This window comes from Callionymus lyra, chromosome 13, assembly GCF_982586985.1.
Source record: "Callionymus lyra chromosome 13, fCalLyr1.hap1.1, whole genome shotgun sequence".
Lineage (NCBI taxonomy): Eukaryota > Metazoa > Chordata > Actinopteri > Syngnathiformes > Callionymidae > Callionymus > Callionymus lyra.
Genome location: NC_141830.1, coordinates 2,141,899 through 2,286,077, shown reverse-complemented (window position 1 = coordinate 2,286,077; position 144,179 = coordinate 2,141,899). Strand labels below are relative to the sequence as shown.

General features: G+C 39.9%; 6 protein-coding genes and 3 pseudogenes across 14 annotated transcripts; 3 read left to right on the top strand and 6 right to left on the bottom strand.

The window, feature by feature from the left end:
• Positions 1 to 14,982: 14,982 nt before the first annotated feature.
• On the top strand, positions 14,983 to 42,009 carry LOC148066960 (laforin-like). Of its 4 annotated transcripts, none has more exons than XM_087805069.1 (3): positions 14,983 to 15,399; positions 16,960 to 17,128; positions 41,627 to 42,009. In XM_087805069.1, the coding sequence occupies exons 1-3, from the start codon at positions 15,153 to 15,155 to the stop codon at positions 41,706 to 41,708; spliced, it is 498 nt and encodes a 165-aa protein (XP_087661195.1). In that variant the 5' UTR covers positions 14,983 to 15,152; the 3' UTR covers positions 41,709 to 42,009. The 4 variants fall into 4 exon arrangements, with proteins under 4 accessions (XP_087661195.1, XP_087661194.1, XP_087661196.1 ...); XM_087805068.1 differs by lacking the exon at positions 41,627 to 42,009 and adding an exon at positions 29,875 to 30,131; XM_087805070.1 differs by lacking the exon at positions 41,627 to 42,009 and adding an exon at positions 28,984 to 29,195.
• LOC148066962 (hydroperoxide isomerase ALOXE3-like) lies at positions 21,294 to 28,299 on the bottom strand. Its single transcript, XM_087805072.1, has 15 exons — positions 28,077 to 28,299; positions 27,831 to 27,878; positions 27,325 to 27,529; positions 27,182 to 27,263; positions 27,004 to 27,123; positions 26,839 to 26,942; positions 25,443 to 25,615; positions 25,232 to 25,375; positions 24,967 to 25,170; positions 23,719 to 23,805; positions 23,481 to 23,647; positions 23,235 to 23,356; positions 23,069 to 23,169; positions 22,835 to 23,005; positions 21,294 to 22,764 (listed from the first exon to the last, which is right to left on the bottom strand). Exons 1-15 carry the CDS (start codon positions 28,266 to 28,268, stop codon positions 22,585 to 22,587), a joined length of 2,100 nt encoding a protein of 699 aa, XP_087661198.1. The 5' UTR covers positions 28,269 to 28,299; the 3' UTR covers positions 21,294 to 22,584.
• Positions 30,421 to 33,404, bottom strand: LOC148066961 (laforin-like; annotated as a pseudogene).
• A 22,387-nt stretch (positions 42,010 to 64,396) lies between the features above and the next one.
• On the bottom strand, positions 64,397 to 70,594 carry LOC148066959 (hydroperoxide isomerase ALOXE3-like). The gene is made up of 16 exons (XM_087806254.1): positions 70,502 to 70,594; positions 70,273 to 70,435; positions 70,027 to 70,074; positions 69,521 to 69,725; positions 69,378 to 69,459; positions 69,200 to 69,319; positions 69,035 to 69,138; positions 67,633 to 67,805; positions 67,422 to 67,565; positions 67,157 to 67,360; positions 65,912 to 65,998; positions 65,674 to 65,840; positions 65,428 to 65,549; positions 65,262 to 65,362; positions 65,028 to 65,198; positions 64,397 to 64,957 (listed from the first exon to the last, which is right to left on the bottom strand). The coding sequence occupies exons 2-16, from the start codon at positions 70,417 to 70,419 to the stop codon at positions 64,778 to 64,780; spliced, it is 2,055 nt and encodes a 684-aa protein (XP_087662380.1). The 5' UTR covers positions 70,420 to 70,435; positions 70,502 to 70,594; the 3' UTR covers positions 64,397 to 64,777.
• Positions 70,595 to 77,320: 6,726 nt separating this feature from the next.
• On the bottom strand, positions 77,321 to 82,065 carry LOC148066958 (laforin-like; annotated as a pseudogene). Its single transcript, XR_015713207.1, has 4 exons — positions 81,558 to 82,065; positions 80,401 to 80,490; positions 80,045 to 80,285; positions 77,321 to 79,958 (listed from the first exon to the last, which is right to left on the bottom strand). The product of XR_015713207.1 is annotated as a laforin-like (transcript).
• On the bottom strand, positions 81,685 to 84,868 carry LOC148066957 (laforin-like; annotated as a pseudogene).
• A 14,114-nt stretch (positions 84,869 to 98,982) lies between these two features.
• epm2a (EPM2A glucan phosphatase, laforin) lies at positions 98,983 to 136,240 on the top strand. Of its 4 annotated transcripts, none has more exons than XM_087805318.1 (6): positions 98,983 to 99,266; positions 100,796 to 100,964; positions 129,671 to 129,853; positions 131,398 to 131,572; positions 134,847 to 135,091; positions 135,178 to 136,240. In XM_087805318.1, the coding sequence occupies exons 3-6, from the start codon at positions 129,685 to 129,687 to the stop codon at positions 135,468 to 135,470; spliced, it is 882 nt and encodes a 293-aa protein (XP_087661444.1). In that variant the 5' UTR covers positions 98,983 to 99,266; positions 100,796 to 100,964; positions 129,671 to 129,684; the 3' UTR covers positions 135,471 to 136,240. The 4 variants fall into 4 exon arrangements, with proteins under 4 accessions (XP_087661444.1, XP_087661446.1, XP_087661445.1 ...); XM_087805320.1 differs by lacking the exon at positions 98,983 to 99,266 and adding an exon at positions 99,345 to 99,439; XM_087805319.1 differs by lacking the exons at positions 98,983 to 99,266; positions 100,796 to 100,964 and adding an exon at positions 116,795 to 121,835.
• LOC148066956 (laforin-like) lies at positions 99,020 to 100,968 on the top strand. Its single transcript, XM_087806341.1, has 2 exons — positions 99,020 to 99,266; positions 100,796 to 100,968. Exons 1-2 carry the CDS (start codon positions 99,020 to 99,022, stop codon positions 100,966 to 100,968), a joined length of 420 nt encoding a protein of 139 aa, XP_087662467.1.
• LOC148066955 (hydroperoxide isomerase ALOXE3-like) lies at positions 104,749 to 113,649 on the bottom strand. Of its 2 annotated transcripts, XM_087805317.1 has the most exons (16): positions 112,143 to 113,649; positions 111,914 to 112,076; positions 111,668 to 111,715; positions 111,145 to 111,349; positions 111,001 to 111,082; positions 110,823 to 110,942; positions 110,658 to 110,761; positions 109,261 to 109,433; positions 109,050 to 109,193; positions 108,785 to 108,988; positions 107,576 to 107,662; positions 107,338 to 107,504; positions 107,093 to 107,214; positions 106,927 to 107,027; positions 106,693 to 106,863; positions 104,749 to 106,622 (listed from the first exon to the last, which is right to left on the bottom strand). In XM_087805317.1, exons 2-16 carry the CDS (start codon positions 112,058 to 112,060, stop codon positions 106,443 to 106,445), a joined length of 2,055 nt encoding a protein of 684 aa, XP_087661443.1. In that variant the 5' UTR covers positions 112,061 to 112,076; positions 112,143 to 113,649; the 3' UTR covers positions 104,749 to 106,442. The 2 variants fall into 2 exon arrangements, with proteins under 2 accessions (XP_087661443.1, XP_087661442.1); XM_087805316.1 differs by having other exon boundaries at positions 111,914 to 113,649.
• Positions 136,241 to 144,179: the final 7,939 nt, after the last annotated feature.

Here is a 144,179-nt window from a genome sequence, read left to right as displayed (position 1 = left end):
ATCCGTTTATCTGCAAATCACACCTTAAATTTTATATCAAAGAACAAAGCAAGACACACCCGGGAAAGGGGGAGTGAAAGACGGAAGAGAAGGTGACCCCCGCCCGAAAACATTTGAATAATTAGATTACAGGAAGACAAACTATGATGTCTCTCAGTGGGTGATCGGGAACAGGGAACTTAAAAGAACAATTTGGCCGGAAAGAGACGACCTCCCGGACAGGAAATTTGACTTAAATAGTAAGTAATTTGTATTTATATAGCGCTTTTCCAGACTAGGGTCACAAAGCACGTAGTATATACTTTAAAGATCAAGATAATACTGAGAACAACACAGGATTTCCAGAAAATCAAGGAAAAGCCTGAACAAATCAAAATCTCTTAAGATGTTTGTTGAAAGAGCTTAAACTTAGACAGAGTTTATGAAGCAATTGTTATTTCAGATCATGCTCCGGTCTGATTCACACTGTTTCAAGATAAGCTTGGAACAGAATTAGATACGACACAGGAAAATTCAAAACATCCGTTTATCTGCAAATCACACCTTAAATTTTATATCAAAGAACAAAGCAAGACACACCCGGGAAAGGGGGAGTGAAAGACAGAGGAGAAGGTGACCCCCGCCCGAAAACATTTGAATAATTAGATTACAGGAAGACAAACTATGATGTCTCTCAGTGGGTGATCGGGAACAGGGAACTTAAAAGAACAATTTGGCCGGAAAGAGACGACCTCCCGGACAGGAAATTTGACTTAAATAGTAAGTAATTTGTATTTATATAGCGCTTTTCCAGACTAGGGTCACAAAGCACGTAGTATATACTTTAAAGATCAAGATAATACTGAGAACAACACAGGATTTCCAGAAAATCAAGGAAAAGCCTGAACAAATAAAAACCTCTTAAGATGTTTGTTGAAAGAGCTTAAACTTAGACTGGACTTGATCTACGGATCCTCCCCGTCACCTGACCTCTATAAGGAGCGCCTTTCCCTAAAAACTGAATTTGAACTATTATCCACAGACCAAGCGACTGAGATGTTATTAAAATCTAGATTCAACTATTACGAGCATGGTGATAAGGCCAGTCAATTATTAGCATATCAGTTACGACAGATTTCAGCCTCACGACAAAAACTCAAATTCAAACGCCTTCTGGAAAAGCAACTGATCATAAAAAGATAAACAATGAGTTCAGAGACTTCTACAAAAGTCTATACAAGTCAGAGAATAAGGCAGATATTTCAGATTTTGAAAGTTTTTTCAGATCACTTGATATTCCTTTTGTACCCCCAGAACTAGTTAAAAACATGGACTCAAGCATCACTAAAGAAGAGCTTTCCACTGCAGCCAGTTCCATGCAAAGTGGAAAATTCCCAGGACCGGATGATACTCATTAGAAGACCCTCTGTCATGTGCTTCTTACCATCAGCCTCTTGAATGTTGACTTTAAACTGATATACAAACTTCTAGCTTTACGTCTTGAGTCGTCACTCCCGGTAATTATTTCTCCTGAAGTGTCTTATCATAACAAAGTTATCTCAAGACACTATACAGTTGAAATAAGACTACAGTTGATTAAGGAAAAATAGATCCAGCAATTCAACAAAGAGCAAGAAACAAAACACTGTACAGTGAGCAATGGCGAGGAAAAACTTCCTTTTAGAAGCAGAAACCTCGAGCGGAACCAGACTCATTGTTGACGGCCTGCCGCTTTGACCGGCTGGGAGGAAGGATGGGGGGGTAGACAGATGGATAAGGAGAGGAGTGAGGGAGGATAGAGTGAGAGAAAAGAGGAGAGTGTAGGAGGGTCCATGGGGGTGCTGGAGAGAACTCGGGATCTGATGACGATCAAACAGGCTTCATTAAAAATAGACAATCTTTTTTTTAACTTGAGGAGGTTAGTCAACATAATCTATACCTCATCCAGTCACATAACTGCTGAAGCTGTTATATCTCTTGACGCAGAAAAAGCCTTTGACCGGGTAGAGTGGCCATACCTTTTTTACACTCTTGACAGATTTGGATACAGCAAGAGATTTATCAACTGGATTAGATTGTTATACTCCTCACCTCAAGCCTCTGTGCGTACAAACAGTAATTCAGAACACTTTTCGCTCTACAGATCCACCAGACAAGGATTGCCCTTTGAGTCCTTTGCTGTTTGCTATTGCAGTTGGGGGCTTTCTTACCATGTAAATAAGTGATGCAGCAAGAGTTGAACCATGTTTAAATCAAACCTCAGGGGAGTTGAGGTCTTAAGGTGGCTTTGAGCGGAACCAGACTCATTGTTGACGGCCTGCCGCTTTGACCGGCTGGGAGGAAGGATGGGGGGGGTAGACAGATGGATAAGGAGAGGAGTGAGGGAGGATATAGTGAGAGAAAAGAGGAGAGTGTAGGAGGGTCCATGGCGGTGCTGGAGAGAACTCGGGATCTGATGACGTGGTGAAGATCCTGGATCAGCAGCAGCTCTGGAGGTGGATCCCTGGATCAGCAACAAGTCTGGAGGTGGATCCCTGGATCAGCAGCAGCTCTGGAGGTGGATCCCTGGATCAGCAGCAGCTCTGGAGGTGGATCCCTGGATCAGCAACAGCTCTGGAGGTGGATCCCTGGATCAGCAACAGCTCTGGAAGTGGATCCCTGGATCAGCAGCAGCTCTGGAGGTGGATCCCTGGATCAGCAACAGCTCTGGAGGTGGATCCCTGGATCAGCAGCAGCTCTGGAGGTGGATCCCTGGATCAGCAGCAGCTCTGGAGGTTGATCCCTGGATCAGCAGCAGCTCTGGAGGTGGATCCCTGGATCAGCAACAGCTCTGGAGGTGGATCCCTGGATCAGCAACAGCTCTGGAGGTGGATCCCTGGATCAGGAGCAGCTCTGGAGGTGGATCCCTGGGGCTCCGGGAGAGAAATAAAAAGGTGTGGGTTTGGGACAAATGTAGACAATACACAGGTATACAGACTCCGGTGACGGGTGAAGATATATAGAGGGGAGAGGGGGGGGAGGTTGAAATAGCCAGGCCAGAGGGCACATACCTAGCACAGCAGATCCAGACACAGTTAACAAAACATTTTTTAATATGTGTTAAAATTAAAATTAATTATAGATTAAAATTATTATATACGTAGCGACATACTTAAATTAATGCTAAAAGATAATCAAAATATAAAGAATACATTTCTTGCTTGATCTAGGAGCGGGAACGTTTGACTACACATTCAAGACAAGCTTGGAACAGAATTAGAAACAACACAGGAAAATTCAAACATCCGTTTAAACAAACATTTGTTTATTTGCAAATCACACCTTAAATTGTAAGATCAAAGAACGAAGCAAGACACACCTGGGAAAGGGGGGCTAAAAGACGGAAGAGAAGATAACCCCCGCCCGAGAACAGTTGAATGATTAGATTACAAGAAAACAAATTAGGATGTAAGTAAGTAAGTAAGTGAGACCAGGGTCACAAAGCGCTTAGACAATCAAAACAATACTCAAAAAAGTACATACTTTAAAGATCAAGATAATACTGAGAACAACACAGGAGTTCCAGAAAATCAAGGAAAAGCCTGAACAAATAGAAACGTCTTAAGATGTTTCTTAAAGGAGTCAGTAGACTCCATCAAGCCCAAAGAGAGAGAAGATGGTTCCAAAGCTTAGGAGCAACAGCCTGAAAAGATTTCTCTCCTCTGGTTCTGAGCCGTGTGCGTGGAACCATAAGTCGATTTTGATCCACAGACCTCAGAGCCCGAGCTGGGGTGTAAGGCTGGATCAGATCAGTGATGTAAGGAGGAGCCTGACCATGAATAGCTCTGAAAGTAAGAACCAGAATTTTAAAGTTGATCCTGAAAGAAACTGGAAGCCAGTGAAGAGTTTTAAGGACCGGAGAGATGTGAGTTCTTCTACTTGAGAAAGAAACAAACGCATGGATTACAAGATCCAGATCATGTTCCGACAACATTTTCCTAAGTTTAGAGATTTTTCTCAGTTGAAGGAAACAGTTTCTGGTCAGTTTTCTTCAGTGTTGAACAAGAGACATGTCTTTATCAAATACAACACCCAGGTTTCTCAGGCTCAGTCTGACATTGAATCATTTGAAAATGTCTATTTACAAGAGACTCATCTTAAAAATTCAGACCAAAGAAAGCTGAAGTGCAGTTGGATTGGTCAGAATTATCGGTCTTCATTCCACGGCAAGTCCAGGGGAGTGGCTATTCTGTTGCACAAATCAGTCGGTTGTTGGGAAACTTTGCCACACTCCAGTCATGGTCATCAATGTGTATATTTGGAGGAGACTTTAATTGCTGGCTAGACCCAAAACTCCATCGCTCTTCTTTTCGAAGTTGTTTACCGGTCAGCCAAAATTATCCAAATGTTTAAGGAGCAATTTTCAGTAATTGACCATTGGCGATATCAAAATCCCACCGCTAAAGCCTATTCATTCTTCTCAAATGTTCACCACACTTTCACACCTTTAGATTATTTTCTTGTTGACAACCGATTTCTGCCTGAGATAAAATCCACCACATATGAAGCAATTGTTATTTCAGATCATGCTCCGGTCTGATTCACACTGTTTCAAGATAAGCTTGGAACAGAATTAGATACGACACAGGAAAATTCAAAACATCCGTTTATCTACAAATCACACCTTCAATTTTATATCAAAGAACAAAGCAAGACACACCCGGGAAAGGGGGAGTGAAAGACGGAAGAGAAGGTGACCCCCGCCCGAAAACATTTGAATAATTAGATTACAGGAAGACAAACTATGATGTCTCTCAGTGGGTGATCGGGAACAGGGAACTTAAAAGAACAATTTGGCCGGAAAGAGAGGACCTCCCGGACAGGAAATTTGACTTAAATAGTAAGTAATTTGTATTTATATAGCGCTTTTCCAGACTAGGATCACAAAGCATGTAGTATATACTTTAAAGATCAAGATAATACTGAGAACAACACAGGATTTCCAGAAAATCACGGAAAAACCTGAACAAATAAAAACCTCTTAAGATGTTTGTTGAAAGAGCTTAAACTTAGACAGAGTTTATGAAGCAATTGTTATTTCAGATCATGCTCCGGTCTGATTCACACTGTTTCAAGATAAGCTTGGAACAGAATTAGATACGACACAGGAAAATTCAAACATCCGTTTATCTGCAAATCACACCTTAAATTTTATATCAAAGAACAAAGCAAGACACACCCGGGAAAGGGGGAGTGAAAGACGGAAGAGAAGGTGACCCCCGCCCGAAAACATTTGAATAATTAGATTACAGGAAGACAAACTATGATGTCTCTCAGTGGGTGATCGGGAACAGGGAACTTAAAAGAACAATTTGGCCGGAAAGAGAGGACCTCCCGGACAGGAAATTTGACTTAAATAGTAAGTAATTTGTATTTATATAGCGCTTTTCCAGACTAGGATCACAAAGCACGTAGTATATACTTTAAAGATCAAGATAATACTGAGAACAACACAGGATTTCCAGAAAATCAAGGAAAAGCCTGAACAAATAAAAACCTCTTAAGATGTTTGTTGAAAGAGCTTAAACTTAGACTGGACTTGATCTACGGATCCTCCCCGTCACCCGACCTCTATAAGGAGCGCCTTTCCCTAAAAACTGAATTTGAACTATTATCCACAGACCAAGCGACTGAGATGTTATTAAAATCTAGATTCAACTATTACGAGCATGGTGATAAGGCCAGTCAATTATTAGCATAATCAGTTACGACAGATTTCAGCCTCATGACAAAAAGTCAATTTCAAACGCCTTCTGGAATAGCAACTGATCATAAAAAGATAAACAATGAGTTCAGAGACTTCTACAAAAATCTGTACAAGTCAGAGAATAAGGCAGATATTTCAGATTTTGAAAGTTTTTTCAGATCACTTGATATTCCTTTTGTACCCCCAGAACTAGTTAAAAACATGGACTCAAGTATTACTAAAGAAGAGCTTTCCACTGCAGCCAGTTCCATGCAAAGTGGAAAATGCCCAGGACCGGATGATACTCATTAGAATTTTATAAGAAATGTTTACACAAATTAGCTCCAACCTTGGTCGACATGTTTAACGAATCATACGACTCACTTAAACTACACCAAACTCTTACACAGGCCTCTATTTCCCCCATTCTTAAGAAGAACAAAGACCCTCTGTCATGTGCTTCTTACCATCAGCCTCTTGAATGTTGACTTTAAACTGATATACAAACTTCTAGCTTTACGTCTTGAGTCGTCACTCCCGGTAATTATTTCTCCTGATTCAATTCAATTTCAATTCAATTTTATTTCAAGTGTCTTATCATAACAAAGTTATCTCAAGACACTATACAGTTGAAATAAGACTACAGTTGATTAAGGAAAAATAGATCCCAGCAATTCAACAAAGAGCAAGAAACAAAACACTGTACAGTGAGCAATGGCGAGGAAAAACTTCCTTTTAGAAGGCAGAAACCTCGAGCGGAACCAGACTCATTGTTGACGGCCTGCCGCTTTGACCGGCTGGGAGGAAGGATGGGGGGGTAGACAGATGGATAAGAAGAGGAGTGAGGGAGGATAGAGTGAGAGAAAAGAGGAGAGTGTAGGAGGGTCCATGGGGGTGCTGGAGAGAACTCAGGATCTGATGACGATCAAACAGGCTTCATTAAAAATAGACAATCTTTTTTTCAACTTGAGGAGGTTAGTCAACATAATCTATACCTCATCCAGTCACATAACTGCTGAAGCTGTTATATCTCTTGACACAGAAAAAGCCTTTGACCGGGTAGAGTGGTCATACCTTTTTTACACTCTTGACAGATTTGGATACAGCAAGAGATTTATCAACTGGATTAGATTGTTATACGCCTCACCTCAAGCCTCTGTGCGTACATACAACAGTAATTCAGAACACTTTTCCCTCTACAGATCCACCAGACAAGGATTGCCCTTTGAGTCCTTTGCTGTTTGCTATTGCAGTTGGGGGCTTTCTTGCCGTGTAAATAAGTGATGCAGCAAAAGTTGAACCATGTTTAAATCAAACCTCAGGGGAGTTGAGGTCTTAAGGTGGCTTTGAGCGGAACCAGACTCATTGTTGACGGCCTGCCGCTTTGACCGGCTGGGAGGAAGGATGGGGGGGGTAGACAGATGGATAAGGAGAGGAGTGAGGGAGGATATAGTGAGAGAAAAGAGGAGAGTGTAGGAGGGTCCATGGGGGTGCTGGAGAGAACTCGGGATCTGATGACGTGGTGAAGATCCTGGATCAGCAGCAGCTCTGGAGGTGGATCCCTGGATCAGCAGCAGCTCTGGAGGTGGATCCCTGGATCAGCAACAGCTCTGGAGGTGGATCCCTGGATCAGCAACAGCTCTGGAGGTGGATCCCTGGATCAGCAGCAGCTCTGGAGGTGGATCCCTGGATCAGCAACAGCTCTGGAGGTGGATCCCTGGATCAGCAACAGCTCTGGAGGTGGATCCCTGGATCAGCAGCAGCTCTGGAGGTGGATCCCTGGATCAGCAGCAGCTCTGGAGGTGGATCCCTGGGGCTCCGGGAGAGAAATAAAAAGGTGTGGGTTTGGGACAAATGTATACAATACACAGGTATACAGACTCCGGTGACGGGTGAAGATATATAGAGGGGGGAGGTTGAAATAGCCAGGCCAGAGGGCACATACCTAGCACAGCAGATCCAGACACAGTTAACAAAACATTTTTTAATATGTGTTAAAATTAAAATTAATTATAGATTAATATTATTATATACGTATACACCATACTTAAATTAATGCTAAAAGACAATCAAAATATAAAGAATACATTTCTTGCTTGATCTAAGAGCGGGAACGTTTGACTACAAATTCAAGACAAGCTTGGAACATAATTAGAAACAACACAGGGAAATTCAAACATCCGTTTAAACAAACATTTGTTTATTTGCAAATCACACCTTAAATTGTAAGATCAAAGAACGAAGCAAGACACACCTGGGAAAGGGGGGCTAAAAGCCTGAAGAGAAGGTGACCCCCGCCCGAGAACAGTTGAATGATTAGATTACAAGAAAACAAATTAGGATGTAAGTAAGTAAGTAAGTGAGACCAGGGTCACAAAGCGCTTAGACAATCAAAACAATACTCAAAAAAGTACATACTTTAAAGATCAAGATAATACTGAGAACAACACAGGAGTTCCAGAAAATCAAGGAAAAGCCTGAACAAATAGAAACGTCTTAAGGTGTTTCTTAAAGGAGTCAGTAGATCATCAAACACAGATGTTTCTTGAAGGAGTCAGTAGATCATCAAACACAGATGTTTCTTGAAGGAGTCAGTAGATCATCAAACACAGATGTTTCTTGAAGGAGTCAGTAGATCATCAAACACAGATGTTTCTTGAAGGAGTCAGTAGATCATCAAACACAGATGTTTCTTGTAGGAGTCAGTAGATCATCAAACACAGATGTTTCTTGAAGGAGTCAGTAGATCATCAAACACAGATGTTTCTTGAAGGAGTCAGTAGATCATCAAACACAGATGTTTCTTAAAGGAGTCAGTAGATCATCAAACACAGATGTTTCTTGAAGGAGTCAGTAGATCATCAAACACAGATGTTTCTTGAAGGAGTCAGTAGATCATCAAACACAGATGTTTCTTGAAGGAGTCAGTAGATCATCAAACACAGATGTTTCTTGAAGGAGTCAGTAGATCATCAAACACAGATGTTTCTTAAAGGAGTCAGTAGATCATCAAACACAGATGTTTCTTGAAGGAGTCAGTAGATCATCAAACACAGATGTTTCTTGAAGGAGTCAGTAGATCATCAAACACAGATGTTTCTTGAAGGAGTCAGTAGATCATCAAACACAGATGTTTCTTGAAGGAGTCAGTAGATCATCAAACACAGATGTTTCTTGAAGGAGTCAGTAGATCATCAAACACAGATGTTTCTTGAAGGAGTCAGTAGATCATCAAACACAGATGTTTCTTAAAGGAGTCGGTAGATCATCAAACACAGATGTTTCTTAAAGGAGTCAGTAGATCATCAAACACTGATGTTTCTTGAAGGAGTCAGTAGATCATCAAACACAGATGTTTCTTGAAGGAGTCAGTAGATCATCAAACACAGATGTTTCTTGAAGGAGTCAGTAGATCATCAAACACAGATGTTTCTTGAAGGAGTCAGTAGATCATCAAACACAGATGTTTCTTGAAGGAGTCAGTAGATCATCAAACACAGATGTTTCTTGAAGGAGTCAGTAGATCATCAAACACAGATGTTTCTTAAAGGAGTCAGTAGATCATCAAACACAGATGTTTCTTGAAGGAGTCAGTAGATCATCAAACACACATGTTTCTTGAAGGAGTCAGTAGATCATCAAACACAGATGTTTCTTGAAGGAGTCAGTAGATCATCAAACACAGATGTTTCTTGAAGGAGTCAGTAGATCATCAAACACAGATGTTTCTTGAAGGAGTCAGTAGATCATCAAACACAGATGTTTCTTGAAGGAGTCAGTAGATCATCAAACACAGATGTTTCTTGAAGGAGTCAGTAGATCATCAAACACAGATGTTTCTTGAAGGAGTCAGTAGATCATCAAACACAGATGTTTCTTGAAGGAGTCAGTAGATCATCAAACACAGATGTTTCTTGAAGGAGTCAGTAGATCATCAAACACAGATGTTTCTTGAAGGAGTCAGTAGATCATCAAACACAGATGTTTCTTGAAGGAGTCAGTAAATCATCAAACACAGATGTTTCTTAAAGGAGTCGGTAGATCATCAAACACAGATGTTTCTTAAAGGAGTCAGTAGATCATCAAACACTGATGTTTCTTGAAGGAGTCAGTAGATCATCAAACACAGATGTTTCTTGAAGGAGTCAGTAGATCATCAAACACAGATGTTTCTTGAAGGAGTCAGTAGATCATCAAACACAGATGTTTCTTGAAGGAGTCAGTAGATCATCAAACACAGATGTTTCTTGAAGGAGTCAGTAGATCATCAAACACAGATGTTTCTTGAAGGAGTCAGTAGATCATCAAACACAGATGTTTCTTAAAGGAGTCAGTAGATCATCAAACACAGATGTTTCTTGAAGGAGTCAGTAGATCATCAAACACACATGTTTCTTGAAGGAGTCAGTAGATCATCAAACACAGATGTTTCTTGAAGGAGTCAGTAGATCATCAAACACAGATGTTTCTTGAAGGAGTCAGTAGATCATCAAACACAGATGTTTCTTGAAGGAGTCAGTAGATCATCAAACACAGATGTTTCTTGAAGGAGTCAGTAGATCATCAAACACAGATGTTTCTTGAAGGAGTCAGTAGATCATCAAACACAGATGTTTCTTGAAGGAGTCAGTAGATCATCAAACACAGATGTTTCTTGAAGGAGTCAGTAGATCATCAAACACACATGTTTCTTGAAGGAGTCAGTAGATCATCAAACACAGATGTTTCTTGAAGGAGTCAGTAGATCATCAATCACAGATGTTTCTTAAAGGAGTCAGTAGATCATCAAACACAGATGTTTCTTGAAGGAGTCAGTAGATCATCAAACACACATGTTTCTTGAAGGAGTCAGTAGATCATCAAACACAGATGTTTCTTGAAGGAGTCAGTAGATCATCAAACACAGATGTTTCTTGAAGGAGTCAGTAGATCATCAAACACAGAGATGTTTCTTGAAGGAGTCAGTAGATCATCAAACACAGATGTTTCTTGAAGGAGTCAGTAGATCATCAAACACAGATGTTTCTTGAAGGAGTCAGTAGATCATCAAACACAGAGATGTTTCTTGAAGGAGTCAGTAGATCATCAAACACAGATGTTTCTTGAAGGAGTCAGTAGATCATCAAACACAGAGATGTTTCTTGAAGGAGTCAGTAGATCATCAAACACAGATGTTTCTTGAAGGAGTCAGTAGATCATCAAACACAGAGATGTTTCTTGAAGGAGTCAGTAGATCATCAAACACAGAGATGTTTCTTGAAGGAGTCAGTAGATCATCAAACACAGATGTTTCTTGAAGGAGTCAGTAGATCATCAAACACAGATGTATCTTGAAGGAGTCAGTAGATCATCAAACACAGATGTTTCTTGAAGGAGTCAGTAGATCATCAAACACAGATGTTTCTTGAAGGAGTCAGTAGATCATCAAACACAGATGTTTCTTGAAGGAGTCAGTAGATCATCAAACACAGATGTTTCTTGAAGGAGTCAGTAGATCATCAAACACAGATGTTTCTTGAAGGAGTCAGTAGATCATCAAACACAGATGTTTCTTGAAGGAGTCAGTAGATCATCAAACACAGATGTTTCTTGAAGGAGTCAGTAGATCATCAAACACAGATGTTTCTTGAAGGAGTCAGTAGATCATCAAACACAGATGTTTCTTGAAGGAGTCAGTAGATCATCAAACACAGAGATGTTTCTTGAAGGAGTCAGTAGATCATCAAACACAGATGTTTCTTGAAGGAGTCAGTAGATCATCAAACACAGATGTTTCTTGAAGGAGTCAGTAGATCATCAAACACAGAGATGTTTCTTGAAGGAGTCAGTAGATCATCAAACACAGAGATGTTTCTTGAAGGAGTCAGTAGATCATCAAACACAGAGATGTTTCTTGAAGGAGTCAGTAGATCATCAAACACAGAGATGTTTCTTGAAGGAGTCAGTAGATCATCAAACACAGATGTTTCTTGAAGGAGTCAGTAGATCATCAAACACAGAGATGTTTCTTGAAGGAGTCAGTAGATCATCAAACACAGATGTTTCTTGAAGGAGTCAGTAGATCATCAAACACAGAAAGTAACTTTTGATAACATATTCATGATAACAAAATAACTTTTGATAACATATTCATGATAACAAAGTAACTTTTGATAACATATTCATGATAACAAAGTAACTTTTGATAACATATTCATGATAACAAAGTAACTTTTGATAACATATTCATGATAACAAAGTAACTTTTGATAACATATTCATGATAACAAAGTAACTTTTGATAACATATTCATGATAACAAAGTAACTTTTGATAACATATTCATGATAACAAAGTAACTTTTGATAATCTTCTACCTGTTTACAAGCCACTTGTGAGCAGGCAACCAGCAGTGACTCGCTCGGTCAAGAAGTGGTCTGAAGAAGCTGAGGAAGCTCTGCAGGTCTGCTTTGAGACCACGGACTGGAGCATCTTCAGTGAGTCCCACAAGGAGGATATTGACAGTCTAGCTACATGTGTCACGGACTACATCAACTTCTGTGTGGAGAGCATTGTGCCAACCAGAACTGTACGATGCTTCTCCAACAACAAACCCTGGATTAATCCTGATATAAAGGCTCTCTTAAAGGAGAAGATGAGAGTCTTTAGGTCAGGAAACAAAGAGGATCTGATGGCAGTCCAGAAGGAGCTGAGAAGAAAGATCAGGGAGGGAAAGGAGAGGTACAGGAGGAAGATGGAAGAGAGTCTGGCCAATAACAACACCAGAGATGTCTGGAGAGGTTTGAAATCCATATCCGGACATCAGACCAGGCTCTCTGTAACAGCGGGGGATCAGAATTGGGCTGACAACTTAAACGGTTCTTTTTCAAGGTTTGAGGTGTCGGCTCCCCCCCCGTCTTCTACACCATTCACACCTCTACTTTTACCTTCTCCTCCCCCCCGAGCTTGTATTGTTTCAGCCCCCCCGCTGACTCCACAGGGGACAATGGCCTCACACCTCTCCAGTTGAGAAATCAGCTCAGGAGAACCAGGACAACAAAGACCCCTGGACCAGACGGCATCGGTGGCAAAGTACTCAAGACGTGCTCTGACCAGCTATGTGAAATTGTTGGACTTCTGTTCAACATGAGCTTGACCCTGGGAAGAGTTCCACTACTGTGGAAGACGTCCTGTGTGGTACCGGTGCCAAAGACTCAGCACCCTAAGGATCCCAGCTGCTACAGACCTGTGGCCTTGACATCCCACCTTATGAAGGCTCTGGAGTGGCTGGTCCTTAGTTACCCGAGTCCTCTGGTGCGCTCCTCCATGGATCCGTTGCAGTTTGCCTACCAACCTCACATCGGCGTGGAGGACGCCATCATCTTCCTTCTCCACCGAGCACTTTCTCACCTGGAGTCGCCTGGAAGCACTGTGAGGATCCTTTTCCTGGATCTAAGCAGTGCTTTCAATACCATCAGGTCGAACATCCTGAGGGACAAGCTGGAGCTGTCTGGAGCGGACACTCACCTCACGGACTGGATTGTGGACTACCTCACCAACCGTCCACAGTTCGTGAGGACCCGGGATGGTGTTTCGAAGACTGTACTGTGCAGTGTAGGGGTCCCCCAGGGAACAGTGTTGGCACCGTTCCTTTTTTCACTGTACACTGCAGACTTCCAACACCTGTCTCCCACCAGTCACCTGCAAAAGTTCCCGGACGACTCCGCCATCGTCGGCCTCATTAAGGACGGGGATGACGGGTCGTACCGGGGACTTGTCCAGGACTTTGTTGACTAGTGCCTGGAAAACCACCTCCAGATCAACTCCAGCAAAACTAAGGAGTTGATTGTGGATTTCCGGCGGTGTCCCTCCATCTCCCCCTCACCACTGAACATCCAGGGACAGGACATTGAGATTGTCACGTCTTACAAGTTCCTGGGTGTTCACCTCAACAACCGCCTGGACTGGGTGGATAACACTGCTGCTCTTTATAAAAAGGGGCGGAGTAGACTCTACCTGCTCCGGAGGTTGAGGTCGTTTGGTGTCCAGGGGTCACTCCTGAAGTCATTCTATGACTCAGTAGTGGCCTCTGCCATCTTCAACGGTGTGGTCTGCTGGGGGAGCAGCATGACAGCAAAGGATAGGGCTAAACTGGACAGCCTTATTAAGAAGGCCGGTTACGTCCTAGGGCGCCCCCTGGATCCTGTGGAGGAAGCAAGTTGGCCTCCATGAGGAAGAACTTGTCTCACCCTCTCCAGCACACACTGAGGGCATTGAGGAGCTCCATCAGTGATAGGATGCTCCATCCCAGGTGTGTGAGGGAGAGGTACCGCAGGTCCTTCCTCCCTGCTGCCATCAGACTCCACAATAAGAACACAGCCAGATAATCGTCTAACTGCACCTTTCTTGTTATTTTTGTAAATATGATTGTGTATATAATATAGTGCAGATTTATTTTCTATTCTATTTAGATTTTTTCTTTTCTTTTTAATATTTTATTTCTGGGTGTTTTTTTTTTGGTATATTGCTCTTGCTGTTGTTAAAACGAATTTCCCCTCACGGGACAATAAAGGATTCTGATTGATTGATTGATAACATATTCATGATGACAAAGTAACTTTTGATAACATATTCATGATGACAAAGTAACTTTTGATAACATATTCATGATAACAAAGTAACTTATAACATATTCATGATGACAAAGTAACTTTTGATAACATATTCATGATAACAAAGTAACTTATAACATATTCATGATAAAGTAACTTTTGATAACATATTCATGATAACAAAGTAACTTTTGATAACATATTCATAATGACAAAGTAACTTTTGATAACATATTCATGATGACAAAGTAACTTTTGATAACATATTCATGATAACAAAGTAACTTTTGATAACATATCCATGATAACAAAGTAACTTTTGATAACATATTCATGATAACAAAGTAACTTTTGATAACATATTTATGATAACAAAGTAACTTTTGATAACATATTCACGATAACAAAGTAACTTTTGATAACATATTCATGATAACAAAGTAACTTTTGATAACATATTCATGATAACAAAGTAACTTTTGATAACATATTCATGATAACAAAGTAACTTTTGATAACATATTCATGATAACAAAGTAACTTTTGATAACATATTCTTGATAACAAAGTAACTTTTGATAACATATTCACGATAACAAAGTAACTTTTGATAACATATTATTATTATACTTTAATAAACTTTATCATTAACAGTTCATATCTTCTCTTGCATATTTTTATCATTATATATTAATTTTTTGTATCGAAATGAGTGTTTAAGTATTGACACAATAATAGTTCCAAACAATATATTTTATTTCTTGGGTGGAGAGTATTTGACGGAGTGAGACGTCATTCTCTCACAATTGAATCTTTGGCATTATTTTTGGACCTGGTTCTGCTGCAGCTGATCCACCATGTTGTTCCGGTTCGGTGTGGTTCTGACTCCTGGGTCGACTGAGCTGGAGATGTTCGTTTCAGGCTCACGTGTAGAAATGGGTCACTGGGATCCGGAGGACGCGGTTCCGATGACGTCATCGCGGAGCTTCCCGTCCTCGAAGGAACCGGGCCTGTGGGTCGGCGACGTGGTTCTGTCTGAGCCGTGTGGAGACGCTCTGTGGTTCAAGTTCGTCCAGAGAAGAGAAGGAAGATTCATCTGGGAAGGTACTGACGTAACACTCCACAGCCGCCGCATGATGGCGTCATCACCTCGCGACCATGTCTGACGGCGCCTTCTGGCGCCAATAAGTTAAAAAACCTTCTCAGGTCTTTATTAAGGTTTCAAAAGTGACTTGTTTCATTTCAAAAGAGGGAAAACCGAGCTTCAAAAGTCAAAGGTTTGCTTTCTTATGATTTTTAAATATAAATATGATTCAAATATATATTTAGTACAAACAGTTGAACATAAATTCGAAATCAAATCGCAGTATTAACTTTAGCAACTCGTCTGAAGGGTAAACATATGAATGTCTATTTTTGCTCATCCTTGTGTGAGTCTCTGTGCTTCCTACTCCCTACTATTTTCTGCTTTATTTGCATTCCTATTTTTAGGCAAAAACCCCAACATTATTTTGTTATAAATAACAGAATTCTAAATGATTACTTTTCACGGCAGAATGACTGACTTGGTGCATAGTTCTGTTGTTCTATTGTTTATTTTGTGTGTTGTTTCCTTCTTTTATTCTGTAGTAACACCACAACAAATAACATGTTGTGTTTACATTGCGGGCTTAAAAGTTTCTTGCGATACGAACAAAAAACGTTGTAAAAACCAATATAACAAATTTGAAATAGCTTCCTGCATATTACTGTAAACTCTGTCGTCTTCAAAGCTGTGCTTCGACATCCTGCTGATGATAAAACCGCTGAGTTATGATCATAATCTCAGGTTCTTTGAATTGGTGCTCCAGCCTCTAACCGCTTCGCTATTGGTTTACCCCCGAGGCATCGCCTCGTCTCCGAGAAAGCCTAATGGACTCGCCACCCAGCTGGGTGCAGTCCACTACCTACAAAGCAGGGAAATAACCGCCGCAATTCCTCCAACTGAAAACTCAGAGAGAAGGACGGCTGCTGGGTGACGAGGTTAGAGGGCTTCGCACAAATTTGTAGAACCTGCGATTATGTTCATAACTCAGGGGTTCTACATCATTTGGTGCTCTGCCCTATAACCTCTTCGCTATTGGTTTAAACCCAAGGCGAAGCCAGATGGGAAAAATGTACCCCCAGCTGGACGCCCCTCCTGAAGCAGCATCGCTAGGGCCCTTTCGGTCCGGGATCCACTTCCACTGGGGCCGTGGGCCTCGAGGGGGGCACAGCAGCACAAAAGAGCCACTAAGGCTGCCACCACACCACAGGTGGAATGTGCCCTCAGTCCACTATGAGCAGATCCACCCGCTGCTTGGTAGGCCCAGATAATGGCCGATTTCACCCAATGAAAAAACCTCTGGGAGGAGATCGTCTCACCCCACTGGCATCTACCGTGGCAGATGAATAGGGCATCAGAGCGCCTAAACACAGCCACCAGTCGCAAGTAATAGGCCAAAGCCCTCACTGGACAATACTTGCCTGTATAGGAAGATGATTGCACCCAGCTGGGTGGCGAGTTCATTAAGCTTTCTCAGAGAGGATAAACCAATAGCGAAGCGGTTAGAGGGCGGAGCACCAAATGACGTAGAACCACACCCCTTCGAGTACGTGAGGAACTGAAGTGTGTTTTCCTTACAGGTAACGGGCCTCATCACGACAGATGTTTTGACGAGCGGAACGTCCTTGACGGTGTTTACTGTCATACCATCTCTCACTGGATGGAAGAAACTGGGCACACAGACGAGCTGAAACACACCACTGACTTCTACCTGAGTGGGGCCAAGCAGCAGGCCATGCATTACTCCAGGTGAGTCCTTCTCTGCTGCTCCAGTCACAGGTTCATTAAATAAGTTCTTAAACATTCGTAATGTCAGGTCTTAAAAAGACCCTGAATATATTTGCCGAGTCAATGATGAAGGCTAGGCCCCCTCCCTCTCCAACAGATGAAAATGTATTCCAGTATTAATTTGAACATTTCTTTAACTTCCGCTTCCGGTGAGCCTTTGATCGGCTGCTTGAACGTAAGCTCCTGCAATAATTGCCAAAAACAGTCGTTTTAACGACTATTTGTCCGGATATTATGCTCATATCACTAAAGATATGTCTCAAGCATTTCGGATCTATGATCGTGATGCTCTTTTCAACATCAGAGAGTCGATGGAAGATTATAACCGCGACCGTTACCAACGTCCGGTGAATATGTTTCTGGCTCCGCTTCTCATCGATTCGGACTCTGTGGAATATCGTTTGATCTCTCGGCTACGATTTCCACAAGCGATCGAGTCGGTCTGGAGTTCAGGTCAGGATGAGACGCGCAGTCGCGATCGCTCGGAACAACTCTGACGTCATCGATGTTTGATCGACATTCCTCTCACGGCAGAGCATGACGACACATCAGCGCTGCCGTCTGTCCAGACCTCAACAAAAGGTGGTAAGATTTTTTCATTTCCTCGCTTTAATTCGGCTTTTACTACCGAGTTGAACTTCAGTGATAGCTGGTACCCACGTGACCGCTGTTCGCTTCAAAAGATCCCGCTCTGCGCGCCTGTCAGTGACGCGGCGTCATCGGTGCTGAATGTGGGACTTCTTAATGTTCGCTCCATTACTAATAAATCCTTTATTCTTAGTGATCTTTTCACAAGAGTTAATTTGGATGTATTATGTCTTTCTGAGACTTGGCAGAAAGAGGAAGAGTTTATTCATCTGAACAAACTCTGTCCAGTAGGGAGCGCTGTCCTGGGGAAGCCTCGCCTCTCTGGTCGTTGAGGAGGTCTTGCTACTGTTTTTAGGGAGCGTTGTTCTTGCAAAGTGATTCAGACACAGGAATTCACTTCTTTTGAATCTCAGATGATCTTGGTTGGTTCTACAAGACCTTTCTATTGTGTGTCAATCTACCGCCTGGTCCTTCAGTGTTCTTGAAAGACTTTAGTGACTTCTTATCTTCCATTATTCAAATGGAATCTGTCCTTATTCTTGGAGACTTTAATCTTCATTGATGACGTCACATCTTGTTCTGCTAAAGAACTTTTAACTTTAACAGAAGCCTTTAATTTTGAGCAACATGTTTCTGAACCCACTCATCAAAAAGGTCACATTTTAGACTTAGTTTTTACTCTTGGCCTGAACATTTCTAATGTATCTGTACATGATGTCCATCTGAGTGATCATTCTCTTGCATTGTTTAACCTGGACTTCATCCCTGAACCTAAGCCTTTGAAAGTTAGGTCTCAGAGGCGTGTCATCTCAGCCGATACTGCAGACAGTTTTTCTGCTATGTTTGACCGTCTTTCCTTTGATGACTGCCCAGACGTGGACAGTTTGATTCACTGTTTCACTGGTCATTGTGTTGAAATACTGGATCAAGTGGCCCCCTGTTAAATCGAACTTGAAAATTCAGAAAAAACGGTGCCCTTGGACAAATGAAGATCTCCTGAGTCTGAAGAGACTTTGTCGAAAGTAAGTAAGTAAGTAAGTAATATTTATTTATATAGCGCTTTTCGAGACCAGGGTCACAAAGCGCTTAAACAATCAAAACAATACTCAAAAAAGTACATACTTTAAAGATCAAGATAATACTGAGCGTCTCTGGAAGTCCACTAAACTTGAGGTGCATAGACTTCACCTCAGGGATCTGATGACTTCTTACAATGAGATGGTAGAAACTGCTAGATCTGATTACATCAGAAAACTGGTAGCAGCAAATAGGAAAAACCCCAAAGTTTTGTTTGACACGATTAATTCTCTCGTGTCTCCTGCTCCTCAAATCACGCCGGTCTTCTGTGAAGCTGACAGCAATGCATTGTTGAGATTTTTCTCTGGGTGATATTTCGGCACTAGTGAACAAGATGAAACCCTCCTCTTGCTCAGATGACGTCCTTCTTTGTAGGCTTTTTATCAAAGTATTTGATGTAATTGGCCCCTGGGTTACCAATATGGTGAACCTCTCCCTTTCCACAGGGGTTTTTCCCAATGCATTTAAACATGCCATTGTGGAGCCTCTGCTCAAAAAAACAGGCTTAGACCCAACTGACCTCAGTAATTTCAGGCCTATTTCTAAGCTCCCTTTCTTGTCCAAGATCTTGGAGAAGGTGGTGTCTGAGCAGCTGTCTTTGTTCCTGGATCAGAGCGACATCCATGAGAAGTTTCAGTCTGGCTTCCGTAAACATCACTCTACGGAGACAGCTTTATTGAAAGTGTCCAGTGACATCATGATGTCGGCTGACTCTGGTAAATTCACTGTTCTGGTTCTCTTGGATCTGTCCTCAGCCTTTGACACAGTTGATCACCAGATCCTGCTGAGAAGACTGAGGGATGAAGTGGGACTGTCTGGGTCTGTGTTAGAATGGTTCTCATCTTACCTTTCTGGGCGCAGTTTTAGTGTATATGCCAATCAAATGAGGTCTGAATCGGCAGATCTGTTGTGTGGAGTCCCTCAAGGTTCTGTTCTGGGTCCTTTATTGTTTTTGCTGTACTTAGTTCCCCTCGGTAAAATCATTCAGAGATTTCCAGATGTTTCTTATCACATTTTTGCTGATGACATCCAGCTCTACTGCTCTTTTGATCCAACTGAGCCCCAGAGGCTGAACAGCTTAGTCAATTGTTTGCTAGAAATCAAACAATGGCTGAGTGAAAACACTCTACAGCTAAATGTGGACAAAACTGAAACACTGGTGATTGCTCCTGATGATAAGATTCCAGGGTTGAGTCAGTACTTGGGTGACTTAGGTCAGTCTGTCAAACTGAGCCTGAGAAACCTGGGTGTTGTATTTGATAAAGACATGTCTCTTGTTCGACACTGTAGAAAACTGACCAGAAACTGTTTCCTTCAACTGAGAAAAATCTCTAAACTTAGGAAAATGTTGTCGGAACATGATCTGGATCTTATAATCCATGCGTTTGTTTCTTCTCGTCTGGACTATTGTAACAGTTTGTTTTCATGTCTAAACAAGAAGGATCTGTCTCGCCTGCAGTTGATTCAGAACTCTGCAGCCAGAATTCTGAGCCGCTCTAGTAGAAGAACTCACATTTCTCCGGTCCTTAAAACTCTTCACTGGCTTCCAGTTTCTTTCAGGATCAACTTTAAAATTCTGGTTCTTACTTTCAGAGCTGTTCATGGTCAGGCTCCTCCTTACATCACTGATCTTATCCAGCCTTACACCCCAGCTCGGGCTCTGAGGTCTGTGGATCAGAATCTACTTATGGTTCCACGCACACGGCTCAGGACCAGAGGAGAGAAATCTTTTCAGGCTGTTGCTCCTAAGCTTTGGAACGATCTTCCTCTCTCTTTGCGCTTGATGGAGTCGACTGACTCCTTTAAGAAACATCTTAAGACGTTTCTATTTGTTCAGGCTTTTCCTTGAATTTCTCGAACTCCTGTGTTGTTCTCAGTATTATCTTGATCTTTAAAGTATGTACTTTTTTGAGTATTGTTTTGATTGTTTAAGCGCTTTGTGACCCTGGTCTCGAAAAGCGCTATATAAATAAATATTACTTACTTACTTACAATTTGGGCTCCTAGATGTTTAAGATGGTGTAGCACCTTAGTGCGCTTGATGGGATTGTTGAGGCATTTGCAATTCCAACTGCAAAATTTTAACTCACCCATAGTTTCTACTGTACTATGTCTGAAGAAAGTTATGCATAATGCTTGAAAGACAGGAAATAATAAAAATAAATAAGCACACAAAGTGGTTAAGATGTGTACTGATGGCGGACCAGGCATGAATACCAAACACAGAACAAAAAAGAACAATCCCTTAAAATAACATAACCCAAACCCCACCCTCGTTGGCAGAAGTGACCCCCAAACAAGACACGGCCAAACCCTAACAAACACACTCTCTTGGCAGCTTTCATATCCTCCACTACAAACTGCTGCTCCTAACTGGATTGTGTCAATAACACAAATAAGTAAATATTAGTTGCACACCTCTTGAACAAACAAAACTTGACGAAAAAAAATATATATATATATGTTTATACAGTATATATTTGTGATAATGATAATCTATATAAACAAAATGTATTTAACACAGAAACTTTGTAGACAACAACTCACTCAGAGATTTGCTAGAAATCAAACAATGAGTGAAAACACTTTGCAGCTAAATGTGGACAAAACTGAAATTCTGGTGATTGTTGATGATAAGGTTCCAGGGTTGAGTCAGTACTTGGGGGACTTGGGTCAGTCTGTCAAACTGAGCCTGAGAAACCTGGGTGTTATTGTCACAACATGATCTGGAGCTTGTAATCCATGCGTTTGTTTCTTCTCGCCTGGACTATTGTAACAGTTTGTTTTCATGTCTTAACAAGAAGGATGTGTCTCGCCTGCAGTTGATTCAGAACTCTGCAGCCAGAATTCTGAGCTGCTCTAGTAGAATAACTCACATTTCTCCTTCAAACTCTTCACTGGCTGCAAGTTTCTTTCAGGATAATTTTAAAATTCTAGTTCTTACTTTCAGATCTATTCATGGTCAGACCTTCCATCAGTGATCTGATCAAGACTTACACCCCAGCTCGGGCTTTGAGGTCTGTGGATCAGAATCTACTGATGGATCCACGCACACGGTAAGCTTTTGAACGATCTTCCTCTCTCTTTGTGCTTGATGGATCTACTGACTCTTTCAACAAACATCTTAAGAGGTTTTTATTTGTTCAGGCTTTTCCTTGATTTTCTGGAAATCCTGTGTTGTTCTCAGTATCTTGATCTTTAAAGTATATACTTTTTGAATATTGTTTTGATTGTTTAAGTGCTTTGTGACCCTGGTCTGGAAAAGCGCTATATAAATACAAATTACTTACTATTTAAGTCAAATTTCCTGTCCGGGAGGTCGTCTCTTTCCGGCCAAATTGTTCTTTTAAGTTCCCTGTTCCCGATCACCCACTGAGAGACATCATAGTTTGTCTTCCTGTAATCTAATTATTCAAATGTTTTCAGGCGGGGGTCACCTTCTCTTCCGTCTTTCACATCCCTTTTCCCGGGTGTGTCTTGTTTGTTCTTTGATATAAAATTTAAGGTGTGATTTGCAGATAAACGGATGTTTGAATTTTCCTGTGTCGTATCTAATTCTGTTCCAAGCTTATCTTGAAACAGTGTGAATCAGTCTGGAGTGGAATGTTGATTGTTAATGTGTAGTCAAACGTTCCAGCTTCTTAGATCAAGCGAGTAATTGATACTTTATATTTTGATTATCTTTTAGTATTAATTTAAGTATGGCGTATACGTATAGAATCATTTTAATCTAACACTATCTATCTATCTATCTAAATGGTTGTGCTGTTCTCGATGTTGACGGGGTTCAGGTAGGTGTACGGGACCTCCAGTTGCTTGTTTCTTGAGTCAACAGCTTCGCTGAAGTGTGACAACTTTGCCTGAAACTCATTGATCATTATCTTCACAGCAGGTTCGTTGAATCGTTCCTCAGGATATTGACCCAGAGGTACCTACAGAAAAGTAAGAATCAGCATATCTGTGTGGATGAGAAAATGCATAAACATGTGCGAAAAAACTTACAAAATCTGTGTATGTTTCTGAGAGCAGGCGCACCATTGCCACAAATGTGACCGTCTCGCCAATGTTTGGGAGGGTCTCTAAAATGCCCTCCATGGTAGACTGCCCTTTGACGGTGGGAGGTGGCTCCTTCATCAGGAGCGAACTGTTCGGGATGAAGCTCGTGTAGTCGAACTACATTTAGAACAGAGTAATTATGTTTCACTTTAGACAATTGTCACAACTCGAATATCATACCTGGCCTCCATTAACAGCAACGTGTTGCGCAGACACGGTGAATACCACCATAGTGACGAACTTGATCACTTCCTCGACTGCACTGAAGGCGCGAGGTATCCCTGTTTACAGGTCAGCACAATGGTCGGTATCAGTTGCCACCCAGTGATAGTGACGCATTTCATACCTGAGGATTCTCTGGACAAAAAGCCATGGACGAATATCTCATGGATCCAGTCCTGGAGTTCAGTGTCCTTTTGAACATCCTTGTCAGAGGTGTAGAAGTGTTCTATTACCGCTCTTACAAAGCTGCTCCATTAAAAACAAAAATGTTTGTGAAGATCTTCATAATGGACACAGTATATACTGTATATATTAAGACTCTTAACACACTTTATCCCAAAGCTATGACATAACTTGTCAAACATCGTACCTGTTGACGATGTCCCACAGCCTCAGCCCATCATCTCTGTAGTAATAGTTGGGGATGGATTCCAGGCCTCGTGCTGGTATGTTCTCTGGCAGGCACATGGAGCTGTAGGTGTTTTCAGCATGAGACCTTTTCATGAGCTCCATCAAGCCATCGAACCCAAGCGAAGTCTAAAAAAACATGCAAGAATTAGGACAACTTTTAAAGGCTAACATTTTACATGATGCTGTTGAGTCCCTACAATTGTGAGAGGTGCGCCTGGTCCAAGGAGTGCTTTACGGCCTCCTGAGTTAACATGAAGGGTTCCCCGGAAATGTGGTATAAGAAGCTGTAGAGAGAAGAGAAAGAAGGTCATTTGAAACTCTCAGCAGTAACGGCAGCAGATTATACGTCTGTCCGTCTTTCTGTAAGAAAAAAAGTTCAGAGAAATTGAAAGAGTGATGTTAGCTCTTCCTGCTTGCGAAGTACGTCCATTATCTAAAGGAGTTTTGCAATATACCTTCAAACCTGTCCATTGTTGATTTGCGATGTTGACACCTCTTGGCTTGAGAAAGGGTTTCTTCTTTGTTACCACTAACACTCTTGGTGCAACTTAGGCACATCATCAGTGTTGTATCCTGGGTTCATAGGGTGTTTTGTGTCTCGCAATAGACACCCTCGCCCAGGTGACCCAGCCAGGGTTGATCAGGCCCTGGATTGTGTTTAAGTAGCTTATTTAGCCCACGGATCCCCCCGCTTGATCCACAGCCACCTGACGCCTTTTCTGCTGCGTCGGTGATGTCTCTGGAGCCTTTCCTTATCTGCAGTCCCTTCACTCCCAACATTTTGAGTGCCCTGATGAGAGACTGGCCGACGAACCCTCTGCACCCGACCTCGATTGTGTTACATCGTGTCCTCCATCCCCTACTCGGCGTTCGCCTGCCAGCTCCTCATACTTGGCCCTCTTCCTCTCGAAGGCCTCCTCCATTCGGTCTTCCCAGGGGACAGTCAGCTCCAGCAGGACCACTTGCTTTGTTGTTTCAGACACCAGGACTATGTCTGGCCTGAGTTTGGTCACCGTGACTGTTATCAGGGAACTTGAGCTGTCTTCCTAGGTCTACCTTCAGCTGCCAGTCCCGAGCTGTTGCCAGCAGCCCCCCTGCTTGAGTCCTGCGCTGCTGTGGCTTCTCCCCAGCTCTTTGAGCAGTGGGTTTTTTCAAATAGTAGTAAGAGGGTGTGCCAGATCACTCAATGGTTTCTTTGAGTCAGTTCTAGATATTGTCAAGTCACAAAACCTTTCCTTCAATATTGAGAAAAGTGTGAGCAATGCTCCATGTTAGTTGTTGGTGTTTCGTAAGAATGGAAACCCATTCTTCCGAAACAACACATATCTAACAAATACAATCCTTTTTTTCAAGATGTCAACAGAACACATAAACATTTTCTTAATCTAACCTACTTCCACTCACCGGTTTCAGCTTGAAAAACATTTCCTTTGTCTTATTATTACCTTGTAGAGAGGATGAATCCCTGGCAGGTTACGGAGGGTGGAGATCGTGAAGACCTCTGCCATGTAGTGAGTGTTCATGAGGTGATGGACTATCTGATGGTCCATCGCGTCAGCACTTTTGATAAACATCTTGGCAAGGATCCAGTCGGTGTCGCTGTCACTTGGGAGGAAGACTGGGTTCTTCTCAGAGGGTTGCCGATAGAGCTGCAGAGAAAATTAACTTATTGAATCTTAGTCATACAAGAGCACGTTGATGGGTTTTTACCTGTATCGCTATTGGCATCAGCTGTTTCTTCATGTTCAAGTAGAACAAACAGAATCCGTCAACCACATGCATACGTTGTCCGTCTTGAATTCCTGTGATTATTTTCTCCATTTTCTTGTGGTCCACGATAAATAAATTTCCGTCCTGGTTGCATAAATTGTTACATGGTTACATCCCAGAGAAAATTAGATCCAGGAAATCAAACTCCGACCTTCAGCTCCTTCCGCAGAGAACTGCCGTCTCCCAGAAACGGCTTCAACATTTCCTCCGTGACTCGGAAGTTGGAAGGAATCTCTGTGCAGCGTTTGATGACCATGGGGTTGGATCCGTTCAGGAATTGGTACCCAAAGAACTCATCGTCTTTCCAGTGCTCGGTAACGTACTCTAGACGACAGAGTTGTTGAATATGAGCTTCAATTGCATTTTGAAGTTTTCTTGGTAAACTAAGTAAGATTAATACAAGTTAAGGAGAAGATCCATTTGCTAATGGGAACAAAATAATGTGGACTCTTTTTGAAAGCAAGTCCATTTTTGTGGTTTTGTTTTTGAAGGAGTTGCTGCTCAAGATATAAGAGTGGTAGTTATAGACTTTTGTTGAAACATAAATTGTATTCACACAACAAACGGTAGAAAACTGTTGCCTGTGGGAAAAAAAGTGAGTTTTTGAGTGTTTGTACCTAAGAAAAAGGTTCTGATTAAACTGGCTGCGCAAGATTCCAAGATTCACTGTAACGACTGCTAAAGGCTAATTTCACAAGCCCCTTTTTTTGCTGCATCTTGATGTTGTTGTACTAAACCGGTAATTAGGTTGAGGAGGAACTGGTTTCATGCAAATACCCAGTAACATTGGGACCAAGGGTTGACTCAGAGAAATTGAAGACTTTGAAAGAGATTTACAATCCACCCAAACTTCTGAACACCACGTTTACCAGATTCCGTCTTTAGGACGTAAGAAGGTTCTTAAGAAAGGTTATTCTAAGGAGGAGCTCCAAAATATGAGTGATGCATTGTTTTTCTTCTCTACTATCTAGTCTGTTTCTGCCACAGTGGTCTGCAGCTATGAGTGCTTTACAATGGTTTTATTAATCCATGATGTGGACGATACACATTTCCCTGACGCGACTTGACTACTGAGCATTTGGTCGCTAAGAAGGCTGTGAGTTTTCAGCACAATCTTACAATTCCTTCTGTCAAATATCTTCTTACGAGTAATTCTGGAAACACGTCATGCTGTTGGAACACTTATAAAACAGGTCTGACCAGAACAGGATCTATTTCTATGGTAACTCACATGGATCACAAGAATTTTCTGACCAACGTGGAATTTTGTACCAAGGTACATTTTTTTCTCTCTGTGGGCCAAATATTGACCGTATGGGTAAGAGTGTAAACAAAACAAAAAGTCTAAATTTAGTAATTTAGTTTTAAACCAATAACTCCACCTCGCTTCCAAAACCTGAGGGACATCTTTAATTCGCTTCCCCTTATTTTCTTTAGTATTCGGGATTTTAGCAGATTAGCTGTTGACAAGTAGGTCTGAGTCCTTCCAGTTCAAGGTCACTAATACGCCCGATATGGGAAAAAAGCAGCGTTAACCAACTAAGTACCTGACATGGTTGTCCTTTTCCACCAGAAGATTTTCTTCAGGTCTTCGATGCTCTCCCATTTTGATTGAGAAGCCAACAGCCCTTTTAACTTGAGCTCAAAGCCACTAGAAAAATAAGTGTTAATTCAACCATGAATCAAAGCGTAAATGAGTCAAAAATACTCACGTCAGCCTTCTCGTGTGACTTATTTCAGACACTTTGGATGGAGTAAATCGAATTTCTGAAGGTATCTCAGGTACCTCGAGAGGACTGTAGTGAGGTACTCCGTCATCTGTTACTCTCCACCTGAGAAACAAACAGTTGTTATTGTAAATCTCAGCAGACACCTTAAAAAGAAACTTACTCAAATGTTTTCTTCTTGTGGATCAACTCCTTCTTTCTGTGCTCCACCAGGAGAGGGTTGTTCTCCTCAAAGACTCTGGTGGCTGGAATAAAAAAAACATGTTTAAGTAGCTACAAGATTAGCTTCAGAAAACAAATACTGACCATTTCCTCCTCGGAGCTCCAACTGCGTCAGTCGCGATATCCACTTGTAACAGGGAAAAAGAAGAGAATCCCCCTCTGGAGTCTGGACCACGATCCTTGAGCAGTACCACTCGTCTTCTGGCAAAAAGAAGAACGCCTCCTTCTCCACCTTGATCAGCAGGAGGTTCCCCAGAGACTTGGGGGTTTTCACCACATAGTACCCACCCTGAGGTTGATCAAGGGTCACATGTCAAACCAAACGTGTTGATGCAGGTTTAAAGCAACATCTCAACAGGTCAGAGCTACAAATAAACCAGGGATTACTCGTAATAAATACAATCTGTTCCCACTCCAAGTGAAACAGTCTCAAGTCCTGTCCCAACAACAAACAAACGTGAATTATAGTCAGTGTTGATTCCTTAAGATCCCAGATTTCAGAAGACGATAACTGAAGAACCAGTGAAGGAACATCGTTTCCCAGGCTAGCTTTCATTCACAGCAGAAATATGAGAAACCAGGGAACTCACCTGGAGGCTCAGATCATTGGGTCCCCGTGCAGGGTACAGGTTTTGCTTCTACAGAACAGACACACAATATATGTTGGTTTTCTGATGATAATCAAATCATATTTGAAGTATAAGACATTGTCAAAGATCAAGGTTTGTGAGATGAAGACATTGTCGTCAATTAAACTTAAGGCGTTTGTTAATGTTCCAGACTATATTAAATCAAGGTTCTCACAGTAACAGAGAAGAAACCTACTCAGAACTTACTGTCCCAGTCATGAAGTCCAGTCCATAGTTGTCCAGCTCAGTCCGCTCACTCTCCCCCTCGTCTCCGACCAGAGTCACGAACACGTGGTCCATTGTACCCGAGTACTTCAAGTCCCCGGTCGTTACTGCCAACTTGTACTCAGCCATGGTCAGCGATCTCAGTCTAGGCAGGAGATGAGAGTTTAAGGGCATAAATCACCTTCAGCTCAATAGTGTCACTGACACTTACTATAGTCCGACAAATGTGTATCAGCGTCAGGTGCTCGAGCTCGTCTGTGTCCTTAAGAGACCTGTACCACTGACTGAGTCTTTTATCAAGTCCCGAGAGCAGCGTGTTCTCAAGTTTCAAGTCGTACGACCTGTTGCCAGGAATTTCTATTTACGACCTCACTTTACAGCCTCTCACATCAAGAAGATCGTCTCATAGTTCGTTGCTCCAACTGTGAGAAACCATTTAATTATGTTGTGTTTAAACATGTATTTTAAATTGTGTGTATTTCTAGTCAGTGTCAAATAAAAAACACCCAGATATTCTTGTATTTTCTTAAGTTTTTATATCTTTTTAAAAACTTTGTATTTTGTAATTATTATTATTATTATTATTTTTTAAATCCCTTATTTGTCCCGCGAGGGGAAATTCGGTAGTGCTTTTGACAGCCATTCACACATACTGATGGGAGTAGGCTGCACGTCTGCGCCAAGTCTACCATCAGGAGCAATCAGGGTAAAGTGTCTTGCTCAGGGACACAACGACACAAGCTTGTCTGAACCTGCAACCTTTTGGACTGCAGGCAACCGCTCTACCATCTGAGCTATGACGCCCCCAATAATAATTAATAATTAATTACAACATAATCTAAAATATTATAAACTTGTTTATTCTCTTGCATGTGGGCGTCTATGCCAGCTTCTTCAGGCAAGAGGCGAGGGACACCCTGGACAGGACGCCAGTTTTTTTCAGTTCAATTAACATGTTTACTTAGAATAGAATAGAATAGAAAACGTTTATTCATCCAGAGGGGAAACACACTTTTACAACAGCAGCAGCAGGACAATGAAAATAAAGTGCATGGAAAAAAAAGAAATAGTAAAAGAGATAATAAAATAAAATAAAAATAATGGATGATGAAGGACCTTCTATAACGCTCCGTCCTACACTGGGGGTGCCTGAGCAGTGGGTGAAGAGCGTTGTCCCTGATGGAGGATAGTCTGGAGAGTGTCCTCCTCTCTCCCACCTCCTCCACCGAGTCCAGCGAGCGGCCCAGGACAGAGCCGGCCCTCGTGACCAGCCTGTTTAGTCTCTTCCTGTCCCGGTCCGTGCTGCCTGCTCCCCAGCAGACCACAGCGTAGTGGATAGCAGAGGCTACCACGGAGTCATAAAAGGTCCTTAGTAGTGGTCTGCACACTCCGAAGGACCTCAGTCTCCCCATGAGGTGGAGGCGACTTGGGCCCTTCTTGTACACGGCGTTGATATGTGTGGACCAGTTCAGTTTATTGTTGAGGTGAACACCCAGTTAATGTATTTATTTTCCTACTAGAATATGATATAACTTAATAATAATAAGAGAAAGAAAGACGAACCTTCTTCTGGCTTAACACTGTTATTCGACACCATCTTCAAAGGTAAACCGGTTTGCAATGGAGCCCTCGGGAGATTCAACCGACCACTCCTACTCCACTTGATTTCACAACTGATCATATCATCTCTGATGCGTGTTCGTCCTCATGTAATTACAAAAGTCTAGACATGTAATTACAAAAGTCTAGACAAAATTTTTCTAAACAAATTTTCCAACAGGCCTCAAAGCCACCATCATCATCCCGGTTCCGAAGAAGTCGTCCCTCTCCAGCTACAACGACTACCGCCCGATCCGATTACTCCAATCCTCATCTAGTTCTTCGAGCGGCTAGTCCTGCAGCACATGAAGTCTGAGCTCCCCCCCGCCCTGGACCCCTTCCAGTTTGCATATTGGTCTAACCGCTCGACTGATGATGCCATCTCTGCTGCCCTCCACTCAGCCCTCAACCACCTGGAGACTAAAAACTTGTACGTCAGAATGTTGTTCATGGACTTCAGCATCAACACCATCATCAGCAGCTCATCCTCAAACTGGACTAGTTGGGACTCAACACCTCCCTGTGCTTGGACTTCTTGACGGGGAGACCACAGACAGTGCAGGTCGGCAGTAACACCTCCAGCACCATTACACTGAACCCCCCCCTCCCCCCCCCCCCCCCCAAGGATGTGTGCTGAGCCCCCTCCTCTTCACTCTGCTGACCCATGACTGCACCCCATCATCCAGCTCCAACTTCTTCATCAAGTTTGCGGACGACACACCTGTAGACCATCTCATCAACAACAGCGATGAGACGGTCTACAGTTGTGAGGTCAACTGACCACGTGGTGCAAAACAATAATCTCCACCTGAACGTAGAGAAGACTAAGGAGGTCGTTGTGGACTTCAGGAGAGTTGTTAGAATAAAATTATTATACACTATACGTATACGCCATACTTAAATTAATGCTAAAAGATAATCAAAATATAAAGTATAAATAACTCGCTTCATCTAAGAGCTTAAACGTTTAAATACACATTCACAATCAACATTTCACTCCAGACTGATTGACACTGTTTCAAGACAAGCTTGAAACAGAATTAGAGACATAACACCGGTTATTTAAAAAAAACGTCTGTTTGTCTGCCTTTTCACACCTTGGGTCGTGGATCAAAGAACGAAGTGGCACACATCCGGCAGGGGGGGCTGGAAGACGGAGGCCCCCACCCGAGATCATTTGAATGATGGATTACAAGAGGGCAAGATAGGAAGTTCTCTCTGCGGGTGATCGAGACACAGGCAACTTGAAAGAACCATTTGCCGGAAAGAGACGACCTCCCGGCCTGGAAATGTGTCTTAAATATCGCAACCTTTTCTCCGGGACTATTAAACTGTACAGTCGCCGAGAGGAAGTGTGTCCGGTTGCGATTGTAAAACTTGTATTTTGTTCGACTTGAAGCGGTGAATAAACGACCCGTGACACACTCTCAATTGACCATCTTTCTCCACAAAGCGAAGTATAAGAACTTGAAGTGACGGCGTGTTGGAGCGACCGGAACGGACTCCTGTTTTGACCGTTTTAAATGGTGCCTTGACGACGGATTCGTAGTGGAGAGTCTTTGACAAAAAGCTCTCTGAGAGAGCGATGGCTGCTCGTACACGTCCAAACTTCTGGAGGAAGTCTGCTCGAGCCTGAACCAGAGCTACCTCGTCGATGTAGACGGCCGGCTGCTTGAAGGAAACAAAGTACTGGACTTTTCTCACGCTCCAGCTGAAGACGTACATGAGGAGGCCGCACACAGCTGCCGTTGATCGGCCAACGCCGGCATTACAGTGAAGGTAGACGGTGTGACCGTTCTCGAGGAGGCCATGAAGAAGAATCACAGCCTGAGGAAGCATCTGTACTCAGCCTGGAATGAAGACACCGTCTTCTAACCTCTGTTAGCTTCATGCAAGACCTCAACATGACATAAGAAGATGGACACGCGTGTTACGAGACCTCACCCTCGGAAACCTCTGGCGTCGACATCCACACGTAGGCGAGGCTGTGTCTTGGTACAGACGCGTCATGGTCTCTGGATTCATGGATTCTTCTTGGGTCCTCCTGCAGCCGTGTGAGTTTTTAACAATGTCTGCTTCTGTCTGGAAGTTCATCACTGCAGTTATTCCCAAGTCATGTTTCATCTTCACGGTCACGTGCTCAAGTTGTTGGGGGCAGCTGCCGAGCCAAACTCTCGGTAGAACCCTGATGGAAACAACAAGATAAGTTTCCTTATTTGCTGCTGGGTTGAAGAATATAGGTCAGGGAAGCTTGTGAGAACAACGACCTGCACAAAGTCAGAAGATAAAAGTATCACCACCTTCTTATCTTCCCATGATGGCTCACGGCTGGAAAAAACTCTGGCTCGTGTCCTGGCTTGATACGCAATACCTTTGACTCTCTGGTGAACCTGTGAAACATTTTTGATTTGGTTTTTTCTTCATAATCTGGAGCCAGAAACGACCCAGCGAAAAAAATCATGATGGTTTTAAACAGACATTCAATTTAAAAAGTAGCTCCACTTCCTCCATCCTGATCCACAGCAAAGCTTTTAGAGGCGACCTGCTCTCGGCTCATATTTCTGCTTGTTTTAATGAAATAGTCCAAACCTGACCCAAAATGGAATGGCTTCTTGAGTCGGGCTCTGGTCCAACTCTCGATTAAAGGTAATGGAAATCGTCCATATGTTGGATTATTGCTGCTGTAGGTGAGAAGTGCTTCCCTTGCTGTTTTCCAACTCTCCCGATTCACAACAAATGAGGTGGAGAAGAAGCATGAAAGCATGACATACGGCCCAGGTGATTGTGGTTGTCAGGTCCAGGAGACTCTTGAAAAGCTTTTAGAAGGAGGATCCAAAGACACACGGCTCAGGGTCCCGGAGACTTGATGCTGATGTCAGCAATGACGCGACATTCTCACAGTCCTGCCTCCAGTATAAAAAGATGGACGACGAGGATTGAAAGATTTCATCTCTATGTTTGTAAACTTTATAATTATATTTAACTTTACTTAAATACAATTTTAATTAAAGAAAACTTAATTAAAACGTTACACTTTTGTTGACTAAAACTGAACTAAAACCTTGAAAACTCTAACTAAACGAAGACTAGAAGTTCCAGGTACCTGATATTTATTACATTACTAGAAAGATTGCTGTTTTTTTTTCTGTTTTGACACATCGTGATGCAGAAGAGTGTGATGTTGTGGTAAATGGGTCACTGACTGATGTGTATCTGACGTCATCAATGGAACCATAGATGTCAAAATAATGGCTGATCGGTGAAGTAAACATTGAAAATGCTTTACCACAAGCTATTACTGCGGAACTACTCAAAAACAGGTGCAGGTCGTCCTATCAGTTTTATCTTGACCTTTAAAATGTATACTTTATTGAATATTGTTTTGATTGTTTAAGCGCTTTGTGACCCTGGTCTGGAAAAGCGCTGTACAAATAAAAATGACTTACTTACTTACTTACTTTTGGTATGGTGTTCCTTCAAGCAGCCACATGTGAAACTCCTCCGCATCGCCCCAAGCATCTCAGGTTCACCGATGTTTCGCCCCTTAACCTGTACACCCCGCCTGACTGGGGCAGAGAAGACTGACTAGGCTTCGCCTGAGGAAAGGTTCCAGCCGTGAGCTCTCTTTATCCACAGCCATCTTGAGCTGGATTCGGCTACTGTGGCTATATCGCTGGTGGCCTTCTTCAGTTGTTTGGGCTCCAGCCCCATCCTCTGGGAAATAAACGCACCGACTTTGCGAGAAAACCGCGGCAGCTGACTTCAATGCGGAAGCTTGTTACGTGCCATCCTTTTGGGACGGCTTCATCAATCAGGTCTTGGTACTTGGCTTGCTTGATGAGCCAAGTCCATTCTTTCTTCCCAGGGCCCTGTGAGCTCTACCACTATGGTGTTGTTTGTGCTCCTGGACAGCAAGACCATGTCTGGTTGCAGTGAGGTTGCTGCACCGTCCTGTGGAAAGACGAGTTCCCTCTTCAAATCCACGTTCAGCTCCCATACGGGGGCACGTTGCAAGATAGAAGGTAGATGCTTTACCATTCTGCTAGTCGTATGAGACGTCTCCCCTTCCCTTAAGAAGGTTATGGTTTCAAGCAGACAAGCTTGTTTGTTGTTGGCGTTGACCCGTTGCTGGTCCACCCAATTAGCAATTTCCAAAAGGACCTTATCATGCCATCATCTGTAGCGGCCTTCTGCCGCGCTTTTGGGCACGCCGTGAGGATGTGATTAAGCGTGCAGGCAGATGCTGCACATTGCATGATGACCCTTAATCTTTGCCCCAGATCTTCATGTTGGTTGGGGTGGGCAACAGTTCAGTCACAGAATGCAGGAGAAAGCTCAAATTATCTTGGTCCGTTTGCCCCAGCTCCTTCCAAGACATTGGCCGCTCCTGTGCCTGGTCCCACTGCATCCATCGACCGTGAGAGGCCATTCCGATTGCCTTCACCCGACAATCCTCTACTGCTGCCTCCCAGACTCTTTTAATGACAAGGCCTCTTTTGGCTCCAGCATCAGCTTTGCCCCACCTGCTCCCCCTGTAGTGACCAAGGCCCAGGTGTCCCTGGCATATAACGCCTACGATTTCCTGGTGTTTCCAGTGGGATTCTGCATCGATCACAGCTTGTTGGTGCTTCCACTTCCTGCCGCATTTAATGTTTTTGCTTGCGTGCCGGACCTTCCCATCCTTGGACAAAAGGAGTGTACTGACTGCCCTTGCCTTAGTGGCCTTGATCTCCTCCACCACTGGTGAAACAGGGAAGCTTGGATGTATTGCTATACAGGTTAACTGCGCTAAAAGATGGAGGAACTCCCAGCCATTTTCACAGAAACTTGCTGCACATTCTTTCCAATCCTTCTACTTGGGACATGGGAAAGTCGTACAGTAAGAAGGGCCATTGGCGTATTGAGAGCACCATACTTTGAAAGTGAAGATTTCAGTGAGTTGAGGTTAGTTGTTGAGGGAGAAGATGGAGGGATGAAGAAGAGTTGATACTAACCGAAGACTGCAGACATATTTATTTGAACCACAACATTGAGGGAGTGATGAAGAGTCTGATGGGGATGAGATGAACATGAGTAGTTTCCATAAACATTTTAACACTAAATAGTTCTTCACATAGTTGCCCTCATAATAAAAAAATATTAACTATTTGTTGGACGACATATGGATGATTTTACATTAAATATTGAAGCATATCTCACGGGAATACTAACTAAAACTGAACAGGCCAACAAAAATCCACAGACTAGATTTAAAAAGGGAAAAAATTAATTAAAAAGGAGCTTGAGGCACAGAAGTTAATGACATAAGTTTGGAGCACTTTGCGTTGAGAGGGAAGCAATCATATTTTCCTGCGAGAGGAATTATAAATAAGAGGGAAAGGGCATGGTTCAAACTTAAAGAGCAACAAAGAGCCAGAGCGTTGACTGGAGGTCTGACAGGGAAAGAGGCCATTTTCATCAGAGAGAGACATGTCTGCCTTTGTTTCTTTGCAGCCCAGTGAACATGAAGTGGCTTTTTTAAAGTAAGTAAGTAAGTAAGTAAGTAAGTAATATTTATTTATATAGCGCTTTTCGAGACCAGGGTCACAAAGCGCTTAAACAATCAAAACAATACTCAAAAAAGTACATACTTTAAAGATCAAGATAATACTGAGAACAACACAGGAGTTCGAGAAATTCAAGGAAAAGCCTGAACAAATAAAAACGTCTTAAGATGTTTCTTAAAGGAGTCAGTAGATCCATCAAGAGCAAAGAGAGAGAAGATCGTTCCAAAGCTTAGGAGCAACAGCCTGAAAAGATTTCTCTCCTCTGGTCCTGAGCCGTGTGCGTGGAACCATAAGTAGATTCTGATCCACAGACCTCAGAGCCCGAGCTGGGGTGTAAGGCTGGATAAGATCAGTGATGTAAGGAGGAGCCTGACCATGAATAGATCTGAAAGTAAGAACCAGAATTTTAAAGTTGATCCTGAAAGAAACTGGAAGCCAGTGAAGAGTTTTAAGGACCGGAGAAATGTGAGTTCTTCTACTTGAGCGGCTCAGAATTCTGGCTGCAGAGTTCTGAATCAACTGCAGGCGAGACGATCCTTCTTGTTAAGACATGAAAATAAACTGTTACAATAGTCCAGACGAGAAGAAACAAACGCATGGATTATAAGATCCAGATCATGTTCCGACAACATTTTCCTAAGTTTAGAGATTTTTCTCAGTTGAAGGAAACAGTTTCTGGTCAGTTTTCTACAGTGTTGAACAAGAGACATGTCTTTATCAAATACAACACCCAGGTTTCTCAGGCTCAGTTTGACATTGAATCATTTGAAATTGTCTATTTACAAGAGACTCATCTTAAAAATTCAGACCAAAGAAAGCTGAAGTGCAGTTGGATTGGTCAGAATTATCGGTCTTCATTCCACGGCAAGTCCAGGGGAGTGGCTATTCTGTTGCACAAATCAGTCCCCTTTGAATGCACAAGAACAATAACGGATCCAAATGGGCGTTATCTTATTGTTGTTGGGAAACTTTGCCACACTCCAGTCATGGTCATCAATGTGTATATTTGGAGGAGACTTTAATTGCTGGCTAGACCCGAAACTCGATCGCTCTTCTATTCGAAGTTGTTTACCCTGACGGTCAGCCAAAATTATCCAAATGTTTAAGGAGCAATTTTCAGTAATTGACCCTTGGCGATATCAAAATCCCACCGCTAAAGCCTATTCATTCTTCTCAAATGTCCACCACACTGTCACACGTATAGATTATTTTCTTGTTGACAACCGATTTCTGCCTGAGATAAAATCCACCACATATGAAGCAATTGTTATTTCAGATCATGCTCCGGTCTGATTCACACTGTTTCAAGATAAGCTTGGAACAGAATTAGATACGACACAGGAAAATTCAAACATCCGTTTATCTGCAAATCACACCTTAAATTTTATATCAAAGAACAAAGCAAGACACACCCGGGAAAGTGGGAGTGAAAGACGGAAGAGAAGGTGACCCCCGCCCGAAAACATTTGAATAATTAGATTACAGGAAGACAAACTATGATGTCTCTCAGTGGGTGATCGGGAACAGGGAACTTAAAAGAACAATTTGGCCGGAAAGAGACGACCTCCCGGACAGGAAATTTGACTTAAATAGTAAGTAATGTCCATGGCGCTTTAACAACCGTCTTTTGTCAAATGAAGACTTTGTTAACTCTATATCAAAACAAATAGATTTCTTTCTTAGTGTCAACAAGACCCCGGCAGTGTCAGCTTCACTGCTATGGGAAACTCTCAAGGCCTATATTAGAGGTGAAATAATCTCATACACTAACTACGAGAGAAGATTAAAAAAGACTAAAATTAAAGAATTAACAAAACGCATCAGTCAGCTGGACTTGATCTACGCATCCTCCCCGTCACCTGACCTCTATAAGGAGCGCCTTTCCCTAAAAACTGAATTTGAACTATTATCCACAGACCAAGCGACTGAGAAGCGACTCCAGGACCGGATGATACTCATTAGAATTTTATAAGAAATGCTTACACAAATTAGCTCCAACCTTGGTCGACATGTTTAACGAGTCACTTAAACTACCCCAAGGTCTTACACAGGCCTCTATTCCCCTCATTCTGAAGAAGAACAAAGACCCTCTGTCATGTGCTTCTTACCATCAGCCTCTTGAATGTTGACTTTAAACTGTTATACAAACTTCTAGCTTTACGTCTTGAGTCGTCACTCCCGGTAATTATTTCTCCTGATTCGATTCAATTTCAATTCAATTTTATTTAAAGTGTCTTATCATAAGTAAGTAAGTAAGTAAGTAATATTTATTTATATAGCGCTTTTCGAGACCAGGGTCACAAAGCGCTTTAACAAACAAAACAATACTCAAAACAGTACATACTTCAAAGATCAAGACAACACTGAGAACAACACAGGAGTTCGAGAAATTCAAGGAAAAGCCTGAACAAATAGAAACGTCTTAAGATGTTTCTTAAAGGAGTCAGTGGACTCCATCAAGCGCAAAGAGAGAGGAAGATTGTTCCAAAGTTTAGGAGCAACAGCTGAAAAGATTTCTCTCCTCTGGTCCTGAGCCGTGTGCGTGGAACCATAAGTAGATTCTGATCCACAGACCTCAGAGACCGAGCTGGGGTGTAAGGCTGGATCAGATCAGTGATGTAAGGAGGAGCCTGACCATGAATAGATCTGAAAGTAAGAACCAGAATTTTAAAGTTGATCCTGAAAGAAACTGGAAGCCAGTGAAGAGTTTTAAGGATCGGAGAAATGTGAGTTCTTCTACTAGAGCGGGTCAGAATTCTGGCTGCAGAGTTCTGAATCAACTGCAGACGAGACGATCCTTCTTGTTAAGACATGAAAACAAACTGTTGCAATAGTCCAGACGAGAAGAAACAAACGCATGGATTACAAGCTCCAGATCATGTTGTGACAACATTTTCCTAAGTTTAGATATTTTTCTCAGTTGAAGGAAACAGTTTCTGGTCAGTTTTCTGCAGTGTTGAACAAGAGACATGTCTTTATCAAATACAACACCCAGGTTTCTCAGGCTCAGTTTGACAGACTGACCTAAGTCACCCAAGTACTGACTCAACCCTGGAATCTTATCATCATGAGCAATCACCAGAGTTTCAGTTTTGTCCACATTAAGCTGTAAAGTGTTTTCACTCAGCCATTGTTTGATTTCTAGCAAACAATTGACTAAGCTGTTCAGCCTTTGGGGCTCAGTTGGGTCAAAAGAGCAGTAGAGCTGGATGTCATCAGCAAAAATGTGATAAAAAACATCTGGAAATCTCTGAATGATTTTACCAAGGGGAATCAAGTAAAGCAAAAACAATAAAGGACCCAGAACAGAACCTTGAGGGACTCCACACAACAGATCTGCCGATTCAGACCTCATTTGATTGGCAGATACACTAAAACTGCGCCCAGAAAGGTAAGATGAGAACCATTCTAACACAGACCCAGACAGTCCCACTTCATCCCTTAGTCTTCTCAGCAGGATCTGGTGATCAACTGTGTCAAAGGCTGACGACAGATCCAAGAGAACCAGAACAGTGAATTGACCAGAGTCAGCCGACATCATGATGTCACTGGACACTTTCAATAAAGCTGTCTCTGTAGAGTGATGTTTACGGAAGCCAGACTGAAACTTCTCATGGATGTCGCTCTGATCCAGGAACAAAGACAGCTGCTCGGACACCACCTTCTCCAAGATCTTGGACAAGAAAGGGAGCTTAGAAATAGGCCTGAAATTACTGAGGTCAGTTGGGTCTAAGCCTGGTTTTTTGAGCAGAGGCTCCACAATGGCATGTTTAAATGCATTGGGAAAAACCCCTGTGGAAAGGGAGAGGTTCACCATATTGGTAACCCAGGGGCCAATTACATCAAATACTTTGATAAAAAGCCTACAAGGAAGGACGTCATCTGAGCAAGAGGAGGGTTTCATCTTGTTCACTAGTGCTGAAATATCACCCAAAGATACAGCAGTGAAGGATGACCAAGAGGAGGAGATGGGCTCAGAGACAGTAGGGGTTCCCAACAAAGGGGGAGAGATTTTCTCTTTGATCAATTTAATTTTGTCAATGAAAAATCTCAACAATGCATTGCTGTCAGCTTCACAGAAGACCGGCGTGATTTGAGGAGCAGGAGACACGAGAGAATTAATCGTGTCAAACAAAACTTTGGGGTTTTTCCTATTTGCTGCTACCAGTTTTCTGATGTAATCAGATCTAGCAGTTTCTACCATCTCATTGTAAGAAGTCAACAGATCCCTGAGGTGAAGTCTGTGCACCTCAAGTTTAGTAGACTTCCAGAGACGCTCAGTCTTTCGACAAAGTCTCTTCAGACTAAGGAGATCTTCATTTGTCCAAGGGCACCGTTTTTTCTGAATTTTGAAAGTTTGATTTAACAGGTGCCACTTGATCCAGTATTTCAACACAATGATCAGTGAAACAGTGAATCAAACTGTCCACGTCTGGGCAGTCATCAAAGGAAAGACGGTCAAACATAGCAGAAAAGCTGTCTGCAGTATCGGCTGAGATGACACGCCTCTGAGACCTAACTTTCAAAGGCTTAGGTTCAGGGATGAAGTCCAGGTTGAACAAGACAAGAGAATGATCACTCAGATGGACATCATGTACAGATACATTAGAAATGTTCAGGCCAAGAGTAAAAACTAAGTCTAAAATGTGGCCTTTTTGATGAGTGGGTTCAGAAACATGTTGCTCAAAATTAAAGGCTTCAGTTAAAGTTAAAAGTTATTTAGCAGAACAAGATGTGACGTCATCAACATGAAGATTAAAGTCTCCAAGAATAAGAACAGATTCCATCTGAATAATGGAAGATAAGAAGTCACTAAAGTCTTTCAAGAACATCGCCGCAGGACCAGGCGGACGGTAGATTGACACACAATAGAAAGGTCTTGTAGAACCAACCAAGATCATCTGAGACTCAAAAGAAGTGAATTCCTGTGTCTCAATCACTATGCAAGAACAACTCTCCCTAAAAACAGTAGCAAGACCTCCTCCACGACCAGAGAGGCGAGGCTTCCCCAGGACAGCGCTCCCTACTGGACAGAGTTCGTTCAGATGAATAAACTCTTCCTCTCTCTGCCAAGTCTCAGAAAGACATAATAAATCCAAATTAACTCTTGTGAAAAGATCATTAAGAATAAAGGATTTATTAGTAATGGAGCGAACATTAAGAAGTCCCACATTCAGCACCGATGACGTCACTGACGACGCCGCGTCACTGACAGGCGCGCAGAGCGGGATCTTTTGAAGCGAACAGCGGTCACGTGGGTACCAGCTGTCACTGAAGTTCAACTCGGTAGTAAAAGCCGAATTAAAGAGAGGAAATGAAAAAATCTTACCACCTTTCGTTGAGGTCTGGACAGACGGGAGCGCTGATGTGTCGTCACACACAGTGAGAGGGATGTCGATCAAACATCGATGACGTTCGATGACGTCAGAGTTGTTCCGAGCGATCGCAACTGCACGTCTCATCCTGACCTGTACTCCAGCCCGACTCGATCCCTTGTGGAAATCGCCCGGTACTCGAGAGATCAAACGATATTCCACAGAGTCCGAGTCGATGAGAAGCGGAGCCGGAAACACGTTCACCGGACGTTGGTAACTGTCGCGAGTGAAGTCCTCCATCGACTCTCTGATGTTGAGAAGAGCATCACGATCATAGATCCGAGATGCTTGAGACATATCTTAAGTGATATGAGCATAATATCCGGACAAGTAGTCGTTAAAACGACTGTTTTGGCAATTATTGCAGGAGCTCACGTTTCAAGCAGCCGATCAAAGGCTCACCGGAAGCGGAAGTGAAGAACAAAAACAAGACACTAGACAGTTGAAATAAGACTACAGTTGATTAAGGAAAAATAGATCCCAGCAATTCAACAAAGAGCAAGAAACAAAACACTGTACAGTGAGCAATGGCGAGGAACTTCCTTTTAGAAGGCAGAAACCTCGAGCGGAACCAGACTCATTGTTGACGGCCTGCCGCTTTGAACGGCTGGGAGGAAGGATGGGGGGGTAGACAGATGGATAAGGAGAGGAGTGAGGGAGGATATAGTGAGAGAAAAGAGGAGAGTGTAGGAGGGTCCATGGGGGTGCTGGAGAGAACTCGGGATCTGATGACGATCAAACAGGCTTCATTAAAAATAGACAATCTTTTTTTTAACTTGAGGAGGTTAGTCAACATAATCTATACCTCATCCAGTCACATAACTGCTGAAGCTGTTATATCTCTTGACACAGACAAAGCCTTTGACCGGGTAGAGTGGCCATACCTTTTTTACACTCTTGACAGATTTGGATACAGCAAGAGATTTATCAACTGGATTAGATTGTTATACGCCTCACCTCAAGCCTCTGTGCGTACATACAACAGTAATTCAGAACACTTTTCCCTCTACAGATCCACCAGACAAGGATTGCCCTTTGAGTCCTTTGCTGTTTGCTATTGCAGTTGGGGGCTTTCTTACCATGTAAATAAATGATGCAGCAAGAGTTGAACCGTGTTTAAATCAAACCTCAGGGGAGTTGAGGTCTTAAGGTGGCTTTGAGCGGAACCAGACTCATTGTTGACGGCCTGCCGCTTTGACCGGCTGGGAGGAAGGATGGGGGTAGACAGATGGATAAGGAGAGGAGTGAGGGAGGATATAGTGAGAGAAAAGAGGAGAGTGTAGGAGGGTCCATGGGGGTGCTGGAGAGAACTCGGGATCTGATGACGTGGTGAAGATCCTGGATCAGCAGCAGCTCTGGAGGTGGATCCCTGGATCAGCAACAGCTCTGGAGGTGGATCCCTGGATCAGCAGCAGCTCTGGAGGTGGATCCCTGGATCAGCAGCAGCTCTGGAGGTGGATCCCTGGATCAGCAACAGCTCTGGAGGTGGATCCCTGGATCAGCAACAGCTCTGGAGGTGGATCCCTGGATCAGCAGCAGCTCTGGAGGTGGATCCCTGGATCAGCAACAGCTCTGGAGGTGGATCCCTGGATCAGCAACAGCTCTGGAGGTGGATCCCTGGATCAGCAACAGCTCTGGAGGTGGATCCCTGGATCAGCAGCAGCTCTGGAGGTGGATCCCTGGGGCTCCGGGAGAGAAATAAAAAGGTGTGGGTTTGGGACAAATGTATACAATACACAGGTATACAGACTCTGGTGACGGGTGAAGATATATAGAGGGGAGAGGGGGGGGAGGTTGAAATAGCCAGGCCAGAGGGCACATACCTAGCACAGCAGATCCAGACACAGTTAACAAAACATTTTTTAATATGTGTTAAAATTAAAATTAATTATAGATTAAAATTATTATATACGTAGCGACATACTTAAATTAATGCTAAAAGATAATCAAAATATAAAGAATACATTTCTTGCTTGATCTAAGAGCGGGAACGTTTGACTACACATTCAAGACAAGCTTGGAACAGAATTAGAAACAACACAGGAAAATTCAAACATCCGTTTAAACAAACATTTGTTTATTTGCAAATCACACCTTAAATTGTAAGATCAAAGAACGAAGCAAGACACACCTGGGAAAGGGGGGCTAAAAGACGGAAGAGAAGATAACCCCCGCCCGAGAACAGTTGAATGATTAGATTACAAGAAAACAAATTAGGATGTAAGTAAGTAAGTAAGTGAGACCAGGGTCACAAAGCGCTTAGAGAATCAAAACAATACTCAAAAAAGTACATACTTTAAAGATCAAGATAATACTGAGAACAACACAGGAGTTCCAGAAATTCAAGGAAAAGCCTGAACAAATAGAAACGTCTTAAGATGTTTCTTAAAGGAGTCAGTAGATCATCAAACACAGATGTTTCTTGAAGGAGTCAGTAGATCATCAAACACAGATGTTTCTTGAAGGAGTCAGTAGATCATCAAACACAGATGTTTCTTGAAGGAGTCAGTAGATCATCAAACACAGATGTTTCTTGAAGGAGTCAGTAGATCATCAAACACAGATGTTTCTTGTAGGAGTCAGTAGATCATCAAACACAGATGTTTCTTGAAGGAGTCAGTAGATCATCAAACACAGATGTTTCTTGAAGGAGTCAGTAGATCATCAAACACAGATGTTTCTTGAAGGAGTCAGTAGATCATCAAACACAGATGTTTCTTGAAGGAGTCAGTAGATCATCAAACACAGATGTTTCTTAAAGGAGTCAGTAGATCATCAAACACAGATGTTTCTTAAAGGAGTCAGTAGATCATCAAACACAGATGTTTCTTAAAGGAGTCAGTAGATCATCAAACACAGATGTTTCTTGAAGGAGTCAGTAGATCATCAAACACAGATGTTTCTGGAAGGAGTCAGTAGATCATCAAACACAGATGTTTCTTGAAGGAGTCAGTAGATCATCAAACACAGATGTTTCTTGAAGGAGTCAGTAGATCATCAAACACACATGTTTCTTGAAGGAGTCAGTAGATCATCAAACACAGATGTTTCTTAAAGGAGTCAGTAGATCATCAAACACAGATGTTTCTTGAAGGAGTCAGTAGATCATCAAACACAGATGTTTCTTAAAGGAGTCAGTAGATCATCAAACACAGATGTTTCTTGAAGGAGTCAGTAGATCATCAAACACACATGTTTCTTGAAGGAGTCAGTAGATCATCAAACACAGATGTTTCTTGAAGGAGTCAGTAGATCATCAAACACAGATGTTTCTTGAAGGAGTCAGTAGATCATCAAACACAGATGTTTCTTGAAGGAGTCAGTAGATCATCAAACACAGATGTTTCTTGAAGGAGTCAGTAGATCATCAAACACAGAAAGTAACTTTTGATAACATATTCATGATAACAAAGTAACTTTTGATAACATATTCATGATAACAAAGTAACTTTTGATAACATATTCATGATAACAAAGTAACTTTTGATAACATATTCATGATAACAAAGTAACTTTTGATAACATATTCATGATAACAAAGTAACTTTTGATAACATATTCATGATAACAAAGTAACTTTTGATAACATATTCATGATGACAAAGTAACTTTTGATAACATATTCATGATAACAAAGTAACTTTTGATAACATATTCATGATAACAAAGTAACTTTTGATAACATATTCATGATAACAAAGTAACTTTTGATAACATATTCATGATGACAAAGTAACTTTTGATAACATATTCATGATAACAAAGTAACTTTTGATAACATATTCATGATAACAAAGTAACTTTTGATAACATATTCATGATAACAAAGTAACTTTTGATAACATATTTATGATAACAGAGTAACTTTTGATAACATATTCACGATAACAAAGTAACTTTTGATAACATATTCATGATAACAAAGTAACTTTTGATAACATATTCATGATAACAAAGTAACTTTTGATAACATATCCATGATGACAAAGTAACTTTTGATAACATATTCATGATAACAAAGTAACTTTTGATAACATATTCATGATAACAAAGTAACTTTTGATAACATATTCATGATAACAAAGTAACTTTTGATAACATATTCATGATAACAAAGTAACTTTTGATAACATATTCACGATAACAAAGTAACTTTTGATAACATATTCATGATAACAAAGTAACTTTTGATAACATATCCATGATGACAAAGTAACTTTTGATAACATATTCATGATAACAAAGTAACTTTTGATAACATATTCATGATAACAAAGTAACTTTTGATAACATATTCATGATAACAAAGTAACTTTTGATAACATATCCATGATAACAAAGTAACTTTTGATAACATATTCATGATAACAAAGTAACTTTTGATAACATATTCATGATAACAAAGTAACTTTTGATAACATATTCATGATAACAAAGTAACTTTTGATAACATATTCATGATGACAAAGTAACTTTTGATAACATATTCATGATAACAAAGTAACTTTTGATAACATATTCATGATAACAAAGTAACTTTTGATAACATATTCATGATAACAAAGTAACTTTTGATAACATATTCATGATGACAAAGTAACTTTTGATAACATATTCATGATAACAAAGTAACTTTTGATAACATATTCATGATGACAAAGTAACTTTTGATAACATATTCATGATAACAAAGTAACTTTTGATAACATATTCATGATAACAAAGTAACTTTTGATAACATATTCATGATAACAAAGTAACTTTTGATAACATATTCATGATGACAAAGTAACTTTTGATAACATATTCATGATAACAAAGTAACTTTTAATAACATATTCATGATAACAAAGTAACTTTTGATAACATATTCATGATAACAAAGTAACTTTTGATAACATATCCATGATAACAAAGTAACTTTTGATAACATATTCATGATAACAAAGTAACTTTTGATAACATATTCATGATAACAAAGTAACTTATAACATATTCATGATAACAAAGTAACTTTTGATAACATATTCATGATAACAAAGTAACTTTTGATAACATATTCATGATAACAAAGTAACTTTTGATAACATATTCATGATAACAAAGTATCTTTTGATAACATATTCATGATAACAAAGTAACTTTTGATAACATATTCATGATAACAAAGTAACTTTTGATAACATATTCATGATAACAAAGTAACTTTTGATAACATATTCTTGATAACAAAGTAACTTTTGATAACATATTCATGATAACAAAGTAACTTTTGATAACATATTCATGATAACAAAGTAACTTTTGATAACATATTAATGATAACAAAGTAACTTTTGATAACATATTCATGATAACAAAGTAACTTTTGATAACATATTTATGATAACAAAGTAACTTTTGATAACAAATTCATGATAACAAAGTAACTTTTGATAACATATTAATGATAACAAAGTAACTTTTGATAACATATTCATGATAACAAAGTAACTTTTGATAACATATTTATGATAACAAAGTAACTTTTGATAACATATTCATGATAACAAAGTAACTTTTGATAACATATTCATGATGACAAAGTAACTTTTGATAACATATTCATGATAACAAAGTAACTTTTGATAACATATTCATGATAACAAAGTAACTTTTGATAACATATTCTTGATAACAAAGTAACTTTTGATAACATATTCATGATAACAAAGTAACTTTTGATAACATATTCATGATAACAAAGTAACTTTTGATAACAAATTCATGATAACAAAGTAACTTTTGATAACATATTAATGATAACAAAGTAACTTTTGATAACATATTCATGATAACAAAGTAACTTTTGATAACATATTTATGATAACAAAGTATCTTTTGATAACATATTCATGATAACAAAGTAACTTTTGATAACATATTCATGATGACAAAGTAACTTTTGATAACATATTCATGATGACAAAGTAACTTTTGATAACATATCCATGATAACAAAGTAACTTTTGATAACATATCCATGATAACAAAGTAACTTTTGATAACATATTCATGATGACAAAGTAACTTTTGATAACATATCCATGATAACAAAGTAACTTTTGATAACATATTCATGATAACAAAGTAACTTTTGATAACATATTCATGATAACAAAGTAACTTTTGATAACATATTCACGATAACAAAGTAACTTTTGATAACATATTCATGATAACAAAGTAACTTTTGATAACATATTCATGATAACAAAGTAACTTTTGATAACATATCCATGATGACAAAGTAACTTTTGATAACATATTCATGATAACAAAGTAACTTTTGATAACATATTCATGATAACAAAGTAACTTTTGATAACATATTCATGATAACAAAGTAACTTTTAATAACATATTCATGATAACAAAGTAACTTTTGATAACATATTCATGATAACAAAGTAACTTTTGATAACATATTCATGATAACAAAGTAACTTTTGATAACATATCCATGATAACAAAGTAACTTTTGATAACATATTCATGATGACAAAGTAACTTTTGATAACATATTCATGATAACAAAGTAACTTTTGATAACATATTCATGATAACAAAGTAACTTTTGATAACATATTCATGATAACAAAGTAACTTTTGATAACATATTCTTGATAACAAAGTAACTTTTGATAACATATTCATGATGACAAAGTAACTTTTGATAACATATTCATGATAACAAAGTAACTTTTGATAACATATTCATGATAACAAAGTAACTTTTGATAACATATTCATGATAACAAAGTAACTTTTGATAACATATTCTTGATAACAAAGTAACTTTTGATAACATATTCATGATAACAAAGTAACTTTTGATAACATATTCTTGATAACAAAGTAACTTTTGATAACATATTCATGATAACAAAGTAACTTTTGATAACATATTCATGATAACAAAGTAACTTATAACATATTCATGATAAAGTAACTTTTGATAACATATTCATGATAAAGTAACTTTTGATAACATATCCATGATAACAAAGTAACTTTTGATAACATATTCATGATAACAAAGTAACTTTTGATAACATATTCATGATAACAAAGTAACTTTTAATAACATATTCATGATAACAAAGTAACTTTTGATAACATATTCATGATAACAAAGTAACTTTTGATAACATATTCATGATGACAAAGTAACTTTTGATAACATATTCATGATAACAAAGTAACTTTTAATAACATATTCATGATAACAAAGTAACTTTTGATAACATATTCATGATAACAAAGTAACTTTTGATAACATATCCATGATAACAAAGTAACTTTTGATAACATATTCATGATAACAAAGTAACTTTTGATAACATATTCATGATAACAAAGTATCTTTTGATAACATATTCATGATAACAAAGTAACTTTTGATAACATATTCATGATAACAAAGTAACTTTTGATAACATATTCATGATAACAAAGTAACTTTTGATAACATATTCTTGATAACAAAGTAACTTTTGATAACATATTCATGATAACAAAGTAACTTTTGATAACATATTCATGATAACAAAGTAACTTTTGATAACAAATTCATGATAACAAAGTAACTTTTGATAACATATTAATGATAACAAAGTAACTTTTGATAACATATTCATGATAACAAAGTAACTTTTGATAACATATTTATGATAACAAAGTAACTTTTGATAACATATTCATGATAACAAAGTAACTTTTGATAACATATTCATGATGACAAAGTAACTTTTGATAACATATTCATGATAACAAAGTAACTTTTGATAACATATTCATGATAACAAAGTAACTTTTGATAACATATTCTTGATAACAAAGTAACTTTTGATAACATATTCATGATAACAAAGTAACTTTTGATAACATATTCATGATAACAAAGTAACTTTTGATAACAAATTCATGATAACAAAGTAACTTTTGATAACATATTAATGATAACAAAGTAACTTTTGATAACATATTCATGATAACAAAGTAACTTTTGATAACATATTTATGATAACAAAGTATCTTTTGATAACATATTCATGATAACAAAGTAACTTTTGATAACATATTCATGATGACAAAGTAACTTTTGATAACATATTCATGATGACAAAGTAACTTTTGATAACATATCCATGATAACAAAGTAACTTTTGATAACATATCCATGATAACAAAGTAACTTTTGATAACATATTCATGATGACAAAGTAACTTTTGATAACATATCCATGATAACAAAGTAACTTTTGATAACATATTCATGATAACAAAGTAACTTTTGATAACATATTCATGATAACAAAGTAACTTTTGATAACATATTCACGATAACAAAGTAACTTTTGATAACATATTCATGATAACAAAGTAACTTTTGATAACATATTCATGATAACAAAGTAACTTTTGATAACATATCCATGATGACAAAGTAACTTTTGATAACATATTCATGATAACAAAGTAACTTTTGATAACATATTCATGATAACAAAGTAACTTTTGATAACATATTCATGATAACAAAGTAACTTTTAATAACATATTCATGATAACAAAGTAACTTTTGATAACATATTCATGATAACAAAGTAACTTTTGATAACATATTCATGATAACAAAGTAACTTTTGATAACATATCCATGATAACAAAGTAACTTTTGATAACATATTCATGATGACAAAGTAACTTTTGATAACATATTCATGATAACAAAGTAACTTTTGATAACATATTCATGATAACAAAGTAACTTTTGATAACATATTCATGATAACAAAGTAACTTTTGATAACATATTCTTGATAACAAAGTAACTTTTGATAACATATTCATGATGACAAAGTAACTTTTGATAACATATTCATGATAACAAAGTAACTTTTGATAACATATTCATGATAACAAAGTAACTTTTGATAACATATTCATGATAACAAAGTAACTTTTGATAACATATTCATGATAACAAAGTAACTTTTGATAACATATTCTTGATAACAAAGTAACTTTTGATAACATATTCATGATAACAAAGTAACTTTTGATAACATATTCTTGATAACAAAGTAACTTTTGATAACATATTCATGATAACAAAGTAACTTTTGATAACATATTCATGATAACAAAGTAACTTATAACATATTCATGATAAAGTAACTTTTGATAACATATTCATGATAAAGTAACTTTTGATAACATATCCATGATAACAAAGTAACTTTTGATAACATATTCATGATAACAAAGTAACTTTTGATAACATATTCATGATAACAAAGTAACTTTTAATAACATATTCATGATAACAAAGTAACTTTTGATAACATATTCATGATAACAAAGTAACTTTTGATAACATATTCATGATGACAAAGTAACTTTTGATAACATATTCATGATAACAAAGTAACTTTTAATAACATATTCATGATAACAAAGTAACTTTTGATAACATATTCATGATAACAAAGTAACTTTTGATAACATATCCATGATAACAAAGTAACTTTTGATAACATATTCATGATAACAAAGTAACTTTTGATAACATATTCATGATAACAAAGTAACTTATAACATATTCATGATAACAAAGTAACTTTTGATAACATATTCATGATAACAAAGTAACTTTTGATAACATATTCATGATAACAAAGTAACTTTTGATAACATATTCATGATAACAAAGTATCTTTTGATAACATATTCATGATAACAAAGTAACTTTTGATAACATATTCATGATAACAAAGTAACTTTTGATAACATATTCATGATAACAAAGTAACTTTTGATAACATATTCTTGATAACAAAGTAACTTTTGATAACATATTCATGATAACAAAGTAACTTTTGATAACATATTCATGATAACAAAGTAACTTTTGATAACAAATTCATGATAACAAAGTAACTTTTGATAACATATTAATGATAACAAAGTAACTTTTGATAACATATTCATGATAACAAAGTAACTTTTGATAACATATTTATGATAACAAAGTAACTTTTGATAACATATTCATGATAACAAAGTAACTTTTGATAACATATTCATGATGACAAAGTAACTTTTGATAACATATTCATGATAACAAAGTAACTTTTGATAACATATTCATGATAACAAAGTAACTTTTGATAACATATTCTTGATAACAAAGTAACTTTTGATAACATATTCATGATAACAAAGTAACTTTTGATAACATATTCATGATAACAAAGTAACTTTTGATAACAAATTCATGATAACAAAGTAACTTTTGATAACATATTAATGATAACAAAGTAACTTTTGATAACATATTCATGATAACAAAGTAACTTTTGATAACATATTTATGATAACAAAGTAACTTTTGATAACATATTCATGATAACAAAGTAACTTTTGATAACATATTCATGATGACAAAGTAACTTTTGATAACATATTCATGATAACAAAGTAACTTTTGATAACATATTCATGATAACAAAGTAACTTTTGATAACATATTCTTGATAACAAAGTAACTTTTGATAACATATTCATGATAACAAAGTAACTTTTGATAACATATTCTTGATAACAAAGTAACTTTTGATAACATATTCATGATAACAAAGTAACTTTTGATAACATATTCATGATAACAAAGTAACTTATAACATATTCATGATAAAGTAACTTTTGATAACATATTCATGATAAAGTAACTTTTGATAACATATCCATGATAACAAAGTAACTTTTGATAACATATTCATGATAACAAAGTAACTTTTGATAACATATTCATGATAACAAAGTAACTTTTAATAACATATTCATGATAACAAAGTAACTTTTGATAACATATTCATGATAACAAAGTAACTTTTGATAACATATTCATGATGACAAAGTAACTTTTGATAACATATTCATGATAACAAAGTAACTTTTAATAACATATTCATGATAACAAAGTAACTTTTGATAACATATTCATGATAACAAAGTAACTTTTGATAACATATCCATGATAACAAAGTAACTTTTGATAACATATTCATGATAACAAAGTAACTTTTGATAACATATTCATGATAACAAAGTAACTTATAACATATTCATGATAACAAAGTAACTTTTGATAACATATTCATGATAACAAAGTAACTTTTGATAACATATTCATGATAACAAAGTAACTTTTGATAACATATTCATGATAACAAAGTATCTTTTGATAACATATTCATGATAACAAAGTAACTTTTGATAACATATTCATGATAACAAAGTAACTTTTGATAACATATTCATGATAACAAAGTAACTTTTGATAACATATTCTTGATAACAAAGTAACTTTTGATAACATATTCATGATAACAAAGTAACTTTTGATAACATATTCATGATAACAAAGTAACTTTTGATAACAAATTCATGATAACAAAGTAACTTTTGATAACATATTAATGATAACAAAGTAACTTTTGATAACATATTCATGATAACAAAGTAACTTTTGATAACATATTTATGATAACAAAGTAACTTTTGATAACATATTCATGATAACAAAGTAACTTTTGATAACATATTCATGATGACAAAGTAACTTTTGATAACATATTCATGATAACAAAGTAACTTTTGATAACATATTCATGATAACAAAGTAACTTTTGATAACATATTCTTGATAACAAAGTAACTTTTGATAACATATTCATGATAACAAAGTAACTTTTGATAACAAATTCATGATAACAAAGTAACTTTTGATAACATATTAATGATAACAAAGTAACTTTTGATAACATATTCATGATAACAAAGTAACTTTTGATAACATATTTATGATAACAAAGTAACTTTTGATAACATATTCATGATAACAAAGTAACTTTTGATAACATATTCATGATGACAAAGTAACTTTTGATAACATATTCATGATGACAAAGTAACTTTTGATAACATATCCATGATAACAAAGTAACTTTTGATAACATATCCATGATAACAAAGTAACTTTTGATAACATATTCATGATGACAAAGTAACTTTTGATAACATATCCATGATAACAAAGTAACTTTTGATAACATATTCATGATAACAAAGTAACTTTTGATAACATATTCATGATAACAAAGTAACTTTTGATAACATATTCACGATAACAAAGTAACTTTTGATAACATATTCATGATAACAAAGTAACTTTTGATAACATATTCATGATGACAAAGTAACTTTTGATAACATATCCATGATAACAAAGTAACTTTTGATAACATATCCATGATAACAAAGTAACTTTTGATAACATATTCATGATGACAAAGTAACTTTTGATAACATATCCATGATAACAAAGTAACTTTTGATAACATATTCATGATAACAAAGTAACTTTTGATAACATATTCATGATAACAAAGTAACTTTTGATAACATATTCATGATAACAAAGTAACTTTTGATAACATATTCATGATAACAAAGTAACTTTTGATAACATATTCATGATGACAAAGTAACTTTTGATAACATATTCATGATAACAAAGTAACTTTTGATAACATATTCATGATAACAAAGTAACTTTTGATAACATATTCATGATAACAAAGTAACTTTTAATAACATATTCATGATAACAAAGTAACTTTTGATAACATATTCACGATAACAAAGTAACTTTTGATAACATATTCATGATGACAAAGTAACTTTTGATAACATATTCATGATAACAAAGTAACTTTTGATAACATATTCATGATAACAAAGTAACTTTTGATAACATATTCTTGATAACAAAGTAACTTTTGATAACATATTCATGATAACAAAGTAACTTTTGATAACATATTCATGATAACAAAGTAACTTTTGATAACATATTCATGATAACAAAGTAACTTTTGATAACATATTCATGATGACAAAGTAACTTTTGATAACATATTCATGATAACAAAGTAACTTTTGATAACATATTCATGATGACAAAGTAACTTTTGATAACATATTCTTGATAACAAAGTAACTTTTGATAACATATTCATGATAACAAAGTAACTTTTGATAACATATTCATGATAACAAAGTAACTTTTGATAACATATTCATGATAACAAAGTAACTTTTGATAACATATCCATGATAACAAAGTAACTTTTGATAACATATTCATGATAACAAAGTAACTTTTGATAATCTCCTACCTGTTTACAAGCCACTTGTGAGCAACCAGCAGTGACTCGCAGTCAAGAAGTGGTCTGATGAAGCTGAGGAATCTCTGAAGGTCTGCTTTGAGACCACGGACTGGAGCATTTTCAGTGAGTCCCACAAGGAGGATATTGACAGTCTAACCACATGTGTCACGGACTACATCAACTTCTGTGTGGAGAGCATTGTACCAACCAAAACTGTACGATGCTTCTCCAACAACAAACCCTGGATTAATCCTGATACAAAGTCTCTCTTAAAGGAGAAGATGAGAGTCTTTAGGTCAGGAAACAAAGAGGATCTGATGGCAGTCCAGAAGGAGCTGAGAAGAAAGATCAGGGAGGGAAAGGAGAGGTACAGGAGGAAGATGGAAGAGAGTCTGGCCAATAACAACACCAGAGATGTCTGGAGAGGTTTGAAATCCATATCCGGACATCAGACCAGGCTCTCTGTAACAGCGGGGGATCAGAATTGGGCTGACAACTTAAACGGTTCTTTTTCAAGGTTTGAGGTGTCGGCTCCCCCCCCGTCTTCTACAACATTCACACCTCTACTTTTACCTTCTCCTCCCCCCCGAGCTTGTATCGTTTCAGCCCCCCCGCTGACTCCACAGGGGACAATGGCCTCACACCTCTCCAGGTGAGAAATCAGCTCAGGAGAACCAGGACAACAAAGACCCCTGGACCAGACGGCATCGGTGGCAAAGTACTCAAGACGTGCTCTGACCAGCTATGTGAAATTGTTGGACTTCTGTTCAACATGAGCTTGACCCTGGGAAGAGTTCCACTACTGTGGAAGACGTCCTGTGTGGTACCGGTGCCGAAGACTCAGCACCCTAAGGATCCCAGCTGCTACAGACCTGTGGCCTTGACATCCCACCTTATGAAGGCTCTGGAGCGGCTGGTCCTTAGTTACCCGAGTCCTCTGGTGCGCTCCTCCATGGATCCGTTGCAGTTTGCCTACCAACCTCACATCGGCGTGGAGGACGCCATCATCTTCCTTCTCCACCGAGCACTTTCTCACCTGGAATCGCCTGGAAGCACTGTGAGGATACTTTTCCTGGATCTAAGCAGTGCTTTCAATACCATCAGGTCGAACATCCTGAGGGACAAGCTGGAGCTGTCTGGAGCGGACACTCACCTCACGGACTGGATTGGGGATTACCTCACCAACCGTCCACAGTTCGTGAGGACCCGGGATGGTGTTTCGAAGACTGTACTGTGCAGTGTAGGGGTCCCCCAGGGAACAGTGTTGGCACCGTTCCTTTTTTCACTGTACACTGCAGACTTCCAACACCTGTCTCCCACCAGTCACCTGCAAAAGTTCCCGGACGACTCCGCCATCGTCGGCCTCATTAAGGACGGGGATGATGGGTCGTACCGGGGACTTGTCCAGGACTTTGTTGACTGGTGCCTGGAAAACCACCTCCAGATCAACTCCAGCAAAACTAAGGAGTTGATTGTGGATTTCCGGCGGTGTCCCTCCATCTCCCCCTCACCACTGAACATCCAGGGACAGGACATTGAGATTGTCACGTCTTACAAGTTCCTGGGTGTTCACCTCAACAACCGCCTGGACTGGGTGGATAACACTGCTGCTCTTTATAAAAAAGGGTGGAGTAGACTCTACCTGCTCCGGAGGTTGAGGTCGTTTGGTGTCCAGGGGTCACTCCTGAAGTCATTCTATGACTCAGTAGTGGCCTCTGCCATCTTCAACGGTGTGGTCTGCTGGGGGAGCAGCATGACAGCAAAGGATAGGGCTAAACTGGACAGCCTTATTAAGAAGGCCGGTTACGTCCTAGGGCGCCCCCTGGATCCTGTGGAGGAAGTGACTGGGAGGAGGATACGGAGAAAGTTGGCCTCCATGAGGAAGAACTTGTCTCACCCTCTCCAGCACACACTGAGGGCATTGAGGAGCTCCATCAGTGATAGGATGCTCCATCCCAGGTGTGTGAGGGAGAGGTACCGCAGGTCCTTCCTCCCTGCTGCCATCAGACTCCACAACAAGAACACACCAAGATAATTATTTAACTGCACCTTTCTTGTTATTTTTGTAAATATGATTGTGTATATAATATAGTGCAGATTTATTTTCTATTCTATTTAGATTTTTTCTTTTCTTTTTAATATTTTATTTCTGGGTGGTTTTTTTTTTTTTTTTTGCTCTCGCTATTGTTAAAACGAATTTCCCCTCGCGGGACAATAAAGGATTCTGATTGATTGATTGATAACATATTCATGATGACAAAGTAACTTTTGATAACATATTCATGATAAAGTAACTTTTGATAACATATTCATGATGACAAAGTAACTTTTGATAACATATTCATGATGACAAAGTAACTTTTGATAACATATTCATGATAACAAAGTAACTTTTGATAACATATTCATGATGACAAAGTAACTTTTGATAACATATTCATGATAACAAAGTAACTTTTGATAACATATTCATGATGACAAAGTAACTTTTGATAACATATTCATGATAACAAAGTAACTTTTGATAACATATTCATGATGACAAAGTAACTTTTGATAACATATTCATGATAACAAAGTAACTTTTGATAACATATTCATGATAACAAAGTAACTTTTGATAACATATCCATGATAACAAAGTAACTTTTGATAACATATCCATGATAACAAAGTAACTTTTGATAACATATTAATGATAACAAAATAACTTTTGATAACATATTCATGATGACAAAGTAACTTTTGATAACATATTCATGATAACAAAGTAACTTTTGATAACATATCCATGATAACAAAGTAACTTTTGATAACATATTCATGATAACAAAGTAACTTTTGATAACATATTCATGATAACAAAGTAACTTTTAATAACATATTCATGATGACAAAGTAACTTTTAATAACATATTCATGATAACAAAGTAACTTTTGATAACATATTCATGATGACAAAGTAACTTTTGATAACATATTCATGATGACAAAGTAACTTTTGATAACATATTCATGATAACAAAGTAACTTTTGATAACATATTCATGATGACAAAGTAACTTTTGATAACATATCCATGATAACAAAGTAACTTTTGATAACATATTCATGATGACAAAGTAACTTTTGATAACATATTCATGATAACAAAGTAACTTTTGATAACATATTCATGATGACAAAGTAACTTTTGATAACATATTCATGATGACAAAGTAACTTTTGATAACATATTCATGATGACAAAGTAACTTTTGATAACATATTCATGATGACAAAGTAACTTTTGATAACATATTCATGATGACAAAGTAACTTTTGATAACATATTCATGATAACAAAGTAACTTTTGATAACATATTCATGATAACAAAGTAACTTTTGATAACATATTCATGATAACAAAGTAACTTTTGATAACATATTCATGATAACAAAGTAACTTTTGATAACATATTCACGATAACAAAGTAACTTTTGATAACATATTCATGATAACAAAGTAACTTTTGATAACATATTCATGATGACAAAGTAACTTTTGATAACATATTCATGATAACAAAGTAACTTTTGATAACATATTCACGATAACAAAGTAACTTTAATTATTTTTTACTTTACTTTTTACTTTAATAAACTTTATCATTAACAGTTCATATCTTCTCTTGCATATTTGTATCATTATATATTAATTGTTTGTATCGAAATGAGTGTTTAAGTATTGACACAATAATAGTTCCAAACAATATATTTAGTTTCTTGGGTGGAGAGTATTTGACGGAGTGAGACGTCATTCTCTCACAATTGAATCTTTGGCATTATTTTTGGACCTGGTTCTGCTGCAGCTGATCCACCATGTTGTTCCGGTTCGGTGTGGTTCTGACTCCTGGGTCGACTGAGCTGGAGATGTTCGTTTCAGGCTCACGTGTAGAAATGGGTCACTGGGATCCGGAGGACGCGGTTCCGATGACGTCATCGCGGAGTAACACTCCACAACCGCCGCATGATGGCGTCATCACCTCTCGACCATGTCTGACGGCGCCTTCTGGCGCCAAAAAGTTAAAAAACCTTCTCAGGTCTTTATTATTATTTCTGTTGATTTCATTTCCAGCAAGGTTTCAAAAGTGAATTATTTAATTTCCCTTTAAATTGTTTTGTTTATTAAGCTCTATTTTTTTTTAAAGCCGAGAAATTACAGAGAAAAAACGTTGTAAAAACCAATATAACAAATTTGAAATAGCTTCCTGCATATTACTGTAAACTCTGTCGTCTTCAAAGCTGTGCTTCGACATCCTGCTGATGATAAAACCGCTGAGTTATGATCATAATCTCAGGTTCTACGAATTGGTGCTCCAGCCTCTAACCGCTTCGCTATTGGTTTACCCCCGAGGCACCGCCTCGTCTCCGAGAAAGCCTGATGGACTCGCCACCCAGCTGGGTGCAGTCCACTTCCTACAAAGCAGGGAAATAACCGCCGCACTTCCTCCAACTGAAAACTAAGCGAGGACGGCTGCTGGGTTAGAGGGCTTCGCACAAATTTGTAGAACCTGCGATTATGTTCATAAATCAAGGGATCTATGTCATTTGGTGCTCTGCCCTATAACCTCTTCGCTATTGGTTTAAACCCAAGGCGAAGCCAGACGGGATAAATGTACCCCCAGCTGGACGCCCCTCCTGAAGCAGCATCGCTAGGGCCCTTTCCACTTCCACTGGGGTCTTGGGCCTCGTGGGGGGCACAGCAGCACAAAAGAGCCACTAAGGCTGCCACCACACCACAGGTGGAATGTGCCCTCAGTCCACTATGAGCAGATCCACCCGCTGCTTGGTAGGCCCAGATAATGGCCGATTTCACCCAATGAAAAAACCTCTGGGAGGAGATCGTCTCACCCCACTGGCATCTACCGTGGCAGATGAATAGGGCATCAGAGCGCCTAAACACAGCCACCAGTCGCAAGTAATAGGCCAAAGCCCTCACTGGACACTACTTGCCTTTATAGGAAGATGATTGCACCCAGCTGGGTGGCAAGTTCATTAAGCTTTCTCAGAGAGGATAAACCAATAGCGAAGCGGTTAGAGGGCGGAGCACCAAATGACGTAGAACCACACCCCTTCGAGTATGTGAGGAACTGAAGTGTGTTTTCCTTACAGGTAACGGGCCTCATCACGACAGATGTTTTGACGAGTGGAACGTCCTTGACGGTGTTTACTGTCATACCATCTCTCACTGGATGGAAGAAACTGGGCACACAGACGAGCTGAAACACACCACTGACTTCTACCTGAGTGTGGCGGAGCAGCAGGCCATGCATTACTCCAGGTGAGTCCTTCTCTGCTGCTCTAGTCACAGGTTCATTAAATAAGTTCTTAAACATTCGTAATGTCAGGTCTTAAAAAGACCCTGAATATATTTGCCGAGTCAATGATGCAGATGAAAATTTATTCCAGTATTAATTTGAACATTTCTTTAACTTCCGCTTCCGGTGAGCCTTTGATCGGCTGCTTGAACGTGAGCTCCTGCAATAATTGCCAAAAACAGTCGTTTTAACGACTATTTGTCCGGATATTATGCTCATATCACTAAAGATATGTCTCAAGCATCTCGGATCTATGATCGTGATGCTCTTTTCAACATCAGAGAGTCGATGGAAGATTATAACCGCGACCGTTACCAACGTCCGGTGAATATGTTTCTGGCTCCGCTTCTCATCGATTCGGACTCTGTGGAATATCGTTTGATCTCTCGGCTACGATTTCCACAAGCGATCGAGTCGGTCTGGAGTTCAGGTCAGGATGAGACGCGCAGTCGCGATCGCTCGGAACAACTCTGACGTCATCGGACGTCATCGATGTTTGATCGACATCCCTCTCACGGCAGAGTATGAAGACACATCAGCGCTGCCGTCTGTCCAGACCTCAACAAAAGGTGGTAAGATTTTTTCATTTCCTTGCTTTAATTCGGCTTTTACTACCGAGTTGAACTTCAGTGACAGCTGGTACCCACGTGACCGCTGTTCGCTTCAAAAGATCCCGCTCTGCGCGCCTGTCAGTGACGTCGTCAGTGACGTCATTGGTGCTGAACGTAGGACTTCTTAATGTTCGCTCCATTACTAATAAATCCTTTATTCTTAATGATCTTTTCACAAGAGTTAATTTGGATTTATTATGTCTTTCTGAGACTTGGCAGAGAGAGGAAGAGTTTATTCATCTGAACAAACTCTGTCCAGTAGGGAGCGCTGTCCTGGGGAAGCCTCGCCTCTCTGGTCGTGGAGGAGGTCTTGCTACTGTTTTTAGGGAGCGTTGTTCTTGCAAAGTGATTCAGACACAGGAATTCACTTCTTTTGAATCTCAGATGATCTTGGTTGGTTCTACAAGACCTTTCTATTGTGTGTCAATCTACCGCCCGCCTGGTCCTGCGGCGATGTTCTTGAAAGACTTTAGTGACTTCTTATCTTCCATTATTCAAATAGAATCTGTCCTTATTCTTGGAGACTTTAATCTTCATGTTGATGACGTCACATCTTGTTCTGCTAAAGAACTTTTAACTTTAACTGAAGCCTTTAATTTTGAGCAACATGTTTCTGAACCCACTCATCAAAAAGGTCACATTTTAGACTTAGTTTTTACTCTTGGCCTGAACATTTCTAATGTATCTGTACATGATGTCCATCTGAGTGATCATTCTCTTGTATTGTTTAACCTGGACTTCATCCCTGAACCTAAGCCTTTGAAAGTTAGGTCTCAGAGGCGTGTCATCTCAGCCGATACTGCAGACAGTTTTTCTGCTATGTTTGACGCTCTTTCCTTTGATGACTGCCCAGACGTGGACAGTTTGATTCACTGTTTCACTGGTCATTGTGTTGAAAAACTGGATCAAATGGCACCTGTTAAATCAAACTTGAAAATTCAGAAAAAACGGTGCCCTTGGACAAATGAAGATCTCCTGAGTCTGAAGAGACTTTGTCGAAAGTAAGTAAGTAAGTAAGTAATATTTATTTATATAGCGCTTTTCGAGACCAGGGTCACAAAGCGCTTAAACAATCAAAACAATACTCAAAAAAGTACATACTTTAAAGATCAAGATAATACTGAGCGTCTCTGGAAGTCCACTAAACTTGAGGTGCATAGACTTCACCTCAGGGATCTGAGGACTTCTTACAATGAGATGGTAGAAACTGCTAGATCTGATTACATCAGAAAACTGGTAGCAGCAAATAGGAAAAACCCCAAAGTTTTGTTTGACACGATTAATTCTCTCGTGTCTCCTGCTCCTCAAATCACGCCTGTCTTCTGTGAAGCTGACAGCAATGCATTGTTGAGATTTTTCATTGACAAAATTAAATTGATCAAAGAGAAAATCTCTCCCCCTTTGTTTGGAACCCCTACTGTCTCTGAGCCCCTCTCCTCCTCTTGGTCCTCCTTCACTGCTGTATCTTTGGGTGATATTTCGGCACTAGTGAACAAGATGAAACCCTCCTCTTGCTCAGATGACGTCCTTCCTTGTGGGCTTTTTATCAAAGTATTTGATGTAATTGGCCCCTGGGTTACCAATATGGTGAACCTCTCCCTTTCCACAGGGGTTTTTCCCAATGCATTTAAACATGCCATTGTGGAGCCTCTGCTCAAAAAAACAGGCTTAGACCCAACTGACCTCAGTAATATAGGCCTATTTCTAAGCTCCCTTTCTTGTCCAAGATCTTGGAGAAGGTGGTGTCTGAGCAGCTGTCTTTGTTCCTGGATCAGAGCGACATCCATGAGAAGTTTCAGTCTGGCTTCCGTAAACATCACTCTACGGAGACAGCTTTATTGAAAGTGTCCAGTGACATCATGATGTCGGCTGACTCTGGTCAATTCACTGTTCTGGTTCTCTTGGATCTGTCCTCAGCCTTTGACACAGTTGATCACCAGATCCTGCTGAGAAGACTGAGGGATGAAGTGGGACTGTCTGGGTCTGTGTTAGAATGGTTCTCATCTTACCTTTCTGGGCGCAGTTTTAGTGTATATGCCAATCAAATGAGGTCTGAATCGGCAGATCTGTTGTGTGGAGTCCCTCAAGGTTCTGTTCTGGGTCCTTTATTGTTTTTGCTGTACTTAGTTCCCCTCGGTAAAATCATTCAGAGATTTCCAGATGTTTCTTATCACATTTTTGCTGATGACATCCAGCTCTACTGCTCTTTTGATCCAACTGAGCCCCAGAGGCTGAACAGCTTAGTCAATTGTTTGCTAGAAATCAAACAATGGCTGAGTGAAAACACTCTACAGCTAAATGTGGACAAAACTGAAACACTGGTGATTGCTCCTGATGATAAGATTCCAGGGTTGAGTCAGTACTTGGGTGACTTAGGTCAGTCTGTCAAACTGAGCCTGAGAAACCTGGGTGTTGTATTTGATAAAGACATGTCTCTTGTTCGACACTGAAGAAAACTGACCAGAAACTGTTTCCTTCAACTGAGAAAAATCTCTAAACTTAGGAAAATGTTGTCGGAACATAATCTGGATCTTATAATCCATGTTTGTTTCTTCTCGTCTGGACTATTGTAACAGTTTGTTTTCATGTCTTAACAAGAAGGATGTGTCTCGTCTGCAGTTGATTCAGAACTCTGCAGCGAGAATTCTGACCCGCTCTAGTAGAAGAACTCACATCTCTCCGGTCCTTAAAACTCTTCACTGGCTTCCAGTTTCTTTCAGGATCAACTTTAAAATTCTGGTTCTTACTTTCAGATCTATTCATGGTCAGGCTCCTCCTTACATCACTGATCTTATCCAGCCTTACACCCCAGCTCGGGCTCTGAGGTCTGTGGATCAGAATCTACTTATGGTTCCACGCACACGACTCAGGACCAGAGGAGAGAAATCTTTTCAGGCTGTTGCTCCTAAGCTTTGGAACGATCTTCCTCTCTCTTTGCGCTTGATGGAGTCTACTGACTCCTTTAAGAAACATCTTAAGACGTTTCTATTTGTTCAGGCTTTTCCTTGAATTTCTCGAACTCCTGTGGTGTTCTCAGTATTATCTTGATCTTTAAAGTATATACTTTTTTGAGTATTGTTTTGATTGTTTAAGCGCTTTGTGACCCTGGTCTCGAAAAGCGCTATATAAATAAATATTACTTACTTACTTACTTACTTACAATTTGGGCTCCTAGATGTTTAAGATGGTGTAGCACCTTAGTGCGCTTGATGGGATTGTTGAGGCATTTGCAATTCCAACTGCAAAATTTTAACTCACCCATAGTTTCTACTGTACTATGTCTGAAGAAAGTTATGCATAATGCTTGAAAGACAGGAAATAATAAAAATAAATAAGCACACAAAGTGGTTAAGACTTGTACTGATGGCGGACCAGGCATGAATACCAAACACAGAACAAAAAAGAACAATCCCTTAAAATAACATAACCCAAACCCCACCCTCGTTGGCAGAAGTGACCCCCAAACGAGACACGCCCAAACCCTAACAAACACACTCTCTTGGCAGCTTTCATATCCTCCACTACAAACTGCTGCTCCTAACTGGATTGTGTCAATAACACAAATAAGTAAATATTAGTTGCACACCTCTTGAACAAACAAAACTTGACGAAAAAAAAAATATATATATATGTTTATACAGTATATATTTGTGATAATGATAATCTATATAAACAAAATGTATTTAACACAGAAACTTTGTAGACAACAACTCACTCAGAGATTTGCTAGAAATCAAACAATGAGTGAAAACACTTTGCAGCTAAATGTGGACAAAACTGAAATTCTGGTGATTGTTGATGATAAGATTCCAGGGTTGAGTCAGTACTTGGGGGACTTGGGTCAGTCTGTCAAACTGAGCCTGAGAAACCTAGGTGTTATTGTCACAACATGATCTGGATCTTGTAATCCATGCGTTTGTGTCTTCTCGCCTGGACTATTGCAACAGTTTGTTTTCATGTCTTAACAAGAAGGATGTGTCTCGTCTGCAGTTGATTCAGAATTCTGACCCGCTCTAGTAGAAGAACTCACATTTCTCCGATCCTTCAAACTCTTCACTGGCTGCCAGTTTCTTTCAGGATAATTTTAAAATTCTAGTTCTTACTTTCAGATCTATTCATGGTCAGACCTTCCATCAGTGATCTGATCAAGACTTACACCCCAGCTCGGGCTTTGAGGTCTGTGGATCAGAATCTACTGATGGATCCACGCACACGGTAAGCTTTTGAACGATCTTCCTCTCTCTTTGTGCTTGATGGATCTACTGACTCTTTCAACAAACATCTTAAGAGGTTTTTATTTGTTCAGGCTTTTCCTTGATTTTCTGGAAATCCTGTGTTGTTCTCAGTATTATCTTGATCTTTAAAGTATATACTTTTTGAATATTGTTTTGATTGTTTAAGTGCTTTGTGACCCTGGTCTGGAAAAGCGCTATATAAATACAAATTACTTACTATTTAAGTCAAATTTCCTGTCCGGGAGGTCGTCTCTTTCCGGCCAAATTGTTCTTTTAAGTTCCCTGTTCCCGATCACCCACTGAGAGACATCATAGTTTGTCTTCCTGTAATCTAATTATTCAAATGTTTTCGGGCGGGGGTCACCTTCTCTTCCGTCTTTCACTCCCCCTTTCCCGGGTGTGTCTTGCTTTGTTCTTTGATATAAAATTTAAGGTGTGATTTGCAGATAAACGGATGTTTGAATTTTCCTGTGTCGTATCTAATTCTGTTCCAAGCTTATCTTGAAACTGTGTGAATCAGTCTGGAGTGGAATGTTGATTGTTAATGTGTAGTCAAACGTTCCTGCTCTTAGATCAAGCGAGTAATTCATACTTTATATTTTGATTATCTTTTAGTATTAATTTAAGTATGGCGTATACGTATAGAATCATTTTAATCTAACACTATCTATCTATCTATCTAAATGGTTGTGCTGTTCTCGATGTTGACGGGGTTCAGGTAGGTGTACGGGACCTCCAGCTGCTTGTTTCTTGAGTCAACAGCTTCGCTGAAGTGTGACAACTTTGCCTGAAACTCTTTGATCATCATCTTCACAGCAGGTTCGTTGAATCGTTCCTCAGGATATTGACCCAGAGGTACCTACAGAAAAGTAAGAATCAGCATATCTGTGTGGATGAGAAAATGCATAAACATGTGCGAAAAAACTTACAAAATCTGTGTATGTTTCTGAGAGCAGGCGCACCATTGCCACAAATGTGACCGTCTCGCCAATGTTTGGGAGGGTCTCTAAAATGCCCTCCATGGTAGACTGCCCTTTGACGGTGGGAGGTGGCTTCTTCAGCAGGAGCGAACTGTTCGGGATGAAGCTCGTGTAGTCGAACTACATTTAGAACAGAGTAATTATGTTTCACTTTAGACAATTGTCACAACTCGAATATCATACCTGGCCTCCATTAACAGCAACGTGTTGCGCAGACACAGTGAATACCACCATAGTGACGAACTTGATCACTTCCTCGACTGCACTGAAGGCGCGAGGTATCCCTGTTTACAGGTCAGCACAATGGTCGGTATCAGTTGCCACCCAGTGATAGTGACGCATTTCATACCTGAGGATTCTCTGGACAAAAAGCCATGGACGAATATCTCATGGATCCAGTCCTGGAGTTCAGTGTCCTTTTGAACATCCTTGTCAGAGGTGTAGAAGTGTTCTATTACCGCTCTTACAAAGCTGCTCCATTAAAAACAAAAATGTTTGTGAAGATCTTCATAATGGACACAGTATATACTGTATATATTAAGACTCTTAACACACTTTATCCCAAAGCTATGACATAACTTGTCAAACATCGTACCTGTTGACGATGTCCCACAGCCTCAGCCCATCATCTCTGTAGTAATAGTTGGGGATGGATTCCAGGCCTCGTGCTGGTATGTTCTCTGGCAGGCACATGGAGCTGTAGGTGTTTTCAGCATGAGACCTTTTCATGAGCTCCATCAAGCCATCGAACCCAAGCGAAGTCTAAAAAAACATGCAAGAATTAGGACAACTTTTAAAGGCTAACATTTTACATGATGCTGTTGAGTCCCTACAATTGTGAGAGGTGCGCCTGGTCCAAGGAGTGCTTTACGGCCTCCTGAGTTAACATGAAGGGTTCCCCGGAAATGTGGTATAAGAAGCTGTAGAGAGAAGAGAAAGAAGGTCATTTGAAACTCTCAGCAGTAACGGCAGCAGATTATACGTCTGTCCGTCTTTCTGTAAGAAAAAAAGTTCAGAGAAATTGATAGAGTGATGTTAGCTCTTCCTGCTTGCGAAGTACGTCCATTATCTAAAGGAGTTTTGCAATATACCTTCAAACCTGTCCATTGTTGATTTGCGATGTTGACACCTCTTGGCTTGAGAAAGGGTTTCTTCTTTGTTACCGCTAACACTCTTGGTGCAACTTAGGCACATCATCAGTGTTGTATCCTGGGTTCATAGGGTGTTTTGTGTCTCGCAATAGACACCCTCGCCCAGGTGACCCAGCCAGGGTTGATCAGGCCCTGGATTGTGTTTAAGTAGCTTATTTAGCCCACGGATCCCCCCGCTTGATCCACAGCCACCTGACGCCTTTTCTGCTGCGTCGGTGATGTCTCTGGAGCCTTTCCTTATCTGCAGTCCCTTCACTCCCAACATTTTGAGTGCCCTGATGAGAGACTGGCCGACGAACCCTCTGCACCCGATCTCGATTGTGTTACATCGTGTCCTCCATCCCCTACTCGGCGTTCGCCTGCCAGCTCCTCATACTTGGCCCTCTTCCTCTCGAAGGCCTCCTCCATTCGGTCTTCCCAGGGGACAGTCAGCTCCAGCAGGACCACTTGCTTTGTTGTTTCAGACACCAGGACTATGTCTGGCCTGAGTTTGGTCACCGTGACTGTTATCAGGGAACTTGAGCTGTCTTCCTAGGTCTACCTTCAGCTGCCAGTCCCGAGCTGTTGCCAGCAGCCCCCCTGCTTGAGTCCTGCGCTGCTGTGGCTTCTCCCCAGCTCTTTGAGCAGTGGGTTTTTTCAAATAGTAGTAAGAGGGTGTGCCAGATCACTCAATGGTTTCTTTGAGTCAGTTCTAGATATTGTCAAGTCACAAAACCTTTCCTTCAATATTGAGAAAAGTGTGAGCAATGCTCCATGTTAGTTGTTGGTGTTTCGTAAGAATGGAAACCCATTCTTACGAAACATGGAAACCCATTCTTCCGAAACAACACATATCTAACAAATACAATCCTTTTTTTCAAGATGTCAACAGAACACATCCACTCACCGGTTTCAGCTTAAAAAACATTTCCTTTGTCTTATCATTACCTTGTAGAGAGGATGAATCCCTGGCAGGTTACGGAGGGTGGAGATCGTGAAGACCTCCGCCATGTAGTGAGTGTTCATGAGGTGATGGACTATCTGATGGTCCATCGCGTCAGCACTTTTGATAAACATCTTGGCAAGGATCCAGTCGGTGTCGCTGTCACTTGGGAGGAAGACTGGGTTCTTCTCAGAGGGTTGCCGATAGAGCTGCAGAGAAAATTAACTTATTGAATCTTAGTCATACAAGAGCACGTTGATGGGTTTTTACCTGTATCGCTATTGGCATCAGCTGTTTCTTCATGTTCAAGTAGAACAAACAGAATCCGTCAACCACATGCATACGTTGTCCGTCTTGAATTCCTGTGATTATTTTCTCCATTTTCTTGTGGTCCACGATAAATAAATTTCCGTCCTGGTTGCATAAATTGTTACATGGTTACATCCCAGAGAAAATTAGATCCAGGAAATCAAACTCCGACCTTCAGCTCCTTCCGCAGAGAACTGCCGTCTCCCAGAAACGGCTTCAACATTTCCTCCGTGACTCGGAAGTTGGAAGGAATCTCTGTGCAGCGTTTGATGACCATGGGGTTGGATCCGTTCAGGAATTGGTACCCAAAGAACTCATCGTCTTTCCAGTGCTCGGTAACGTACTCTAGACGACAGAGTTGTTGAATATGAGCTTCAATTGCATTTTGAAGTTTTCTTGGTAAACTAAGTAAGATTAATACAAGTTAAGGAGAAGATCCATTTGCTAATGGGAACAAAATAATGTGGACTCTTTTTGAAAGCAAGTCCATTTTTGTGGTTTTGTTTTTGAAGGAGTTGCTGCTCAAGATATAAGAGTGGTAGTAAAAGACTTTTGTTGAAACATAAATTGTATTCACACAACAAACGGTAGAAAACTGTTGCCTGTGGGAAAAAAAGTGAGTTTTTGAGTGTTTGTACCTAAGAAAAAGGTTCTGATTAAACTGGCTGCGCAAGATTCCAAGATTCACTGTAACGACTGCTAAAGGCTAATTTCACAAGCCCTTTTTTTTTGCTGCATCTTGATGTTGTTGTACTAAACCGGTAATTAGGTTGAGGAGGAACTGGTTTCATGCAAATACCCAGTAACATTGTTATGGGACCAAGGGTTGACTCAGAGAAATTGAAGACTTTGAAAGAGATTTACAATCCACCCAAACTTCTGAACACCACGTTTACCAGATTCCGTCTTTAGGACGTAAGAAGGTTCTTAAGAAAGGTTATTCTAAGGAGGAGCTCCAAAATATGAGTGATGCATTGTTTTTCTTCTCTACTATCTAGTCTGTTTCTGCCACAGTGGTCTGCAGCTATGAGTGCTTTACAATGGTTTTATTAATCCATGATGTGGACGATACACATTTCCCTGACGCGACTTGACTACTGAGCATTTGGTCGCTAAGAAGGCTGTGAGTTTTCAGCACAATCTTACAATTCCTTCTGTCAAATATCTTCTTACGAGTAATTCTGGAAACACGTCATGCTGTTGGAACACTTATAAAACAGGTCTGACCAGAACAGGATCTATTTCTATGGTAACTCACATGGATCACAAGAATTTTCTGACCAACGTGGAATTTTGTACCAAGGTACATTTTTTTCTCTCTGTGGGCCAAATATTGGCCGTATGGGTAAGGGTGTAAACAAAACAAAAAGTCTAAATTTAGTAATTTAGTTTTAAACCAATAACTCCACCTCGCTTCCAAAACCTGAGGGACATCTTTAATTCGCTTCCCCTTATTTTCTTTAGTATTCGGGATTTTAGCAGATTAGCTGTTGACAAGTAGGTCTGAGTCCTTCCAGTTCAAGGTCACTAATACGCCCGATATGGGAAAAAAGCAGCGTTAACCAACTAAGTACCTGACATGGTTGTCCTTTTCCACCAGAAGATTTTCTTCAGGTCTTCGATGCTCTCCCATTTTGATTGAGAAGACAACAGCCCTTTTAACTTGAGCTCAAAGCCACTAGAAAAATAAGTGTTAATTCAACCATGAATCAAAGCGTAAATGAGTCAAAAATACTCACGTCAGCCTTCTCGTGTGACTTATTTCAGACACTTTGGATGGAGTAAATCGAATTTCTGAAGGTATCTCAGGTACCTCGAGAGGACTGTAGTGAGGTACTCCGTCATCTGTTACTCTCCACCTGAGAAACAAACAGTTGTTATTGTAAATCTCAGCAGACACCTTAAAAAGAAACTTACTCAAATGTTTTCTTCTTGTGGATCAACTCCTTCTTTCTGTGCTCCACCAGGAGAGGGTTGTTCTCCTCAAAGACTCTGGTGGCTGGAATAAAAAAAACATGTTTAAGTAGCTACAAGATTAGCTTCAGAAAACAAATACTGACCATTTCCTCCTCGGAGCTCCAACTGCGTCAGTCGCGATATCCACTTGTAACAGGGAAAAAGAAGAGAATCCCCCTCTGGAGTCTGGACCACGATCCTTGAGCAGTACCACTCGTCTTCTGGCAAAAAGAAGAACGCCTCCTTCTCCACCTTGATCAGCTGGAGGTTCCCCAGAGACTTGGGGGTTTTCACCACATAGTACCCACCCTGAGGTTGATCAAGGGTCACATGTCAAACCAAACGTGTTGATGCAGGTTTAAAGCAACATCTCAACAGGTCAGAGCTACAAATAAACCAGGGATTACTCGTAATAAATACAATCTGTTCCCACTCCAAGTGAAACAGTCTCAAGTCCTGTCCCAACAACAAACAAACGTGAATTATAGTCAGTGTTGATTCCTTAAGATCCCAGATTTCAGAAGACGATAACTGAAGAACCAGTGAAGGAACATCGTTTCCCAGGCTAGCTTTCATTCACAGCAGAAATATGAGAAACCAGGGAACTCACCTGGAGGCTCAGATCATTGGGTCCCCGTGCAGGGTACAGGTTTTGCTTCTACAGACGAGACACACAATATATGTTGGTTTTCTGATGATAATCAAATCATATTTTAAGTATAAGACATTGTCAAAGATCAAGGTTTGTGAGGTGAAGACATCGTCGTCAATTAAATGTATGGCGTTCATTAATGTTCCAGACTATATTAAATCAAGGTTCTCACAGTAACAGAGAAGAAACCTACTCAGAACTTACTGTCCCAGTCATGAAGTCCAGTCCATAGTTGTCCAGCTCAGTCCGCTCACTCTGCCCCTCGTCTCCGACCAGAGTCACGAACACGTGGTCCATTGTACCCGAGTACTTCAAGTCCCCGGTCGTTACTGCCAACTTGTACTCAGCCATGGTCAGCGATCTCAGTCTAGGCAGGAGATGAGAGTTTAAGGGCATAAATCACCTTCAGCTCAATATTGTCACTGACACTTACTATAGTCCGTCAAATGTGTATCAGCGTCAGGTGCTCGAGCTCGTCTGTGTCCTTGAGAGACCTGTACCACTGACTGAGTCTTTTATCAAGTCCCGAGAGCAGCGTGTTCTCAAGTTTCAAGTCGTACGACCTGTTGCCAGGAATTTCTATTTACGACCTCACTTTACAGCCTCTCACATCAAGAAGATCGTCTCATAGTTCGTTGCTCCAACTGTGAGAAACCATTTAATTATGTTGTGTTTAAACATGTATTTTAAATTGTGTGTATTTCTAGTCAGTGTCAAATAAAAAACACCCAGATATTCTTGTATTTTCTTAAGTTTTTATATCTTTTTAAAAACTTTGTATTTTGTAATTATTATTATTATTATTATTTTTTAAATCCCTTATTTGTCCCGCGAGGGGAAATTCGGTAGTGCTTTTGACAGCCATTCACACATACTGATGGGAGTAGGCTGCACGTCTGCGCCAAGTCTACCATCAGGAGCAATCAGGGTAAAGTGTCTTGCTCAGGGACACAACGACACAAGCTTGTCTGAACCTGCAACCTTTTGGACTGCAGGCAACCGCTCTACCATCTGAGCTATGACGCCCCCAATAATAATTAATAATTAATTACACCATAATCTAAAATATTATAAACTTGTTTATTCTCTTGCATGTGGGCGTCTATGCCAGCTTCTTCAGGCAAGAGGCGAGGGACACCCTGGACAGGACGCCAGTCTTTTTCAGTTCAATTAACATGTAAGGTAAGGTAAGGTAAGGTAAAAGGTAAGGTAAAACTTTATTGATCCCTCAGGAGGTCTCCTTTGGGAAATTGTTTTTTACCAATAGCCAGCAATTTTTCATAAACAATAAAAAATAATACATAAAAAATAAAATAAGAAGAACATAAAGAGGAAGAACAAGATGACACAATCTAAGTCTAAAGACAAAGACAAAGGACATAGGTCAAGGAAAGAAAAACAACAAAGACAAAGATACAAAGACTAACATGGAACAGAACATCCAGATACTTTCACTCCACTCCGCCCCCGAACTCAGAATTGTACAATTTAATAGCCCGAGGGATGAATGAGTCCCTGAGTCTATTTGTTTTGCACCTGGGTAGGAGCATTCGTGCACTCATTCTGCTTCTCTGCTCACTGATGACAGTGTTCAGAGGATGACTGTCATCATCCATGATGGACAGTAGTTTGTTCAATGATATCCTCTCAGCAACTGTCACCTGTGAGTCCAGCTTCATTCCAACCACAGAACCAGCCCTCCTGATCAACCTGTCCAACCTGTTGACACTCCTCTTGGACACATTTCCACCCCAACACACCACAGCATAGAACAGGACACTGGCCACCACAGACTGGTAGAACATGCAGAGGAGCTTCTTGCAGATGTTAAATGATTGAAGCCTCCTCAGAAAGTACAGTCTACTCTGAACCTTCTTATACACATGGTCTGTGTTGCAGGACCAGTCCAGTTTACTGTCCATCCACACACCGAGGTACTTATAGTTGTCCACTATCTCCACCTCGTCGCCTCTGATGGACACTGGACGTGGCTTTGTCCTGGACCTCCCGAAATCCAAGACCAGCTCCTTGGTTTTTGAGGTGTTCAGCTGCAAGTGGTTCCTCTCACTCCAGTCCACAAAGTCACGTATCAGACTCCTGTACTCGTCTTCGCTGTTGTCCCTGATGCATCCAACAATGGCAGTGTCGTCAGCATACTTCTGGACGAGACTCAGCTCTGAGTTGTAGCAGAAGTCTGAAGTGTAGATGGTGAAGAGGAGAGGGGCCAGTACTGTCCCCTGAGGTGCTCCTGTACTGCACACCATAGTGTCAGACTTGATGTCCTTCAGCCTGACATACTGTGGTCGATCAGTAAGATAGTCCGTAATCCAGGAGACCAGACCAGGGTCCACATGCATCTTAGTCAGTTTGTCCTGCAGCAGAGTGGGTTGGATAGTGTTGAAGGCACTAGAAAAGTCCAGGAACAGGATTCTCACTGAACCGCTTCCTTTATCCAAGTGGGAGTAGGTCCGATGCAGGAGGTGAAGGATGGCATCTTCCACACCAACTGCTGGCTGGTAGGCAAACTGCAGGGGGTCTTGCGCGTGCTGGACTTGTGGCGTGAGATGTTTGAGGACCAGCCGCTCCAGTGTCTTCATCAGCTGCGAAGTCAGTGCCACCGGTCTGTAATCATTCAGCACACTCGGTCGGATCTTTTTAGGGACTGGAACGATACAGGAAGTCTTCCACAGAGTTGGTACTTTCCCCAGCCGTAGACTGAGGTTGAAGACATGCTGGAGTGGCTCAGCTAGTTCAGCAGCGCAGGTCTTTAGCAGTCGAGCAGACACCTTATCAGGACCAGCAGCCTTCCCTGGACGAATCCTCCGAAGTACATCCTGTACCTGGAGTGAGGTGAAGCTGGGAAGTGGTTCTGTGGAGCTGGGGGGGGCACAAGAAGGTGGGGCAGGTCCTGAGGCGGGCAGCAGTGAGGGTGAGGTGACCCAACCAGAGGGGAAACACACTTTCACAACAGCAGCAGCAGGACAATGAAAATAAAGTGCATGGAAAAAAAAGAAATAGTAAAAGAGATAATAAAATAAAATAAAAATAATGGATGATGAAGGACCTTCTATAACGCTCCGTCCTACACTGGGGGTGCCTGAGCCTGCCACTGAAGGAGCTGCTCCTCCACGGTCAGGTGCAGTGGGTGGAGAGCGTTGTCCCTGATGGAGGATAGTCTGGAGGGTGTCCTCTCTCCCACCTCCTCCACCGAGTCCAGCGAGCGGCCCAGGACAGAGCCGGCCCTCGTGACCAGCCTGTTCAGTCTCTTCCTGTCCCGGTCCGTGCTGCCTGCTCCCCAGCAGACCACAGCGTAGTGGATAGCAGAGGCTACCACGGAGTCATAGAAGGTTCTTAAAAGTGGTCTGCACACTCCGAAGGACCTCAGTCTCCCCAGGAGGTGGAGGCGACTTCGGCCCTTCTTGTACACGGCGTTGATATGTGTGGACCAGTTCAGTTTATTGTTGAGGTGAACACCCAGTTAATGTATTTATTTTCCTACTAGAATATGATATAACTTAATAATAATAAGAGAAAGAAAGACAAACCTTCTTCTGGTTTAACACTGTTATTCGACACCATCTTCAAAGGTAAACCGGTTTGCAATGGAGCCCTCGGGAGATTGAACCGACCACTCCTACTCCACTTGATTTCACAACTGATCATATCATCTCTGATGCGTGTTCGTCCTCATGTAATTACAAAAGTCTAGACAAATTTTCCAACAGGCCTCAAAGCCACCATCATCATCCCGGTCCCGAAGAAGTCGTCCCTCTCCAGCTACAACGACTACCGCCCGATCCGATTACTCCAATCCTCATCTAGTTCTTCGAGCGGCTAGTCCTGCAGCACATGAAGTCTGAGCTCCCCCCCGCCCTGGACCCCTTCCAGTTTGCATATTGGTCTAACCGCTCGACTGATGATGCCATCTCTGCTGCCCTCCACTCAGCCCTCAACCAACTGGAGACTAAAGACTCGTACGTCAGATTGTTGTTCATCGACTTTAGCATCAACACCATCATCAGCAGCTCATCCTCAAACTGGACCAGTTGGGACTCAACACCTCCCTGTGCAACTGGCTGTTGGACTTCTTGACGGGGAGACCACAGACAGTGCAGGTCGGCAGTAACACCTCCAGCACCATTACACTGAACACAGCCCCCCAAGGATGTGTGCTGAGCCCCCTCCTCTTCACTCTGCTGACCCATGACTGCACCCCATCATCCAGCTCCAACTTCTTCATCAAGTTTGCGGACGACACACCTGTAGACCGTCTCATCAACAACAGCGATGAGACGGTCTACAGGTGTGAGGTCAACTGACCACGTGGTGCAAAACAATAATCTCCACCTGAACGTAGAGAAGACTAAGGAGGTCGTTGTGGACTTCAGGAGAGTTGTTAGAATAAAATTATTATACACTATACGTATACGCCATACTTAAATTAATGCTAAAAGATAATCAAAATATAAAGTATAAATAACTCGCTTCATCTAAGAGCTTAAATGTTTAAATACACATTCACAATCAACATTTCACTCCAGACTGATTTACACTGTTTCAAGACAAGCTTGAAACAGAATTAGAGACATAACACCGGTTATTTAAAAAAACGTCTGTTTGTCTGCCTTTTCACACCTTGGGTCGTGGATCAAAGAACGAAGTGGCACACATCCGGCAGGGGGGGCTGGAAGACGGAGGCCCCCACCCGAGATCATTTGAATGATGGATTACAGGAGGGCAAGATAGGAAGTTCTCTCTGCGGGTGATCGAGACACAGGCAACTTGAAAGAACCACTTGCCGGAAAGAGACGACCTCCCGGCCTGGAAATGTGTCTTAAATATCGCAACCTTTTCTCGGGGACTATTAAACTGTACAGTCGCCGAGAGGAAGTGTGTCCGGTTGCGATTGTAAAGCTTGTATTTTGTTTGACTTGAAGCGGTGAATAAACGACCCCTGACACACTCTCAATTGACCATCTTTCTCCACAAAGCGAAGTATAAGAACTGGAAGTGACGGCGTGTTGGAGCGACCGGAACGGACTCCTGTTTTGACCGTTTTAAATGGTGCCTTGACGACGGATTCGTAGTGGAGAGTCTTTGACAAAAAGCAGCGACTGATTGAAGTTTTCTTAGTCAAACGAACGGGCCCAAACTAAGGTAAGCAGAAAACCTCTTATATAAATTTCTGCATTCAGTTTCGTCTGGCTGAGTTAATCGATGTCTGAAGCTGTGTGAGTGGAATGGGTTGTGGATGGTTCCGCTTCTAAGACAAAGAAAAAGATAGCTTGATTTTTGTGGTGTGGTTTGGTTTTCTGTTACGACTCTCGGTCTATATAGTAACCATAGATTGAATAAAATTGGCTTGGGATTCTTTCGAGTGGCAAACTAAGCTCCATTGGCACTTTACAGGATATCTATTTTCACCCCTTTAGAGACCGCTTGAACCCCGAGAGTACGAATGGAATGCTTTCTTTAAAAAAGCTTTTCTTGGTTAAATAATCAAGTTTTTTATAGGTTATGCTGCCTTATGAGTACTTATATTATGATAAAAAACAAAAACAAACTTTCTTGATTAATGCACCGTTAACGCAAATGTGTGTTTTTCAAGTTTTGAATAAAGAAATTTATAGATAAGCTTTCTTGAATTTCTATTGGCTAGAAAAGAGAGTTTTTTTCTTGTAGGTTTTGTGCTGCGAGTTTATTTAAAAAAAGAGTAAAAACGGCTTACTTGGTCTTTACCAAGTTATATGAAAAAGTAGTTTTACGGTCAACTACCGTAGACTTCTATTGGTTGAAAAAGGCGTTTTTGGCTTGTGAATTTCATATTACAAGTTTTTTATACAGAATTTTAATCATTATAATATAAGTATTCTCAATCAAGTAGTACTCTTGCATCCTCACTGTATAATGCTTGAACAATCTCATTTCGAAGACATTGTTCTGACAGAGAAGTCTTAGCAACATAAATAAATAGTGGTGACGTTGATTTGAAAATAAAACTAAAAAGACTTCATATAAAATAGATGTAGTTTTAGATTTAATGGTAAAAGAATGATTTCCAAGGTTCAGCACAGGTGAAGTCAGACAGGTGAGGTCAGACACCATAACACCCCAGTATCAATTCTGCTGAAATAAAAGTTGTATGTTTTGCTTGTATTTAACCAATATGTGTCTAGTCCTCCTTTGCAGGATATAGTTGAAGGAGACAAAGGAAGCCTAAACGCACGACGGTGAGCTCTGCGTTGGATCCGCTGCAGTTCGCCTACAGGCCAAAGATGGGGGTGGACGACGCCGTCATCTACCTGCAGCACCGGGCACTGACTCATCTGGAAGCCGCCGGTAGCACTGTGAGAGTCATGTTCTTTGACTTCTCAAGTGCTTTCAACACCATCCAGCCGGCGCTGCTAAGGAAGAAGATGGAGGACGCAGGAGTTGGGACACAGCTGGCAGCATGGACGATGGACTACCTCACCAACAGGCCGCAGTATGTGAGGCTGCAGGACTGCAGGTCCGAGGTGACCATCTGCAGCACCGGGGTGCCTCAAGGGACAGTGCTGTCACCTTTCCTTTTTTCCCTCTACACGGCAGACTTTACCTATGACTCCAGCAGCTGTCACCTCCAGAAGTTTTCTGACGACTCGGCCATTGTGGGCTGCGTGTCTGGGGGGGGCGAGCTGGAGTACAGGTCAGTCATCAAGGACTTTGTTGACTGGTGTGAGAGCAACTACCTTTGCTTAAACACCGGTAAGACAAGGGAGATGGTGATTGACTTCAGGAAAAAGTCCCCACCACATCAACCCGTGAGCATCCAGGGCTCGGACATTGAGCTGGTGGACAGCTTCAAATACCTGGGTGTTCACCTCAACAATAAACTGAACTGGTCCACACACATCAACGCCGTGTATTAGAAGGGCCGAAGTCGCCTCCACCTCCTGGGGAGACTGAGGTCCTTCGGAGTGTGCAGACCACTTTTAAGGACCTTTTATGACTCTGTGGTAGCCTCTGCTATCCACTACGCTGTGGTCTGCTGGGGAGCAGGCAGCACGGACCGGGACAGGAAGAGACTAAACAGGCTGGTCACGAGGGCCGGCTCTGTCCTGGGCCACTCGCTGGACTCGGTGGAGGAGGTGGGAGAGAGGAGGACACTCTCCAGACTATCCTCCATCAGGGACAACACTCTCCACCCACTGCACCTGACCGTGGAGGAGCAGCTCCTTCAGTGGCTCAGGCCCCCCAGTGTAGGACGGAGCGTTATAGAAGGTCCTTCATCCCAACTGGTGTCAGGATATTTAACTCTCTACTTTAAATATCCTGATGCTAATCCGTAGTGTGTTTTTCTTCTTGTGTGTTTTTTATTTTATTTTTTTCCGTTTTTATTTCTATTTTATTTTATTTTTATTCTATTTTATTTTGTTAATAGTGTCAAATTTCTAATTTTGTAAATAATTTGTATATTCTTAAGATCGTTTTTATTTTATTTTGTATTATCTCTTATTTCTTTTTCCTTGCACTTTATTTTTTTTCAACTGCGCTGTTGTGAAAGTGTGTTTCCCCTCTGGGGATGAATAAAGCTTTTCTATTATATTATATTCTAAACACTGACCTAACGAAGGTCATGGAGGATCCAGGTTTGAATTTGCATTCAGGTGGAGATACCTGGGATTGGACACAGCAGGTGATGTCACCAACACCAGTGCAGAACAGTCTCACCACCATGAGAAGAAAACCTGGTAAAATAACATCTTAAGACTCTCACAAGGTTCCTCAAGGAGGACTACAGGGGAGACGGTGTAGTTAAACAGGGGGAGTTGGATCAAGGTGATCTATGAGTTGATCAGACAACAGTAGCCCAAAGGACAGGTAACATAAAAAGATGTTATGTGTCTCTAGGGGAGGTTGATGTATGAATGGAATGAATGAGCAATGAATGAACAGTGGACAGTATTGGTGACAGCGATGTTCCTAATTTGGGGATTCATGGTTTTATGCCCTAATGGGGGACGCCCCGGGTGAATCAAAACGAAAAAGAAAAGAAAAATGAAATGAAAAGCAAACAAAAACTAAGAATAATTCTAAAACTTAAACTACACTAACGATAAGAATGAACTCATTTAGATTAAAACTAAAACTGAACTAAACAAGATTTAAAATAAACTAAAGAAGAAATTAAATATATATTGAAAGTAGAAATACTGTGTACTATGTTTATAGATCCAAAATGGAAGTAATACAAATATGAACAACAAAACACATGGGGTAAAAGAAGATGTATTGTGGTCGGCTCATACTGCCAGATAACTTGCAGAGGGCAGTGGACGTGTGTTTTACTCTCTCCAACCAGGGTCAAAATCAATGGAGGATATAAAAAAATCAAGTCAAGGGAACGCAGGATTTTCTGACCTAGATGAGTATACACACTCAAAAGAGAAGTATCATCAACACCTTTCCCTATCAGAAGAAACACGCGGATAAGTACATGGGGAAAATACCCAATTTTAATACATTAATAAAATATTCATGGTCAACGCTACTCCTGAATGAAGGTTATTTGAGTGTAGGTTGAAGAAGATGGACTCGGAGGAGATTGAAGAAGACGGATTTCTGGGATTTTTTTTTTTCTCTTCACCAGCTAGACTACGAGGAGGAACAGTCAGACCGACTGGTGACGAAGGAGAACAGTCACACCGACTATGGAAGAGGAGGAACAGTCAGACCGACTGAAGATGATGATGATAATGCTGATGGACTGGACTACTGAGGAACATGATGAAAGAAAGATGAAAGACCACTTCTGAATAGGGCCGAGCCTTGTGTGACCGTTTAAAAAATATTAATATTGCAGACAGATTATTATACTTTCGGTTATACATATAGCGTGTGCAGGTACATGATGATAGTATGATCTAAGAGCTTAAAGGTTTGACTACACATTCACGATCAACCTTTCACTCCAGGCTGATTCACACTGGTTTGAGGCAAGCTTGGATCAGAATTAGATACGACACCGGTTATTTAAAACATCTGTTTATCTGCAAATCACACCTTAAATCGTAGATCAAAGAAAAAAGCAAGAAACACCCGCGAAAGGGGCTAAAAGACGGAAACCCCCACCCTAGAACATTTGAATGACTAGATTACAAGAAAACAAATCAGGACGTCTCTCTGCGGGGGATCGGGACACAGGGAACTTGAAAGGACCATTTGGCCGGAAAGAGACGACCTCCCGGACGGGAAATTTGCCTTAAATATAGCGATGTTTCTACAGATCGGGACCTTTTTTCCCAGGACTATTGACCTGTACAGTCGCCGGGAGAAAGTGTGTCCGGTTGCGATCATAAAGCTTTTATTTTGTTTGACTTGAAGCGGCGAATAAACGACCCGTGACACACTCTGGATTGTTCATCTTGCTCCACAAAGCGAGGTATAAGACCCTGGACGGATTTGACGTCGTGTTGGAGCGACGGAACGGACTCCGTGTTTTGATTTTTAAAGAAGCTCACAACAGTCCAGTGTCAGCCACTATTTAACCAGCATTACTTCCTTGTTCCTGCAAACTTTAACAAACAGAAAAATTCCCTCAGAAATAAAACTCAAACATTAGCTGGAAACACCCTCTGAGAGAGCGATGGCTGCTCGTACACGTCCAAACTTCTGGAGGAAGTCTGCTCGAGCCTGAACCAGAGCTTCCTCGTCGATGTAGACGGCCGGCCGCTTGGAGGAAACAAAGTACTGGACTTTTCTCACGCTCCAGCCGAAGACGTACATGAGGAGGCCGCACACAGCTGCCGTTGATCGGCCAACGCCGGCGTTACAGTGAACGTAGACGGTGTGACCGTTCTCGAGGAGGCCATGAAGAAGAAACACAGCCTGAGGAAGCATCTGTACTCGGCCTGGAATGAAGACACCGTCTCTGTTAGCTTCATGTAAGACCTCAACATGACATAAGAAGATGGACACGCGTGTTACGAGACCTCACCCTCGGCACCCTCTGGCGTCGACATCCACACGTAGGCGAGGCTGTGTCTTGGTACAGACGCGTCATGGTCTCTGGACTCATGGATTCTTCTTGGGTCCTCCTGCAGCCGTGTGAGTTTTTAACAATGTCCGCTTCTGTCTGGAAGTTCATCACTGCAGTTATTCCCAAGTCATGTTTCATCTTCACGGTCACATGCTCAAGTTGTTGGGGGCAGCTGCCGAGCCAAACTCTCGGTAGAACCCTGATGGAAACAACAAGATAAGTTTCCTTATTTGCTGCTGGGTTGAAGAATATAGGTCAGGGAAGCTTGTGAGAAAAACGACCTGCACAAAGTCAGAAGCTAAAAGTATCACCACCTTCTTATCTTCCCATGATGGCTCACGGCTGGAAAAAACTCTGGCTCGTGTCCTGGCTTGATACGCAATACCTTTGACTCTCTGGTGAACCTGTGACACATTTTTGATTTGGTTTTTTCTTCATAATCTGGAGCCAGAAACGACCCAGCGAAAAAAATCATGATGGTTTTAAACAGACATTCAATTTAAAAAGTAGCTCCACTTCCTCCATCCTGGTCCACAGCAAAGCTTTTAGAGGCGACCTGCTCTCGGCTCATATTTCTGCTTGTTTTAATGAAATAGTCCAAACCTGACCCAAAATGGAATGGCTTCTTGAGTCGGGCTCTGGTCCAACTCTCGATTAAAGGTAATGGAAATCGTCCATATGTTGGATTATTGCTGCTGTAGGTGAGAAGTGCTTCCCTTGCTGTTTTCCAACTCTCCCGATTCACAACAAATGAGGTGTAGAAGAAGCATGAAAGCATGACATACGGCCCAGGTGATTGTGGTTGTCAGGTCCAGGAAACTCTTGAAAAGCTTTTAGAAGGAGGATCCAAAGACACACGGCTCAGGGTCCCGGAGACTTGATGCTGATGTCAGCAATGATGCGACATTCTCACAGTCCTGCCTCCAGTATAAAAAGATGGACGACGAGGATTGAAAGATTCCATCTCTATGTTTGTAAACTTTATAATTATATTTAACTTTACTTAAATACAATTTGAATTAAAGAAAACTTAATTAAAACGTTACACTTTTGTTGACTAAAACTGAACTAAAACCTTGAAAACTCTTACTAAACGAAGACTAGAAGTTCCAGGTACCTGATATTTATTACATTACTAGAAAGATTGCTGTTTTTTTTCTGTTATGACACATTGTGATGCAGAAGAGTGTGATGTTGTGGTAAATGGGTCACTGACTGATGTGTATCTGACGTCATCAATGGAACCATAGATGTCAAAATAATGGCTGATCGGTGAAGTAAACATTGAAAATGCTTTACCACAAGCTATTACTGCGGAACTACTCAAAAACAGGTGCAGGTCGTCCTATCAGTTTTATCTTGACCTTTAAAATGTATACTTTATTGAATATTGTTTTGATTGTTTAAGCGCTTTGTGACCCTGGTCTGGAAAAGCGCTGTACAAATAAAAATGACTTACTTACTTACTTACTTTTGGTATGGTGTTCCTTCAAGCAGCCACATGTGAAACTCCTCCGCATCGCCCCAGGCATCTCAGGTTCACCGATGTTTCGCCCCTTAACCTGTACACCCCGCCTGACTGGGGCAGAGAAGACTGACTAGGCTTCGCCTGAGGAAAGGTTCCAGCCGTGAGCTCTCTTTATCCACAGCCATCTTGAGCTGGATTCGGCTACTGTGGCTATATCCCTGGTGGCCTTCTTCAGTTGTTTGGGCTCCAGCCCCATCCTCTGGGAAATAAACGCACCGACTTTGCGAGAAAACCGCGGCAGCTGACTTCAATGCGGAAGCTTGTTACGTGCCATCCTTTTGGGACGGCTTCATCAATCAGGTCTTGGTACTTGGCTTGCTTGATGAGCCAAGTCCATTCTTTCTTCCCAGGGCCCTGTGAGCTCTACCACTATGGTGTTTTTTGTGCTCCTGGACAGCAAGACCATGTCTGGTTGCAGTGAGGTTGCTGCACCGTCCTGTGGAAAGACGAGTTCCCTCTTCAAATCCACGTTCAGCTCCCATACGGGGGCACGTTGCAAGATAGAAGGTAGATGCTTTACTCTCTACGGGGGATCGGGACACAGGGAACTTGAAAGGACCATTTGGCCGGAAAGAGACGACCTCCCGGACGGGAAATTTGCCTTAAATATAGCGATGTTTCTACAGATTGGGACCTTTTTTCCCAGGACTATTGACCTGTACAGTCGCCGGGAGAAAGTGTGTCCGGTTGCGATCATAAAGCTTTTATTTTGTTTGACTTGAAGCGGCGAATAAACGACCCGTGACACACTCTGGATTGTTCATCTTTCTCCACAAAGCGAGGTATAAGACCCTGGACGTATTTGGCGTCGTGTTGGAGCGACGGAACGGACTCCGTGTTTTGATTTTTAAAGAAGCTCAGAACAGTCCAGTGTCACTATTTAACCAGCATTACTTCCTTGTTCCTGCAAACTTTAACAAACAGAAAAATTCCCTCAGAAATAAAACTCAAACATTAGCTGAAAACACCCTCTGAGAGAGCGATGGCTGCTCGTACACGTCCAAACTTCTGGAGGAAGTCTGCTCGAGCCTGAACCAGAGCTTCCTCGTCGATGTAGACGGCCGGCCGCTTGGAGGAAACAAAGTACTGGACTTTTCTCACGCTCCAGCCGAAGACGTACATGAGGAGGCCGCACACAGCTGCCGTTGATCGGCCAACGCCGGCATTACAGTGAAGGTAGACGGTGTGACCGTTCTCGAGGAGGCCATGAAGAAGAAACACAGCCTGAGGAAGCATCTGTACTCGGCCTGGAATGAAGACACCGTCTCTGTTAGCTTCATGTAAGACTTCAACATGACATAAGAAGATGGACACGCGTGTTACGAGACCTCACCCTCGGCACCCTCTGGCGTCGACATCCACACGTAGGCGAGGCTATGTCTTGGTACAGACGCGTCATGGTCTCTGGACTCATGGATTCTTCTTGGGTCCTCCTGCAGCCGTGTGATTTTTTAACAATGTCCGCTTCTGTCTGGAAGTTCATCACTGCAGTTATTCCCAAGTCATGTTTCATCTTCACGGTCACGTGCTCAAGTTGTTGGGGGCAGCTGCCGAGCCAAACTCTCGGTAGAACCCTGATGGAAACAACAAGATAAGTTTCCTTATTTGCTGCTGGGTTGAAGAATATAGGTCAGGGAAGCTTGTGAGAAAAACGACCTGCACAAAGTCAGAAGCTAAAAGTATCACCACCTTCTTATCTTCCCATGATGGCTCACGGCTGGAAAAAACTCTGGCTCGTGTCCTGGCTTGATACGCAATACCTTTGACTCTCTGGTGAACCTGTGAAACATTTTTGATTTGGTTTTTTCTTCATAATCTGGAGCCAGAAACGACCCAGCGAAAAAAATCATGATGGTTTTAAACAGACATTCAATTTAAAAAGTAGCTCCACTTCCTCCATCCTGATCCACAGCAAAGCTTTTAGAGGCGACCTGCTCTCGGCTCATATTTCTGCTTGTTTTAATGAAATAGTCCAAACCTGACCCAAAATGGAATGGCTTCTTGAGTCGGGCTCTGGTCCAACTCTCGATTAAAGGTAATGGAAATCGTCCATATGTTGGATTATTGCTGCTGTAGGTGAGAAGTGCTTCCCTTGCTGTTTTCCAACTCTCCCGATTCACAACAAATGAGGTGGAGAAGAAGCGTGAAAGCATGACATACGGCCCAGGTGATTGTGGTTGTCAGGTCCAGGAGACTCTTGAAAAGCTTTTAGAAGGAGGATCCAAAGACACACGGCTCAGGGTCCCGGAGACTTGATGCTGATGTCAGCAATGATGCGACATTCTCACAGTCCTGCCTCCAGTATAAAAAGATGGACGACGAGGATTGAAAGATTCCATCTCTATGTTTGTAAACTTTATAATTATATTTAACTTTACTTAAATACAATTTGAATTAAAGAAAACTTAATTAAAACGTTACACTTTTGTTGACTAAAACTGAACTAAAACCTTGAAAACTCTTACTAAACGAAGACTAGAAGTTCCAGGTACCTGATATTTATTACATTACTAGAAAGATTGCTGTTTTTTTTCTGTTATGACACATTGTGATGCAGAAGAGTGTGATGTTGTGGTAAATGGGTCACTGACTGATGTGTATCTGACGTCATCAATGGAACCATAGATGTCAAAATAATGGCTGATCGGTGAAGTAAACATTGAAAATGCTTTACCACAAGCTATTACTGCGGAACTACTCAAAAACAGGTGCAGGTCGTCCTATCAGTTTTATCTTGACCTTTAAAATGTATACTTTATTGAATATTGTTTTGATTGTTTAAGCGCTTTGTGACCCTGGTCTGGAAAAGCGCTGTACAAATAAAAATGACTTACTTACTTACTTACTTTTGGTATGGTGTTCCTTCAAGCAGCCACATGTGAAACTCCTCCGCATCGCCCCAGGCATCTCAGGTTCACCGATGTTTCGCCCCTTAACCTGTACACCCCGCCTGACTGGGGCAGAGAAGACTGACTAGGCTTCGCCTGAGGAAAGGTTCCAGCCGTGAGCTCTCTTTATCCACAGCCATCTTGAGCTGGATTCGGCTACTGTGGCTATATCCCTGGTGGCCTTCTTCAGTTGTTTGGGCTCCAGCCCCATCCTCTGGGAAATAAACGCACCGACTTTGCGAGAAAACCGCGGCAGCTGACTTCAATGCGGAAGCTTGTTACGTGCCATCCTTTTGGGACGGCTTCATCAATCAGGTCTTGGTACTTGGCTTGCTTGATGAGCCAAGTCCATTCTTTCTTCCCAGGGCCCTGTGAGCTCTACCACTATGGTGTTTTTTGTGCTCCTGGACAGCAAGACCATGTCTGGTTGCAGTGGGGTTGCTGCACCGTCCTGTGGAAAGACGAGTTCCCTCTTCAAATCCACGTTCAGCTCCCATACGGGGGCACGTTGCAAGATAGAAGGTAGATGCTTTACCATTCTGCTAGTCGTATGAGACGTCTCCCCTTCCCTTAAGAAGGTTATGGTTTCAAGCAGACAAGCTTGTTTGTTGTTGGCGTTGACCCGTTGCTGGTCCACCCAATTAGCAATTTCCAAAAGGACCTTATCATGCCATCATCTGTAGCGGCCTTCTGCCGCGCTTTTGGGCACGCCGTGAGGATGTGATTAAGCATGCAGGCAGATGCTGCACATTGCATGATGACCCTTATTCTTTGCCCCAGATCTTCATGTTGGTTGGGTTGGGCAACAGTTCAGTCACAGAATGCAGGAGAAAGCTCAAATTATCTTGGTCCGTTTGCCCCAGCTCCTTCCAAGACATTGGCCGCTCCTGTGCCTGATCCCACTGCATCCATCGACCGTGAGAGGCCAGTCCGATTGCCTTCACCCGACAATCCTCTACTGCTGCCTCCCAGACTCTTTTAACGACAAGGCCTCTTTTGGCTCCAGCATCAGCTTTGCCCCACCTGCTCCCCCTGTAGTGACCAAGGCCCAGGCGTCCCTGGCATATAACGCCTACTATTTCCTGGTGTTTCCAGTGGGATTCTGCATCGATCACAGCTTGTTGGTGCTTCCACTTCCTGCCGCATTTAATGTTTTTGCTTGCGTGCCGGACCTTCCCATCCTTGGACAAAAGGAGTGTACTGACTGCCCTTGCCTTAGTGGCCTTGATCTCCTCCACCACTGGTGAAACAGGGAAGCTTGGATGTATTGCTATACAGGTTAACTGCGCTAAAAGATGGAGGAACTCCCAGCCATTTTCACAGAAACTTGCTGCACATTCTTTCCAATCCTTCTACTTGGGACATGGGAAAGTCGTACAGTAAGAAGGGCCATTGGCGTATTGAGAGCACCATACTTTGAAAGTGAAGATTTCAGTGAGTTGAGGTTAGTTGTTGAGGTAGAAAATGGAGGGATGAAGAAGAGTTGATACTAACCGAAGACTGCAGACATATTTATTTGAACCACAACATTGAGGGAGTGATGAAGAGTCTGATGGGGATGAGATGAACATGAGTGGTTTCCATAAACATTTTAACACTAAATAGTTCTTCACATATTTGCCCTCATAATAAAAAAATATTAACTATTTGTTGGACGACATTTGGATGATTTTACATTAAATAATGAAGCATATCTCACAGGAATACTAACTAAAACTGAACAGGCCAACAAAAATCCACAGACTAGATTTAAAAAGGGAAAAAAGAAATTAAAAAGGAGCTGGAGGCACAGAAGTTAATGACATAAGTTTGGAGCACTTTGACCAGTGAGAGGGAAGCAATCATATTTTCCTGCGAGAGGAATTATAAATAAGAGGGAAAGGGCATGGTTCAAACTTAAAGAGCAACAAAGAGCCAGAGCGTTGACTGGAGGTCTGACAGGGAAAGAGGACATTTTCATCAGAGAGAGACACGTCTGCCTTTGTTTCTTTGCAGCCCAGTGAACATGAAGTGGCTTTTTTAAAGTAAGTAAGTAAGTAAGTAAGTAATATTTATTTATATAGCGCTTTTCGAGACCAGGGTCACAAAGCGCTTAAACAATCAAAACAATACTCAAACAAGTACATACTTTAAAGATCAAGATAATACTGAGAACAACACAGGAGTTCCAGAAATTCAAGGAAAAGCCTGAACAAATAGAAACGTCTTAAGATGTTTCTTAAAGGAGTCAGTAGATCCATCAAGAGCAAAGAGAGAGAAGATCGTTCCAAAGCTTAGGAGCAACAGCCTGAAAAGATTTCTCTCCTCTGGTCCTGAGCCGTGTGCGTGGAACCATAAGTAGATTCTGATCCACAGACCTCAGAGCCCGAGCTGGGGTGTAAGGCTGGATAAGATCAGTGATGTAAGGAGGAGCCTGACCATGAATAGCTCTGAAAGTAAGAACCAGAATTTTAAAGTTGATCCTGAAAGAAACTGGAAGCCAGTGAAGAGTTTTAAGGACCGGAGAGATGTGAGTTCTTCTACTAGAGCGGGTCAGAATTCAGAATCAGAATCAGAATCAGAAAACCTTTATTAGTCCCGCGAGGGGAAATTCGGTTTAACAACAGCAAGAGAAATAGAAACACCCAGAAATAAAAACGAGAAAGAAAATCTAAATGGAATAAAAGATAAATCTGCGCTATATAATATATACACAATAATATTTACATAAATAACAAGAGGTGCCGTTAAATAGTTATCTTGGTGTGTTCTTGTTGTGGAGTCTGATGGCAGCAGGGAGGAAGGACCTGCGGTACCTCTCCCTCACACACCTGGGATGGAGCATCCTATCACTGATGGAGCTCCTCAATGCCCTCAGTGTGTGCTGGAGAGGGTGAGACAAGTTCCTCCTTATGGAGCCCAGCTTGCTCCGCATCCTCCCTCCAGTCACTTCCTCCACAGGATCCAGGGGGCGCCCTAGGACGTAACCGGCCTTCTTAATAAGGCTGTCCAGTTTAGCCCTATCCTTTGCTGTCATGCTGCTCCCCCAGCAGACCACACCGTTGAAGATGGCAGAGGCCACTACTGAGTCATAGAATGACTTCAGGAGTGGCCCCCGGACACCAAACGACCTCAACCTCCGGAGCAGGTAGATTCTACTCCGCCCTTTTTTATAAAGAGCAGCAGTGTTATCCACCCAGTCCAGGCGGTTGTTGAGGTGAACACCCAGGAACTTGTAAGTCGTGACAATCTCAATGTCCTGTCCCTGGATGTTCAGTGGTGAGGGGGAGATTGAGGGACACCGCCGGAAATCCACAATCAACTCCTTAGTTTTGACTCTTTAGTTAGTTCTGGCTGCAGAGTTCTGAATCAACTGCAGACGAGACACATCCTTCTTGTTAAGACATGAAAACAAACTGTTACAATAGTCCAGACGAGAAGAAACAAACACATGGATTATAAGATCCAGATCATGTTCCGACAACATTTTCCTAAGTTTAGAGATTTTTCTCAGTTGAAGGAAACAGTTTCTGGTCAGTTTTCTTCAGTGTCGAACAAGAGACATGTCTTTATCAAATACAACACCCAGGTTTCTCAGGCTCAGTCTGACATTGAATCATTTGAAATTGTCTATTTACAAGAGACTCATTTTAAAAATTCAGACCAAAGAAAGCTGAAGTGCAGTTGGATTGGTCAGAATTATCGGTCTTCATTCCACGGCAAGTCCAGGGGAGTGGCTATTCTGTTGCACAAATCAGTCCCCTTTGAATGCACAAGAACAATAACGGATCCAAATGGGCGTTATCTTATTGTTGTTGGGAAACTTTGCCACACTCCAGTCATGGTCATCAATGTGTATATTTGGAGGAGACTTTAATTGCTGGCTAGACCCAAAACTCGATCGCTCTTCTATTCAAAGTTGTTTACCCTGACGGTCAGCCAAAATTATCCAAATGTTTAAGGAGCAATTTTCAGTAATTGACCCTTGGCGATATCAAAATCCCACCACTAAAGCCTATTCATTCTTCTCAAATGTCCACCACACTTTTACACGTATAGATTATTTTCTTGTTGACAACCGATTTCTGCCTGAGATAAAATCCACCACATATGAAGCAATTGTTATTTCAGATCATGCTCCGGTCTGATTCACACTGTTTCAAGATAAGCTTGGAACAGAATTAGATACGACACAGGAAAATTCAAACATCCGTTTATCTGCAAATCACACCTTAAATTTTATATCAAAGAACAAAGAAAGACACACCCGGGAAAGGGGGAGTGAAAGACGGAAGAGAAGGTGACCCCCGCCCGAAAACATTTGAATAATTAGATTACAGGAAGACAAACTATGATGTCTCTCAGTGGGTGATCGGGAACAGGGAACTTAAAAGAACAATTTGGCCGGAAAGAGACGACCTCCCGGACAGGAAATTTGACTTAAATAGTAAGTAATTTGTATTTATATAGCGCTTTTCCAGACTATGGTCACAAAGCACGTAGTATATACTTTAAAGATCAAGATAATACTGAGAACAACACAGGATTTCCAGAAAATCAAGGAAAAGCCTGAACAAATAAAAACCTCTTAAGATGTTTGTTGAAAGAGCTTAAACTTAGACAGAGTTTATGAAGCAATTGTTATTTCAGATCATGCTCCGGTCTGATTCACACTGTTTCAAGATAAGCTTGGAACAGAATTAGATACGACACAGGAAAATTCAAAACATCCGTTTATCTGCAAATCACACCTTAAATTTTATATCAAAGAACAAAGCAAGACACACCCGGGAAAGGGGGAGTGAAAGACGGAAGAGAAGGTGACCCCCGCCCGAAAACATTTGAATAATTAGATTACAGGAAGACAAACTATGATGTCTCTCAGTGGGTGATCGGGAACAGGGAACTTAAAAGAACAATTTGGCCGGAAAGAGACGACCTCCCGGACAGGAAATTTGACTTAAATAGTAAGTAATGTCCATGGCGCTTTAACACTCGTCTTTTGTCAAATGAAGACTTTGTTAACTCTATATCAAAACCAATAGATTTCTTTCTTAGTGTCAACAAGACCCTGGCAGTGTCAGCTTCACTGCTATGGGAAACTCTCAAGGCCTATATTAGAGGTGAAATAATCTCATACACTAACTACGAGAGAAGATTAAAAAGACTAAAATTAAAGAATTAACAAAACGCATCAGTCAGCTGGACTTGGTCTACGGATCCTCCCCGTCACCTGACCTCTATAAGGAGCGCCTTTCCCTAAAAACTGAATTTGAACTATTATCCACAGACCAAGCGACTGAGAAGCGACTCCAGGACCGGATGATACTCATTAGAATTTTATAAGAAATGCTTACACAAATTAGCTCCAACCTTGGTCGACATGTTTAACGAATCATACGAGTCACTTAAACTACCCCAAACTCTTACACAGGCCTCTATTTCCCTCATTCTGAAGAAGAACAAAGACCCTCTGCCATGTGCTTCTTACCATCAGCCTCTTGAATGTTGACTTTAAACTGTTATACAAACTTCTAGCTTTACGTCTTGAGTCGTCACTCCCGGTAATTATTTCTCCTGAAGTGTCTTATCATAACAAAGTTATCTCAAGACACTATACAGTTGAAATAAGCCTACAGTTGATTAAGGAAAAATAGATCCCAGCAATTCAACAAAGACCAAGAAACAAAACACTGTACAGTGAGCAATGGCGAGGAAAAACTTCCTTTTAGAAGGCAGAAACCTCGAGCGGAACCAGGCTCATTGTTGACGGCCTGCCGCTTTGACCGGCTGGGAGGAAGGATGGGGGGGTAGACAGATGGATAAGGAGAGGAGTGAGGGAGGATAGAGTGAGAGAAAAGAGGAGAGTGTAGGAGGGTCCATGGGGGTGCTGGAGAGAACTCGGGATCTGATGACGATCAAACAGGCTTCATTAAAAATAGACAATCTTTTTTTTAACTTGAGGTTAGTCAACATAATCTATACCTCATCCAGTCACATAACTGCTGAAGCTGTTATATCTCTTGACGCAGAAAAAGCCTTTGACCGGGTAGAGTGGCCATACCTTTTTTACACTCTTGACAGATTTGGATACAGCGAGAGATTTATCAACTGGATTAGATTGTTATACTCCTCACCTCAAGCCTCTGTGCGTACAAACAGTAATTCAGAACACTTTTCCCTCTACAGATCCACCAGACAAGGATTGCCCTTTGAGTCCTTTGCTGTTTGCTATTGCAGTTTGGGGCTTTCTTGCCATGTAAATAAGTGATGCAGCAAGAGTTGAACCATGTTTAAATCAAACCTCAGGGGAGTTGAGGTCTTAAGGTGGCTTTGAGCGGAACCAGACTCATTGTTGACGGCCTGCCGCTTTGACCGGCTGGGAGGAAGGATGGGGGGGGGGTAGACAGATGGATAAGGAGAGGAGTGAGGGAGGATATAGTGAGAGAAAAGAGGAGAGTGTAGGAGGGTCCATGGGGGTGCTGGAGAGAACTCGGGATCTGATGACGTGGTGAAGATCCTGGATCAGCAGCAGCTCTGGAGGTGGAGCCCTGGATCAGCAGCAGCTCTGGAGGTGGATCCCTGGATCAGCAACAGCTCTGGAGGTGGATCCCTGGATCAGCAGCAGCTCTGGAGGTGGATCCCTGGATCAGCAGCAGCTCTGGAGGTGGATCCCTGGATCAGCAACAGCTCTGGAGGTGGATCCCTGGATCAGCAGCAGCTCTGGAGGTGGATCCCTGGATCAGCAACAGCTCTGGAGGTGGATCCCTGGATCAGCAGCAGCTCTGGAGGTGGATCCCTGGGGCTCCGGGAGAGAAATAAAAAGGTGTGGGTTTGGGACAAATGTATACAATACACAGGTATACAGACTCCGGTGACGGGTGAAGATATATAGAGGGGGGAGGTTGAAATAGCCAGGCCAGAGGGCACATACCTAGCACAGCAGAGAGAAGATAAGCCCCGCCCGAGAACAGTTGAATGATTAGATTACAAGAAAACAAATCAGGATGTCTCTCTGCGGGGGATCGTGACACAGAGGACTTGAAAGGACCATTTGGCCGGAAAGAGACGACCTCCCGGACGGGAAATTTGCCTTAAATGAAGACGCAATTAAGAGCAACCGTCTGATGGAAAGTTGATGACAAAGTATTTTTTGATAACATATTCATGATAACAAAGTAACTTTTGATAACATATTCATGATGACAAAGTAACTTTTGATAACATATACATGATAACAAAGTAACTTTTGATAACATATTCATGATAACAAAGTAACTTTTGATAACATATTCATGATAACAAAGTAACTTTTGATAACATATTCATGATAACAAAGTAACTTTTGATAACATATTCATGATGACAAAGTAACTTTTGATAACATATCCATGATAACAAAGTAACTTTTGATAACATATTCATGATGACAAAGTAACTTTTGATAACATATTCATGATGACAAAGTAACTTTTGATAACATATTCATGATGACAAAGTAACTTTTGATAACATATTCATGATAACAAAGTAACTTTTGATAACATATACATGATAACAAAGTAACTTTTGATAACATATTCATGATAACAAAGTAACTTTTGATAACATATTCATGATAACAAAGTAACTTTTGATAACATATTCATGATAACAAAGTAACTTTTGACAACATATTCATGATAACAAAGTAACTTTTGATAACATATTCATGATAACAAAGTAACTTTTGATAACATAATCATGATAACAAAGTAACTTTTGATAACATATTCATGATGACAAAGTAACTTTTGATAACATATCCATGATAACAAAGTAACTTTTAATAACATATTCATGATAACAAAGTAACTTTTGATAACATATTCATGATGACAAAGTTACTTTTGATAACATATTCATGATAACAAAGTAACTTTTGATAACATATTCATGATGACAAAGTAACTTTTGATAACATATCCATGATAACAAAGTAACTTTTGATAACATATTCATGATAACAAAGTAACTTTTGATAACATATTCATGATAACAAAGTAACTTTTGATAACATATTCATGATGACAAAGTAACTTTTAATAACATATTTATGATAACAAAGTAACTTTTGATAACATATTCATGATAACAAAGTAACTTTTGATAACATATCCATGATAACAAAGTAACTTTTGATAACATATTCATGACAACAAAGTAACTTTTGATAACATATTCATGATAACAAAGTAACTTTTGATAACATATTCATGATAACAAAGTAACTTTTGATAACATATTAATGATAACAAAGTAACTTTTGATAACATATTCATGATAACAAAGTAACTTTTGATAACATATCCATGATAACAAAGTAACTTTTGATAACATATTCATGATAACAAAGTAACTTTTGATAACATATTCATGATAACAAAGTAACTTTTGATAACATATTCATGATAACAAAGTAACTTTTGATAACATATTCATGATGACAAAGTAACTTTTGATAACATATTCATGATGACAAAGTAACTTTTGATAACATATTCATGATAACAAAGTAACTTTTGATAACATATTCATGATAACAAAGTAACTTTTGATAACATATTCATGATAACAAAGTAACTTATGATAACATATTCATGATAACAAAGTAACTTTTGATAACATATTCATGATAACAAAGTAACTTTTGATAACATATTCATGATAACAAAGTAACTTTTGATAACATATTCATGATAACAAAGTAACTTTTGATAACATATTCATGATAACAAAGTAACTTTTGATAACATATTCATGATAACAAAGTAACTTTTGATAACATATTCATGATAACAAAGTAACTTTTGATAACATATTCATGATGACGAAGTAACTTTTGATAACATATTCATGATAACAAAGTAACTTTTGATAACATATTCATGATAACAAAGTAACTTTTGATAACATATTCATGATAACAAAGTAACTTTTGATAACATATTCATGATAACAAAGTAACTTTTGATAACATATTCATGATGACGAAGTAACTTTTGATAACATATTCATGATAACAAAGTAACTTTTGATAACATATTCATGATAACAAAGTAACTTTTGATAACATATTCATGATAACAAAGTAACTTTTGATAACATATTCATGATGACGAAGTAACTTTTGATAACATATTCATGATGACAAAGTAACTTTTGATAACATATTCATGATGACAAAGTAACTTTTGATAACATATTCATGATGACAAAGTAACTTTTGATAACATATTCATGATAACAAAGTAACTTTTGATAACATATTCATGATAACAAAGTAACTTTTGATAATATATTCATGATAACAAAGTAACTTTTGATAACATATTCATGATGACAAAGTAACTTTTGATAACATATTCATGATGACAAAGTAACTTTTGATAACATATTCATGATAACAAAGTAACTTTTGATAACATATTCATGATAACAAAGTAACTTTTGATAACATATCCATGATAACAAAGTAACTTTTGATAACATATTCATGATAACAAAGTAACTTTTGATAACATATTCATGATAACAAAGTAACTTTTGATAACATATTCATGATAACAAAGTAACTTTTGATAACATATCCATGATAACAAAGTAACCTTTGATAACATATTCATGATAACAAAGTAACTTTTGATAACATATCCATGATAACAAAGTAACTTTTGATAACATATCCATGATAACAAAGTAACCTTTGATAACATATTCATGATAACAAAGTAACTTTTGATAACATATTCATGATGACAAAGTAACTTTTGATAACATATTTATGATAACAAAGTAACTTTTGATAACATATTCATGATAACAAAGTAACTTTTGATAACATATTCACGATAACAAAGTAACTTTTGATAACATATTCATGATGACAAAGTAACTTTTGATAACATATTCATGATAACAAAGTAACTTTTGATAACATATTCATGATGATAAAGTAACTTTTGATAACATATTCATGATAACAAAGTAACTTTTGATAACATATTCATGATGACAAAGTAACTTTTGATAACATATTTATGATAAAGTAACTTTTGATAACATATTCATGATAACAAAGTAACTTTTGATAACATATTCATGATGATAAAGTAACTTTTGATAACATATTCATGATAACAAAGTAACTTTTGATAACATATTCATGATGACAAAGTAACTTTTGATAACATATTCATGATAACAAAGTAACTTTTGATAACATATCCATGATAACAAAGTAACTTATAACATATTCATGATAACAAAGTAACTTTTGATAACATATTCATGATAACAAAGTAACTTTTGATAACATATTCATGATGACAAAGTAACTTTTGATAACATATCCATGATAACAAAGTAACTTTTGATAACATATTCATGATAACAAAGTAACTTTTGATAACATATTCATGATAACAAAGTAACTTTTGATAACATATTCATGATAACAAAGTAACTTTTGATAACATATCCATGATAACAAAGTAACTTTTGATAACATATTCATGATAACAAAGTAACTTTTGATAACATATCCATGATAACAAAGTAACTTATAACATATTCATGATAACAAAGTAACTTTTGATAACATATTCATGATAACAAAGTAACTTTTGATAACATATTCATGATGACAAAGTAACTTTTGATAACATATCCATGATAACAAAGTAACTTTTGATAACATATTCATGATAACAAAGTAACTTTTGATAACATATCCATGATAACAAAGTAACTTATAACATATTCATGATAACAAAGTAACTTTTGATAACATATTCATGATAACAAAGTAACTTTTGATAACATATTCATGATAACAAAGTAACTTTTGATAACATATTCATGATAACAAAGTAACTTTTGATAACATATTCATGATAACAAAGTAACTTTTGATAACATATTCATGATAACAAAGTAACTTTTGATAACATATTCATGATAACAAAGTAACTTTTGATAACATATTCATGATAACAAAGTAACTTTTGATAACATATTCATGATGACAAAGTAACTTTTGATAACATATTCATGATGACAAAGTAACTTTTGATAACATATTCATGATAACAAAGTAACTTTTGATAACATATTCATGATGACAAAGTAACTTTTGATAACATATTCATGATAACAAAGTAACTTTTGATAACATATTCATAATAACAAAGTAACTTTTGATAACATATCCATGATAACAAAGTAACTTTTGATAACATATTCATGATAACAAAGTAACTTTTGATAACATATTCATGATAACAAAGTAACTTTTGATAACATATTCATGATGACAAAGTAACTTTTGATAACATATCCATGATGACAAAGTAACTTTTGATAACATATTCATGATAACAAAGTAACTTTTGATAACATATCCATGATAACAAAGTAACTTTTGATAATCTCCTACCCGTTTACAAGCCACTTGTGAGCAGGCAACCAGCAGTGACTCGCTCGGTCAAGAAGTGGTCTGAAGAAGCTGAGGAAGCTCTGAAGGTCTGCTTTGAGACCACGGACTGGAGCATCTTCAGTGAGTCCCACAAGGAGGATATTGACAGTCTAGCTACATGTGTCACGGACTACATCAACTTCTGTGTGGAGAGCATTGTACCAACCAGAACTGTACGATGCTTCTCCAACAACAAACCCTGGATTAATCCTGATATAAAGGCTCTCTTAAAGGAGAAGATGAGAGTCTTTAGGTCAGGAAACAAAGAGGATCTGATGGCAGTCCAGAAGGAGCTGATAAGAAAGATCAGGGAGGGAAAGGAGAGGTACAGGAGGAAGATGGAAGAGAGTCTGGCCAATAACAACACCAGAGATGTCTGGAGAGGTTTGAAATCCATATCCGGACATCAGACCAGGCTCTCTGTAACAGCGGGGGATCAGAATTGGGCTGACAACTTAAACGGTTCTTTTTCAAGGTTTGAGGTGTCGGCTCCCCCCCCCGTCTTCTACACCATTCAAACCTCTACTTTTACCTTCTCCTCCCCCCCGAGCTTGTATTGTTTCAGCCCCCCCGCTGACTCCACAGGGGACAATGGCCTCACACCTCTCCAGGTGAGAAATCAGCTCAGGAGAACCAGGACAACAAAGACCCCTGGACCAGACGGCATCGGTGGCAAAGTACTCAAGACGTGCTCTGACCAGCTATGTGAAATTGTTGGACTTCTGTTCAACATGAGCTTGACCCTGGGAAGAGTTCCACTACTGTGGAAGACGTCCTGTGTGGTACCGATGCCGAAGACTCAGCACCCTAAGGATCCCAGCTGCTACAGACCTGTGGCCTTGACATCCCACCTTATGAAGGCTCTGGAGTGGCTGGTCCTTAGTTACCCGAGTCCTCTGGTGCGCTCCTCCATGGATCCGTTGCAGTTTGCCTACCAACCTCACATCGGCGTGGAGGACGCCATCATCTTCCTTCTCCACCGAGCACTTTCTCACCTGGAGTCGCCTGGAAGCACTGTGAGGATCCTTTTCCTGGATCTAAGCAGTGCTTTCAATACCATCAGGTCGAACATCCTGAGGGACAAGCTGGAGCTGTCTGGAGCGGACACTCACCTCACGGACTGGATTGTGGACTACCTCACCAACCGTCCACAGTTCGTGAGGACCCGGGATGGTGTTTCGAAGACTGTACTGTGCAGTGTAGGGGTCCCCCAGGGAACAGTGTTGGCACCGTTCCTTTTTTCACTGTACACTGCAGACTTCCAACACCTGTCTCCCACCAGTCACCTGCAAAAGTTCCCGGACGACTCCGCCATCGTCGGCCTCATTAAGGACGGGGATGACGGGTCGTACCGGGGACTTGTCCAGGACTTTGTTGACTAGTGCCTGGAAAACCACCTCCAGATCAACTCCAGCAAAACTAAGGAGTTGATTGTGGATTTCCGGCGGTGTCCCTCCATCTCCCCCTCACCACTGAACATCCAGGGACAGGACATTGAGATTGTCACGTCTTACAAGTTCCTGGGTGTTCACCTCAACAACCGCCTGGACTGGGTGGATAACACTGCTGCTCTTTATAAAAAGGGGCGGAGTAGACTCTACCTGCTCCGGAGGTTGAGGTCGTTTGGTGTCCAGGGGTCACTCCTGAAGTCATTCTATGACTCAGTAGTGGCCTCTGCCATCTTCAACGGTGTGGTCTGCTGGGGGAGCAGCATGACAGCAAAGGATAGGGCTAAACTGGACAGCCTTATTAAGAAGGCCGGTTACGTCCTAGGGCGCCCCCTGGATCCTGTGGAGGAAGCAAGTTGGCCTCCATGAGGAAGAACTTGTCTCACCCTCTCCAGCACACACTGAGGGCATTGAGGAGCTCCATCAGTGATAGGATGCTCCATCCCAGGTGTGTGAGGGAGAGGTACCGCAGGTCCTTCCTCCCTGCTGCCATCAGACTCCACAATAAGAACACAGCCAGATAATCGTCTAACTGCACCTTTCTTGTTATTTTTGTAAATATGATTGTGTATATAATATAGTGCAGATTTATTTTCTATTCTATTTAGATTTTTTCTTTTCTTTTTAATATTTTATTTCTGGGTGTTTTTTTTTTGGTATATTGCTCTTGCTGTTGTTAAAACGAATTTCCCCTCACGGGACAATAAAGGATTCTGATTGATTGATTGATAACATATTCATGATGACAAAGTAACTTTTGATAACATATTCATGATGACAAAGTAACTTTTGATAACATATTCATGATAACAAAGTAACTTATAACATATTCATGATGACAAAGTAACTTTTGATAACATATTCATGATAACAAAGTAACTTATAACATATTCATGATAAAGTAACTTTTGATAACATATTCATGATAACAAAGTAATTTTTGATAACATATTCATAATGACAAAGTAACTTTTGATAACATATTCATGATGACAAAGTAACTTTTGATAACATATTCATGATGACAAAGTAACTTTTGATAACATATTCATGATGACAAAGTAACTTTTGATAACATATTCATGATAACAAAGTAACTTTTGATAACATATCCATGATAACAAAGTAACTTTTGATAACATATTCATGATAACAAAGTAACTTTTGATAACATATTTATGATAACAAAGTAACTTTTGATAACATATTCACGATAACAAAGTAACTTTTGATAACATATTCATGATAACAAAGTAACTTTTGATAACATATTCATGATAACAAAGTAACTTTTGATAACATATTCACGATAACAAAGTAACTTTTGATAACATATTATTATTATACTTTAATAAACTTTATCATTAACAGTTCATATCTTCTCTTGCATATTTTTATCATTATATATTAATTTTTTGTATCGAAATGAGTGTTTAAGTATTGACACAATAATAGTTCCAAACAATATATTTTATTTCTTGGGTGGAGAGTATTTGACGGAGTGAGACGTCATTCTCTCACAACTGAATCTTTGGCATTATTTTTGGACCTGGTTTCTGCTGCAGCTGATCCACCATGTTGTTCCGGTTCGGTGTGGTTCTGACTCCTGGGTCGACTGAGCTGGAGATGTTCGTTTCAGGCTCACGTGTAGAAATGGGTCACTGGGATCCGGAGGACGCGGTTCCGATGACGTCATCGCGGAGCTTCCCGTCCTCGAAGGAACCGGGCCTGTGGGTCGGCGACGTGGTTCTGTCTGAGCCGTGTGGAGACGCTCTGTGGTTCAAGTTCGTCCAGAGAAGAGAAGGAAGATTCATCTGGGAAGGTACTGACGTAACACTCCACAGCCGCCGCATGATGGCGTCATCACCCCGCGACCATGTCCGACGGCGCCTTCTGGCGCCAATAAGTTAAAAAACCTTCTCAGGTCTTTATTAAGGTTTCAAAAGTGACTTGTTTCATTTCAAAAGAGGGAAAACCGAGCTTCAAAAGTCAAAGGTTTGCTTTCTTATGATTTTTAAATATAAATATGATTCAAACATATATTTAGTACAAACAGTTGAACATAAATTCGAAATCAAATCGCAGTATTAACTTTAGCAACTCGTCTGAAGGGTAAAAATATGAATGTCTATTTTTGCTCATCCTTGTGTGAGTCTCTGTGCTTCCTACTCCCTACTATTTTCTGCTTTATTTGCATTCCTATTTTTAGGCAAAAACCCCAACATTATTTTGTTATAAATGATTACTTTGCACGGCAAAATGTCTGACTTGGTGCATAGTTCTGTTGTTCTATTGTTTATTTTGTGTGTTGTTTCCTTCTTTTATTCTGTAGTAACACCACAACAAATAACATGTTGTGTTTACAACGCAGGCAATAAAAGTTTCTGATCTTGCGATACGAACAAAAAACATTGTAAGAACCAAGATAACAAGTTTGAAATGGCTTCCTGCGTATTCGTGTAAACTCTGTCGTCTTCAAAGCTGTGCTTCGACATCCTGCTGATGATAAAACCGCTGAGTTATGATCATAATCTCAGGTTCTTTGAATTGGTGCTCCAGCCTCTAACCGCTTCGCTATTGGTTTACCCCCGAGGCATCGCCTCGTCTCTGAGAAAGCCTAATGGACTCGCCACCCAGCTGGGTGCAGTCCACTTCCTACAAAGCAGGGAAATAACCGCCGCAATTCCTCCAACTGAAAACTAAGCGAGGACGGCTGCTGGGTTAGAGGGCTTCGCACACATTTGTAGAACCTGCGATTATGTTCATAACTCAAGGGATCTATGTCATTTGGTGCTCTGCCCTATAACCTCTTCGCTATTGGTTTAAACCCAAGGCGAAGCCAGACGGGATAAATGTACCCCCAGCTGGACGCCCCTCCTGAAGCAGCATCGCTAGGGCCCTTTCCACTTCCACTGGGGCCGTGGGCCTCGTGGGGGGCACAGCAGCACAAAAGAGTCACTAAGGCTGCCACCACACCACAGGTGGAATGTGCCCTCAGTCCACTATGAGCAGATCCACCCGCTGCTTGGTAGGCCCAGATAATGGCCGATTTCACCCAATGAAAAAACCTCTGGGAGGAGATCGTCTCACCCCACTGGCATCTACCGTGGCAGATGAATAGGGCATCAGAGCGCCTAAACACAGCCACCAGTCGCAAGTAATAGGCCAAAGCCCTCACTGGACAATACTTGCCTGTATAGGAAGATGATTGCACCCAGCTGGGTGGCGAGTTCATTAAGCTTTCTCAGAGAGGATAAACCAATAGCGAAGCGGTTAGAGGGCGGAGCACCAAATGACGTAGAACCACACCCCTTCGAGTACGTGAGGAACTGAAGTGTGTTTTCCTTACAGGTAACGGGCCTCATCACGACAGATGTTTTGACGAGCGGAACGTCCTTGACGGTGTTTACTGTCATACCATCTCTCACTGGATGGAAGAAACTGGGCACACAGACGAGCTGAAACACACCACTGACTTCTACCTGAGTGGGGCCAAGCAGCAGGCCATGCATTACTCCAGGTGAGTCCTTCTCTGCTGCTCTAGTCACAGGTTCATTAAATAAGTTCTTAAACATTCGTAATGTTAGGTCTTAAAAAGACCCTGAATATATTTGCCGAGTCAATGATGAAGGCTAGGCCCCCTCCCTCTCCAACAGATGAAAATGTATTCCAGTATTAATTTGAACATTTCTTTAACTTCCGCTTCCGGTGAGCCTTTGATCGGCAGCTTGAACGTAAGCTCCTGCAATAATTGCCAAAAACAGTCGTTTTAACGACTATTTGTCCGGATATTATGCTCATATCACTAAAGATATGTCTCAAGCATCTCGGATCTATGATCGTGATGCTCTTTTCAACATCAGAGAGTCGATGGAAGATTATAACCTTGACCGTTACCAACGTCCGGTGAATATGTTTCTGGCTCCGCTTCTCATCGATTCGGACTCTGTGGAATATCGTTTGATCTCTCGGCTACGATTTCCACAAGCGATCGAGTCGGTCTGGAGTTCAGGTCAGGATGAGACGCGCAGTCGCGATCGCTCGGAACAACTCTGACGTCATCGATGTTTGATCGACATTCCTCTCACGGCAGAGCATGACGACACATCAGCGCTGCCGTCTGTCCAGACCTCAACAAAAGGTGGTAAGATTTTTTCATTTCCTCGCTTTAATTCGGCTTTTACTACCGAGTTGAACTTCAGTGATAGCTGGTACCCACGTGACCGCTGTTCGCTTCAAAAGATCCCGCTCTGCGCGCCTGTCAGTGACGCGGCGTCATCGGTGCTGAATGTGGGACTTCTTAATGTTCGCTCCATTACTAATAAATCCTTTATTCTTAGTGATCTTTTCACAAGAGTTAATTTGGATGTATTATGTCTTTCTGAGACTTGGCAGAAAGAGGAAGAGTTTATTCATCTGAACAAACTCTGTCCAGTAGGGAGCGCTGTCCTGGGGAAGCCTCGCCTCTCTGGTCGTTGAGGAGGTCTTGCTACTGTTTTTAGGGAGCGTTGTTCTTGCAAAGTGATTCAGACACAGGAATTCACTTCTTTTGAATCTCAGATGATCTTGGTTGGTTCTACAAGACCTTTCTATTGTGTGTCAATCTACCGCCTGGTCCTTCAGTGTTCTTGAAAAAAGTCTGCTAAAGAACTTTTAACTTTAACAGAAGCCTTTAATTTTGAGCAACATGTTTCTGAACCCACTCATCAAAAAGGTCACATTTTAGACTTAGTTTTTACTCTTGGCCTGAACATTTCTAATGTATCTGTACATGATGTCCATCTGAGTGATCATTCTCTTGCATTGTTTAACCTGGACTTCATCCCTGAACCTAAGCCTTTGAAAGTTAGGTCTCAGAGGCGTGTCATCTCAGCCGATACTGCAGACAGTTTTTCTGCTATGTTTGACCGTCTTTCCTTTGATGACTGCCCAGACGTGGACAGTTTGATTCACTGTTTCACTGGTCATTGTGTTGAAATACTGGATCAAGTGGCACCTGTTAAATCGAACTTGAAAATTCAGAAAAAACGGTGCCCTTGGACAAATGAAGATCTCCTGAGTCTGAAGAGACTTTGTCGAAAGTAAGTAAGTAAGTAAGTAATATTTATTTATATAGCGCTTTTCGAGACCAGGGTCACAAAGCGCTTAAACAATCAAAACAATACTCAAAAAAGTACATACTTTAAAGATCAAGATAATACTGAGCGTCTCTGGAAGTCCACTAAACTTGAGGTGCATAGACTTCACCTCAGGGATCTGATGACTTCTTACAATGAGATGGTAGAAACTGCTAGATCTGATTACATCAGAAAACTGGTAGCAGCAAATAGGAAAAACCCCAAAGTTTTGTTTGACACGATTAATTCTCTCGTGTCTCCTGCTCCTCAAATCACGCCGGTCTTCTGTGAAGCTGACAGCAATGCATTGTTGAGATTTTTCATTGACAAAATTAAATTGATCAAAGAGAAAATATCTCCTCCTTTGTTTGGAACCCCTACTGTCTCTGAGCCCCTCTCCTCCTCTTGGTCCTCCTTCACTGCTGTATCTTTGGGTGATATTTCGGCACTAGTGAACAAGATGAAACCCTCCTCTTGCTCAGATGACGTCCTTCCTTGTAGGCTTTTTATCAAAGTATTTGATGTAATTGGCCCCTGGGTTACCAATATGGTGAACCTCTCCCTTTCCACAGGGGTTTTTCCCAATGCATTTAAACATGCCATTGTGGAGCCTCTGCTCAAAAAAACAGGCTTAGACCCAACTGACCTCAGTAATTTCAGGCCTATTTCTAAGCTCCCTTTCTTGTCCAAGATCTTGGAGAAGGTGGTGTCTGAGCAGCTGTCTTTGTTCCTGGATCAGAGCGACATCCATGAGAAGTTTCAGTCTGGCTTCCGTAAACATCACTCTACGGAGACAGCTTTATTGAAAGTGTCCAGTGACATCATGATGTCGGCTGACTCTGGTAAATTCACTGTTCTGGTTCTCTTGGATCTGTCCTCAGCCTTTGACACAGTTGATCACCAGATCCTGCTGAGAAGACTGAGGGATGAAGTGGGACTGTCTGGGTCTGTGTTAGAATGGTTCTCATCTTACCTTTCTGGGCGCAGTTTTAGTGTATATGCCAATCAAATGAGGTCTGAATCGGCAGATCTGTTGTGTGGAGTCCCTCAAGGTTCTGTTCTGGGTCCTTTATTGTTTTTGCTGTACTTAGTTCCCCTCGGTAAAATCATTCAGAGATTTCCAGATGTTTCTTATCACATTTTAGCTGATATTATCCAGCTCTACTGCTCTTTTGATCCAACTGAGCCCCAGAGGCTGAACAGCTTAGTCAATTGTTTGCTAGAAATCAATCAATGGCTGAGTGAAAACACTCTACAGCTAAATGTGGACAAAACTGAAACACTGGTGATTGCTCCTGATGATAAGATTCCAGGGTTGAGTCAGTACTTGGGTGACTTAGGTCAGTCTGTCAAACTGAGCCTGAGAAACCTGGGTGTTGTATTTGATAAAGACATGTCTCTTGTTCGACATTGCAGAAAACTGACCAGAAACTGTTTCCTTCAACTGAGAAAAATCTCTAAACTTAGGAAAATGTTGTCGGAACATGATCTGGATCTTATAATCCATGCGTTTGTTTCTTCTCGTCTGGACTATTGTAACAGTTTGTTTTCATGTCTTAACAAGAAGGATCTGTCTCGCCTGCAGTTGATTCAGAACTCTGCAGCCAGAATTCTGAGCCGCTCTAGTAGAAGAACTCACATTTCTCCGGTCCTTAAAACTCTTCACTGGCTTCCAGTTTCTTTCAGGATCAACTTTAAAATTCTGGTTCTTACTTTCAGAGCTGTTCATGGTCAGGCTCCTCCTTACATCACTGATCTTATCCAGCCTTACACCCCAGCTCGGGCTCTGAGGTCTGTGGATCAGAATCTACTTATGGTTCCACGCACACGGCTCAGGACCAGAGGAGAGAAATCTTTTCAGGCTGTTGCTCCTAAGCTTTGGAACGATCTTCCTCTCTCTTTGCGCTTGATGGAGTCGACTGACTCCTTTAAGAAACATCTTAAGACGTTTCTATTTGTTCAGGCTTTTCCTTGAATTTCTCGAACTCCTGTGTTGTTCTCAGTATTATCTTGATCTTTAAAGTATTTACTTTTTTGAGTATTGTTTTGATTGTTTAAGCGCTTTGTGACCCTGGTCTCGAAAAGCGCTATATAAATAAATATTACTTACTTACTTACAATTTGGGCTCCTAGATGTTTAAGATGGTGTAGCACCTTAGTGCGCTTGATGGGATTGTTGAGGCATTTGCAATTCCAACTGCAAAATTTTAACTCACCCATAGTTTCTACTGTACTATGTCTGAAGAAAGTTATGCATAATGCTTGAAAGACAGGAAATAATAAAAATAAATAAGCACACAAAGTGGTTAAGATGTGTACTGATGGCGGACCAGGCATGAATACCAAACACAGAACAAAGAAGAACAATCCCTTAAAATAACATAACCCAAACCCCACCCTCGTTGGCAGAAGTGACCCCCAAACAAGACACGGCCAAACCCTAACAAACACACTCTCTTGGCAGCTTTCATATCCTCCACTACAAACTGCTGCTCCTAACTGGATTGTGTCAATAACACAAATAAGTAAATATTAGTTGCACACCTCTTGAACAAACAAAACTTGACGAAAAAAAATATATATATATATGTTTATACAGTATATATTTGTGATAATGATAATCTATATAAACAAAATGTATTTAACACAGAAACTTTGTAGACAACAACTCACTCAGAGATTTGCTAGAAATCAAACAATGAGTGAAAACACTTTGCAGCTAAATGTGGACAAAACTGAAATTCTGGTGATTGTTGATGATAAGGTTCCAGGGTTGAGTCAGTACTTGGGGGACTTGGGTCAGTCTGTCAAACTGACCCTGAGAAACCTGGGTGTTATTGTCACAACATGATCTGGAGCTTGTAATCCATGCGTTTGTTTCTTCTCGCCTGGACTATTGTAACAGTTTGTTTTCATGTCTTAACAAGAAGGATGTGTCTCGCCTGCAGTTGATTCAGAACTCTGCAGCCAGAATTCTGAGCCGCTCTAGTAGAATAACTCACATTTCTCCTTCAAACTCTTCACTGGCTGCAAGTTTCTTTCAGGATAATTTTAAAATTCTAGTTCTTACTTTCAGATCTATTCATGGTCAGACCTTCCATCAGTGATCTGATCAAGACTTACACCCCAGCTCGGGCTTTGAGGTCTGTGGATCAGAATCTACTGATGGATCCACGCACACGGTAAGCTTTTGAACGATCTTCCTCTCTCTTTGTGCTTGATGGATCTACTGACTCTTTCAACAAACATCTTAAGAGGTTTTTATTTGTTCAGGCTTTTCCTTGATTTTCTGGAAATCCTGTGTTGTTCTCAGTATTATCTTGATCTTTAAAGTATATACTTTTTGAATATTGTTTGGATTGTTTAAGTGCTTTGTGACCCTGGTCTGGAAAAGCGCTATATAAATACAAATTACTTACTATTTAAGTCAAATTTCCTGTCCGGGAGGTCGTCTCTTTCCGGCCAAATTGTTCTTTTAAGTTCCCTGTTCCCGATCACCCACTGAGAGACATCATAGTTTGTCTTCCTGTAATCTAATTATTCAAATGTTTTCAGGCGGGGGTCACCTTCTCTTCCGTCTTTCACTCCCCTTTTCCCGGGTGTGTCTTGTTTGTTCTTTGATATAAAATTTAAGGTGTGATTTGCAGATAAACGGATGTTTGAATTTTCCTGTGTCGTATCTAATTCTGTTCCAAGCTTATCTTGAAACAGTGTGAATCAGTCTGGAGTGGAATGTTGATTGTTAATGTGTAGTCAAACGTTCCAGCTTCTTAGATCAAGCGAGTAATTGATACTTTATATTTTGATTATCTTTTAGTATTAATTTAAGTATGGCGTATACGTATAGAATCATTTTAATCTAACACTATCTATCTATCTATCTAAATGGTTGTGCTGTTCTCGATGTTGACGGGGTTCAGGTAGGTGTACGGGACCTCCAGCTGCTTGTTTCTTGAGTCAACAGCTTCGCTGAAGTCTGACAACTTTGCCTGAAACTCATTGATCATCATCTTCACAGCAGGTTCGTTGAATCGTTCCTCAGGATATTGACCCAGAGGTACCTACAGAAAAGTAAGAATCAGCATATCTGTGTGGATGAGAAAATGCATAAACATGTGCGAAAAAACTTACAAAATCTGTGTATGTTTCTGAGAGCAGGCGCACCATTGCCACAAATGTGACCGTCTCGCCAATGTTTGGGAGGGTCTCTAAAATGCCCTCCATGGTAGACTGCCCTTTGACGGAGGGAGGTGGCTCCTTCATCAGGAGCGAACTGTTCGGGATGAAGCTTGTGTAGTCGAACTACATTTAGAACAGAGTAATTATGTTTCACTTTAGACAATTGTCACAACTCGAATATCATACCTGGCCTCCATTAACAGCAACGTGTTGCGCAGACACAGTGAATACCACCATAGTGACGAACTTGATCACTTCCTCGACTGCACTGAAGGCGCGAGGTATCCCTGTTTACAGGTCAGCACAATGGTCGGTATCAGTTGCCACCCAGTGATAGTGACGCATTTCATACCTGAGGATTCTCTGGACAAAAAGCCATGGACGAATATCTCATGGATCCAGTCCTGGAGTTCAGTGTCCTTTTGAACATCCTTGTCAGAGGTGTAGAAGTGTTCTATTACCGCTCTTACAAAGCTGCTCCATTAAAACAAAAATGTTTGTGAAGATCTTCATAATGGACACAGTATATACTGTATATATTAAGACTCTTAACACACTTTATCCCAAAGCTATGACATAACTTGTCAAACATCGTACCTGTTGACGATGTCCCACAGCCTCAGCCCATCATCTCTGTAGTAATAGTTGGGGATGGATTCCAGGCCTCGTGCTGGTATGTTCTCTGGCAGGCACATGGAGCTGTAGGTGTTTTCAGCATGAGACCTTTTCATGAGCTCCATCAAGCCATCGAACCCAAGCGAAGTCTAAAAAAACATGCAAGAATTAGGACAACTTTTAAAGGCTAACATTTTACATGATGCTGTTGAGTCCCTACAATTGTGAGAGGTGCGCCTGGTCCAAGGAGTGCTTTACGGCCTCCTGAGTTAACATGAAGGGTTCCCCGGAAATGTGGTATAAGAAGCTGTAGAGAGAAGAGAAAGAAGGTCATTTGAAACTCTCAGCAGTAACGGCAGCAGATTATACGTCTGTCCGTCTTTCTGTAAGAAAAAAAGTTCAGAGAAATTGATAGAGTGATGTTAGCTCTTCCTGCTTGCGAAGTACGTCCATTATCTAAAGGAGTTTTGCAATATACCTTCAAACCTGTCCATTGTTGATTTGCGATGTTGACACCTCTTGGCTTGAGAAAGGGTTTCTTCTTTGTTACCGCTAACACTCTTGGTGCAACTTAGGCACATCATCAGTGTTGTATCCTGGGTTCATAGGGTGTTTTGTGTCTCGCAATAGACACCCTCGCCCAGGTGACCCAGCCAGGGTTGACCAGGCCCTGGATTGTGTTTAAGTAGCTTATTTAGCCCACGGATCCCCCCGCTTGATCCACAGCCACCTGACGCCTTTTCTGCTGCGTCGGTGATGTCTCTGGAGCCTTTCCTTATCTGCAGTCCCTTCACTCCCAACATTTTGAGTGCCCTGATGAGAGACTGGCCGACGAACCCTCTGCACCCGACCTCGATTGTGTTACATCGTGTCCTCCATCCCCTACTCGGCGTTCGCCTGCCAGCTCCTCATACTTGGCCCTCTTCCTCTCGAAGGCCTCCTCCATTCGGTCTTCCCAGGGGACAGTCAGCTCCAGCAGGACCACTTGCTTTGTTGTTTCAGACACCAGGACTATGTCTGGCCTGAGTTTGGTCACCGTGACTGTTATCAGGGAACTTGAGCTGTCTTCCTAGGTCTACCTTCAGCTGCCAGTCCCGAGCTGTTGCCAGCAGCCCCCCTGCTTGAGTCCTGCGCTGCTGTGGCTTCTCCCCAGCTCTTTGAGCAGTGGGTTTTTTCAAATAGTAGTAAGAGGGTGTGCCAGATCACTCAATGGTTTCTTTGAGTCAGTTCTAGATATTGTCAAGTCACAAAACCTTTCCTTCAATATTGAGAAAAGTGTGAGCAATGCTCCATGTTAGTTGTTGGTGTGTTTCCATTCTTCCGAAACAACACATATCTAACAAATACAATCCTTTTTTTCAAGATGTCAACAGAACACATCCACTCACCGGTTTCAGCTTAAAAAACATTTCCTTTGTCTTATCATTACCTTGTAGAGAGGATGAATCCCTGGCAGGTTACGGAGGGTGGAGATCGTGAAGACCTCCGCCATGTAGTGAGTGTTCATGAGGTGATGGACTATCTGATGGTCCATCGCGTCAGCACTTTTGATAAACATCTTGGCAAGGATCCAGTCGGTGTCGCTGTCACTTGGGAGGAAGACTGGGTTCTTCTCAGAGGGTTGCCGATAGAGCTGCAGAGAAAATTAACTTGTTGAATCTTAGTCATACAAGAGCACGTTGATGGGTTTTTACCTGTATCGCTATTGGCATCAGCTGTTTCTTCATGTTCAAGTAGAACAAACAGAATCCGTCAACCACATGCATACGTTGTCCGTCTTGAATTCCTGTGATTATTTTCTCCATTTTCTTGTGGTCCACGATAAATAAATTTCCGTCCTGGTTGCATAAATTGTTACATGGTTACATCCCAGAGAAAATTAGATCCAGGAAATCAAACTCCGACCTTCAGCTCCTTCCGCAGAGAACTGCCGTCTCGCAGAAACGGCTTCAACATTTCCTCCGTGACTCGGAAGTTGGAAGGAATCTCTGTGCAGCGTTTGATGACCATGGGGTTGGATCCGTTCAGGAATTGGTACCCAAAGAACTCATCGTCTTTCCAGTGCTCAGTTACGTACTCTAGACGACAGAGTTGTTGAATATGAGCTTCAATTGCATTTTGAAGTTTTCTTGGTAAACTAAGTAAGATTAATACAAGTTAAGGAGAAGATCCATTTGCTAATGGGAACAAAATAATGTGGACTCTTTTTGAAAGCAAGTCCATTTTTGTGGTTTTGTTTTTGAAGGAGTTGCTGCTCAAGATATAAGAGTGGTAGTTATAGACTTTTGTTGAAACATAAATTGTATTCACACAACAAACGGTAGAAAACTGTTGCCTGTGGGAAAAAAAGTGAGTTTTTGAGTGTTTTCTACCTAAGAAAAAGGTTCTGATTAAACTGGCTGCGCAAGATTCCAAGATTCACTGTAACGACTGCTAAAGGCTAATTTCACAAGCCCCTTTTTTTGCTGCATCTTGATGTTGTTGTACTAAACCGGTAATTAGGTTGAGGAGGAACTGGTTTCATGCAAATACCCAGTAACATTGGGACCAAGGGTTGACTCAGAGAAATTGAAGACTTTGAAAGAGATTTACAATCCACCCAAACTTCTGAACACCACGTTTACCAGATTCCGTCTTTAGGACGTAAGAAGGTTCTTAAGAAAGGTTATTCTAAGGAGGAGCTCCAAAATATGAGTGATGCATTGTTTTTCTTCTCTACTATCTAGTCTGTTTCTGCCACAGTGGTCTGCAGCTATGAGCGCTTTACAATGGTTTTATTAATCCATGATGTGGACGATACACATTTCCCTGACGCGACTTGACTACTGAGCATTTGGTCGCTAAGAAGGCTGTGAGTTTTCAGCACAATCTTACAATTCCTTCTGTCAAATATCTTCTTACGAGTAATTCTGGAAACACGTCATGCTGTTGGAACACTTATAAAACAGGTCTGACCAGAACAGGATCTATTTCTATGGTAACTCACATGGATCACAAGAATTTTCTGACCAACGTGGAATTTTGTACCAAGGTACATTTTTTTCTCTCTGTGGGCCAAATATTGACCGTATGGGTAAGGTTGTAAACAAAACAAAAAGTCTAAATTTAGTAATTTAGTTTTAAACCAATAACTCCACCTCGCTTCCAAAACCTGAGGGACATCTTTAATTCGCTTCCCCTTATTTTCTTTAGTATTCGGGATTTTAGCAGATTAGCTGTTGACAAGTAGGTCTGAGTCCTTCCAGTTCAAGGTCACTAATACGCCCGATATGGGAAAAAAGCAGCGTTAACCAACTAAGTACCTGACATGGTTGTCCTTTTCCACCAGAAGATTTTCTTCAGGTCTTCGATGCTCTCCCATTTTGATTGAGAAGACAACAGCCCTTTTAACTTGAGCTCAAAGCCACTAGAGAGAGAAGTGTTAATTCAACCATGAATCAAAGTGTAAATGAGTCAAAAATACTCACGTCAGCCTTCTTGTGTGACTTATTTCAGACACTTTGGATGGAGTAAATCGAATTTCTGAAGGTATCTCAGGTACCTCGAGAGGACTGTAGTGAGGTACTCCGTCATCTGTTACTCTCCACCTGAGAAACAAACAGTTGTTATTGTAAATCTCAGCAGACACCTTAAAAAGAAACTTACTCAAATGTTTTCTTCTTGTGGATCAACTCCTTCTTTCTGTGCTCCACCAGGAGAGGGTTGTTCTCCTCAAAGACTCTGGTGGCTGGAATAAAAAAAAACACGTTTAAGTAGCTACAAAGTTAGCTTCAGAAAACAAATACTGACCATTTCCTCCTCGGAGCTCCAACTGCATCAGTCGCGATATCCACTTGTAACAGGGAAAAAGAAGAGAATCCCCCTCTGGAGTCTGGACCACGATCTTTGAGCAGTACCACTCGTCTTCTGGCAGAAAGAAGAATGCCTCCTTCTCCACCTTGATCAGAAGGAGGTTCCCCAGAGACTTGGGGGTTTTCACCACATAGTACCCACCCTGAGGTTGATCAAGGGTCACATGTCAAACCAAACGTGTTGATGCAGGTTTAAAGCAACATCTCAACAGGTCAGAGCTACAAATAAACCAGGGATTACTCGTAATAAATACAATCTGTTCCCACTCCAAGTGAAACAGTCTCAAGTCCTGTCCCAACAAAAATCCATGAGAGTGCACAAACAAACGTGAATTATAGTCAGTGTTGATTCCTTAAGATCCCAGATTTCAGAAGACGATAACTGAAGAACCAGTGAAGGAACATCGTTTCCCAGGCTAGCTTTCATTCACAGCAGAAATATGAGAAACCAGGGAACTCACCTGGAGGCTCAGATCATTGGGTCCCCGTGCAGGGTACAGGTTTTGCTTCTACAGACGAGACACACAATATATGTTGGTTTTCTGATGATAATCAAATCATATTTTAAGTATAAGACATTGTCAAAGATCAAGGTTTGTGAGGTGAAGACATCGTCGTCAATTAAATGTATGGCGTTCATTAATGTTCCAGACTATATTAAATCAAGGTTCTCACAGTAACAGAGAAGAAACCTACTCAGAACTTACTGTCCCAGTCATGAAGTCCAGTCCATAGTTGTCCAGCTCAGTCCGCTCACTCTGCCCCTCGTCTCCGACCAGAGTCACGTACACGTGGTCCATTGTACCCGAGTACTTCAAGTCCCCGGTCGTTACTGCCAACTTGTACTCAGCCATGGTCAGCGATCTCAGTCTAGGCAGGAGATGAGAGTTTAAGGGCATAAATCACCTTCAGCTCAATATTGTCACTGACACTTACTATAGTCCGTCAAATGTGTATCAGCGTCAGGTGCTCGAGCTCGTCTGTGTCCTTGAGAGACCTGTACCACTGACTGAGTCTTTTATCAAGTCCCGAGAGCAGCGTGTTCTCAAGTTTCAAGTCGTACGACCTGTTGCCAGGAATTTCTATTTACGACCTCACTTTACAGCCTCTCACGTCAAGAAGATCGTCTCATAGTTCGTTGCTCCAACTGTGAGAAACCATTTAATTATGTTGTGTTTAAACATGTATTTTAAATTGTGTGTATTTCTTGTCAGTGTCAAATAAAAAACACCCAGATATTCTTGTATTTTCTTAAGTTTTTATATCTTTTTAAAAACTTTGTATTTTGTAATTATTATTATTATTATTATTTTTTAAATCCCTTATTTGTCCCGCGAGGGGAAATTCGGTAGTGCTTTTGACAGCCATTCACACATACTGATGGGAGTAGGCTGCACGTCTGCGCCAAGTCTACCATCAGGAGCAATCAGGGTAAAGTGTCTTGCTCAGGGACACAACGACACAAGCTTGTCTGAACCTGCAACCTTTTGGACTGCAGGCAACCGCTCTACCATCTGAGCTATGACGCCCCCAATAATAATTAATAATTAATTACAACATAATCTAAAATATTATAAACTTGTTTATTCTCTTGCATGTGGGCGTCTATGCCAGCTTCTTCAGGCAAGAGGCGAGGGACACCCTGGACAGGACGCCAGTCTTTTTCAGTTCAATTAACATGTAAGGTAAGGTAAGGTAAGGTAAAAGGTAAGGTAAAACTTTATTGATCCCTCAGGAGGTCTCCTTTGGGAAATTGTTTTTTACCAATAGCCAGCAATTTTTCATAAACAATAAAAATAATACATAAAAAATAAAATAAGAAGAACATAAAGAGGAAGAACAAGATGACACAATCTAAGTCTAAAGACAAAGACAAAGGACATAGGTCAAGGAAAGAAAAACAACAAAGACAAAGATACAAAGACTAACATGGAACAGAACATCCAGATACTTTCACTCCACTCCTGCCCCCGAACTCAGAATTGTACAATTTAATAGCCCGAGGGATGAATGAGTCCCTGAGTCTATTTGTTTTGCACCTGGGTAGGAGCATTCGTGCACTCATTCTGCTTCTCTGCTCACTGATGACAGTGTTCAGAGGATGACTGTCATCATCCATGATGGACAGTAGTTTGTTCAATGATATCCTCTCAGCAACTGTCACCAGTGAGTCCAGCTTCATTCCAACCACAGAACCAGCCCTCCTGATCAACCTGTCCAACCTGTTGACACTCCTCTTGGACACATTTCCACCCCAACACACCACAGCATAGAACAGGACACTGGCCACCACAGACTGGTAGAACATGCAGAGGAGCTTCTTGCAGATGTTAAATGATCGAAGCCTCCTCAGAAAGTACAGTCTACTCTGAACCTTCTTATACACATGGTCTGTGTTGCAGGACCAGTCCAGTTTACTGTCCATCCACACACCGAGGTACTTATAGTTGTCCACTATCTCCACCTCGTCGCCTCTGATGGACACTGGACGTGGCTTTGTCCTGGACCTCCCGAAATCCAAGACCAGCTCCTTGGTTTTTGAGGTGTTCAGCTGCAAGTGGTTCCTCTCACTCCAGTCCACAAAGTCACGTATCAGACTCCTGTACTCGTCTTCGCTGTTGTCCCTGATGCATCCAACAATGGCAGTGTCGTCAGCATACTTCTGGACGAGACTCAGCTCTGAGTTGTAGCAGAAGTCTGAAGTGTAGATGGTGAAGAGGAGAGGGGCCAGTACTGTCCCCTGAGGTGCTCCTGTACTGCACACCATAGTGTCAGACTTGATGTCCTTCAGCCTGACATACTGTGGTCGATCAGTAAGATAGTCCGTAATCCAGGAGACCAGACCAGGGTCCACATGCATCTTAGTCAGTTTGTCCTGCAGCAGAGTGGGTTGGATAGTGTTGAAGGCACTAGAAAAGTCCAGGAACAGGATTCTCACTGAACCGCTTCCTTTATCCAAGTGGGAGTAGGTCCGATGCAGGAGGTGAAGGATGGCATCTTCCACACCAACTGCTGGCTGGTCGGCAAACTGCAGGGGGTCTTGCGTGTGCTGGACTTGTGGCGTGAGATGTTTGAGGACCAGCCGCTCCAGTGTCTTCATCAGCTGCGAAGTCAGTGCCACCGGTCTGTAATCGTTCAGCACACTCGGTCGGATCTTTTTAGGGACTGGAACGATACAGGAAGTCTTCCACAGAGTTGGTACTTTCCCCAGCCGTAGACTGAGGTTGAAGACATGCTGGAGTGGCTCAGCTAGTTCAGCAGCGCAGGTCTTTAGCAGTCGAGCAGACACCTTATCAGGACCAGCAGCCTTCCCTGGACGAATCCTCCGAAGTACATCCTGTACCTGGAGTGAGGTGAAGCTGGGAAGTGGTTCTGTGGAGCTGGGGGGGGCACAAGAAGGTGGGGCAGGTCCTGAGGCGGGCAGCAGTGAGGGTGAGGTGACCCAACCAGAGGGGAAACACACTTTCACAACAGCAGCAGCAGGACAATGAAAATAAAGTGCATGGAAAAAAAAGAAATAGTAAAAGAGATAATAAAATAAAATAAAAATAATGGATGATGAAGGACCTTCTTTAACGCTCCGTCCTACACTGGGGGTGCCTGAGCCTGCCACTGAAGGAGCTGCTCCTCCACGGTCAGGTGCAGTGGGTGAAGAGCGTTGTCCCTGATGGAGGATAGTCTGGAGAGTGTCCTCCTCTCTCCCACCTCCTCCACCGAGTCCAGCGAGCGACAGGACAGAGCCGGCCCTCGTGACCAGCCTGTTCAGTCTCTTCCTGTCCCGGTCCGTGCTGCCTGCTCCCCAGCAGACCACAGCGTAGTGGATAGCAGAGGCTACCACGGAGTCATAGAAGGTCCTTAATAGTGGTCTGCACACTCCGAAGGACCTTAGTCTCCCCAGGAGGTGGAGGCGACTTCGGCCCTTCTTGTACACGGCGTTGATATGTGTAGACCTGTTCAGTTTATTGTTGAGGTGAACACCCAGTTAATGTATTTATTTTCCTACTAGAATATGATATAACTTAATAATAATAAGAGAAAGAAAGACGAACCTTCTTCTGGCTTAACACTGTTATTCGACACCATCTTCAAAGGTAAACCGGTTTGCAATGGAGCCCTCGGGAGATTCAACCGACCACTCCTACTCCACTTGATTTCACAACTGATCATATCATCTCTGATGCGTGTTCGTCCTCATGTAATTACAAAAGTCTATAGACAAATTTTCCGACAGGCCTCAAAGCCACCATCATCATCCCGGTCCCGAAGAAGTCGTCCCTCTCCAGCTACAACGACGACCGCCCGATCCGATCACTCCAATCCTCATCCAGTGCTTCGAGCGGCTAGTCCTACAGCACATGAAGTCTGAGCTCCCTGGACCCCTTCCAGTTTGCATATTGGTCTAACCGCTCGACTGATGATGCCATCTCTGCTGCCCTCCACTCAGCCCTCAACCAACTGGAGACTAAAGACTCGTACGTCAGAATGTTGTTCATCGACTTTAGCATCAACACCATCATCAGCAGCTCATCCTCAAACTGGACCAGTTGGGACTCAACACCTCCCTGTGCAACTGGCTGTTGGACTTCTTGACGGGGAGACCACAGACAGTGCAGGTCGGCAGTAACACCTCCAGCACCATTACACTGAACACAACAACAACAAGACAAGCTTGAAACAGAATTAGAGACATAACACCGGTTATTTAAAAAAACGTCTGTTTGTCTGCCTTTTCACACCTTGGGTCGTGGATCAAAGAACGAAGTGGCACACATCCGGCAGGGGGGGCTGGAAGACGGAGGCCCCCACCCGAGATCATTTGAATGATGGATTACAAGAGGGCAAGATAGGAAGTTCTCTCTGCGGGTGATCGAGACACAGGCAACTTGAAAGAACCATTTGCCGGAAAGAGACTATTAAACTGTACAGTCGCCGAGAGGAAGTGTGTCCGGTTGCGATTGTAAAGCTTGTATTTTGTTTGACTTGAAGCGGTGAATAAACGACCCGTGACACACTCTCAATTGACCATCTTTCTCCACAAAGCGAAGTATAAGAACTTGAAGTGACGGCGTGTTGGAGCGACCGGAACGGACTCCTGTTTTGACCGTTTTAAATGGTGCCTTGACGACGGATTCGTAGTGGAGAGTCTTTGACAAAAAGCTCTCTGAGAGAGCGATGGCTGCTCGTACACGTCCAAACTTCTGGAGGAAGTCTGCTCGAGCCTGAACCAGAGCTACCTCGTCGATGTAGACGGCCGGCTGCTTGAAGGAAACAAAGTACTGGACTTTTCTCACGCTCCAGCTGAAGACGTACATGAGGAGGCCGCACACAGCTGCCGTTGATCGGCCAACGCCGGCGTTACAGTGAACGTAGACGGTGTGACCGTTCTCGAGGAGGCCATGAAGAAGAATCACAGCCTGAGGAAGCATCTGTACTCAGCCTGGAATGAAGACACCGTCTCTGTTAGCTTCATGCAAGACCTCAACATGACATAAGAAGATGGACACGCGTGTTACGAGACCTCACCCTCGGAAACCTCTGGCGTCGACATCCACACGTAGGCGAGGCTGTGTCTTGGTACAGACGCGTCATGGTCTCTGGACTCATGGATTCTTCTTGGGTCCTCCTGCAGCCGTGTGAGTTTTTAACAATGTCCGCTTCTGTCTGGAAGTTCATCACTGCAGTTATTCCCAAGTCATGTTTCATCTTCACGGTCACATGCTCAAGTTGTTGGGGGCAGCTGCCGAGCCAAACTCTCGGTAGAACCCTGATGGAAACAACAAGATAAGTTTCCTTATTTGCTGCTGGGTTGAAGAATATAGGTCAGGGAAGCTTGTGAGAAAAACGACCTGCACAAAGTCAGAAGATAAAAGTATCACCACCTTCTTATCTTCCCATGATGGCTCATGGCTAGAAACAACTCTGGCTCGTGTCCTGGCTTGATACGCAATACCTTTGACTCTCTGGTGAACCTGTGACACATTTTTGATTTGGTTTTTTCTTCATAATCTGGAGCCAGAAATGACCCAGCGAAAAAAATCATGATGGTTTTAAACAGACATTCAATTTAAAAAGTAGCTCCACTTCCTCCATCCTGATCCACAGCAAAGCTTTTAGAGGCGACCTGCTCTCGGCTCATATTTCTGCTTGTTTTAATGAAATAGTCCAAACCTGACCCAAAATGGAATGGCTTCTTGAGTCGGGCTCTGGTCCAACTCTCGATTAAAGGTAATGGAAATCGTCCATATGTTGGATTATTGCTGCTGTAGGTGAGAAGTGCTTCCCTTGCTGTTTTCCAACTCTCCCGATTCACAACAAATGAGGTGGAGAAGAAGCGTGAAAGCATGACATACGGCCCAGGTGATTGTGGTTGCCTGGTCCAGGAGACTCTTGAAAAGCTTTTAGAAGGAGGATCCAAAGACACACGGCTCAGGGTCCCGGAGACTTGATGCTGATGTCAGCAATGATGAGACATTCTCACAGTCCTGCCTCCAGTATAAAAAGATGGACGACGAGGATTGAAAGATTTCATCTCTATGTTTGTAAACTTTATAATTATATTTAACTTTACTTAAATACAATTTGAATTAAAGAAAACTTAATTAAAACGTTACACTTTTGTTGACTAAAACTGAACTAAAACCTTGAAAACTCTGACTAAACGAAGACTAGAAGTTCCAGGTACCTGATATTTATTACATTACTAGAAAGATTGCTGTTTTTTTTCTGTTATGACACATTGTGATGCAGAAGAGTGTGATGTTGTGGTAAATGGGTCACTGACTAATGTGTATCTGACGTCATCAATGGAACCATAGATGTCAAAATAATGGCTGATCGGTGAAGTAAACATTGAAAATGCTTTACCACAAGCTATTACTGCGGAACTACTCAAAAACAGGTGCAGGTCGTCCTATCAGTTTTATCTTGACCTTTAAAATGTATACTTTATTGAATATTGTTTTGATTGTTTAAGCGCTTTGTGACCCTGGTCTGGAAAAGCGCTGTACAAATAAAAATGACTTACTTACTTACTTTTGGTATGGTGTTCCTTCAAGCAGCCACATGTGAAACTCCTCCGCATCGCCCCAGGCATCTCAGGTTCACCGATGTTTCGCCCCTTAACCTGTACACCCCGCCTGACTGGGGCAGAGAAGACTGACTAGGCTTCGCCTGAGGAAAAGAGCAAAGTAGATTTTGATCCACAGACCTCAGAGCACGAGCTGGGGTGTAAGGCTGGATCAGATCAGTGATGTAAGGAGGAGCCTGACCATGAATAGCTCTGAAAGTAAGAACCAGAATTTTAAAGTTGATCCTGAAAGAAACTGGAAGCCAGTGAAGAGTTTGAAGGAGAAATGTGAGTTCTTCTACTAGAGCGGGTCAGAATTCTCGCTGCAGAGTTCTGAATCAACTGCAGGCGAGACACATCCTTCTTGTTAAGACATGAAAACAAACTGTTACAATAGTCCAGACGAGAAGAAACAAACGCATGGATTATAAGATCCAGATCATGTTGTGACAACATTTTCCTAAGTTTAGAGATTTTTCTCAGTTGAAGGAAACAGTTTCTGGTCAGTTTTCTTCAGTGTCGAACAAGAGACATGTCTTTATCAAATACAACACCCAGGTTTCTCAGGCTCAGTTTGACATTGAATCATTTGAAATTGTCTATTTACAAGAGACTCATCTTAAAAATTCAGACCAAAGAAAGCTGAAGTGCAGTTGGATTGGTCAGAATTATCGGTCTTCATTCCACGGCAAGTCCAGGGGAGTGACTATTCTGTTGCACAAATCAGTCCCCTTTGAATGCACAAGAACAATAACGGATCCAAATCGGCGTTATCTTATTGTTGTTGGGAAACTTTGCCACACTCCAGTCATGGTCATCAATGTGTATATTTGGAGGAGACTTTAATTGCTGGCTAGACCCAAAACTCCATCGCTCTTCTTTTCGAAGTTGTTTACCCTAACGGTCAGCCAAAATTATCCAAATGTTTAAGGAGCAATTTTCAGTAATTGACCCTTGGCGATATCAAAATCCCACGCTAAAGCCTATTCATTCTTCTCAAATGTTCACCACACTTTCACACCTTTAGATTATTTTCTTGTTGACAACCGATTTCTGCCTGAGATAAAATCCACCACATATGAAGCAATTGTTATTTCAGATCATGCTCCGGTCTGATTCACACTGTTTCAAGATAAGCTTGGATCAGAATTAGATACGACACAGGAAAATTCAAACATCCGTTTATCTGCAAATCACACCTTAAATTTTATATCAAAGAACAAAGCAAGACACACCCGGGAAAGGGGGAGTGAAAGACGGAAGAGAAGGTGACCCCCGCCCGAAAACATTTGAATAATTAGATTACAGGAAGACAAACTATGATGTCTCTCAGTGGGTGATCGGGAACAGGGAACTTAAAAGAACAATTTGGCCGGAAAGAGAGGACCTCCCGGACAGGAAATTTGACTTAAATAGTAAGTAATTTGTATTTATATAGCGCTTTTCCAGACTAGGATCACAAAGCACGTAGTATATACTTTAAAGATCAAGATAATACTGAGAACAACACAGGATTTCCAGAAAATCAAGGAAAAGCCTGAACAAATAAAAACCTCTTAAGATGTTTGTTGAAAGAGCTTAAACTTAGACTGGACTTGATCTACGGATCCTCCCCGTCACCTGACCTCTATAAGGAGCGCCTTTCCCTAAAAACTGAATTTGAACTATTATCCACAGACCAAGCGACTGAGATGTTATTAAAATCTAGATTCAACTATTACGATCATGGTGATAAGGCCAGTCAATTATTAGCATATCAGTTACGACAGATTTCAGCCTCACGACAAAAACTCAGAGAATAATATTCAGAGAATAAGGCAGATATTTCAGATTTTGAAGCATCACTAAAGAAGAGCTTTCCACTGCAGCCAGTTCCATGCAAAGTGGAAAATGCCCAGGACCGGATGATACTCATTAGAATTTTATAAGAAATGTTTACACAAATTAGCTCCAACCTTGGTCGACATGTTTAACGAATCATACGAGTCACTTAAACTACCCCAAACTCTTACACAGGCCTCTATTCCCCTCATTCTGAAGAAGAACAAAGACCCTCTGTCATGTGCTTCTTACCATCAGCCTCTTGAATGTTGACTTTAAACTGTTATACAAATTTCTAGCTTTACGTCTTGAGTCGTCACTCCCGGTAATTATTTCTCCTGAAGTGTCTTATCATAACAAAGTTATCTCAAGACACTATACAGTTGAAATAAGACTACAGTTGATTAAGGAAAAATAGATCCCAGCAATTCAACAAAGAGCAAGAAACAAAACACTGTACAGTGAGCAATGGCGAGGAAAAACTTCCTTTTAGAAGCAGAAACCTCGAGCGGAACCAGACTCATTGTTGACGGCCTGCCGCTTTGACCGGCTGGGAGGAAGGATGGGGGGGTAGACAGATGGATAAGGAGAGGAGTGAGGGAGGATAGAGTGAGAGAAAAGAGGAGAGTGTAGGAGGGTCCATGGGGGTGCTGGAGAGAACTCGGGATCTGATGACGATCAAACAGGCTTCATTAAAAATAGACAATCTTTTTTTTAACTTGAGGAGGTTAGTCAACATAATCTATACCTCATCCAGTCACATAACTGCTGAAGCTGTTATATCTCTTGACGCAGAAAAAGCCTTTGACCGGGTAGAGTGGCCATACCTTTTTTACACTCTTGACAGATTTGGATACAGCAAGAGATTTATCAACTGGATTAGATTGTTATACTCCTCACCTCAAGCCTCTGTGCGTACAAACAGTAATTCAGAACACTTTTCGCTCTACAGATCCACCAGACAAGGATTGCCCTTTGAGTCCTTTGCTGTTTGCTATTGCAGTTGGGGGCTTTCTTACCATGTAAATAAGTGATGCAGCAAGAGTTGAACCATGTTTAAATCAAACCTCAGGGGAGTTGAGGTCTTAAGGTGGCTTTGAGCGGAACCAGACTCATTGTTGACGGCCTGCCGCTTTGACCGGCTGGGAGGAAGGATGGGGGGGGTAGACAGATGGATAAGGAGAGGAGTGAGGGAGGATATAGTGAGAGAAAAGAGGAGAGTGTAGGAGGGTCCATGGCGGTGCTGGAGAGAACTCGGGATCTGATGACGTGGTGAAGATCCTGGATCAGCAGCAGCTCTGGAGGTGGATCCCTGGATCAGCAACAAGTCTGGAGGTGGATCCCTGGATCAGCAGCAGCTCTGGAGGTGGATCCCTGGATCAGCAGCAGCTCTGGAGGTGGATCCCTGGATCAGCAACAGCTCTGGAGGTGGATCCCTGGATCAGCAACAGCTCTGGAAGTGGATCCCTGGATCAGCAGCAGCTCTGGAGGTGGATCCCTGGATCAGCAACAGCTCTGGAGGTGGATCCCTGGATCAGCAGCAGCTCTGGAGGTGGATCCCTGGATCAGCAGCAGCTCTGGAGGTTGATCCCTGGATCAGCAGCAGCTCTGGAGGTGGATCCCTGGATCAGCAACAGCTCTGGAGGTGGATCCCTGGATCAGCAACAGCTCTGGAGGTGGATCCCTGGATCAGGAGCAGCTCTGGAGGTGGATCCCTGGGGCTCCGGGAGAGAAATAAAAAGGTGTGGGTTTGGGACAAATGTAGACAATACACAGGTATACAGACTCCGGTGACGGGTGAAGATATATAGAGGGGAGTGGGGGGGGGAGGTTGAAATAGCCAGGCCAGAGGGCACATACCTAGCACAGCAGATCCAGACACAGTTAACAAAACATTTTTTAATATGTGTTAAAATTAAAATTAATTATAGATTAATATTATTATATACGTATACACCATACTTAAATTAATGCTAAAAGACAATCAAAATATAAAGAATACATTTCTTGCTTGATCTAAGAGCGGGAACGTTTGACTACAAATTCAAGACAAGCTTGGAACAGAATTAGAAACAACACAGGGAAATTCAAACATCCGTTTAAACAAACATTTGTTTATTTGCAAATCACACCTGGGAAAGGGGGGCGAAAAGACGGAAGAGAAGATAAGCCCCGCCCGAGAACAGTTGAATGATTAGATTACAAGAAAACAAATCAGGATGTCTCTCTGCAGGGGATCGTGACACAGAGAACTTGAAAGGACCATTTGGCCGGAAAGAGACGACCTCCCAGACGGGAAATTTGCCTTAAATGAAGACGCAATTAAGAGCAACCGTCTGATGGAAAGTTGATGACAGAGTAACTTTTGATAACATATTTATGATAACAAAGTAACTTTTGATAACATATTTATGATAACAAAGTAACTTTTGATAACATATCCATGATGACAAAGTAACTTTTGATAACATATTCATGATAACAAAGTAACTTTTGATAACATATTTATGATAACAAAGTAACTTTTGATAACATATTCATGATGACAAAGTAACTTTTGATAACATATCCATGATAACAAAGTAACTTTTGATAACATATTCATGATAACAAAGTAACTTTTGATAACATATTCATGATAACAAAGTAACTTTTGATAACATATTCATGATAACAAAGTAACTTTTGATAACATATTCATGATGACAAAGTAACTTTTGATAACATATTCATGATAACAAAGTAACTTTTGATAACATATTCATGATAACAAAGTAACTTTTGATAACATATGCATGATAACAAAGTAACTTTTGATAACATATCCATGATAACAAAGTAACTTTTGATAACATATTCATGATGACAAAGTAACTTTTGATAACATATTCATGATGACAAAGTAACTTTTGATAACATATTCATGATGACAAAGTAACTTTTGATAACATATTCATGATAACAAAGTAACTTTTGATAACATATTCATGATAACAAAGTAACTTTTGATAACATATTCATGATAACAAAGTAACTTTTGATAACATATTCATGATAACAAAGTAACTTTTGATAACATATTCATGATAACAAAGTAACTTTTGATAACATATTCTTGATAACAAAGTAACTTTTGATAACATATTCATGATAACAAAGTAACTTTTGATAACATATTCATGATAACAAAGTAACTTTTGATAACATATCCATGATAACAAAGTAACTTTTGATAACATATTCATGATGACAAAGTAACTTTTGATAACATATTCATGATAACAAAGTAACTTTTGATAACATATTCATGATAACAAAGTAACTTTTGATAACATATTCATGATAACAAAGTAACTTTTGATAACATATTCATGATAACAAAGTAACTTTTGATAACATATTCACGATAACAAAGTAACTTTTGATAACATATTCATGATAACAAAGTAACTTTTGATAACATATTCATGATAACAAAGTAACTTTTGATAACATATTCACGATAACAAAGTAACTTTTGATAACATATTCATGATGACAAAGTAACTTTTGATAACATATTCATGATAACAAAGTAACTTTTGATAACATATTCATGATAACAAAGTAACTTTTGATAACATATTCACGATAACAAAGTAACTTTTGATAACATATTCATGATGACAAAGTAACTTTTGATAACATATTCATGATAACAAAGTAACTTTTGATAACATATTCATGATAACAAAGTAACTTTTGATAACATATTCATGATAACAAAGTAACTTTTGATAACATATTCACGATAACAAAGTAACTTTTGATAACATATTCATGATGACAAAGTAACTTTTGATAACATATTCATGATAACAAAGTAACTTTTGATAACATATTCATGATAACAAAGTAACTTTTGATAACATATTCATGATAACAAAGTAACTTTTGATAACATATTCTTGATAACAAAGTAACTTTTGATAACATATTCATGATAACAAAGTAACTTTTGATAACATATTCATGATAACAAAGTAACTTTTGATAACATATTCATGATAACAAAGTAACTTTTGATAACATATCCATGATAACAAAGTAACTTTTAATAACATATTCATGATAACAAAGTAACTTTTAATAACATATTCATGATAACAAAGTAACTTTTGATAACATATCCATGATAACAAAGTAACTTTTGATAACATATTCATGATAACAAAGTAACTTTTGATAACATATTCATGATAACAAAGTAACTTTTGATAACATATTCATGATAACAAAGTAACTTTTGATAACATATCCATGATAACAAAGTAACTTTTAATAACATATTCATGATAACAAAGTAACTTTTAATAACATATTCATGATAACAAAGTAACTTTTGATAACATATTCATGATAACAAAGTAACTTTTGATAACATATTCATGATAACAAAGTAACTTTTGATAACATATTCATGATAACAAAGTAACTTTTGATAATATATTCATGATAACAAAGTAACTTTTGATAACATATCCATGATAACAAAGTAACTTTTGATAACATATTCATGATAACAAAGTAACTTTTGATAACATATCCATGATAACAAAGTAACTTTTGATAACATATTCATGATAACAAAGTAACTTTTGATAACATATTCATGATAACAAAGTAACTTTTGATAACATATCCATGATAACAAAGTAACTTTTGATAACATATCCATGAAAACAAAGTAACTTTTGATACCATATTCATGATAACAAAGTAACTTTTGATAACATATTCATGATAACAAAGTAACTTTTGATAACATATTCATGATAACAAAGTAACTTTTGATAACATATTCATGATAACAAAGTAACTTTTGATAACATATCCATGATAACAAAGTAACTTTTGATAACAGATCCATGATAACAAAGTAACTTTTGATACCATATTCATGATAACAAAGTAACTTTTGATAACATATTCATGATAACAAAGTAACTTTTGATAACATATTCATGATAACAAAGTAACTTTTGATAACATATTCATGATAACAAAGTAACTTTTGATAACATATTCATGATAACAAAGTAACTTTTGATAACATATTCTTGATAACAAAGTAACTTTTGATAACATATTCATGATAACAAAGTAACTTTTGATAACATAATCATGATAACAAAGTAACTTTTGACAACATATTCATGATAACAAAGTAACTTTTGATAACATATTCATGATAACAAAGTAACTTTTGATAACATATTCATGATAACAAAGTAACTTTTGATAACATATTCTTGATAACAAAGTAACTTTTGATAACATATTCTTGATAACAAAGTAACTTTTGATAACATATTCATGATAACAAAGTAACTTATAACATATTCATGATAAAGTAACTTTTGATAACATATTCATGATAACAAAGTAACTTTTGATAACATATTCATGATAACAAAGTAACTTTTGATAACATATTCATGATGACAAAGTAACTTTTGATAACATATTCATGATAACAAAGTAACTTTTGATAACATATTCATGATAACAAAGTAACTTTTGATAACATATTCATGATAACAAAGTAACTTTTGATAACATATTCATGATGACAAAGTAACTTTTGATAACATATTCATGATAACAAAGTAACTTTTGATAACATATTCATGATAACAAAGTAACTTTTGATAACATATTCTTGATAACAAAGTAACTTTTGATAACATATTCTTGATAACAAAGTAACTTTTGATAACATATTCATGATAACAAAGTAACTTTTGATAACATATCCATGATAACAAAGTAACTTTTGATAACATATCCATGATAACAAAGTAACTTTTGATAACATATTCACGATAACAAAGTAACTTTTGATAACATATTCATGATAACAAAGTAACTTTTGATAACATATTCACGATAACAAAGTAACTTTTGATAACATATTCACGATGACAAAGTAACTTTTGATAACATATTCATGATAACAAAGTAACTTTTGATAACATATTCATGATAACAAAGTAACTTTTGATAACATATTCATGATAACAAAGTAACTTTTGATAACATATTCTTGATAACAAAGTAACTTTTGATAAAATATTCTTGATAACAAAGTAACTTTTGATAACATATTCATGATAACAAAGTAACTTATAACATATTCATGATAAAGTAACTTTTGATAACATATTCATGATGACAAAGTAACTTTTGATAACATATTCATGATGACAAAGTAACTTTTGATAACATATTCATGATAACAAAGTAACTTTTGATAACATATTCATGATAACAAAGAAACTTTTGATAACATATTCATGATGACAAAGTAACTTTTGATAACATATCCATGATGACAAAGTAACTTTTGATAACATATTCTTGATAACAAAGTAACTTTTGATAACATCTCCATGATAACAAAGTAACTTTTGATAACATATTCATGATAACAAAGTAACTTTTGATAACATATTCATGATAACAAAGTAACTTTTGATAACATATTCATGATGACAAAGTAACTTTTGATAACATATTCATGATAACAAAGTAACTTTTGATAACATATTCATGATAACAAAGTAACTTTTGATAACATATTCATGATAACAAAGTAACTTTTGATACCATATTCATGATAACAAAGTAACTTTTGATAACATATTCATGATAACAAAGTAACTTTTGATAACATATTCATGATAAAGTAACTTTTGATAACATATTCATGATAACAAAGTAACTTTTGATAACATATCCATGATAACAAAGTAGCTTTTGATAACATATTCATGATAACAAAGTAACTTTTGATAACATATTCATGATAACAAAGTAACCTTTGATAACATATTCATGATAACAAAGTAACTTTTGATAACATATTCATGATGACAAAGTAACCTTTGATAACATATTCATGATAACAAAGTAACTTTTGATAACATATTCATGATAACAAAGTAACTTTTGATAACATATTCATGATGACAAAGTAACTTTTGATAACATATTCATGATGACAAAGTAACTTTTGATAACATATTCATGATAACAAAGTAACTTTTGATAACATATTCATGATAACAAAGTAACCTTTGATAACATATTCATGATAACAAAGTAACTTTTGATAACATATTCATGATAACAAAGTAACTTTTGATAACATATTCATGATGACAAAGTAACTTTTGATAACATATTCATGATGACAAAGTAACTTTTGATAACATATTCATGATAACAAAGTAACTTTTGATAACATATTCATGATGACAAAGTAACTTTTGATAACATATTCATGATAACAAAGTAACTTTTGATAACATATTCATGATGACAAAGTAACTTTTGATAACATATTCATGATAACAAAGTAACTTTTGATAACATATTCATGATGACAAAGTAACTTTTGATAACATATTCATGATAACAAAGTAACTTTTGATAACATATTCATGATAACAAAGTAACTTTTGATAACATATTCATGATAACAAAGTAACTTTTGATAACATATCCATGATGACAAAGTAACTTTTGATAACATATTCATGATAACAAAGTAACTTTTGATAACATATTCATGATAACAAAGTAACTTTTAATAACATATTCATGATAACAAAGTAACTTTTGATAACATATTCATGATAACAAAGTAACTTTTGATAACATATCCATGATAACAAAGTAACTTTTGATAACATATTCATGATAACAAAGTAACTTTTGATAACATATTCATGATAACAAAGTAACTTTTGATAACATATCCATGATAACAAAGTAACTTTTGATAACATATTCATGATAACAAAGTAACTTTTGATAACATATTCATGATAACAAAGTAACTTTTGATAACATATTCATGATAACAAAGTAACTTCTGATAACATATCCATGATAACAAAGTAACTTTTGATAACATATTCATGATAACAAAGTAACTTTTGATAACATATTCATGATAACAAAGTAACTTTTGATAACATATCCATGATAACAAAGTAACTTTTGATAACATATTCATGATAACAAAGTAACTTTTGATAACATATTCATGATGACAAAGTAACTTTTGATAACATATTCATGATAACAAAGTAACTTTTGATAACATATTCATGATAACAAAGTAACTTTTGATAACATATTCATGATAACAAAGTAACTTTTGATAACATATTCATGATGACAAAGTAACTTTTGATAACATATTCATGATAACAAAGTAACTTTTGATAACATATTCATGATAACAAAGTAACTTTTGATAACATATTCATGATAACAAAGTAACTTTTGATAACATATTCATGATAACAAAGTAACTTTGGATAACATATTCATGATAACAAAGTAACTTTTGATAACATATTCATGATAACAAAGTAACTTTTGATAACATATTCATGATAACAAAGTAACTTTTGATAACATATTCATGATGACAAAGTAACCTTTGATAACATATCCATGATAACAAAGTAACTTTTGATAACATATTCATGATAACAAAGTAACTTTTGATAACATATTCATGATAACAAAGTAACTTTTGATAACATATTCATGATAACAAAGTAACTTTTGATAACATATTCATGATGACAAAGTAACTTTTGATAACATATTCATGATGACAAAGTAACTTTTGATAACATATTCATGATAACAAAGTAACTTTTGATAACATATTCATGATGACAAAGTAACTTTTGATAACATATTCATGATAACAAAGTAACTTTTGATAACATATTCATGATGACAAAGTAACTTTTGATAACATATTCATGATAACAAAGTAACTTTTGATAACATATTCATGATAACAAAGTAACTTTTGATAACATATCCATGATAACAAAGTAACTTTTGATAACATATTCATGATAACAAAGTAACTTTTGATAACATATTCATGATAACAAAGTAACTTTTGATAACATATTCATGATAACAAAGTAACTTCTGATAACATATCCATGATAACAAAGTAACTTTTGATAACATATTCATGATAACAAAGTAACTTTTGATAACATATTCATGATAACAAAGTAACTTTTGATAACATATCCATGATAACAAAGTAACTTTTGATAACATATTCATGATAACAAAGTAACTTTTGATAACATATTCATGATGACAAAGTAACTTTTGATAACATATTCATGATAACAAAGTAACTTTTGATAACATATTCTTGATAACAAAGAAACTTTTGATAACATATTATTATTATACTTTAATAAACTTTATCATTAACAGTTCATATCTTCTCTTGCATATTTTTATCATTATATATTATTTTTTTGTATCGAAATGAGGGTTTAAGTATTGACACAATAATAGTTCCAAACAATATATTTTATTTCTTGGGTGGAGAGTATTTGACGGAGTGAGACGTCATTCTCTCACAATTGAATCTTTGGCATTATTTTTGGACCTGGTTTCTGCTGCAGCTGATCCACCATGTTGTTCCGGTTCGGTGTGGTTCTGACTCCTGGGTCGACTGAGCTGGAGGTGTTCGTTTCAGGCTCACGTGTAGAAATGGGTCACTGGGATCCGGAGGACGCGGTTCCGATGACGTCATCGCGGAGCTTCCCGTCCTCGAAGGAACCGGGCCTGTGGGTCGGCGACGTGGTTCTGTCCGAGCCGCGTGGAGACGCTCTGTGGTTCAAGTTCGTCCAGAGAAGAGAAGGAAGATTCATCTGGGAAGGTACTGACGTGACACTCCACAGCCGCCGCATGATGGCGTCATCACCCCGCGACCATGTCCGACGGCGCCTTCTGGCGCCAATAAGTTAAAAAACCTTCTCAGGTCTTTATTAAGGTTTCAAAAGTGACTTATTTCATTTCAAAAGAGGGAAAACCGAGTTTCAAAAGTCAAAGGTTTGCTTTCTTATGATTTCTAAATATAAATATGATTCAAACATATATTTAGTACAAACAGTTGAACATAAATTCGAAATCAAATCGCAGTATTAACTTTAGCAACTCGTCTGAAGGGTAAACATATGAATGTCTATTTTTGCTCATCCTTGTGTGAGTCTCTGTGCTTCCTACTCCCTACTATTTTCTGCTTTATTTGCATTCCTATTTTTAGGCAAAAACCCCAACATTATTTTGTTATAAATAACAGAATTCTAAATGATTACTTTGCACGGCAGAATGACTGACTTGGTGCATAGTTCTGTTGTTCTATTGTTTATTTTGTGTGTTGTTTCCTTCTTTTATTCTGTACTAACGCCACAACAAATAACATGTTGTGTTTACATTGCGGGAAAGTTTCTTGTGATACGAACAAAAAACATTGTAAAAACCAATATAACAAATTTGAAATAGCTTCCTGCATATTACTGTAAACTCTGTCGTCTTCAAAGCTGTGCTTCGACATCCTGCTGATGATAAAACCGCTGAGTTATGATCATAATCTCAGGTTCTACGAATTGGTGCTCCAGCCTCTAACCGCTTCGCTATTGGTTTACCCCCGAGGCACCGCCTCGTCTCCGAGAAAGCCTGATGGACTCGCAACCCAGCTGGGTGAAGTCCACTTCCTACAAAGCCGGGAAATAACCGCCGCAATTCCTCCAACTGAAAACTCAGAGAGAAGGACGGCTGCTGGGTGACGAGGTGAGAGGGCTTCGCACAAATTAGTAGAACCTGCGATTATGTTCATAACTCAGGGGTTCTACATCATTTGGTGCTCTGCCCTATAACCTCTTCGCTATTGGTTTAAACCCAAGGCGAAGCCAGATGGGAAAAATGTACCCCCAGCTGGACGCCCCTCCTGAAGCAGCATCGCTAGGGCCCTTTCGGCCCGGGATCCACTTCCACTGGGGCCGTGGGCCTCGTGGGGGGCACAGCAGCACAAAAGAGCCACTAAGGCTGCCACCACACCACGGGTGGAATGTGCCCTCAGTCCACTATGAGCAGATCCACCCAAAGGCCCAGATAATGGCTGATTTCACCCAATGAAAAAAACTCTGGGAGGAGATCGCCTCACCCCACCGGCATCTACCGTGGCAGATGAATAGGGCATCAGAGCGCCTAAACACAGCCACCAGCCGTAATAGGCCAAAGCCCTCACTGGACACTACCTGCCTTTATAGGAAGCTGACTGCACCCAGCTGGGTGGCGGTTTCAATAAGCTTTCTCAGAGAGGATAAACCAATAGCGAAGCGGTTATAGGGCGGAGCACCAAATGACGTAGAACCACACCTCTTCGAGTACGTGAGGAACTGAAGTCTGTTTTCCTTACAGGTAACGGGCCTCATCATGACAGGTGTTGCACTTTTGACGAGCGGAACGTCGTTGACGGCGTTTACTGTCATCCCATCGCTCACTGGATGGAAGAAACTGGGCACCCAGACGAGCTGAAACACACCACTGACTTCTACCTGAGTGTGGCGGAGCAGCAGGCCATGCATTACTCCAGGTGAGTCCTTCTCCGACGCTCTAGTCACGGGTTCATTAAACTTAAACATTCATAATGTCAGGTCTTAGAAAGACCCTGAATATATTTGCCGAGTCAATGATGAAGGCAACTGTCCAACAGATGGAAATGTATTCCAGTATTCATTTGAACATTAAAAAAAAGCCACTTCATGTTCACTGGGCTGCGAAGAAGGCAGTCGTGTCTCTGATGAAAATGGCCTCTTTCCCTGTCAGACCTCCAGTCAACGCTCTGGCTCTTTGTTGCTCTTTAAGTTTGAACCATGCCCTTTCCCTCTTATTTATAATTCCTCTCGCAGGAAAATATGATTGCTTTCCTCTCACTGGTCAAAGTGCTCCAAACTTATGTCATTAACTTCTGTGCCTCCAGCTCCTTTTTAATTCAAATTTTCCCTTTTTAAATCTATTTTGTGGTATTTTTTTGTTGCCCTGTTCAGTTTTAGTTAGTATTCCTGTGAGATATGCTTCAATATTTAATCTAATTTTTTTTTTTTTTTATGAGGGCAAATATCAGAATCAGGATCAGAATCCTTTATTGTCCCGCGAGGGGAAATTCGGCACTATATTATATACACAATCATATTTACAAAAATAACAAGAAAAGTGCATTTAAATAATTATCTTGGTGTGTTCTTATTGTGGAGTCTGATGGCAGCAGGGAGGAAGGACCTGCGGTACCTCTCCCTCACACACCTGGGATGGAGCATCCTATCACTGATGGAGCTCCTCAATGCCCTCAGTGTGTGCTGGAGAGGGTGAGACAAGTTCCTCCTCATGGAGGCCAGCTTGCTCCGTATCCTCCTCCCAGTCACTTCCTCCACAGGATCCAGGGGGCGCCCTAGGACGTAGCCGGCCTTCTTAATAAGGCTGTCCAGTTTAGCCCTATCCTTTGCTGTCATGCTGCTCCCCCAGCAGACCACACCGTTGAAGATGGCAGAGGCCACTACTGAGTCATAGAATGACTTCAGGAGTGGCCCCTGGACACCAAACGACCTCAACCTCCGGAGCAGGTAGAGTCTACTCCGCCCTTTTTTATAAAGAGCAGCAGTGTTATCCACCCAGTCCAGGCGGTTGTTGAGGTGAACACCCAGGAACTTGTAAGACGTGACAATCTCAATGTCCTGTCCCTGGATGTTCAGTGGTGAGGGGGAGATGGAGGGACACCGTGAATATGTGAAGAACTATTTAGTGTTAAAATGTTTATGGAAACCACTCATGTTCATCTCATCCCCATCAGACTCTTCATCACTCCCTGAATTTTGTGGTTCAAATAAATATGGCCGCAGTCCTCGGTTAGTATCAACTCTTCATCCTTCCATCTTCTCCCTCAACAACTAACCTCAACTCACTGAAGTCTTCCCTGATTTCTCTCACAACTTCCTCCATTTCACTGTGATCAGCCATTATTTTGACATCTATGGTTCCATTCATGACGTCAGATACACATTAGTCAGTGACCCACTTACCACAACATCACACTCTTCTGCACCACGATGTGTCAAAACAGAAAAAAACAGCAATCTTTCTCGTGATGTAATAAATATCAAGGTTTTAGTTCAGTTTTAGTCAACAAAAGTGTAAAGTTTTAATTAAGTTTCCTTTAATTAAAATAGTATTTAAGTGATTTAACGCAAATGTACGGTATCTGGTCCAATAATAAGCTATTAGTACCTTTTGAGTGGAGAATAAACGTACATCCTCTTTCAGGTCAACAGAGTTAATGTGGGGACTTGGATGTTCTCACACTTTGGCCTCATTGAGTTCACAGAACTGAAAATATAAAGTTTACAAACGTAGAGATGCCGTCGACTTATCGACGAAGGGGTCTGAGATGGAATCTTTCGTTCCTCGTCGTCCATCTTTTTATACTGGAGGCAGGACTGTGAGAATGTCGCATCATTGCTGACATCAGCATCAAGTCTCCGGGACCCTGAGCCGTGTGTCTTTGGATCCCTCCTTCTAAAAGCTTTTCAAAAGAGTCTCCTGGACCTGACAACCACAATCACCTGGGCCGTATGTCATGCTTTCATGCTTCTTCTCCACCTCATTTGTTGTGAATCGGGAGAGTTGGAAAACAGCAAGGGAAGCACTTCTCACCTACAGCAGCAATAATCCAACATATGGACGATTTCCATTACCTTTAATCGAGAGTTGGACCAGAGCCCGACTCAAGAAGCCATTCCATTTTGGGTCAGGTTTGGACTATTTCATTAAAACAAGCAGAAATATGAGCCGAGAGCAGGTCGCCTCTAAAAGCTTTGCTGTGGATCAGGATGGAGGAAGTGGAGCTACTTTTTAAATTGAATGTCTGTTTAAAACCATCATGATTTTTTTCGCTGGGTCGTTTCTGGCTCCAGATTATGAAGGAAAAACCAAATCAAAAATGTGTCACAGGTTCACCAGAGAGTCAAAGGTATTGCGTATCAAGCCAGGACACGAGCCAGAGGTGTTTCTAGCCGTGAGCCATCATGGGAAGATAAGAAGGTGGTGATACTTTTATCTTCTGACTTTGTGCAGGTCGTTGTTCTCACAAGCTTCCCTGACCTATATTCTTCAACCCAGCAGCAAATAAGTGTTAGGGGTTTCTGTGTTCCGATGAACCGACCCCTCCCCAGCCTCGTACGTGGTGATGGAATGAAGGACAGACACATTGATGAGTTTAAGAAAAATGCTTGTTTAGTGAATTATGCAAAAGTCAGAGACAAACTTACGTGAACACGGGCGCTAGCAGCAGAGAGATCTATCGCAGACGTCTTCGAATGCCAGAACGCAAAGATCAGACAAAATGGTGGATCTTTATAGTAAAATATTCAGGTTAACGCCTCTAGTCAAATGTGAATGTAGGATTGGTCAGTGACTGTAAACACTTGATTCTAAGATGGCCGGTCGCACGTGATCGTAGTGGAAACTTCCTGAAAGTTGTTGTCTTCTAGAGAGAGTTTTTTCCCAGCAACTTACTGGACTGTTGTGTCTTTCAGTGGGAGTTTTCAAACAGGTGTCCACAGATTTGCTGGGAGTCTGGCATTGTTTAATCTTTCTGTGTGTGTGAGGCTTTGTGACCTCGGCCTTTGAGTTGTGAACCTGAGTTTAGTTTAAGTGAATGCAATGCAAGAATAGGATTATTTAATATGAATTAAATATGACAGATTATCAGTTAATCAAGTGACTATTTGAAATGTGTGTTAAATCTAGATGATTGATTACAGTAAAGTTGTCATTTCCTTACATAAGGAAACATATCTTGTTGTTTCCATCAGGGTTCTACCGAGAGTTTGGCTCGGCAGCTGCCCCCGACAACTCGAGCACGTGACCGTGAAGATGAAACATGACTTGGGAATAACAGCAGTGATGAACTTCCAGACAGAAGCGGACATTGTTAAAAACTCACACGGCTGCAGGAGGACCCAAGAAGAATCCATGAGTCCAGAGACCATGACGCGTCTCTACCAAGAAACAGGCCTCGCCTACGTGTGGATGTCGACGCCAGACATGAGTACCGAGGGTGAGGTCTCGTAACACGCGTGTCCATCTTCTTATGTCATGTTGAAGTCTTGCATGAAGCTAACAGAGACGGTGTCTTCATTCCAGGCCGAGTACAGATGCTTCCTCAGGCTGTGTTTCTTCTTCATGGCCTCCTCGAGAACGGTCACACCGTCTACGTTCACTGTAACGCCGGCGTTGGCCGATCAACGGCAGCTGTGTGCGGCCTCCTCATGTACGTCTTCGGCTGGAGCGTGAGAAAAGTCCAGTACTTTGTTTCCTCCAAGCGGCCGGCCGTCTACATCGACGAGGAAGCTCTGGTTCAGGCTCGAGCAGACTTCCTCCAGAAGTTTGGACGTGTACGAGCAGCCATCGCTCTCTCAGAGAGTGTTTCCAGCTAATGATTGAGTTTGTTTCTGAGGGATGGTTTAAGTTTGCAGGAACAAGGAAGTAATGCTGGTTAAATAGTCGCTGACACTGGACTGTTCTGAGCTTCTTTAAAAATCAAAACACGGAGTCCGTTCCGTCGCTCCAACACAACGTTAGTCCGTCCCGGATCTTATACCTCGCTTTGTGGAGAAAGATGAACAATCAAAGTGTCGTTGGGTCGTTAATTCGCCGCTCCAAGTCAAACAAAATACAAGCTTTACGATCGCGACCAGACACACTTTCTCCCGGCGACTGTACAGGTCAATAGTCCCGGGAGATCTGTAGAAACATCGCTTTATTTAAGGCAAATTTTCGCATCCGGGAGGTCGTCTCTTTCCGGCCAAATGGTCCTTTCAAGTTCCCCGTGTCCCGATCCCCCATTGAGAGACATCCTAATTTGTTTTATTGTAATCTAATCATTCAAATGTTCTCGGGTGGGGGTTTCCGTCTTTTAGCCCCCCTTGCTTCGTTCTTTGATCTACGATTTAAGGTGTGATTTGCAGATAAACAGATGATTTAAATAACCGGTGTCGTTTCTCTAATTCTGATCCAAGCTTGCCTCAAACCAGTGTGAATCAGTCTGGAGTGGAATGTTGATTGTGAATGTGTAGTCAAACGTTTAAGCTCTTAGATCAAGCGAGTAATTTATACTTTATATTTTGATTATCTTTTAGCATTCATTTAAGTATGGCGTATACGTTTAGTGTATAATAATTTTAATCTAACAGCTTCTTCTATGCATTTCTTTTGAGTTCAACTAAAGTGTGTATGTGTGTGTATGTGTTGTTGTGATGTAAGACTCTATTGTATCATCAGTGTGTGTGTTGAACTTGACTATGTTATCTTGTTGAACTATGTTTGCTGTTACTTCAGTTACTACAAGTTCCAGGAACTTTAGATTCAATTCAAGGGATTTATTGTTATTCAATGACAGAAACACAACTGCAGTGACATGGAGAAGAAGTCCTGAAGGAGCACAAGTCTGCAGATCGAGTCCAGAGGGTTCTTGTTGAAGCAGGATGTCGAGAGCGCAGATGTTCTCATGATCATGCTGCAATATGTCAACCCAGGAGCTCAAGAAGCCACTGACATCTGTGTCTCCATTTGTTGCTCAACTCTCACCGTATGTCGCACTCTTATGTTGTGTACCAGCCTTCGTGTACTGTGTACTCGTTCAAGTGGATGTAGGTGTTTTGTGGCTGAGAGTAGAACGAAGAGGGCGACTGTGACCTGGAGAAGAATGATTCAAACCTGGAGTTGAATGATAAGAGTCTCTCATGGTCCAGGACTACCTCAGTAAGGTCAGGTCTGGTGCCACAAGTATCATTGCATCCAAGAAGTTGTCGATACCACTGACAGAAAACCCTCAACATCTTCTTCTTTTCCATTCAGCTGCTCCTAACCTTCTAACCCTGTTCTCTGTATCTCTCACACCAACCAACTTCTCGTCCACTATATCCATGAACCTTCTCTTTGGTCTTCCTCTAGAGTCTAGACCTCCTGCCTGGCACTTCCATCTCCAGCATCCTACCAATATTCCTCCTCCGTAAACGAGCCTCTCATTCTCTCTGACCTTATCTCCAAAACATCTAACATGTTCCTCAGATCGACTCATTCCTGGTCCATCTCTGTCACACTCCCAAAGAGAACCTCTACTCTTTTAAAGCCATGAAGGTTGAAGAACAGTTTGGCTCATGCAGAGTTGATTTATTTATTTTCTTAAGGTTTCTTTTGGTATTTCTGTGCAATAAAACCTTTTCTTGGTGGAACTACACATTTTACCACCCTTTATAAGGGTATGACTCACAGCAGGTCGTGAAGGAGGTACTTTTGTATTGTGTTTCTCCCACTTTCAGCAGGGGGCGTTTCAGTTTTTCCCTGCAGGTGTCTGACTTTACCACTTGTGTTTTCCAAAAATCCATTCCTCCTCTTCAGTACGTTTTATTGCGTAAACTGTTTGATTTTCCGACAGTAATTCTCATTTTCTTTCTTAGAAGCAGCAGGAAAAAGTGCAAAGGAAATCAATAGTGACGCTTGAGCGAGTCTGACTCTTTGCAGGATTCCACGAGTGTAAAAATATCTTTCAAAAGTGAACCTGACACTGAGCAAGAAAGCTGAGTTGCTGTTTTTATTTCAGTCACACAATATACTGTATCTACACATTCAGACAGCTAGTTCTCTCCAGCACCCCCATGGACCCTCCTACACTCTCCTCTTTTCTCTCACTCTATCCTCCCTCACTCCTCTCCTTATCCATCTGTCTACCCCCCCCATCCTTCCTCCCAGCCGGTCAAAGCGGCAGGCCGTCAACAATGAGTCTGGTTCCGCTCGAGGTTTCTGCTTCTAAAAGGAAGTTTTTCCTCGCCATTGCTCACTGTACAGTGTTTTGTTTCTTGCTCTTTGTTGAATTGCTGGATCTATTTTTCCTTAATCAACTGTAGTATTATTTCAACTGTATAGTGTCTTGAGATAACTTTGTTATGATAAGACACTTTAAATAAAATTGAGTGTGTACACCGTATGACATATCCTCTCATAATTCTTTGTGTAACCAGGAGGGGGTATATGATGTCGCCTATGACGTCTGATGAAGATGTTACTTTTAGATGTTAAGTTTTTATGTTTATGTCTTAAATATACTGTCTATGTCTAAAATATACTGTCTATATCTAAAATATACACTCTATGTCTAAAATATACTGTCTATGTCTGAAATATACTGTTTATGTCTAAAATATACTGTTTATGTCTTAAATATACTGTCTATGTCTAAAATATACTGTCTATGTCTAAAATATACACTCTATGTCTAAAATATACTGTCTATGTCTAAAATATACTGTCTATGTCTGAAATATACTGTCTATGTCTAAAATATACTGTCTATGTTTAAAATATACTGTCTATGTCTAAAATATACTTTTTATGTCTAAAATATACTGTTTATGTCTAAAATATACTGTCAATGTCTAAAATATACTGTCTATGTCTGAAATATACTGTCTATGTCTAAAATATACTTTTTATGTCTAAAATATACTGTTTATGTCTTAAATATACTGTCTATGTCTAAAATATACTGTCTATGTCTAAAATATACTGTCTATATCTAAAATATACACTCTATGTCTAAAATATACTGTCTATGTCTAAAATATACTGTTTATGTCTAAAATATACTGTTTATGTCTTAAATATACTGTTTATGTCTAAAATATACTGTCTATATCTAAAATATACACTCTATGTCTAAAATATACTGTCTATGTCTAAAATATACTGTCTATGTCTGAAATATACTGTTTATGTCTAAAATATACTGTCTATGTCTAAAATATACTGTCTATGTCTGAAATATACTGTTTATGTCTAAAATATACTGTCTATGTCTAAAATATACTGTCTATGTCTGAAATATACTGTCTATGTCTAAAATATACTGTCTATGTCTAAAATATACTGTCTATGTCTAAAATATACTGTTTATGTCTAAAATATACTGTATGTCTAAAATATACTGTTTATGTCTAAAATATACTGTTTATGTCTTAAATATACTGTCTATGTCTTAAATATACTGTCTATGTCTAAAATATACTGTCTATGTCGTCTGAAATATACTGTCTATGTCTAAAATATACTTTTTATGTCTAAAATATACTGTCTATGTCTAAAATATACTGTTTATGTCTAAAATATACTGTTTATGTCTTAAATATACTGTCTATGTCTTAAATATACTGTATATGTCTAAAATATACTGTCTATGTCTAAAATATACTGTTTATGTCTTAAATATACTGTTTATGTCTAAAATATACTGTTTATGTCTAAAATATACTGTCTATTTCTGAAATATACTGTTTATGTCTAAAATATACTGTTTATGTCTGAAATATACTGTCTATGTCTGAAATATACTGTTTATGTCTAAAATATACTTTTTATGTCTAAAATATACTGTTTATGTCTAAAATATACTGTTTATGTCTGAAATATACTGTTTATGTCTAAAATATACTGTTTATGTCTTAAATATACTGTCTATGTCTTAAATATACTGTCTATGTCTTAAATATACTGTCTATGTCTAAAATATACTGTTTATGTCTAAAATATACTGTATGTCTAAAATATACTGTTTATGTCTAAAATATACTGTTTATGTCTTAAATATACTGTCTATGTCTTAAATATACTGTCTATGTCTAAAATATACTGTCTATGTCATCTGAAATATACTGTCTATGTCTAAAATATACTTTTTATGTCTAAAATATACTGTCTATGTCTAAAATATACTGTTTATGTCTAAAATATACTGTTTATGTCTAAAATATACTGTCTATGTCTAAAATATACTGTTTATGTCTAAAATATACTGTTTATGTCTTAAATATACTGTCTATGTCTAAAATATACTGTCTATGTCTAAAATATACTGTCTATGTCTAAAATATACACTCTTTGTCTAAAATATACTGTCTATGTCTAAAATATACACTCTATGTCTAAAATATACTGTCTATGTCTAAAATATACTGTCTATGTCTAAAATTTACTGTCTATGTCTGAAATATACCGTCTATGTCTAAAATATACTGTTTATGTCTAAAATATACTGTCTATGTCTAAAATATACTGTTTATGTCTAAAATATACTGTCTATGTCTAAAGTATACTGTCTATGTCTGAAATATACTGTCTATGTCTAAAATATACTGTCTATGTCTAAAATATACTTTCCTGTCTGTTTAGCGTGTTAGCCTGTTAGCTTCCGCTACAAAGATGCTTTAAAGGTAGATTTGCTTATTCTTTTCCAGATCAATTCTTCTCACGTGGAGCTTCAATCCAAGAGGGACGTTACAGACGAGCAGTATGAAGGTATTTGGATGTTTTTAAGGGTCTTTTTTAAAAGAGGAGGAGAACGGAACCATCCCTGTAAGTTATAACTGGTAAATGTAAATGTTTACCAATTTGCCCTCACTTATAGCCACAGGTATGAATTGAGGTGAAGAAAGAAAGAACTTAAAATCAAGGTCATTCTGCAGCAAACCTAAAACACGACCAATAAAACCATCCAAAGTTGTACATTTGTAATTAGGATTAAAGAATTCAATCTTACAACTCTGTGTCCGACAGCTTGTGCTTCTCATAGATACTTAATGAAGCCTCAGACTCCATGTTTAATGTATAACATCTCATTGATTCTATTAGTGGCGTCTGGAGATGATTCTCTCTTCATTCTCATGATTAAATCCTGTTCATCATTTCAAGTGTTACTCTGATGAATGTTGTCAATATGAAGCAATCTCAACGTTCATTAAGCTCTGCGGCGCCATGTTCTTTGAAACTCATCTTAATAACAGTGAAAAGTGCTGGAAAAAAAACGTCTCAGAAACTGTTTTCCGAAATGATCAGAGCAGCCTGGTCTTCAAGAAGTAACTCCTGTGTGTCTGTTAACTTATAGACAGAGAAGAAACCATGAAATCCCTAAAAGCACTCTTTGTTAGTTCAATGTCAGAGCTATTAAATAAGAACTAAAGTGGTTCTTGTCAAGAAAACATTGTCATGAGAAATCGAATTCTAACTAATGGACCTTCAGTTGTTCCGGACATTCAAATCAGCCGGAAGTTATGTTTTTTTGTCCATTTCTTTAAATAGATTTCTGGGTAATAACCATCATGTTCTTAGGAACGTGACCTTCTACCTTTTGTTTGCTTTTGTTCATCGAAACTAGGCTGAGCTGGAACATGAAGCACATGTTCTCTAAACTAGCAGTTCATTGATTCTGTCGCCTTCGATCCTTTAAACGACTTCAGCTTCTAAAAATGTAATGTTACGAACCAAGATGCAAAAGAAAATGTAAACCTGACGAGTTACTTTTTTGGGCTCCGGCTCAATGATACTCCAAGTATTGTTGTCAAAGACTAGCATTTTCTTCTGACTATGAACCTCAAATAATAACGAACTATTCCAACCTCCATGTTCGTCTTCTTTGACCACACGGGTCCATCACATGTTTATCCTTCTTCATCCGTTTGACTCCTGCTGTGCATCTCGCTATACTTGTAGGCACTGATCTCCTTCCTTAAACCACTCACAACATCAACATTGATCTACTTTGATTCGGAGCCAACAATCCAGCGGGCCACATAAGATGACGTTGCGGGCTGTATCCGGCCCGTGGGCCTTGAGTTCATGAGATCATGATAAACAAGAACATCATCGCGATGAAGTTCTTTGTCCCTCGTCCCATTTAAAAGTTCCAAAGGTTCATTGTTTCTCTTTGTGCGTCTTTAAGGTACATGAAGGTAAAAAAAATGAGTTCCCATAGTACTTTCTCTGAACCTGAACTCCAGCACTACATGAATAATGTTGATTTAATAATACTAGCTCATTATATTATAATAACATACAGTAATACCTCAAAGCAAATGTGTCTCACTAACAATAACACCATGACTCCCATGATCCTTTGCACACTTCTGGATCACCACAGTAAAACAGTTGCCCAAAGAAAAAGTAGCATACTGTACTTAAAAGTACATTTCATAAAGTATAATTAAGTACACATCAGTGTACTATCTTGAGGTATAGTCATCACTTCAAGTATAAATGAGGTATACTCATAGTACACTTGAATATACTTTTGTAAGGGATGTTGAACTTCTAAGAATACTACTTAACTTTAGTAGTTAAGTTCTCGCAATGTCAAATATAAAGATATGTATATTTTTTAAATGGTTAATTAAATGATTTTTTCATTTGTAATTCCATCATGACGGCATTAATGTTCACCGACAAGACCGACGGATTGGTCCTGACGTGTCCGGATGCCCCCCCCCCCATGGAGCCGACCCCGATGTGAACCCCACATCACTGTTGCTGTCAGATATTGAAGCAACAGTGTCGGCGACGATCCATCATCCCGGAGACACTTGTCGTCTCCTGACTGCACCAATATAAACGCGTCCTAAATCAACACGGCGGTGGACCAGGGCTCTTAAGTACCTGAGCACTGTTGTCTTCCAGCTGTCGTGTAGTACACAGTGAAGATCCACAGAGAATACATTCTTTCATGTCAGGGAAACCAAACCTTGGTGCTACTTGTTGCACGAGCTTATCCAGCTCTGTAGATTCTTTTTTCTCCTCCTTCATTTTCAAGAATCAAACAGTGAAGAAAGAACAACAACCAGAAACCACGACTGTTATTTGTGGTCGTTTCACCATCATTTTTTATTTAGGAGGAATATAATCCTATATATATATATATATATATGTGTCAAAGTACAGATTGGAATCTAGTAGAATCTGGAATCCTACTAGTACAGATTGGAATTCCAATATTCAGATCCCAGTTCAGTAGTAGAATTCCAATCTCTCCTAGAAGAGATTGGAATTCACTAGCAGGATCTGGAATCCTGGACAAATTCTACCAGGACAAGCTCCTTCTGCTTCTGCTCATCCGCCGCCATCACTTGATCAAGCTACTCTATGCTTCACTTTGACATCAACTCTGGAACTGGCTTGTGGGCTCTTTTATACCAAGTCACTAACTTACGTTTTTCTCTGACTTACATATCAATGAAGATCCCTGTTCAGTAGCAGGATTACAATATGTACTAATAGGATTCCAGATCACACTGGATGTACTGTGACTTATATATATATATATAGTATAGAGTATTATATGCAAGTAGTTTGCCAGAGATAACTCAAAGTTTAGCAACTTTAGCTATGCCTCAAAACAGTTCACATTCAGTAGTCGTTGCCAGTAGCAACGACTACAGACCAGACCAGCCATTAGCACCAACGACCACCACCTTTAACTGCCCCCTGGAGCACCAACGACCACCACCTTTAACTGCCCCCTGTACCACCACCTTTAACTGCCCCCTGGGCCACCACCTTTAACTGCCCCCTGGACCACCACCTTTAACTGCCCCCTGGACCACCACCTTTAACTGCCCCCTGGACCACCACCTTTAACTGCCCCCTGGGCCACCACCTTTAACTGCCCCCTGGACCACCACCTTTAACTGCCCCCTGGACCACAACCTTTAACTGCCCCCTGGACCACCACCTTTAACTGCCCCCTGGACCACCACCTTTAACTGGCCCCTGTACCACCACCTTTAACTGCCCCCTGGACCACCACCTTTAACTGCCCCCTGGACCACCACCTTTAACTGCCCCCTGGACCACCACCTTTAACTGCCCCCTGGACCACCACCTTTAACTGCCCCCTGGACCACCACCTTTAACTGCCCCCTGTACCACCACCTTTAACTGCCCCCTGGACCACCACCTTTAACTGCCCCCTGGACCACCACCTTTAACTGCCCCCTGGACCACCACCTTTAACTGCTCCCTGGACCACCACCTTTAACTGCCCCCTGGACCCCTGTCAAGGCCTTGAAGGGTAGAAGCAGCAATATTTGATATAAACACTTTCTATCTGGTGACATCCGTCAAAGGCTTCCACACCCATCACTAGAAAAACAACACAAAGAACTGGCTTGTGGGCTCTTTTATACCGAGTCACTAACTTACGTTTTTCTCTGACTTACATATCAATGAAGACCCTGTTCACTAGCAGGATTACAATATGTACTAATAGGATTCCAGATCACACTGGATGTACTGTGACTTATATATATAGTATAGAGTATTATATG

What these genes read in the sequence shown, in the direction of transcription:
- LOC148066960 (XM_087805068.1), top strand. Translation starts at nt 15,153, where the DNA reads ATGTTGTTCCGGTTCGGTGTGGTTCTGACTCCTGGGTCGACTGAGCTG. An exon ending in AGGAAGATTCATCTGGGAAG is followed by an intron (nt 15,400 to 16,959) that starts GTACTGACGTAA and finishes TTTTCCTTACAG; the next exon opens with GTAACGGGCCTCATCACGAC. An exon ending in CAGGCCATGCATTACTCCAG is followed by an intron (nt 17,129 to 29,874) that starts GTGAGTCCTTCT and finishes ATTTTCCAACAG; the next exon opens with GCCTCAAAGCCACCATCATC.
- LOC148066962 (XM_087805072.1), bottom strand. Translation starts at nt 28,268, where the DNA reads ATGCCCTTAAACTCTCATCTCCTGCCTAGACTGAGATCGCTGACCATG. An exon ending in CACAAGAAGAAAACATTTGA is followed by an intron (nt 27,124 to 27,181) that starts GTAAGTTTCTTT and finishes TTTGTTTCTCAG; the next exon opens with GTGGAGAGTAACAGATGACG. An exon ending in CAGAAACATACACAGATTTT is followed by an intron (nt 22,765 to 22,834) that starts GTAAGTTTTTTC and finishes ACTTTTCTGTAG; the next exon opens with GTACCTCTGGGTCAATATCC.
- LOC148066959 (XM_087806254.1), bottom strand. Translation starts at nt 70,419, where the DNA reads ATGGCTGAGTACAAGTTGGCAGTAACGACCGGGGACTTGAAGTACTCG. An exon ending in GGAGCTCCGAGGAGGAAATG is followed by an intron (nt 69,460 to 69,520) that starts GTCAGTATTTGT and finishes TTTTTATTCCAG; the next exon opens with CCACCAGAGTCTTTGAGGAG. An exon ending in TTTGTCCAGAGAATCCTCAG is followed by an intron (nt 65,363 to 65,427) that starts GTATGAAATGCG and finishes ACCTGTAAACAG; the next exon opens with GGATACCTCGCGCCTTCAGT.
- LOC148066956 (XM_087806341.1), top strand. Translation starts at nt 99,020, where the DNA reads ATGTTGTTCCGGTTCGGTGTGGTTCTGACTCCTGGGTCGACTGAGCTG. An exon ending in AGGAAGATTCATCTGGGAAG is followed by an intron (nt 99,267 to 100,795) that starts GTACTGACGTAA and finishes TTTTCCTTACAG; the next exon opens with GTAACGGGCCTCATCACGAC.
- LOC148066955 (XM_087805316.1), bottom strand. Translation starts at nt 112,105, where the DNA reads ATGCCCTTAAACTCTCATCTCCTGCCTAGACTGAGATCGCTGACCATG. An exon ending in TGATGCCAATAGCGATACAG is followed by an intron (nt 108,989 to 109,049) that starts GTAAAAACCCAT and finishes TTTTCTCTGCAG; the next exon opens with CTCTATCGGCAACCCTCTGA. An exon ending in CAGAAACATACACAGATTTT is followed by an intron (nt 106,623 to 106,692) that starts GTAAGTTTTTTC and finishes ACTTTTCTGTAG; the next exon opens with GTACCTCTGGGTCAATATCC.
- epm2a (XM_087805321.1), top strand. Translation starts at nt 129,607, where the DNA reads ATGTTGTTCCGGTTCGGTGTGGTTCTGACTCCTGGGTCGACTGAGCTG. An exon ending in AGGAAGATTCATCTGGGAAG is followed by an intron (nt 129,854 to 131,397) that starts GTACTGACGTGA and finishes TTTTCCTTACAG; the next exon opens with GTAACGGGCCTCATCATGAC. An exon ending in GCCAGACATGAGTACCGAGG is followed by an intron (nt 135,092 to 135,177) that starts GTGAGGTCTCGT and finishes TCTTCATTCCAG; the next exon opens with GCCGAGTACAGATGCTTCCT.